At 36.7% G+C, this 144,179-nt stretch overlaps 2 protein-coding genes across 2 annotated transcripts; one reads left to right on the top strand and one right to left on the bottom strand.

Annotated features, from left to right (window-relative positions):
* The first annotated feature begins 65,682 nt into the window (after positions 1–65,682).
* MRPS22 (mitochondrial ribosomal protein S22) lies at positions 65,683–85,271 on the top strand. Its single transcript, XM_044666674.1, has 8 exons — positions 65,683–65,914; positions 67,408–67,571; positions 68,994–69,158; positions 74,782–74,925; positions 76,030–76,113; positions 81,308–81,453; positions 83,852–83,960; positions 85,142–85,271. The coding sequence occupies exons 1-8, from the start codon at positions 65,683–65,685 to the stop codon at positions 85,235–85,237; spliced, it is 1,140 nt and encodes a 379-aa protein (XP_044522609.1). The 3' UTR covers positions 85,238–85,271.
* A 3,105-nt stretch (positions 85,272–88,376) lies between these two features.
* Positions 88,377–122,110, bottom strand: COPB2 (COPI coat complex subunit beta 2). Its single transcript, XM_044669982.1, has 22 exons — positions 122,033–122,110; positions 116,885–117,022; positions 112,130–112,216; positions 111,795–111,921; positions 110,812–110,960; positions 109,574–109,720; positions 108,676–108,775; positions 105,492–105,634; positions 105,063–105,262; positions 103,569–103,679; positions 101,032–101,120; positions 100,826–100,932; positions 99,075–99,218; positions 97,610–97,740; positions 97,142–97,349; positions 95,333–95,443; positions 94,372–94,586; positions 93,344–93,436; positions 93,075–93,255; positions 92,780–92,848; positions 90,611–90,706; positions 88,377–88,722 (listed from the first exon to the last, which is right to left on the bottom strand). Exons 1-22 carry the CDS (start codon positions 122,033–122,035, stop codon positions 88,630–88,632), a joined length of 2,742 nt encoding a protein of 913 aa, XP_044525917.1. The 5' UTR covers positions 122,036–122,110; the 3' UTR covers positions 88,377–88,629.
* Between the last annotated feature and the right edge of the window lie 22,069 nt (positions 122,111–144,179).

Below are 144,179 nucleotides of genomic sequence, written 5' to 3'. Positions count from 1 at the left end.
GGCCCTGAAATTTCTACTGTAAAAATAAGCCATTTGTTCTGACATTCCATCAGGAAAACAAGAGTCGGTATAATATGGATTGTCATGATAGTGGAACTCAGAATGTATTATTATAACCTACTTACCTGTAAAAGGAAAGCTTAAGTTTGCCTTCTCAACAAAATTACACCTATTAATTAAGGAATATTTATACTAGATAAAAGAGGATCTGTTTGTTTTGATTTCCTGGTAGATTTGTTTACAATTAAATTTCACCACAGGGGAAATATTATCTCATTGTTATCCCACCGTTGCGGTTGAACCCACGTGTTCTAGGACACAAATTTCATGAAATGATCTCCCCAGATGTTATATTGGAACACATGGGAACACACAGTTTGGCCCCAATGTTTGCATAGATGTGCATGTGTGTGTGTGACATATTCAGTCACTACTGCATGATCTTGAACACTCACTATTCAAAGACTGGGCTCAATTGCACCCATCATTCAAGGTTCAATTCAATTCCTTCAATAAACATTTAAGTAATTACCTTCTGTTCTAGGGACTGGGGAGACAAAGAAATAAAAAAACAAGATCTGCCCTCAAGTAGCTTATATTCTGCTTAGGACGGTAGAAATCATCTATTTCAGAGTCAAAAGAGCTAGTTTTAAATCCCTCCTCTGATACTTACTACTCATATAACCTTAGGTAAGACAATTTCTCTGAGTCTCAGTTTCCCTATCTGTAAAGTGAAGGGCTTGGTCTAGATAGCCTCTAAGGTTCGCCCCAGCCTCTAGATCTTTGGTCTTATAGTCCTATGTACACAGATAATTCAATTCAAAATAATTTGGAGGGAATAACAACCAGGAAGGAAAGGTTCAGGAAAAGCCTATGGAAGAAATGGTACCTGGACTCTACCTTGAAAGAAACTAGGAATTTCAAGACAAAGAGTGGAGGAAGAGGAGTATTCCAGGCATTAGGGACAACCAGTGTAAAGATAAGGAGGCAGGGGAGAGAGAGTGAATATCTTATATGAAGAAACAACAAGAAGACTGGTTTGACTAGAACAGTCTGAGAAGGATGAACAAGAAATAAATCTGCAGATGAGTTGGAGCCACTGGGAAGAGCTTTCAATTCCAGATAAAGAATTTTGCATTTTAACTTAGAGACAGTTGGGAGGCAATAAAATTATTGAGCAGGAGATGGACAGGTCTGTGCTAAAGGAATAATGACATGTCAGCTATGTGTTAGATTGGAATGGGAAAAGAAAGAGGCTGAAAATAGAGAAACCCTGGAAGAGAAGTGATGCAGATGAAGACACCTATTGCTGGGACCCTGCCACCATTACTGAGATGACAGTGATGATCCCAAAGACTTAGAGAATTCTGTGACTATCTGAGACCTTGTGGAATCCACTTCCATGGACTTCTGAGCTGAACGATCATCTGTTCACAAGAGCAGCTCTCATTAACTTTGTGAGGTACTAGAGAGAGTATTATCCCCATTTTACAAATAAGGCAACTAAAGGCAAAGAAGTTAAGAGTCAGCTGGCTAATAAGTCATAGTACTGGAACTAAAACTCGGGTCTTTTGATGCCAGTGTCTTTTTTTAATGATACACTGCTGCCTCTATAATTCACAAAACGTCTGCTACTTTCAGAGGATTCTGTACCTGTCTCCCTGACAGATTAAGTACTATTAATTTTGGAATGGACCATTTTAAGCTCCTGCTGTCCAGCAAATTCTGGACCACTTCATTAAAAGCATTTGGCATACTTGCTCATCAGATCCAGGAGAGGATAGGGAAAGAACATGAATCACGTAACCATGGGAATATGCTTTCAATTAAATAATTAATTAATTTGATGATTTGGAAAATAAATAAATAAAAATAAAAACATTTTGCATAAAACAGTCCATTACTTTGTTAAAATTTAATACTTACGCTTAAACTAATTCCTTGGGACAAAGTAATTCCAACTTCCCCAAGTAAAAGCCTGAGCAGACAATAGATAGAAAAGCCTAGATCTGTGTTCATGATTTTAATTTTTTTTAACTAGGTGCCAATCACTCTTCTATTTATTTATTTCTTATTTTTTTAATTCTTTTTTATTTTGAATATTTTCTCCTAATTACATATTTCATGTTCTCTCTCCCAATCTCCCCTAACCCACCCCCCCTTAGCCAACACACAATTCCAATGGGTTATACATGTATCATTGATCAAGACCTAATTCCATATTATTGATAGTTGGGCTAGAGTTATCATTTAGTGTCTACATCCCCAATAATATTCCCAACAGCCCATGTGTTCAAGTAGTTGTTTTTCTTCTGTGTTTCTACTCCCACAGTTCTTCCTCTGAATGTGTCTAGTTTTCTTTCTCATAAGTCCCTTAGCCTTGCTCTGGAACCTTGCATTGCTGCTAGTATAAATGTCCATTATGTTCAATTGTATCACAGTGTATCAGTCTCTGTGTATAACGTTCTCCTGGTTCTACTCCTTTCACTCTGCATCAATTCCTGGAGGTTGTTCTAGTTCATATGGAATTCCTCCAGCTCTTTATTCCGTTGAGCACAATAGTGTTCCATCACCAACAGATACCACAATTTGTTCAGCCATTCCCCAATTGAAGGACATTCCCTCATTTTCCAATTTTTTGCCACCACAAAGAGCGCAGCTATAAATATTTTTGTACAAGTCTTTTCCCTTATTATCTCTTTGGGGTATAATCCAAGCAGTGCTATGGCTGGATCAAAAGGCAGAGAGTCTTTTAAAGCCCTTTGAACATAATTCCAAATTGCCACATGATTTTAATTCTTAACTGGAGATTTATTTTGGGTAACTCAAAATAATGCTACATCTATGTCTCATCTCCTACCTAGATTAAAAACTCCATGATGTCAGGGACCTTTTCTTATGCATTTGGGGATGGACATGCCTGTATATACACAGTAGGTGCTCAACAAATTAAAAAAGAGATTAATCATCAAATCTATACAAATATATTTTAAAAGTATGTGTGGGAAGACTTTTTGGTCTCTTTAATTCCACAACTACCAGTATTTATAAAATAATCCCTGTTCACAAGGTTTTCCCCCAAACAGGTCACAGAGAGTTGGACACAACTGAAAAATGACTGAACAATTCATGAGGTGCTAAATACCTGTTTTGTTTGCTCTTAGTACTGAATTATACAGAAATGTATGGAAATTATCTCAATTAGGACTCAATGGGGCCTTCTCCAGATAGCCTACATCTGTGCCATGGCCCTTGGGCCTCTCTAGAAGGGACAGAGCATTACTTGAGGAATTAGGAGAAACTGTTGCTTCTCTTCTGCCAGTAAATGACCTTTACTTAACACATACTCCTTCCTGCTCAGAATTGGCAATTTCCTTCTTTTCTTTTTTGGCTAAGGGACAGGAAGCCACCTGGTTGGTCATCTCTCCCCAAGGAACAGCCTTTTCCTGTGCCCATTCCAATTCCACCTCACTCCCAGCTGTTATCAGGGGTTAAATTGTAGCCTCCTTTTTGGTTCCTATGCTTTGGCTCTATGCCATTTTCAACCCTTATCTGGATTTTGAGGTTTTTCACGAGACAGTCTTTGATTAAAATCTAATTAAAATGCAATTCGAATGACAGAAAAGTCAAATAAACAAATAGTTCAGTGGGCTAAAAAAACCAAAACACCATATTTGACCCATTTCCCATTCCCCTACTCAACTTTCTGAGACTGTGACAATTTTCTTTTTCTTTTCTTTTTTTTCCTTCCCAAGGACATATAAGCCCCCACCTCTAGACTTGATTATCTCTTACTCCTTTTTCTAAGGCATGACTATACACAGCAGGCCACATATATAATGTGAACTGAAAGACTCCCCTTTCACAAAACCTCTTTCTAAGGGAATGGTCTCCCTCTTACTGATGGTATCAGTTAAAAGTTATTCGTACTGCATTTCTTTTAGCTAACCTGTGATTTCATTTGTACAGAGAGTTTACAGTGAGGAAACTTCCAACAATGTAGTTCAATATTTGCTCTGAAACATGCAATCAGAGTTCCCTTGGACAAGGAGAGATTAATTGACTTACCCGGGGTCATATAGTCAGAAGGTAGGCCAGTTTTCTACCCACTATGCAACACTACCATATGCCTAAAATCATTAGAGAATATGACTAGAAAAGGTTCTCATCAAGAAATAACAGATAAGAAGTCTTCTTGCTTTGCTGGTACCCATTTCAGGCCAAGGGATCAAGAGAACATGAAGGTCCCTAGCACACTGAGTGGACCCTCTGAGAAGAATTTTCAGGGCTACATGTTCAAGAATCATACACAATGAAAAGACATAAAGGAGTTGAAATCCATGTCTACATGGAGGCATTCCTACATCAACAAAATTATACATCCTCTGCAGTTAGCACAGTGGACAGGACCTAAGAAATCATTTAAAATTCCCTCATTGTGCCAATGACAAACCTGAGGCCCAAGAAATTAATTGCTTTGCTCAAGTTCTCTCAGAGGACTACTGGAACCAGCTTAAATGGAACTGGCTCTTATATTTTCAATATGAGAACTTACCCCTAGGAAATGAGCAAATGCTGAATACCAGGGTTTGATTGATATTGTGTTGATTGTCCAAACTTAAGAAAGTAATGTAGAAAATGTTAATAAGGTGAATTAAATTTAAAAGTGTGGTCACACAGCTATTAATAACAGAGCTAGGATAGAACCAAGATCTTTTGGTTGTTGTTGAGTCATTTTCTAGTCAGGTTTGACTCTTCATGAACTCATTTGGGGTTTTCTTGGCAAAGATACTAATGTGGCTTGCCATTTCCTTCTCCAGCTTATTTAACAGATAAAGAAACTGAAGTAAATATGGTTAAGGGATTTATCCAGGACCAGGCCAGATTTGAACTCAAGAAGAGGAGTCTTCCTCATTCCAAGTCTATCCACTGCTCCACCTTGCTATCCTAAGACCTCTTTTTATCTTAGTTTAGTCCTCTTTTCTTTCCAAGACCCTATTTCTGATGAAATAATATGTTAAAATGGAAAGATCTCTTTAGTCTTAATTGAGTTCTCTTTCACTATACCATTTTATTTTATCAGAAATAGTATCTTGTAAGAACACTTTATTGAGATCACCTAAGGGAGGACTGGAGAAAGGGAACCTTGGGAAGTTGTAGAAACTGGTAACTTGTACTGGGAAGAATGTGATTAATCACTGGTCTCAGAAAATATCATTCATCTCTGTTCCACAATTGCTGAGAACTAGAATGGTCCTCAGACATAAAACAGGAACTTAGTAGGTAGTCCAGCATAAATTCATTTCTAAAGATGTCTCTAGCCACATCACTAATTGTAAGACTAGAACTAGAAGTTGGTAATGATTTGCTAAGCCTCAGCTAAGGGGTAAAGACCCAGACAGAGTTGAAGAGAAGAATGGGGAATCTGGGTACTCTCTTTTCTGTGTCAGCCACATCAGACTATGATTAGAGATTGATACCTTAAGATTTGGACTCTTGACTACAATCTCTCTGCCTTTTTGCATTTCTTTTCATGTTCTTTGTTTACCAATAAAATTCCTTTTAAACTATGAATAAGGGGTTCTTTCCCACACTCCGGACTAAGATAGACAAAGAGATTAGTTTTCTCTGAAGCCTAAGGAGCTATTTAGGTTCCCTAAAAAGAAAGTGTAGAGCTGGTCAGAGAGAGAAGTGAAGATTAAGGATAGAAAGAAGCCAGGAAATATCTATGACTGGTGGTTCTTTCCCACAGAAGATTATCCCTCACAACTCAGTAGATGCTCCAAACCTCTCCTGCTGCCCTGTCCATGGTTCCTAAAATTCCACCACTAGAGCTCTTCCTTGAGTTAAGACAGATAAAGCCCTGTCAAAATGCAAATACATCACCTGGGAAGGGTAACACATTAGCATAATTAATTAGTATTAGATTCATCTTAATAGAGAAGAGAAGAGAAACAGAACAGTTAAGCTGTAAGTCAGAGAACCAGGGTTCAGAACTTGCCATTTACAACCTATGTGAATCTGGGCAAGCCGTTTACTCTCTTCTGATCAGAAAATCCTTTCATAGGATCAAGCCTTTCATAGGCACTCTGCCAGGTGTCGCAAATACAGAGACAAAAGAAAAACTGGTCTCAAGCCTCAAGGAATTTACTTTCTGTCTGACAAGGAAGATTAAAAAAAACTTACATAGATGAGTAAACATAAAAGAATTTGAGGAAGAAAGACAACACTAGCTATTCAGAGGATGAGAAGAGGCTTTCCAGAGAAGGTGGCACAGCCTTAAAGGAATCTAATGATTCTCAGAAGCAGAGGCAAGGGTAGAGTGTATTCTAGTCATGAAGGACAGTATGCAAAATGATAATCGTAGTAATAATAATATGATGATAAGGAGGGTGACAATAGCTAATATTTATGTAGCACTTACTATGTGCCAGGCAATATGCTAAACACTTTAAAATTATTATCTCCTTTGATCCTCATCATAACCCTAGGAGCTAAGCGCTATTATTATCCCCATTTTATAGTTGAGGAAACAGGCAAACAGAGATTAAGTGACTTGCCTACTATCACAGAGCTAGTATAAGTCTGAGGCTGGATTTGAAGGCCCAGAGCTCCATATACTATGTTACCCAACTCCTCTAGGAACAGAGGAAAGAAATAGAAATCCAAGTTCAGAAAATTGTAAAAAAAACAGTCTGGTTGGAACTGAAGATGTTTGTAGGGAAGTAATAAAGTCTGGAAAGAGACAGTAATATGATGGTTAGGGATTTTAAATGCCTATTTGAGGAGTTTGTACTTAGCCCAGAGTGGATTAGAAACTACTAAGTATTCTTGAGCAAGGAAAGATAAGACCAAATATGTTTCAGAAAAGTTATTTTGGTAGCAGTGTAGGAGATGGATGAGAAATGGAGGAGACTAGAAGCTGGGAAACTAGTTGGCAAGCTAGTGCAAGAGTCCAGGAGAGAAGTGATGAAGATTTAGCTAAAGATGGTTCTCAGCCCCACCATTTATACCTCTGGGTCTTTGGGGGAGGTTATGGAATGTATCAGGGTCCCAGTTTCTTCCTCTCTAAAATGAGAGGGTTGGAATGGCAGATTGCTAAGATCTCTCCAATCTCTAAATTTATGATCTCGTGATCCTCTGATTCACTGACTCCTTAGCCTCAGCCCCACTGTATTTTTGCAAATCCCATTCTGGTATTGTTTTCTCCTATGATTTTCTCCATGATTCTGTATATACTGTCCTCCCTGCATGAAGAAGACACTCCCTTGGCCATATTTTCAAAGTCTTAACTTTACTTCAATGCCCAACTCAGATACTATCTTTTCCAGATGCTTTTCATGTCTCCCTTCCTCCCTCCAAAAACTCCACCAAAAAAATCATCTCATTTCTCAAATTTCTCTGAAGTTCTGCCTGAATCTCTCATTATCACATTCCCCCTTGTACCTTGCAATATAATAATTTTGTTGTTCAGTTGTTTTAGTCATATCCAACTCTCCATGACCCCCATTAGGGATTTTCATGGCAAAGATACAGGAGTGGTTTGTCATTTCCTTCTCCAGCTCATTTTATAGATGAGGAAATTGAGGCAAACATAGCTAGTAAGTATGTGAGGCCAGATTTGAGCTTAGGAAGACGAGTCTTCCCGATTCCAAGTTTGACATTCTATCTACTGCATTGCCTATCTGCCTCAATATATATTTGTATGTATATATATGTGCATATATATACATATAATCTATATCTATCCATATCCATATCTTGCTTCACTTCCATGAGGCTGTAAGCTACTTGAGATGAGAGCAGGCTCTGTGTCATCCTTCCCTTTGTACCTTCATTTCTTAGCACAGAGCCTTGCCCAGAGAAAGAGTTTAATATATGTTTGAATTGCATCAAATTGCCAAGATTGAATTTGTGACTACTTAGGTTGGAGTCAAGATACAAAGGATCATTAGTGGAAGTTAATTTACTTGAGGTGTGGCCAGACACTTTAAAATGGAGTTTTATTTATTTTTATAAATATGTCTAAGACCATAGATCTTTAAAATGAGCCAGGACAGAGAGAGTACCAAAAGAGATGAGATAAAAACAAATAATTTTTGAAGCTCTACAAACTATTTTCAGCACAATTTCCCTTTACACTGCACACTACACAGGCTTTTAATTGATTTTTAACTCCAAGGACCTGAGAAGGTTCATGTTACTTGCTTTAAAACACCAATATTTTTGGCCAAAGCTGTGTAACCTAAGCCTCAAATTGGTTAATATAAGGGCAGGAAACATCATCACCATTGGGAGCTGGCCAGAACTGATACACCTGCTGGAGCCATCAGAAAAACAAGCATTTGGAGAAAAAGGCAGAGAATGCTCAGTTTATTTAATGACACATTCTTCATGCAGGGGCTTCTGGGTGAAATGGTTCATAGTAAAGATCGGGGTTCCAAGTAGTCCCTGTTTAATGGAATCTTTATTCTTTAGATTGTCTTCTGAGACAAGACTGGTCTTAGAATCATGGGCCTTGAAAGGATCTTTAACTCTAACCTCCATACTATATGGATTAAGAAATTGGGATCGAAAAGATGAAATGAATTTTTCAAAGTTTTACAGCAAGTTAGTTACAAAGCCATCACTAGAAACAAGGCCCCCTGACTCTCAATCTGGTGCGTTTCCTGCTATATTGTACCCAGATGTAGGCAGAGGAGGTAGCTCCTTAAATCATACAATTTGAAAGTCTCCCCACGTACACAACTACCTCCCAAATAAATCCCTTTACTGGATATATATTCCTTTGAATTGGAAGGTTAGGGTTCCAAAAATCTCTTATAAAATGAAATGAAAAGAAGTTACAGAAAGAAATCACACTTTAAGCCATTAGTACCTAGCAAATTTTCTTTAAGTATAGATGAGAAGAGAAGGGGAATTCCCTACACCAATGATGGGAAAACTACAACCAGCGGGCCAGATGGCGGCCCCCAGAAATGTTCTCTCTGACCCCGTGACATTATTACTAATAATCTGACGAATACAATGAGTAGGATATGATACAATGGAACTTTGAAAGAGTTGCCTTAGAAACAGACTGACAGATGAATATTTCCTTTCCTTTGGCCCCCTCTTTAAAAAGTTTGCCCATCACTGCCCTACACCAATGAAACCATGGGTCTGGACAAAAAACAGGCAGTCCAAACAATAACCACAAAAGTTATGAATGGAGGAGGTCAATGTAGGCTGAAACAGTTAAGAAAGGTCTTGTGGGTGTTTTAGAAGAGAGAAGAGCATTGAAAGAATAGGCAAAGAAGCAAAATAGAATGTTAGCTAGAATTTATAGAGTGCCTACTATGTTCCAAGCAACTGTGCTAAGTGACTTATTAATATTACCTCATTTGATCCTCACAACAACCCTGGGATGTAGGTGCAATTATGATCACTTTTTAATATTTGAGGAAACTGAGGCAAGCTGAAGTTAAGAGACTTGCCTAAGGTTATAGAGATTGCGAATGTGTAAGATAGGCTTTGAACTCAGGTCTTGCCTACTCTAGGCCCAGCACTTCTATCCACTGTGCTACCTACTTGCTTTAGATAAGATTTGAGAAATTAATTATGCCGGATACCAATGCTGTTCCATAACATTCATTGAAAAAAAATTCCAGAGAAAAGACTAGTTTCTCCAAAGAAATCAGGACTTAGAGTTTTGGTTAGTAGGAACATATCGCTAGGGATCCATACTTGGATCTGACATGCTGAACATAAATCTTTGATATCTAGATCATATCTTCATTTTCAATTCAAATAGTTCTATGTAGTGCCTTTGATAGAGTAGGCACCTAATGTTAGTTGAATTGGAATTTATTATACAGTGACTCCTATGTATCTAGTCCTACACTAGATTTTTTTCCTATGCTAGGTGTTAAAAGAAATATAATAAATGTAGGGGATAGCTGGGTGACTCAGTGGATAGAGATCCAGGCTTAGAGGCAGGAGGTCCTGGGTTCAAATAAGGCTTCAGACACTTCCTCGCTGTGTGACCTTGGGCAAGTCACTTCACCCCAATTACCCAGCCTTTATTGCTCTTCTGCCTTAGAACCAATATACAGTATTGATTCTAAGACAAAAGATAAAGGTTTAAAAAACACTTCTTAATTCCCTAAAATCATTTCAATTTCTCCTATACTCTTTGAAGGCAATTCTGAAAACTCCAAAAGAGAAGAGACTTCCAGGACCACATTGCATTAGGAAGGACATGAAGTAAAGAGTAGCTACAGCCTGGTTTTGGAATTTGTCCGAGTAATGTTATCTAAAGGAAAACCAGATGAGGGCCAGTGAAGCAGCACTAAATGAAAGCTAATAATGTTAAGCCTAAAGAGAAAGGGCCTTAAAAAGATGGGCCATACAATGAAGTATGTGGATGAAAAATCGAAGTGGCTCATTAGTGCAATGGATTCATCTGCATTTGATAAACTGCTTCACACCAAGGATGCATCTACATGTAATAAGTAAAATCAAATGCTGGGAAACTTTTCGGAATAATGTTAAGGGTTTGGGGAAACATGCTTTGGAGACAGGAGACTTTGGAAGTATATAGGAAAGACCTGAATAATCGTAGTTTCTCTGATCACAGATTAAATCTTGCCATCCATGTGTTTCCAGGGGAAACAAGATGGATTGGTCATTTTTAATGCAGTGTTAGATTAACTGCATAGCACAAATCTGACCACTGATGTTCCTTGAAGATAAGGACCATTTCATTCAGTGCTGAGCACAGTGACTCACACCTACTAGCTGTGTATGAAGTGCTTGTTGATTGGTTGATTGAAAGTACAAAACTGACCACTCGCCACTCTTCTTGACTGGCTATCTCGCTGGAAGATAAGAGCTTCAGAGATGAGTTTCACTTTATTTCCTCTTGAAGTTGAGGTATTCCTTCTCAGGTATATTTTAGGTGAGATGTTTAAAACTCTTTAGTTGGCAAAATCCTACAGGTGAGAATTAATAATAACAATCCCTTACATTTTCATTTTATATTTTTGAAAGTGCTTTCCTTTCTGTTATCTCACTTGATACACATATCAGCCCTGTAAGGCAGGAATTAGCTCTATTTGTTAGATGAAGAAGCTGAGAATGAAAAAATTCATTGACTTGCTTGTGGTCATAGAGCTAATTAGAGACAGAGAGGAATTAGGGTCCAGGACATTTGACTGTTTGCATATGCTCTTTCCACTAGACTGTCATTCTGATGGGTGGGTGAGGCTTTGGGTAGACTACAACCAAGGCCAGTCCTCAGAAAAAAAAAACACCAAAAAACTGTAAATCAAATTCAGAAGTTTATTTTGGAAGCACATTCTGAGTGCCTGTCCATTCCCTGCAATGCCCATATGTAGCTCCCAGATGCCTAAGGGAACTTCCTATACGATTTCATTAAGGCCTCCCTGGAATGGGTCCCGTTTTCCACAGACATTTCCTGCTTTGCGTACCCCGCTATGTTATTCAAAAATTATTTGCCCAGTAAGCTTAAAGATTAATCCAAAATAGTAACTGTTAATAGATTAATACGTTGATAATAGCTAGGTTGCTCAGTGGATTGACAGCCAAGCATGAGAGATGAGAGGTCCTAGGTTTAAATCTGGACTCAGATACGTTCTAGCTGTATGACCCTGGTTAAGTCACTTAACCCCCATCGCCTAGCTCTTACCGCTCTTCTGCCTTGGAACTAATACACAGTATTGATTCTAGACAGAAGGAAAGGGTTTATTTTTTTAAAAAATAGATGAATAAGTAACTTCTCTCAGCTATGTATATTAAATGCTCACAAAATCAGTTTTCTGTAATACATATATATGTATACACACACACACAATAAGCATATTGTGTGTGTGTGTGTGTGTGTGTGTGTGTGTGTGTGTGTGTGTGTGTGTGTGTAAAACAGGGGCTTTTGGAAACAACCTATCTTGTGAACTAATGGCAGAATTTCAGATACCTGGGCAAGTTGCTGAAAGAGATATTTTTGGGAAAGCCACACTTTGTAGGAAACTACCAAACCATAGAACTGACCCAAGTTATACCATTCACTTGGACTCTACACTGAGCTTCATTCATTCTAGAAGGTTACACCTGGGCTGGCTCAAAACAACCACAAAACTGGAACACGATTGCTGTTCAGTTAACAGAGGCATCAGGAGGGCACACAAACAGGAGGACTGACATTTCTAGGTCTTGGCTGCAGATACGAGCCAGAGAAAGAAACTTCAGTGACTCCATGATCTCATCTGATTCGGTGACACTAACGGAACCAGGCCCTTTCTCACAGACAGATCAATAATCAAAGAGTAAGTTTTTCATCAAAGCTTACTGAGTGTTTACCATCACATAAACAATTTTGAAGGTTATAAGGATATGACATGAATTCTTATAGTCTTAATGAGAGCAGAGTCATTTCCATTTGTTCACGGTAGTGAACAAGCCAATGTACAACTATGACAAAGCATCAAATTGTATAGTAAAATTAGAAAGTGAAATGGAGTGATTAAAATAATAGGGTACTAATTGTTTACTAGAAGCAGAACGGTAGTAGATAGAATGGAGATCACCTTGGAATCAGGAAGTCTTGAGTTGAGATCCTGGCCATATTGTGAAACAATGGACATGATGATGTTCCATGCAACTCTCTAAAGTTATCAATTACTGATATTTGCTTTGGTGGAGAGAGTTTCCACTCAGTGATTTCCCTACACCAATGAAACCATGGGTCTGAACAAAAAAACTGGCAGTCCAAACAGTAAACACAAAAGTTATAAATGGAGGAGGTCAATGTAGGTTGAAATGGTCAGGGAAGGTCTTGGGGAGAAGATGAGCTAAAACTACGGCATGAAAAGTAGATATGTTATGAACAGTTAGAGAGGAGAAGGCAGGGCACTCCAGTCATTTAAAGTATTACTTTGCTTCTGATGAAAACTCCCTTAGTCTGGATGGCACCCTACTGGAAGTGATCTTATCTAGTATCTGGGGATATATTGCAAGAGTTAATCTGGGAATGTAGCCTCACCATATAATCTCATCTATATCCAGTGTCTTCCCAATGCACTGTTTAGATTAGAAGAAATATGAGGGCCTGAGATGTTGGCAGACACAAAAGATCGTGAATTATCTGTGAATGCAAACTCTCCATGGCAAATTCCAAGTCTTTGCTTAGTCTGACTGACAACTACATTGGCTCCACGCATGGAAAGCAATTGTATGGGATGGAGGTTGGGAACAGATGTCTTGCATGATAAAAATACAATAACAAATTCTATACATTTTAAAAAACCCAGCTGAAGTCCCTCTTCTTCCACGACGTCTTCCTGCTTCATAGGAAACTACAGTACCCTCTTTCTCCTCTGAACTCTTATGTCTCATTTCCTCCTTATTGGATACAGCCTCATGATAGCTCTTGTATTGTTATCTGAAGTTATTCATTTATCATATGTTCAACTTGTCATGTGTGTTAGACCTATACATAACCACCTAATTATAAGTTTCTCAAAGAAAAGTTCATGGTTTATAGATTTTTCTATCTCCTCTTGAACCCAGTAATATCTTGCTTATTTTGTTTGTATATATGTGTGTGTATATACATATATTACATATATATATCATGATATAGATATATATATATGTAGACTATATCTGATTTCATGGGTATGAAGAACTCCCTAAGTGAAAATTCCCCTGTAACATCATCTTAGAGAATGGGCTAGGGTATTGAAAGGCCATGTAAATTGTTCATGATCACACAGCTAATTTGAGGCAGAATTTATACTCAGGTCTTCATGATTCCAAGACCCTTATGTTTATCAATTGCTTCATGCCATCTTTCTGTCTTGCCAATGGGAAGTATTTAGTAAATATATGTTTACTTGCTTTTGTAGAACCATAGATTTAGAGCTAGAAAATATCCTTGGGGTCTTCTATTTCAACAGAATAGTATAATAGAAAGAGTACTGACTCTATAGTAAAAGGATCTGTGTTCAAATCCCACCTGTGATGTTTATATAATAACCCCTTGGGGTTTATTTGCCCAATTCACACTGGCTAATTGGGTCCCCAAAAGGGTAGTTGTCACTACTTCCAGAATTCTAGGGAAGTAATTCTGTTCATAGCTTTACTGGATACTATCTCAAAATCTCTCGTCATGGTACTTTCCTTTAGCAATCAGCCAGTAGTCTCAGATCTTTAACACAAGCATTTACTCAAACTGCATAGCTCAAACAGTAATTATAAATCATTTCTCCCAATTTCAGAGGCATACTTTCCCACAAATATAGTTCAGAAGGGGGGAAGAGTGGGCATTGAACAGGACTCTATAGTACCCCCTCTCTCCTCTGAACTCTTATAGCCTTTATTGTCTCTGGGGGGAAAAGGGACATCAAAGGATATTATATGGAACAGAAAGCACAATAGTAGTGAGAGAATTCATAAACAGAATAGCAGGGTCTTGAAGTGCTTTATCTCTCTGGAGGGTCCTCACAGAGTTTACCACAAGTCACTCCCCTGTTCAGCTGGGCTGGCTCCTTTGAGGGTGCAGTGTCTCAACTGGACAGAACAATCTTTTGCTGGCCTGGGTTGAGCAGGGCACTTGGTGGCCATGCTGGCTCCTTACCAGATTCCACGGCTGCTAGACTGACCAAACAGTTCACTCAACAGCTATACTGGCTCCTCCCCAGGCTCTGTGGCTGCTGGACGGGACCAGGCAGGCTGTTCTATAGCTGGACAGCTGTTCTAGGGTGTGGCCTTTCTGCTGGATGGGTTGATCCATAGGTCTCTTGGGTTTTCTTTTTGAAGGCAGCTGCAGGCTTTTCTACCTTCAGCCTCTGGCCCTCTTCAACTGGATGGAGTGTTAGCATGTTCTTTTCAGTTAGGGTGTTACAAAAGCTCTTTCAGCTAAGGCAATGACCCTCTGGATCAGCAAAAGATCTTTCCTTTGGACTCCCTCAGAGCTGAAGCTCTAAGGTTGCTTGTGATTTCTTGTCAAGAGATGGACAAAAAAACTTGCTTTTCTTTTTGAGAGACTATTCTTCCCTCAAAAGTTTCTTGTCTCATTAAACTACTGAATGTTCTCCTAAGTAATACCTTTTTTTTCCCCACCTCTCATACTGCTTTGGGAATCTTAGGTCTAGGGACAGTGTGAACTCTAAATTCACAATTACTTTCTTGCCAGCTTATTCATATGCAATTAAGGTACTGAAGCCCATCATATTTTTAAAGATATGGAATGTCTAATTAGTGCAGACATACAAGGAGAAGATAGCTCCTCAGTTATCCCAGATCTCCATCTTGTTCCCTTAAATACATCAAAGGACTTCTCTTTGGATTAGATTGAGCAAAGCATCAACTTGTTCCCATCTAAAAATTCAATCTTGAATGTATTTTCTAGTATAGTTTAATCTGTAGAACTTTTCTAATTTCTGTCTACTACCTGCTTGGACAAATGAGTTAATTCACTATTTGTGATGGTCTTTTGTGTACCTAACATTATTTGGGAGAGTGTCAAGCTTGTGAGTATAAGCTTGAATTATCTTTCTTTGAGGGATAGTGACTAGGGAAGTTGACAACACTTTTGCTTTTGAAGATAAAAAAAAACCTTCTAGATAAGCAGTATTTAGGAGAGGGAGAGACTTGTATAGTTGGAAAATCTTGAACCCCTAAAAATGCATTACCCAAACTTCCTTCCTGTATTACCTAGAATGCTTTTCCCTTTGCCCATGTTTGCATGGTCATGTTTGTAGAGCCGGTCGAATAGCTAGTCATTACTTTAGTCATTATTAACTTTGTTAAATATAATACTTAGTTATTGGATATTAATTTTAAAATCCACAGACTGAATAGATATAATCCTAGTCTGGTACCTCTCTTTGGGAGCAGAGCAGCTAGCCTTTTGGCTCCTCTCCTGTTTTCCCTCTAGGTAGGAATAAAAATTTCCCCAGGAGGAAGAGAGGCAAAATTCAAGATGTCTATCTCTATATGTGCCTCCCCTTGAGCTACATTTAGAAAGCCCTTGTGGACACTGATATCTTACATGAGCAGCATGTGCATCTTACAGAGGAAATTGAGGCCCAGAGAGGTATAATGATTTGCCCGAGGTCACACAAGAAATAAGTGTCAGGTGTAAGATGTGATTGAAGATCATCTAACTCCAAAGCCTGAGTTATTTCTACTGATAAGGTATTTATGGTGGGGACAATATTAATATATGAGTATTCCAGGAAGAAACCAAAGCCATATTGTACCTGAAGCCATCTCTACTGGATATATATTTTCAGTGCCATAATCCCTACCTCCATCCTCACCGTCATCCAATAGAACATCCTTACAACTTAGGACTTTTTCCAGTACTGTTAATAATGATGAATAGAAATCTATTTCCACAACACTTTATGAAATCCTTCCACATACATTAGCTCATTGGACCATCATCATAAACCTTTTTGACAGACAGTATTATTATCTCCACTTTATTATTTATTATTATTATTTATTATTATTATCTCCACTTTGCAGATGAGACAACTGAGGATTGGAAGAGATCAATGACTTGTCCAAGATCACTCAGCTCATAGGCCATAAAAGCAGAGCTTTTTGGCTCCAAGTTCAGGCTTTCTGTTGTATTCAATTTGAACAGCTGTGCACATAAGTGAATCATGTCTTTTTTTACAGAGGGCAGAAATTGGACTTATCTTACTCCACTTTGCATTTCCTCTTGTGGCTAGTTTCAAGATACTCCCAAATTGGATCTCCCATAGTATCTCCCCACACCTGTTTTCCTTCCTCTTTTTGTGTACTGTTCCCTTTTATATCATTTTTATTCTTCATTTTTGTAAGCAAGTAATATCATAAAACCAAAACTTCAAAATATAAACCCAAATAAAAAAGTGAAAAATAGTATGTTTTCACCTGCATTGTGACTCCAACAGTTCTTTCTCTGGAGGTGATAGAATTCTTTGTCATAAGTCCCTCAGAATTGTCCTGGATCATTGTGTTGCTGAGAATAGCAAAGTCTATCACATTTGATTCTACAATATTGCTGTAACTTTGAACAATGTTCTCCTGGTTCTGTTTATTTCACTCTGCATCAATTCATGAAGATCTTTCCAGTTCTTTCTGAAATTATCCTGTTCATCATTCCTTATAGCCCAATAGTATTACATCACCATCATATACCACACTTTGTTCAGCCATTCCTCAATTGAGGGACATCCTTTCAGTTTCCAATTCTTTGCCACCACAAAAACAGCAGGGGTTTTTTAAATTTATTTTTGTACAAGCAGGTCCTTTCCCATTTTTTTTTTATCTCTTTGGGATACAGACCTAGTAGTGGTATTACTGAATCAAAGGGTATGCATTGTTTTATAGCCCTTTGGGCATAGTTCCAAGTTGCTCTGCAGAATGGTTCGATCAGTTCACAACTCCATCAGCAATGCACTTGTGTCCCAATTTTGCCATATCCTCTCAACATTTATCATTTTCCTTTACTGTCATACTGGCCAATCTGATTTAGGTGTGAGGTGGTACCTCAGAGTTGTTTCAATTTGCATTTCCCTAATCAAGAGGGAGTTAGAACATTTTTATATGATTATTGATAACTTTGATTTCTTCATCTGAAAACTGCTTATTCATATCCTTTGATCATTTTTGAACTGGAGAATGACTTCACTTCTTATAAATTTGACTTAGTTCATTATATATTTGAGAAATGATATCTTTATCAGAGAAATGTGTTATAATTTTTTCCTCATTTTTTGTTTCCCTTCTAACTTTAGTTGCATTGGTTTTGTTTGTAAAAAAACCTTTTTAATTAAATATAATCAAATTTTTTCATTTTAAATCTTGTAATGTATGCTATCTCTTGTTTAGTCATAAATTCCTCCCTTCTCCATAGATCTGACAGGTAAACTATTTTGTTTCCCTAGCATACTTATAATACCACCCTTTATGTCTAAATCATATACCCATTTTTACCTTTTCTTGGTATAGGGTGTGAAATGATGATCTATAGCTAATTTTTTCCATACTATTTTCCAATTTTCCCAGCAGTTTTAGTCATATAGTCAGTTCTTATTCCAAAAGTTGGGATCTTTGGGTTTATCAAACACTAGATTGCTTAAGTCATCTACCCCTACTTTATTCCATTGATCCACCCTCCTATTTCTTAGTCAGTTCCAGATTGTTTTGGTGATTACTGCTTTAGAGAGCAGTTTAAGAACTGGTACCACTAGACCACCATTCTTCACATTTTTTATTAGTTCCCTTGATATTCTTGACCTTTTGTTCTTCCAAATGAATTCTATTATTATTTTTCTAGTTCTATAAAATAGTTTTTTGGTACTTTGATTGGTATGACACTAAGTAAATTAATTTAGTTAGGATTGTCATTTTTATTATATTAACTAGGCCTACCCACAAGCAATTAATGTTCTTCCAGTTGTTTAGATCTAATTTTATTTGTGTGAAAAATGTTTTGTAATTGTGTTCATATAATTCCTGTTTTGGTCTTGTCTCAAGTATTTCATATTGTCTAGGGTGATTTTAAATGGAATTTCTCTTTCTAATTCTTGCTGTTGGACTTTGTTGTAAAAATACAGAAATGCTGATGGTATATGTGGATTTATTTTGTATCCTATAACTTTGCTAAAGCTATTAATGATTTCAACTAGTTTTTTAGTTGATTCTCTTAGAATTCCCTAAATATACCACCATATATCCACAAAGAGTGATAGTTTATTTTCCTCATTTTTTGCTTTAACTCCCTCAATTTCTTTTTCTTCTCTAATTGCTACCACTAGCATTTTAATAGTGGTGATAATGGGCATCCTTGACTCACTTTTGATCTTATTGGGAAGGCTTCTACTTATCTCCATTGCAGATGATACTTGCTGATGGTTTTAGATAGTTACTACTTATTATTTTAAGGAAAGGCCCTTTTATTCCTATGCTTCCTGATGTTTTTAATAGGAATGGGTGTTGTATTTAGTTGAAGGCTTTTTCTGCATCTATTGAGATAATGATGCAATTTCTGTTAGCTTGGTTATTGATATGGTCAATTATGCTGGTAGTTTTCTTACTATCAAACCTTATTAAACCAGCCTTGCATTCTTGCTATAAATCCCACCTGGTCATAGTGAATAATCCTTGTGATGTATTGCTAGTATTTTAATTAAGATTTATGCATCAATATTCATCAAGGAAATTAGTCTGTGATTTTCTTTCTCTGTTTTTGCTCTTCTAGGCTTTCATATCAACACCATATCTCTGTCATAAAAAGAATTTGGTAGGACTTTATAGCTTCAATAGCCTTTTTATTGGCCTTTCTGCCCCTAAATTCAGTATCCTTACATTATACCAAAGGGTCAGTCTCATGTATTACAATGGATTCAAATCCTGGCTGAGATACTTACTATTTGACCCTGGACACTTAACCTTTCTATATCTCAGCCTTCACACTTCAAAAATGAGTTGGTTGGACTTGATGACCTTGAAAACCCATCCAAAGCTATGCTCTTATGATCCTCCATTGGACAGCAACACAGTGGGAAAAGGAATTTCAGATCTTGCCTCAGATGCACAAATGCCTTATCCTGGCTCTGACTGTGGCCAGTGTCTCTGGTTTCCTCAGCAACTTAGTAAGGAAAAGATTATGATTTTTCAGCTCAGGCTCCATCTGCAACCAACTTTAGTAAAATACTTGGTGAGTGAGTTGAAAGAAAAAAAATTGTATTGCAGGCTTCAATAGAGCCAGCCAGCCGTATTATTAAATTAGGCTAATCTACAGCTTTGGATCCTAATTTAAAAGCCTCTAAGAGGAACTGAAGCGCTACCCTACATGGTCTGCCGGGCTCCTGCTACAAGTATTACCCAGAGGCCCCAATGGGACATGGTGACTATTACCTGTGCTTTCTCTCTAAAAAGCAAAAATCCCAAACCAACAAACTCTGGAGACTTGGAAAGGAAATGATACAGAGGAAAGAGTGTTGGTCTTGGGATCAAAAAACTGAGTTTCAAATCGTAGTCCTGATGTTTATTTACTTGTATGATGATGGACACATCACTCTATCTGAATCTGTTTCCTCATTTGTAAAGTGGGAATAATCATATCTATACTATCTATTTCACAGTTATCACCAAAAAAGGACTATATAAATGCAAGTTGCTATACCTCTTAAAGACCAGTTAAATGGTGCAGTGGGTAGAATGTCAGGCCTGGAGTCAAGAAGACTCTTCTTCCAAAGTTCAAATCTCAGACACTTAACTGATGTGTGAACCTGGGCAAATGACTTAACCCCCATTTGCCTCAGTTTCCTTATCTATATAAAATAACCTGGAGAAGGAAACGAAAAACCACTCCAGTATCTTTGCCAAGAAAACCCCAAATGGTGTCACAAAGAGTCAGACGTGACTGAGACAACTGAACAATAATTTCTCTAAACAGAAAAAAACATTCAATTACATGTCCTTGAGTGAACTGCCCTGTCCTTTGCTCCTTGTCTGCAAAATAGAGATAATGGGGATGATTTCATGGAGTGCTTGTTATGAACAGATGAGAAGGAAGTGGGTGTGAAAGTGTTTTGACTCATGCAAATATGAAGACACTTCTTTCTATGTGACCACAGGCAAGTCTCTCAACTTCTTTGGGCCTCAAGCAACTGCCAATGACTTTAAGCTATACACTGCAGCTTTTATCTTTAAAGAGAGTTTCTTCACTGACAAAATCCTAGGTCCTTGCTGTTGTGCCTGTAGTCGCACCAACTGTGATGGCAATGGTTAGAGATGAACACTCAAAGGTGGGCTTTAGCCCACTGTCAACAAAGTTCTTGTGCCACAATTAGTGCTATTCATTAGATGTTGGACTTATTTATTTACATTTTATTTTATATCACATATTTATTTGTTTGTTTATTTGCTACATTAGAATTCCCAGATATCCCCCTCCTCCCTCTTTGCACTAGACTTCTCTTGCATCATTTGACTAAAATATATACGTATATGTAAAAATACGTCTTACTTATTTTTATTTGTCAGTTCTTTCTCTAGTGGTGGACACACACAAGTCAAATTCTTCAATGTAAGAAATAAAATGGATATAAAAGGATAGATTTTAAAATATCATGGTTTTAAAGGATTTATTGGGAGTCATTAGAAAAATAAAGCCATATGTCTTACTAAAGGTCATTTTGAAAGTCTCACCCTATTGCCTCCTCCTCCCATCCTGGCTCCTGCTCCACAGGCAGAAAAGAGGAAGTATCAATCCAGTCCTCAGTCTTTATACTTTTCTCTGCGTTATTACTCTTCCTGCCTACGTGATTACACAAGCAAGGAATTATGGAAAATGTAGTTTGAAGACTCCTAAACTTCCAAAGGAAGTTTAGCTCCAGGACCTCAAAATTAGTTCAATGACTCCCAAATTTGCAATATCACATTCCCCCCCCCCAAAGAGTGGAGGGAGACTGGTCTCCCCGAAAGCTCTTGTAAACATAACTAATTTTAAATTACAGAAATTTGAGGATAAAAAGAAAAGAAGACAAAACCAATGATCCAATGATTGCTAGGCACATTGACAAAAAGCCAGTTAGGGGCAGTCCCCTTTGGCACAAGAGTGTATATTCAAAACAAATGCATTCAACTCCCTGTAGTTCAATCAACTGCACCCCAAAGTTCATTCTGGATCTTCTTGATGCAGTGTAGCCTTTCAGCAGGCATCTTCATGGTGCCGTCTCCAAACAGGTTTGTTGTCTGGATTCTGGGGAGATGGCAAATTTCTTATCCTGAAATTACTCTCAAAAGAATTTAAACTTTACATTATAGATTATAATACAGACATTCTGATTATAAAACATATACACACCTCCTAGGAGAATTAATAACACATTCTCTCCTGAAGAGGGTTAAGGCCAACATCCGGATCAGCTAAGGATACATGACTGAGTTTTTGGGGTTGTGTGAATCAACTGGCAAGAGAAATAAAGATCAAAAAATCCAAATAAAAGAAAAAAATAACTTGTGAATGAAATGTAAAATATCAAAGTCTTAGGTGCAAAAATGTAAGGAAAAATAAACCAATAACAGGTCCTTGAATCAAGGCCCAATAAAAGTGATTTAAATAATTGTGCAATTATCCAATTCAATAGCCAGGACTAAAGAAAGTTGCCAGACTTATACAAGAAATAAAAGGACCAAATTTGTGTGCAAGGGAAGTGTCTTTCCCTGGTTTGATTTGCCTGCACTTCTCAGGGATAGGGTGAGCCAGGATGATGGCCAACCTTTTGTACTTGACTAGGATGAAACTCAGGGAAGTCTGGCCTCTAACATATGTCAGAAAAGCCACAACCCTGAACCCCAATTGCTAAGTTTGAGTCCTTCAGTATTGGTATAGAAGTTCCTCAGTCCTACCTGGATTGATATGGTCTTTTTTGACCTTGTGCTCCTTGGCACTGTGCAGATTCTCATCAATCTCATTGGGACTGAGTGGTCTCCTTGATCTTGTGGCTCTTTTGTTCCCTTTTCCTGGAATCAGGGAGAATCATTAATCACAGTCCCATAATATTTACCAATAATTGGTAGGTTACCATAGTCTAAGGCTTTGGGGTATGCATTAATATTACAGCAAGTATATATATTAAACTTATATTAACTACAAAATAAAAAAAGATTAATATCAAACAATATTTTTGTTTATTGTATATAATATTCTCTTGGTTCTGCTCATTCCACTCTCCATAATTTCATGTAGGTCTTTCCATGTTTTATTCTTTTTTTTTTAATTAACCTGCTCATCATTTCTTACAGCATAGCAATAGTCCAGGCATTGGATTTAAATTTTTAAATTTAAATTTTGAGAAGGAATCTGACAAAAACTTCTTCCCCACAAAATGATAATGCTTAGTAGGAACCCCCAAAATATTTACTGAATGAATATATGAACAAGACAAACTATTTCCTCATATCTAATTACACTCATCTCTGCTGCAACATTTGTTCAGTTACATTTATGGTTGTACATGTTCATACATACATAAATTTATCTACTTCATTCATCCGATCTTTCATTCATTTGAATTTCCTGCTAGGGTAAATGAAGTGACACACCTCTTGTTCCACTGGCTTAAGGGAACGCAGGTCTAGATGGTACCTTGCTAAGACAGGACATGGGACTGAGAACCCTTAATTTTCTTCCTTTCTCTGCTGTTCCTTCATTTCATCAGCCTCTCTTCTCTCCCCCGGATAGGGGATGGTGTTGATAGCAGGCTGGTTGGAAGGCCTTTGTGAAGTGGCTTGGGCACATGAGAGGAAAGGCAGAGCATCAACCTGATAAATGAAGGAGTAGCAATGTGTGGGCACAGCTTCCCCTCCCCCTTTGATCAAAAGCATCCAAAACCTTGATGACATCACTTGTCATATTCCTTTATTAATCAGAAATGCCTTAACAGATGTAAGCAATTTGTCTTTGGAAAGGACTGGAGGCAGGATGATGGGGGTGGGGGGAGCCCAGTTTCAGCACAACCCGATTTGAGAATACAAGTGATGGTAAATTTTGAAATGAGGGCTGAATAAATACATACTAAAGCAGGCAAGGAAAACGTGGCAGAGCCAAACAGATCCTAAGAGGAAGCGTTTTCATTTCAAAGCATTTTTTTCCTTGATTTAATAACTCCCTCCCCCAACAGCAAGCCAGCAATGTTGGTGGAAAGCTAAGATTCATGGGGGAATCCCACAAAAGAGCATTTCAGAATTCAGATGCTCAGAACAACATTAGAGCTTGGCTGAATTAAGATGAAACTTTTACTGTCCAAACAGAAGGGAAAACACTCTTATATGCTAAGGTGCAGCTCCATTAGCTTCTGCTTCCAGGGAGGGTAGAAATTGACTTCTAATTATTTTGCATGAGTAAAGCAGTTTTTAAATAATAATGGGGATCTGGATGAAAATTGAAAAGTGCTTTTTTCCCCAGAAAGTTAAGTCCAAGCATCTGATTCCAGCTAAATAATATCATCTTAGTTTGAGAAAAGGCGAAAAGGGAGGTAAATGTCTTTTTACTTCCTTTAGATTTCATGTGTGGATTAAATAAATAGACACTTGCACATTTTTCCAACCTGAAGCTACTATCAGCTGTCTCATTCTTTGTCTCCCAAATATGCACCTAGTGCACCAAGCAAAGCTTTTTATTCTAGCAATTTGCAGACCCATGATTCACCCAAGTGGGTGAGGGAACATAAAAAGATGTTGTTGGGGAGAAATATGCAAGGAAGGATGGAAAAGGTCAGAGGCTCTGCCAAGCAGGACACACTCCCACAGCTTTTTCTAATAAACAAGTTTCCATGGGGCCCTTTGATTTCTTTTGGAGGAGAGCTTCGTTAGCATACACATTGTCTGAAGGAGCATCCCAGTGGCCATGTGGGATGAAATTTTTAGAAGTGACAATCACAAAGTTCAGTCTGAGAAGAGAATGGTAAGACTAGCTAGAATCTCTGCCCCTACAGTAGGCAGTGTGTCCATCCTGGATAGGTTTCTGGACTGATGAAAAGTGAAGTCTTCCCACCTCCCCCCCCCCAAAAAAAAACACTACCATTTAGGATAGAGAAGAAATGCATCTTGATTAAGCCACATGCTGTGACTTGGGTGGAATGAGAGACAGGGAGAAGCTAATAGCCATTAGCAATGATGCATTTTCTGCCTATAACACTTGTACCTTTAAATATCCAGCTTCACAATTCAGTTGGGCTAAGTGTAAAGAACTACATTCAGGCTTTAAAAAGTCAACTGCACAAGAGTAGGATGGAAGAAACAATGTTTACCAATGTTTCAAGTGAAATTGATCTAGAGGCCTTAGTGGACAACAAGTCCAATATAAATCAACTATGTGATATGACTGCTCAAAAATGCTAGACTACATTAAAACTTGAGATCTAGAACAAAAGAGATGTTAGTCACTTTGCCTTGGAATCTAAATACCTGGAGTATTGTGTCCCAATCTGGGCACTACATTTTTATGGAGGACTTTGACACACTGGACAACATCTCTAGGAGAGGAAGGAGAATTGTGAGGGGATTTGGGTACTATACCAGAGAAGGGTAAGTTGAGAAAGAATTAAGGAGTGCTTAGCTGAGAGAAAATGGAGACAGGACATAATGGTAACTGTCTTTTAGTATTTGAAGGGTTGTCCTATAGAAGGAACACTCAACTTGTTCTTGTCATCAAAGAGAAGAACAAGGAGGAATGGATGTATGCAAAAGTTATCGAATACAGATATGGCTGGATGTAAGCAAAAGCTACTTCAGGATGAAACAAGTTCAAAGATAGAATGGAGTATCTGAAAAAGGAATGAGCTCCCCACTATGGGAGGTTTTCAAGCAGAGCTGAAATGACTATGTGCTCCTTAAGAATATTGTGGAGGGGATTTCTATTAAAAATTAGGATTAGATGGCTTTTAAGGTCCTTTTCAACTCTGAAATTCTAGGATTTTAATTTTTAAAGTTGAAAACAGCCCCCTCTGCAGGAAGAGTAGTTGCTAATTCTTTCTTCAATGGTTGAACCAATCTGGGTACCTACCCCAAACTCCCACCCTCCACCTCAACCTCTTATATCAACCCAGCCTCACTCAAGTGTCATACTGGGGGTATAGAAGCCCCTCTTTACACAATGAAGCCAATTGTAGCATATGCCAGAATGCACACAAATGTATACAAAGATTGTAACAATTTCAGGGAAGTAGCTTTACAAATCAGAATTACAAAGACTCAGATTTAGAATGGATCAAAGGGGACTTAACTAATATTTTTTTAGGCAGAAGGAGTTACACCTCTATAAGTAGATAGAAGAGATACTTGATTGCTCTCATGACCTCCATTACATAGATTAAATTTCTCTAATGATGTCATCATTCTTTTTTTATTTTTAACCTTTACCTTCCATCTTAAAATCAATACTATGTGTTTGCTTTGAAGCAGAAGAGCAGTAAGGGCTAGGTAATAAGGTTTGGGTGACTTGCCCAGGGTCACACAGCTAGGAAATGTCTGAGGCCAGATTTGAAATCAGGACCTCCCCTCTCCAGGATGGCATCTATCCACTGTGCCACCTAGCTACCCCCAAATCTCATCATTCTTAGATACCTACAGTAGACCTCTTCCAAAATCAAAGCCTTCTGTGACTCCTCCAACTCTTATGAATTTTCCTCTCTGCTAAACTTGGACAACATTTATAGCTTATGAACAAATTATCATACATGAGAATAAATGGAATACTACAGTGCCAAGAGAAATTATAAAAGGGACTGTTTCAGAAAAATTTGGGAAGACTTGTATGAACTGATACAGAGGAAAGTGAGTAGAATCAGGAGAACAAGGTCTATAATAACAACAGTTTGATAAAGATAAACAATAATAAATCATAACTCTAGAGGACTGATAGTAATCTATGCACTGTGGACTACATATTGACTTAGAAAACCACAAATTAACGTGATCTATGGTCTACTGAATTCTTATTTATTTTGTTAATTATTTCCCAATTATATTCCTAATCTGGCCCCTGGTCAGGAATTTGACACTTCTGACTAAGCTATCCACCTCCTCACAAAAGTGTTTTGGGCTTCAAGATGCTTTGCATGTGTGTTACAAGGGTCTGTTTTTAGGGTAGGGTATAAAAAGGAGAGAAAATAAGTGCTCAATAGAGTTAAGAAATAAAATAAATTTGTAGCTTGTGCCATACATGTGCAGTATGTTGGAAAAAGCTCTGTATTTGAAATCAGTAGATATCAGTGCTTAGATGTTGGCTCTGAAATTGTGTGCTTCTGAGCAAGTCCATTAACTTTTCTGAGTATCTGCTCTCCAATATGTAAAATGGTGATAATGACACTTATACAACTACCTCTTAAACTTTAAAGTACTATATGAATATACTATATATGAGCTATATCTATTACCAAGAGACTTTGCCTTTCTTTATATATTGCTATGTATTTCTTAACTTCATAAATCTTGGTTGTTCCTCCTCAACTAAACTATGAACTTTGTGAGGAAAGGGACTTTGAAAGAAAATGTCTTCTCTTGTAATCTCCATAAGATCTAGCCCAGGAATAAGCTGATTTGATTGATCATTCATTATCAATGGTATCTAGGAATATTTTATACTTATGCTTGATAGAAGTTATGAACATCATGATAGTCAAGTTCCCCAGAGTACAGATCACATACAAGACAGAAGTGCAACAAATCAGAATTTGTAACATTACTATTATGAATCTTTAGTAATAATAATAATGGCTGAAATTCATATGGTTCTTTAAGGTTTACAAAATACTTTCCATTCGTTATCTCCTCTGATCTTTGCAAAAACTCAATGAGGTAAGTAGTATAGATATTAATATACCCATTTAACAGATCAAAGCAAAGATCAGTCATAATCTGTAGCCTGTGGCTAGGATCTATCTTCAAAAATTGTGGAGTGTAATTTGTCTTTGCTCTCTGCTACTTCTCTGTTCTTCATGCCCTTTCCCACTAAGGCTGGGTAGCCTTTTTTCCATTCCAACAATCTACTGATATCTTAAGACTTTCCCTTCACTGAAACAACTGCCCTGACAAACTAATTCATATGAAAGTGACCAAGAATGAATGTGTCATTCCTGCCAAGAGCATTTTCACTTGAAAAGCACAATCTGGAAATGAATATCTAAGAATTACAAATTTAGATATCTGAAAGGGAAAAAATTTTTGAGCAGAAAATCCTTTCTTTGTCCCCATACACATCATTGCCTCTCCTTCAGAGACATAATTAGAACCGGGTGACAGGGTTTCAAAATTTAAAGGATAAAAATCTAACACTTCAAAATATAGAAGCCACAATAGTAACTAATTAGCCCTCCCCACTCAAATGAATTCATCTTAATTATTTCTTTTATCCTTTTCACATAATGAATTACAAAGTTGATTTAAGGACCTTTCATGTTGCTTGTTTTAAGACTTGTCCCAGGAGCCAAAATGTCTAGTTCTCACTCTGTTCTGGTCTTTGAAACTAACAATAACCAGAGGAAAGTCTCTCATGGAAGATTTTTATTTCCAATATCATAGAGTGATTGGAGAGAGTTTTACAGACCACATGCCTAGAGGACCCTTGTGGTCAGTTTCTGGAGTCTCTCATGGTTCTGTGATATAGCTCCATTTTTCACAAGAATGCATGCCCACAAAGAGAGTCATGGGTGATAGTGTCTAGGTAAAATTTGGAGAAGGATCAGCCTTTTTCAATCTCTAGCTCTAAATCTCAGCTTTGTGGAATTTGGGTAGACCACATGGACTCTGCTACTTTTCTCCTCTCTTTCTTTATAGTGAAAGGGCCTCATGCCCTCATGTTAGGTTAATAATAGTCTATGACACAACTCCAGATCCAACTTTCAATTTCTCATTTCCCTTCTCATTGAGAGTTGGCACATTTGGAAAGGATCTGGTAAGACAATTGACACTTAAGTAATATAATGATCAATGGTGACTTACTTTGCTGGAGGGGGCAGCATGGCATTTTAATAAGTCAAAGGAGTAGAGCTCTAATGATGGAATTTCATGCTAGTAGTAGAGACCCTTTGAGCTGGGAGAACACAGTGTTATACATATAGTGAATACTTAATAAATGTTTATTGAATTGAATCACACATTGTAGGCAGGCACTAATTATTTTTAATTGTAAGGTCAATCAATTCTAGAAGGAGGAATGAAAAGCTACTCAACTACCACTATTCCTTATTTTCTATTCATAACACTGATCAGAGATGTTAATCATTCTCTCTGAAGAAATATTTCCCTCTACAGTATACAGAGATCTTATCCCCTTTCTACTTCTATCCTAACAATATTATCTTTGTTAGGAATCTGGACTTGATCCTCTTCAGGACTGGATTTAGAGTAAGAGAACCTGGTTTGAATCCTGTCTTCACTATTCACTACTTATGCTGGAGTGTGTTGGAGGTAGCTTCTACTTATCCAAGAGACCTAATTTTTAAATTTGGGGTGTGAGTATTTACACCCCAGAAACCAACAAACAGTACAAATCAGTACTTGATCTATTATTTTCTTGATTATCTAGGTCAGAGAGGTCAAATTTTCACAAACAACTGCAAAAGGTAATTAGGAAAGGTTTAACAAAATAATAAAAATATAATACAACATAGATAACATTAACTTCTGGTTTTCTAAGTCAGTATGGAATAGAAGGAATTCATTTCTACTTGAGTTTGATATTACTAACTTGGTGTTAAGAAAGTGAAAGAGAAAATGTTAATCATGTAGTTAAAACTTAAGAGTGTGAGTCTATTGTTTTTTGTTTTTGGAATTGTTAAACATTTACCAGCATACCCATCTCTGTTTGATTTTAGATGAATCACTTTCAGCTTTAGCTTCTTTTTATATACACAGCAAGAAGTTCTTTTATTTTAATTAGTCCAAATTTTACAAAACCAAAAGAAATAAGCATTTCCATATACAAAGAAAAAGAAAATAGTACACAAATGAAGTCACAAATTTCCTCTATGTTTAGCTTACTTTTCTTTATATATACACAATAAATTTTATCCAGAAGTATCCCAGACTCTTCCCTACCCTTCCTCCCTGCCTCACAAAAGATTTCATGGTGGTCAATATATACTATAAATTAAATCTTTCATATTTCACCTTTCTGTCCACTTTCTGGAGGTAACATTCCTAGTTTATTCTTTAAGCATTAATCCCGTGGCTATGTATAATGTTCTCCTGTTGCTACACATTTTACTGTTCATTATCTTGTGTAGTTCTTCACAAGCTATTTTAAAATCAGTCTGTTCATTGTTTTCAGTAGTATTTCATCATAATCATATACCACAATTTGTTCAGTCTCCCCCAATTGATGAGCATCCCCTCAGTTTCCAATTCTTTGCCACCACTAACACAGCTTCTATAAATGTTTTGGAAATATAGGTTCCTTTCCTCTTTCCCTGATCTCCTTCAGAAATAGACTCAGTAACACAATATACACGGTCTTATTATCTCTCTGGTTGTAATTCCAAATTACTCTCCAAAAATGATTGGATGAGTGCACAGCTCCACCAACAGTACACGAGTATCCCAGTTTTTCCATGTCCCCTCCAACATTTGTCACTTTGCCCTTTTGTTGTTTTAGCCAGTCTGATGGGTGTGAGGCGAAATCTCAAAGTTGTTTTGATTTGCATTTCTCTAATCAGTAGTGATTTAGAGCATTTTTTCATATACCTATATATGGCTTTGATTTCTTCATCCAAAAATTGTCTGTTCATATCTTTTGCCCAATTATCAAATGGGGAATGGCTCTTATTCTTATAAATTTGACAAAGTTCTCTATATATTTTAAATATGAGACCTCTATCTGAGAGGTTGTCCATAAAATTCCCTACATGCTTCTTCTTTTCTTTTAATCTTGGTAGAACTTATTTGTACAAAATTTTTCCAATTTTATATACTCACTATTATCCATTTGACACTTGACAATGTTTTCCATCACTTGTTGATGGATAAATTTCTTTCCTATCCATAAATCTGAGAGGTAGTATGCAGAGTATCATGCAGATCTTTGTAGGAGCTGGACCTGTGCATAGTATGTTCCCTTTTCTTCTAATTTACTTATGGCATCTCCTTTTATGATTAGAACATGTATCTATTTAGATCTTATCTTAGTGAATGGTGTAAGATATTGGTCTATTCCTAGTTTGTGACAAACTAGTTTCCAGTTATCCCCAGAAATTTTTTTCCAAACTGATTTCTTATCCCCAAACTTTGTATCTATGATTTTGTCAAATACAAGATTACCATAATTTTTTGCAGATGCTATTTGCTGTATGTCTATTCTGTTACACTGATCTACTTTTTTATGTCTTAGCCAGTTCCAGATAGTTTTGATAATTACTACTTTAAACTACAATTTAAAATCTAGCATTGCTAGATCTCCTTCCTTTGTTGTTTTTCCCATTAGTTTCTTTGATATTCTTGATCTTTTATTCTTCCAAATGAATTTTATTATTTTTCTAACTCAATAAAATAATTTTTGGCATTTTAATTGGGATGGCATTGAATAGGCAGATTAGTTTACGTAGGAGTTTCATTTTGATTATATTAGCTGTCTATACACGTGCAATTAATATTTCTTCAATTATTTAGATTTTACTTTATTTGTGTAAAAAGTATTTTATAATTATGTTAATGTAGTTTCTGGGTTTGTTTTGGCAGGTATACTTCCAAGTATTTTATTTTATCTGTGATTATTTTAAATAGATTATCTTTTTCTATCTCTTCTTGCAGGATATTGTCAGTAGCATATAAAAATGCCGGTGATTTATGTGGATTTATTTTATATCCTGATACTTTGCTAAAATTACTGATAGTTTCAACTAACTTTCTAGTTGAATTTCTAGGATTTTCCACATATACCGTCATATCATCAACCACAGAGATATTTTATTACCTCTTTTTTCATCCTAATTCCTTCCAATTCTTTTTCTTCTTTAATTGCTATTGCTAGCATTTTAATACTATGTTAAATAACATTGGTGATAATGGGCAAGTAGTTCTTTTCATGTACCCAAATGCTTACCCAATTTAGAGCTCCAAATCAAATCCTACCTTATTCAGGGAACCTGATGAACTCAGCTCACGGAGATGTCTCTTTCTTTTTGCCTTCTAAATAGGAAAGAGGACTACAAACAGATGAAAGATGGGAAAGCTCTGAAAATATTTTTGTAGTAAACTATTTCCACCATTAAAAACAGTGGAGTTACCACACTTGGACTCTAAACTTATTGCCTTTCTAGAAATGGGAGAAATAGCACTAAAGAGAACAAATACAGGAAAGGATTCTGGATTAGATAAGGTTCATATGGAAGAGGTGCGTGTGGAGGTTACTGAATTATGAGTTAGGCTGATACACTATATGATGAAGATAAAGACACCACAGTCGTGAAAAATAACCTCAGGTCTTATTAAACCACTCCCCCCAAATAGTGGTCCTCAAAACCTAATGACTAGTTATATGCTTACTCTTTTGCCTATATAATATTTTAATGAAAATAATCTACACATACATTGAAATTGTTAGTAGGAAATAGGCAGGTTTTCAGAACTGAGATTTCACAAATTGACTGCATCATTACATCACATAATTCACTGAGCTCTGCAGAAAATGCAAAATCCTCCCCATAAAACAAATAATATTTGGTTCAGAACAAAGTAGTTTCAAAAGCTATCATCCAATTACTTTTTTCCAATGTACTCATCAAAACTGTGCAAGATTCTTTGAAAGATATAAGAGATATGATCATTCAATGACCCTCTCTTTAATATCAGCCAAATCCTAAAACAGGGAGATGTATGTTCACCAAAGATATTTACAACTGTTGTGGAGGAAGTCTAGTCCAGAGTCCAAGTTGAAGACAGATTCTCTATAAAAGATAAGGTTATCCATATACTCCTCTTTGTAGATGATGTTAGACCTGTTGTGTTAAGTCTAGAACACTGCAAATACTTCTGGACAAAATCACTGACGTCTCCAAAGAATTTGACTTATCCCTATTGTTCACATTATGACATTCATTTAGATCAGTGATTCCCAATGTGGGTGCCACCGCCCCCTGGTGGGTGCTGCAGCGATCCTGGGAAGCTGTGATGGCCACAGGTGCATTTATCTTTCCTATTAATTGTTATTAAAATTTTTAAAAATTAATTTCCAGGGGCACTAAGTAATATTTTTTCTGGAAAGGGGGCGGTAAGCCAAAAAAGTTTGGGAATCACTGATTTAGATGAGCAACCTACAGAGTTTGTCCATCAGTATATGTATCTTGGACAAACTACAAAGAGACAATAAATTGGCCCCAGAATTAAATAGAACAAGAAGTTGGTGGTATAGTAGATAGAGCATTGAACCTGGAATCAGGAAGACCTGAGTTCAGATTGGTCTCATACTAGCTGTGTTAAGTCACTTAACCCTGTTTGCCTCAGTTTCTCATCTGTAAAATAGGCTAGAGAAGAAAATGACAAACCACTACAGTGTCTTTGCTAAGATAAGCCCAAATGCAGACACAGAGTTGGAAATGACTGAATAACAAAAATTACTTAATTACATTTAAAAAAAAACCAAACCGTTACCTACCATCTTGGACTCAATACTGTATATTGGTTCCAAGGCAGAAGAGCAGTATGGACTAGGCAATGGGAGTTAAGTGGCTTATCTAGGATCACACAGCTAGGAAGTGTCTGAGGCCAGATTTGAATCCACGACCTCCCTAGACCTGATTTTCAATCTACTCTGTCACCTACCTGCCCCCTCAATTTCATTTTAATCTAGTTCAGATGGAATTCAGGAGTTCTGTAAGCCACATGCAGCCCACAGGGTTGTATGTTTGATATCTCTATAGTAGAGCACTGGACTTTGAAACAGAAAACCTGGGTTCATTTAAGCTCCACTATTTACTAGCTGTTTGACCTAAACAAGAAATTTAACCCCGCTGAACCTTGGTTTTCCCATGTAGAAAATGGGGATTATTTTACTAAACAGAGTTTCCATGAAGGTAGTGCTTTGTAAACTTTTAAGTGCTAAAGAAACTAAAGTTGTTACTATTAAGTGCTAGATTTTGTCATTTATGTAAATTTAGTAAGAACTTAGAAGAGAGAAATCAATGAAAGGGAGATAGAAAAATCAATCAATCAATAAAACTTTTTAAGTGTCTTATATGTGCCAGGCACTACGTGAAGCAATGGAGATGTAAAAATAGGCAAAACAATTTTTAATCATAAAGATATTTTATTTTGCCAACTACATATAATAACATGTGTTTCTGCCAATAACATGTAATAAGTTTTCTGAAATTATATGATCCAAATTGTCTCCCTCCCTCTCTATCCTGCTTCCAGAGCTGATAAGCAAATTGCTGATAAGCAATTTGATCTGGATAATACATGTATCATCATACAAAACATTTCCATATTGATCGTTTTTGTAAAAGAATACTCATATAAAACTAAAATCCCCAAATAAAAACATAAATGAAAGTGAAAAACCATATGCTTTCATCTGTCTTCCCTTTCCAAAACTTCTTTCTCCAGTGGCGGAGAGCGTTCTTTGTTCCAAGCCCCTCAGAATTGTCCTGGATCATTGTATTGCTGAGATTAGCTAAGTCTATCACAGATGATCATTCCACATTGTCCCTACCCTCAAGGAGCTTACAGTCTAATGAGAGAGACAACATGTAAGACCAATAATACAAAGCAAACAAAATATAGAACAAATGGAAAATAATTAACAGGGGAAAGGCACTAGAATTAAGAAAGATTAGGGAAGGCTTCCTATAGGAGGTGGGATTTTAGTTGGTATTTAAAGGAAACCAAGGAGGTCAGTAGGCCAAGTAGAGAATGGAGAGTGTTCCAGGAATGAGGCACAGCCAGAGAAAATGGCTGAAGCCAAGAGATTGAATGTCTTGTTCTTGGAACAGCCAAGAGGCTAGTATCACTGGATGGAAGAATGCATGTCAAAGAATAAGCTGTAAGAAGACAAGAAAGGCAGGAGGGGAATAGGTTACAAAGGGCTTTGAGTGCCAAACAGAGAACTTTGTATTTGATCTCGGAAACAATGGGAAGCCACTAAAGTCTTAACGAGCAGTGTAGAGATATGATTTAGGAAAATCATTTTAGAGGCTGAGTGAAAAATGAGTTGGAGAGAGGCAGATCCAGCATCTATTGCTGGTAGTGTAAGAAGAGACAGTTTGGCTATGAAGAGTGTGAGATTGTTAGGCATCCACAATGATTCCTAGATTGTGAGTCTAATGGACTAGGAGAATAGTGCTGTCCTCTATAGTAATAAGGAAGGTGGGGAAAACAGGGTTTAAGGGGAAAGATAATAATTCATTTTTGGACCTATTGAGTTCTAGATGTCTACTGGACATCTTCTTCCAGCTGGAGATCCAAGATTGGAAGTCAGTAGAAAGTCTGGGGCAGGATAGATATAATTGAGACTGTCTAAGGGAGGGCAGAGGGAGAGGCAAAAAGCCAATAGATTATGGTTAGAGAAGTATTTCAGAATTCTTGAACATAGAAGTAGTACATGTATAGGTAATGGCAAAATCAAGGGTCTGACTATCTTTATGTGTGATTAAGATAGGATGAAGAAGAAGCTCCTGGAAAAAGAGTAGGTTGTGTAATAAATATTTTTCTGCCACTCTGAAAGAACAGCACCTCTCAGCAGAGCTGGGTCATTAAGTTTTCCTCTGAACCTAAGACAACCAAATGAGAGTTTTCTCCTTTTTTTATGCCCTAACATTACATCATTCAAGATCTCATACCAAAAATCAACCACCAATCCTAGGAGAGTTAAACACAAGAAATATCTCTACAAGGCATCTTTCTGCGCAACTATCTTTCTATGCTAGATATCTCTGTGTGCCATATATGGTCAGGCCTTCTGCTCAGAGGGCACAACCCACAGATCCTCTACTAAGAAGGCACAGGCCTGAGCTGCATCCTATTGCAAAATGCTGACTTTCTGGCTTATAGAAAGTTAAAGAAATAGTATCACAGCTAATATGAAGTTACAGAGAAAAGCAATTAAGTATATTACATGCAGTTTGCTTAATAACTTTATAAGATATAGTTAGTAAAATTCTATTAATCACTAGTCAATCATTATCCCAAATTAGTCACTTTTTTGGCTAAATATTGGTGATTCTAATAACTGGGGTTATGTTTTTAAAATGTCAAAAGGTCAGGATTTCTCATTCTTTTCAGTTGAAATACAAGTGATTAGAACATTTGAGGGAGAGTCATTATATATGTTGAAATCCCGTACTATGAGGTCAAGATTTAGAGAGGAGAAAAAAAAATTGTGTGTCAAGTCCCAAGATCATTGAAGAAGAAAGAGTAATGACCTGGGGCATGTAGAAAATGGCTACAAGATTCTGATTAGGTGATATATATGAAGAGGAGGAACCTCAAAGCAAGAGAGGTGGTTGAGGGATAAGGAGGAACTTGGAAGTGGAAATGAGGGACAATAAGTATCCTAATTCCTTTGCCTTCACCAGCGTACTGAGGAGATTAAAGGTGCAGCTAGTCCTAGAAAGGGTAGCTTTAGGAAAGCTGTGCCATCAGAGGGGAGCTGGGTTTTACTAATAGCTAGTAGATGGAAGGAGTGAGGGAGGAAAAGATTTAAGATGAAGAGAAGCTTGTTGTCTTTGGAAGAGGCATCTCCAGAGGGCACAGTTGGGTGATGTTTGCTTGAAATTTGGCATAAGAGGTTTGGGAATGAGGAAACAGGTGGTAGGGGTATGGAGTGGTGTTTGTATGATGGTTTGCAGGAGATCAGAGTCACTGGAAGGTAATGGGTATGACTAAGAATGTGAATGTTCATCATTGAATGGAAGGCATCACTCATTTTCCTAACTAAGATTGGAAATGGGGATGGAGAAAAGCAATATGAGAAAGAAGGTAAATGTTCAGATGGTCAGATGGAAGGTCCCATTTCACAAGCCCTCTTCTTTCCAAAGGCCAGAGATTAGTTAAGAAAATGATGCAGCCTCCACAGCAAGAAAAAGAAGTCTTGTTCCCCGCAAACTTTTCTCTTCTTCCTTCAAAGGACAAGGTAGTTTGTTCTTCTTTGGACTAGAGATTCTCCACATTCCACTCAGGAGACTGGGTTGACAGTAGCACATGGAGGTTGCCTTGCACAGATGGAAATGATTTCTTTGAGGTAGATGGAAGATTCCTTGGCATCCTTCCCTCAGGATGCCCCTAGCTTGAGATGAGAGGTACAAGGTGCTTATGAGGTCTCAGATCTTCTTGTCCAAGGAAGATGGCTATGATGCATTGGCCATCCCCCTATGTGTGGAGAAGTCCTTTGGGGCAGATGAAAGATAATCAGTCTGGGCCCATGCAGCTTTTCCTAAGGGGATACTCGTGATATTTACACCCACCAGGAGATGGAAAACTCAAGGCACTTGCTAGGTCTGAGATTCATAACTAAAGGTTTTCTCTCTCTCTCTCTCTCTCTCTCTCTCTCTCTCTCTCTCTCTCTCTCTCTCTCTCCATATATATATATGTATATATATATATGCATATATATATATACATATATATATATATATAAGCTAAGCTCTGACACCCAAGATGTCAGAATCCTTAATGAGGTCCCTCTACTACTGTTGCTATTGTATATTAGAATGAGGGAATAGTCTAAAGAGAGTGTTTCCAAAGTTAACCCTGATTACCCTGATTTTTCTTGTCCAATATACCACAAGTTCAAGTCCCTACAATGGGGAGTAATTTACCAAACTCTCTTTCTAGAGACGTTCTGTACTATAAGCAAAGGCAGCAAATTGCTTGCTACCCCACAAAAAAACCCAGAATTGACAACCAGATTAAAATATAATTGGAAAAACTTAACAAAATAAATAAAAATACAATACAACAAAGATAATGCTTACTTGTGGTATTTAAGTTAAGTTAAGGCCCTCAGTGATCAATTTCTATTTTACTTTGACACCACTGCAATAGGGCAAAAAACACAGTCATTAGAATCATCATAGAAGAGTAATTCTGAATGCTGGAATTAGAAAAAAGCAGGAGAAAGATGGCATAGGATGACTCTACTTCTTTTAGAGAGGACCTGAGAGAATCCTATTCCCCCTTAATGTTCCTGTCACAAAGGACTCTGCCCAGGATATTCCTTTCCTTCACTCCCCCTCTTTTTTTTCCCTTTGAGACACATCATGGTATAGAAAGGACACCCACTCTGGAGTAAGAAGCTCTGAATTAAAAGTTCATCTTTGCTACTTAACAGCTATATAAACGTAGGCAAAATATTTAACCTCTCTGGGCCCTTGTTTCCTCCTCTGCAACATGTGAGCATTACACTAGATAGTGATGGCGTACCTATGGCACAGGTGCCAAAAAGGGCACACAGAGCCCTCTCTGTGAGTATGCCTGCAGTCACCCACCAGAGTTTGTTATTAGAAAGCCAGAGGGACTTGGAGTGAAGCTGTTCTCCTCTCCCTTTCCATGAGCCTGAGGACATTCCTCACTTTACCTGACCTCTGCCCAGCAGCCCAATGGAAATGCTTTCTCCCTCCCCTTTCTGGTGTAAGAAGGGGTGCTAGGGGGCACAGGGGGTAAGGCACAGCACTTGGTCTCTGGGGGGAATGGGCATGGCACTCGGTCTAGGGTGGGGGTGGGGCCAAGATGTAAGAAATAAAATTAATATAGTGATAAAATTAAAAATATCTTGGTTTCAAAGGGTTTATTGAAAGCCATTTAGAAAAATGAGGTCACGTGCCTGTTGAGTTATTTTAAAGGGAGTCGCCATTTACCTGTTCCTCCCATCCTCGCTCTTGCTCCACAATCACAAAAGAGAAGTACCAATCCAGTCCTCAGTCTTTATACTCCTGTTTACGTTATTACACTTCCTGACCTTGATTAAGCAAGAGGAATCATGGGAAATGTAGTTGAAGGAGCCCTAAATGTCCACAGGAAGTTTAGATCAGGGACCTCAAAATTAGTTCAAGGACCTCCAAATTTCCAATATTGCAAGGACCTGGCACTTTATCTCTAAAAGGTTTACCATCACTACACTAGATGGTCTCTGAAGTCCTTTTCAGCTTTAGCTCTATGATCTTATGACACATAAATCATCCCCTTTCCATATTTCCTTAATACACCACCACTCACCTAATGCCATACTTCTTTTTTGCTAAGTGGTGGCCAGCTTATTTCAATTTCAGCATCACTAGGGATGTCAGCACCATGAGATTATCCAATGTGGAGCCAATGGAAAAAGACATAGAAGTTGACTGAGAGCACCTTCAACACAATTTTTAAAAAGCTTTTAAGATATAAAAAGGTGCTTCCACCCCATCCCCTGCCACAGCTCTGGAAAACTAAATCATATGCTGAAACACATTGGGCAAAATATAAGGTTCAAGTAAAATGACAAGGAAAAGAATAGATTTCAACAATTTTCCATTTACAACTAACAGCATCAAAGTGAGCAGGTGTAGACAGCCTCACATTTGGAAATAGTTCCCACTGAAGGAGTTCTAGTGGCTACTGGACTACAGAGTGGCAGATTTTGCTGATGCAGCAGAGGAAAAGCTTGTAGTTCACATAAATAGGATTATTCCTAGATCTGATGACAAAATAGTAGGGGCTTGAACAGATTCCAAGAGTAGAAGCAACTCCTTTTATCCATTTCAAAAAGATGACTAGACATTCCACTTTGTAAAGTTTTGCAGAGCAGAGAAATCGAACACACCACCAAGAGCCTGCAATACTCCAGAGTATAGTCCAAACCAGATTAAAATGTAATTGGGAAATAGTTAGCAAAATAAACAAAAATGTAATATAATATAGATAATTTATTAAAAGGTTTTCTAAATCAATATGTGGCCCTCATGGTATCCCTATGTGGCCTTCATTTCTATTTGAGTGTTTAAAGTATCCTCCCAATACCTTCATTTCCATCTTTCAACTTTTTTTGCATTCTTCTCCTTCCTTTCCACTTGTTCATATGCTATCCATCTTTTGAGGACCAATTCAAGTCTTGCCTCCTTTACGAGGTCTTCTACAGAGGACTGCAACTCATAATAAAGTCTCCTTCCTCTCAACTCATGTGATACATCTTTCCATGTCATTCCATACTTTGGTACTTAATCATAAGCCACCTTGTACTTCAATATCCCAGATATCTGTGATGTTCTTGGCATTCTTTCCACTGCTGTAGAACACAACCCTTATATGATATAGTAGAGGGCCTTCAAGAGGCCTTTATTGTAGCCAGAAAATTAACCTTCTTTGGCTAACCAACTGTTGAATCCCTGGACCTTAGCTATGTGTATCTTTGGACAACAAATTGCGGTAGATATAATCTGTCTCTGGGCTGCGCTCAAAGCTTCTCCAGCATGGTAGGATCTATGAGGGTTTGTGATCCATTGGCATATTCTTTAACCTCCAGGGTCACCTCTGCATCATGAAGGGTCAAAGGAATTATTTAATGGAGAAAGCTCATCAATCTTATATTACTAATGAACTCAAGGAAATTATCTCATCTCATGAAAAATATTGAAGATTCCTTGAACAGGAACTGGATTTTTTTCACTTTTGTTCACAGTATTCTATTTACCTGAACTATATCCTCTACCCTCCCCAAACCAAATCTTCTCATTTAATACCTATTAATTCTCTAAGGCCAGGTGAAATGCCACTTCCTCTATAAAATCTTCCTTGATTCCTTCTGCCCCACTTCCTAAGCTAGAAGTGATCCTCCCCTAAATAAAAGTAGCTCATATTTATATGAAGCTTTAAAGTACACAAAACCTTTTTGGGTCTCACACCAACCCAAAGCAAGTGTAACAGATGTAATTATTCTCCTTTACAGATAAGGAAACTGAGTCACACTGAGTCACAGAGGTTAAGTGACTTGCCAAGCATCATATCAAGTGTCAGAGAAAGGATTTGATCCAAGTCTTTGTAACTCTTAAGCTCAGCATCTTAACCACTATGCTATTTCTTATTACATTCCCATATTCTGCTCTGAAATAAAGTTGTGAGTTTGGACATCTCACCTCTCCATGGAGATAATAATCTCCATGGAGAGGAGAGAGAGGCAGAGAGACAGAGACAGAGAGACAGAGAGACAGAGAGGCAGAGAAAGAGACAAAGAGAAACAAGTGTCTTTACAAAGGCTGTAAAAATAAGTAACAGAGACGTGTTAAACCTTACCATTTTTTACACCAATGTGTCTAAGCAACCGTCAACTGTGGAGTGTAAATGTATCTGCTTCTCTAAAGTGAATTGGGTCAAACATTTCATTTTAAAAGGGAGAATGTGAAAAGAACATCTTCATCCCATGGATACTGTGGGTTTTTTCCCAACCCTTTTACAATGCAACCCCTGCATATGAAGTCCTTAAACTGTACTTGGAAGAAATCCTGTGTCTCATTAGTAGGAGACTGTCAGATGATTTCAACATTAGGAAAGATTTCACTCCAATGAGATTTGACAGGTAGTAGGCGCATGTGCTGGTGGGTGACCTGGTGTTCAGACTACATCTCACTGCTCCCCAGCCAGCCACAGGGGCAGTACCCTCTAGATACTCCACAGGGCTTGATTCAGAAATACATGAAACATGAGGAAATTCCCCATAATCAGAGCTGACTTAAAAGAAAATTAAATGCAGAAGGACATGCCAACCCCATGGAAGGCTCGATCTCTGCCGTCCCTGGAGGCCCTGGCCCAGCTCCGAGCCCAGTTCAGGGAGAGGTGCTGACCTCTGCCATCTGCTGCAGAGATGTGACCTGGAGTGTGGCAGCTATAGTTAGAAGATGATATGCTTATATCAATTGTAACAGGATGAGTAATGAAAAAATAAAAGAAATGGGTGAAATCTTTTCATTTTGAATCTTCTGATATACCCCAAGTCTGGTAGCACTTAATCATTTATTTTTCAAAGGTACTGAGTTCAAATTCCATTAACTTTTGCCCATCAATGCAATTACAAATTACCTAACTCCTTCTGAAAGAAAGAGAAACAAAAGCCTTACTCAAAACATTTCACATCTAAAAGTCAAAGTAGAAGAGTTCAGCAGGACCGCAAAGCGGTCATCAGGGTTTGGGATTTCTTTTTTTTTTTTTAAACATGCACACATGATCCATGGAAAGAAGTTTCAACAAATTGAACTGTATGGATTGAAGCTAAACGAGGCACATTCTCAATTCCAAGTTCACCTCCCTGTGTATAAGGAGAGCCAGAAGGCATTCTTTATTGGATCTTATTAATCTTACCTAGTGAAGAGGGACTTAGAGATGGAAACATGAACATTTCTCAGCATAGCTGGGGAAACTTTCTCATTTGTACAGAGAGCTCCTTTGAAGGCTGCATTGATATAACATTCTCTGGAGTATTTAAAGCATATGCTCTATTGAGGCTGTCAAAATGTATCACGGAGATCATTCTAAACTAATTGCTGAGCGTTCTCCCTGATTCTGATCAAAGAAGAGAACATTCAAACCTTGCTGCCTATTACAGTAGGTTGTTCCTACAAACGAAGCAGAAGGAATGTCAGAATATTGAAGGTCAAACCCACCAACTGCTGTACAGCTGGGCTAGATGACTTCCAAAGTCCCCTGCAAGGTCTAGAATTCGATGATTCTGCATTACAATGGATGAGAGACATAGAACTAAAGGAATCTAGTAGACCATCTAGTCTAACCCTCTCAAACAGGGAAACTGAGTCCATTTGAATGATCCAATAAAGTCGAAGCAGGGAGGTATTGGTCATCTCAGGAGGCCATGAGAATAAGGCATGCTCAGGAAGCTCTCTGTCTCCAGCAGGGTATGAGGTTGCTGAGTGTTTCTATCATCTCCAATTCTGCCTGCACGAGCCCTACTTATAGTACCTAATAAAGAGTAGATCTGCCTGTTATCCAGAACAGGGATGAACACAATGGAGAAAGTATTGTGGGATCATATATTCAGAGCTGGAAGAGACCTCATAGGCTATTTAGTCTGATTCTTTCATTTTACAGAGGAGCAAACTAAGGGTTAGGAGTTTGAGTTGTCCAAAATATCACTAGACATGTAGTTGGTACAGTGGATTGAACACTGGTCCTGTAGTCAGGAAGACCTCAATTCAAATCTGGTGTCAGACACTTATTAGTTGCGTAACCATGAGCAAGTCAATAAACCATGTGTGCCTCAGTCTCCTCATCTATAAAAGAGCCAGAGAAGGAAATGGCAAACTACTCCAATAGCTTTGCCAGGAAAATCAAAATTCCCTGGTAGAAATCATGATAGGAAAGATAAATTAGATAAAAACATGATTTTCTGACCATGCATGACATAGATGCTTGTGTTTCTGAATCTTCCTAAGGACAAATGGAACAGAGAAGTGAAGGAGGCTGTTATGAAAGCAAAATGAGTTCATATTACACAGCTAAATAGTACTTTGGTAATTAAAATTTACCTTATTCAGGCCACAAATGTCTCATACAATTAATCTCTAACTTAAAAAAAATTAACTTCCTTCTCCAGAAAAACTACTTGTATACAGTGTAGAGCAGGATGGAAGATGAAGTACATCTTCACCACCCCTAACCCCACCAGGCTCTATTACAGCTGAAAAATCTTCACTGAAGTCATTACAGGAAAACCAGTTTAAAAGACATCAGCAACTGAGCTATATGACTGAAAAAAAGAGTATTGTAGCAAAAGCAAAGGGAAAGCACATGTTCCACTGATAATCATGAAACACAAAGAGGCCCAGAAATAAAGTCCCTCTCACCTCCATCTCATCCTCACATTGGGTGGGCTCCCTGTCTATGGAAAATTCTTAGGATGATATGGTCAAGAATGACAATGGATGAAGTATACACGATCTATCACCATATAATCTCACACTACTCTCCTTGCCTTCCCCTTAGCCTGAGCTTCTTGACTGGTCACTGGCCTTGAAATAGATGAAAGTCAATAACATAATTTTCTCTGAGACAGACGACCACTAAGCCTTACTGTCTATTGCCTTTCCTATTACCACTTCCCAAGATCCCCCAAGACTATCTACTCTGCCTTTCTGATTCTACCCCTCCAACTCTAGGACTATCATCTTTCTTTTTTTTTCTGGGTATACATATATTATCACACAAAACATATTTCCATATTGTTCATTTTTTGTAAATGAATAATATTAAAAAACCAAAACCCCAAATCATATACCCAAATAAACTAGTGATAAATCATATGTTTTTATCTGTATTTCTACTCCAACAGTTCTTTCTCTGGAGGAAGATAGCATTCTTTCTCATAAGTCCCTCAGAATTGTTCTGGAACATCGTATTGCTTTTAGTAGCAAAGCCCATCACATTGATTGTTCTACAATATTACAGTTACCATGCACAATGTTGTCCTGGTTCTGCTTATTTCACTTTACATCAGTTCATTTAGGTCCTTCCAGCTCTTTCTGAAATCATCTGGTTCATTCCTTATAACACCATAGTATTCTATCACCGTCATATACCACAATTTGTCCAGCCATTCCCCAATTGAAGGATATCCCTTTAGCTTCCAATTCTTCAGCACTGTTATCTTAACTAATTAAGTAACCCCAGTTACTCAACAATGTGAGTATGTTTGTATGTGTATGTGTTCTGTGTATATTTTAGGAAAAGACAGGAATGGAAATGTCATAAGACAAAAAGTCATGGAGAGTTGAAACTATAGGGGGAAGAACTAGTCCCAACAAAATTAGATTCAAGTCAACAAACATTTGTTAAATGCTTATTAGGTGCCAAGCTCTGTGCTGGGCACTGGGAATAAAAAAACAAAACCAAAACATTCCATGCCTTCTTTTGGCAAGATACAGTATGTACATATATGTAATGTAAGATTTAAATTACTATCCAATAACTCCAAGTATTATATTTTATAAAGTTTATTAATAATAACTTGAAGTAGAAAGAAAAGAAAACTAATAGTAATAGAAATTCAAACCTAATTATCTAACAAAAAGTAATCCCACATATGTAGATTCTTCCTGCCTGGCACAAAGCCCCCTTTCCCAGCTCGATCAGGAGAAAAAAGAGAGAGGGGAAGAGGTACGAAAAACTTATATCCTCTCCAATCTGGCACATAACATGAGAGGGAACATGGGAAGGTGGGATTTTGAGTTCTGGGGAGCAAATCCTCATTACACAGTAAGCATATTAAAGATATATGCAAAGTAATTTTAAGAGCACAAGAGTGCTAACTCAAGGGCTCAAGAAAGGTCTTATATAGAAGGTAGTGATTGAGCCATACTCTGAAAGGAGTTAGGCACTTGATTATGTGACAAGAGGGAGAACAGTGTTTTCCAGACCTAGTGATAGCTTGATGGAGCAGTGAGTTGAATGCTGTCCTTGAAGTCAGGAAGCCCTGAGTTCAAATATACCTCAGACACTTAAGATCTGTGAGACCCTGAACAAGTGACAACATTATCAAGCCTTGGTTTCCTTATCTGTAAAATGTGAGGTTTGAACTCAGCCACTAATGTTCCTTTCAACTCTAAATATAATTCAATGAGCTTATGACCACTTTTATAAAAATCCAGAAGCAAGGTATAGAATCTCATGTAGGTAAAATATAGTAGGGCAATTTGATTACAATATTGAAGCATTAAGAGAGTAATATGAAATAAAACTAAAGAAGCGGGGAGTTTAATTGTGGAAGGCTTTACATAATAGATTGAGGAGTTGTATTTTATCCTAAAGGCAATAGAGAGGCAAAGAATATGTTTGAGGGAGGAAAGTGGTCATATCTATGTTTTAGGAATATCATCTTGTCAGCTATGGAGAAGATGAATTAGAAAGCAAAGAAACAAGCAGCACAAAAACCAAATAGACAGCAAGTACAAGAAGAATAAGAGTGGATGACGAAGGCCTGAACTAGTCGATAGAGGCTAAGAGTGGAAAACAGAAGATATGGCTACTGAATTGATGAGACTTGAGGATATTGGGGGCAGCTGGGTAGCTCAGTGGATTGAGAGTCAGGCCTAGAGATGGGAAGTCCTAGGTTCAAATCTGGCCTCAGACACTTCCCGGCTGTGTGACCCTGGGCAAGTCACTTGACCCCCATTGCTTACCCTTACCATTCTTCTGCCTACGAGCCAATACTCAGAAGTTAAGGGTTTAAAAAAAAGACTTGAGGATATGGAGGTTGAAGGAAAGGGAAGAGTCAAGACTGATTCCAAAGTTATCACTATAAGTGACTGGAAAGATAGTGATTCCACCAAAAGAAATGGAGACATTTTAGAAAGGGATGGATTTTGAGAAAAATATATTGTTTCATTTTGGACATGGGAGTTGTAGATGCTTCTGGAACAGCAAGGTAGACTTTCCTAGCAAGCCATTGATAATATAGAACTGGAGGTCAGGAGAGAGAATAAGACTGGATTATAGGAAGAAGGGATAGTCAACAGTGTCAAATACTATAGGGAGATGAAGAAAGATGAGGGCTGAAAAGAGATCATTGGATTTTGTGGTTAAGTTATCAATGGAAAACTACAAAGAAATCTGTTGTTATCAGAAGAGCAGTAGGTTTGGACACCAGGTAAGAAGAGGCTGAGAAAAGACTGGAAAGTAAATCAAAAGGAGTCATAAGTTTAAATTACTTTTTCTAGGATTTTGGCTATAAAAGGAAAATAAGATAGAAGTTGATAGCCTGAGAGAATGGCAGAGCCAAGTAAAGACTTTTTTTGTTTGCTTGTTTTTGTTTGTTTGTTTTGTTTTAAGGCTAGTGAGACCTGGGCACATTTAAGATATGGGGGGTGGGGGTGAAGGGGGTGTAAGGATAGTAACTAAAGAGAGAATAGAAGTGGAAGAAAGAGAAGAAATGATAAAGGGTAGAAGCTCTTGGGATATATAAAGGGATGAGACCTAAAGAAAAAGAGTTAGCATTGGCAAGGAGAATACCCTCTTTTTCACTGGAGCCTAGAACAAAGAAAGAGTGAATGGGGAGTTTCAGACATATGTACCTATTTTTCTCAGTAAAGTAGGAAGTGTGGAGTATTCTGCTAAGGAAAGGGGAGGAGGTCTGGGAATAAAGGGGTCTATTTATATTCATTGCTGTGGGAAGTATGATATCAACTAGGGAAGAATAAAACGACTGACATGCTGAAGTGAGAGCTCATTTGAGAAAATTTAACTTAAATTTGTGGTGAACCCAGTCTGTAGTCATGTGACTTTTTCCAGGAAAATTCATCACTACATAAGTACAAATGGAAAAAGACAGAGGATGGGGATAAACCAGGATTTTGGGTTTGGCCAGTATCCATTGTATAAAGTGAGATACAAAGAATATAATGAGGATCATATATTTCTTAATTGTTTATGAGAACAATGGAATGAAGGGATATCTAAGGTTCAGTGATCATTTACATGTCCAGATCACCTAATGTGGAGGAGCCTGCCATCTTCTCTTACCACATAGATGGGAGTAACATCTTTCTATTGTCTGCAAGGTTGTGTTTTTAAAAAGCACAAGACTGGGACATTCTAGGCTCCAATGAAGAGGTGGTTCTTTTCCTTGCCACAGCTAACCCTTCTACTTGTGCTCTAGATCTCATCCCTTTACATCGCCTCTAAAAACTTTGAGACAGTCTCTATTTCCAGTTATATGTAGGAAAGGTGAAGATTCTGTTCAGCATGGTTAAACAAGCCCAGGAAGAAAGCATTGAAAAGCCAGGGTACCTTGGGACTCGAGCCCAAGTCAAGCTTCTGACTTGGAACTTGGTGTCTGTTCTATATAAGAACTGAGTAAAGCTGAGAACCTGATCCTCAGAGACTGAGATGGTGTAGGGCAGGGTTGTGTTCCTTTGTGACTGAGAGCAAGGGATATTTATATATTTGTTCTTGTTGTACCTATAAAGTAAATGTTCCTTTGGAATGGGCAGCTAGTTGGCACAATAATTAGAATGCCAGATCTGGAGTCAAGAAGACTCATCTTCCTGAATTCAAATCTAGACTCAGATACTTACTAACTGTGAGATCCTGGGAAAGTCACTTAACCCTGTATGCCTCCATTTCCTCATCTGTAAAATGAGTGGGAGAAGGAAATGGCAAAACATTCCAGTATCTTTTCCAACAAAACCCCAAATGGGGTCATGAAGAGTTACACGAGACTGAAACGACCAAACAATAATATTCCTTTGTAAAAGCTAAAATGACCATTAGGTGGTTAAAAGGAATTAAATTAAGGACTCTAGAATGGTGTGAAAACCATTAGTAGAGTTTGAGCCAATGGCAGAGACTAGATACTCTGCAAATTCTCTTAAGGGTAATGGAAAAATCTAAGGGAGAGGTAAAAAAATGTACTTTGCCTTCATATAGTCATTGTTACAATAATGATCACTTCAGCATCTCTTTGCTACTTTTCAAAGCCCTTTCATAACTAATATCTCACTTGATCCTTTTATCTATCTCCTGTGAGGTTCCATTTGTTTTATCCCAACTTTACACAGAGCCTAGTGGTCTCCATGTTCCACAGTTAGTTCAGGAAGATGAATTAGAACCCAGAGCTGCCTGTCCACCATTCTCTACTATAATGCTTCTGTTTGGCTGAATGAGAATTGAGTTTCTTCTTCTGTTCTGTTAGCTGAATAAGAATAGGGTTCTAGAATAATCTTTAGAGCACATCAGACCACAACAGACCCTTCAGCAACTACCCACCAATGGAAGACTGATACAAATGTGTCTAATATATGAAAAGAAGAAACTTAAACTTCCAAATGCCACCTTCAGAGAGATTTTTGGCTTCTGATACTACAGATTGATTTGAGTTTGATTTCTCTAAGACTTAACGCTATGTACTGCTGGGGAAGGGTGGGAGTTGGATGGGAGGAAAAAATATACTTAGGAATATTAAAGAACAACAATAAACAGACAATTTTCCTGGAAAATAATGTATTATGGTTGTATAATAACTCATTTTTTTTTCAAAGTGATTTTACAGACAGTATCTCTCATCCCTCTAACAGCCTAGGACTGGCTTTATGATGAATGAATGGGTATTATTCTCCCCATTTTACAAGTGGGGAAAGTAAGGTAAGTAGACTTAAAGAAGTGTGCCCAAAATCATTCAACTAATTGGCAAAAAATATATATCTTAAGCCAAAATAAGCCTGTGGCAATAGTCTAACTCCAATTCTAGCTGAATAAGGTTCTCTGAAGTATACCTACTTCTTGATTGCTAATTCACAGTTTTTCCACTTAAACACAGTTGATTTTAAGAGATTCTAACAGTAAGAGAGTTTCATGCCCTCTGGATCCAAAACCTTGGTTAACTAGAACCCAGCAAACTAGACCTTTTCTTCTTTTAGGAGAAAGAAGAATATATTAAGAAATCACAATTAATCTGTATGTAGTACTTTAAAGGTCACAAAATGGTTTATGTACATTAGCTCTCTTAAATTTCATAGGAAGCTTATGAGCCGGGTGGTTCTGATATCATTGCTCCCATTTTATTGATGAGAAAACTGAGACTCAAGAAAGGTAGGGGACTTGTCTATGGTCACAACTATTTTTGAGAGGGGAGTTTTGAATCTAGGGTTTCCGAACTCCATATACAGTATTTTAGTTACTCTGTCATGTAGAAAGAATGCTACTATCAGGGAATTAGAGGGAGAATAGAACAAAATGCCTTCAAGGCGATATAAATATTGTAGGATCATAGATAGGGCATTCCTATGAAAGAGACCGTAGAGGTCATCTAATCTATCCCTCATTTTGTAAATGAGGATCTGAGGTACAAAGAAAGTGTCTTGTTCGAAGACAATTAATGGGACATTTAGAGGCAGTCAGAATTTGAATCCAGGTCAATGACTCTAAATTCAACATTCTTTCCACTATTCCAGTTCTGATCAGTTCACATTTAGCTCAGACTTTTTCCTATTAAATTTTGTGTTATTAGATTTGACTCAACATTCCAGGCTGTTGAGATCTTTTAGGATCCTGACTCTGTCACCCAGTGTCTGAGCCATCCTTCTTAGTTTTGCATCATCTGTGAATATGATAAATATATTATGATTTCATCCAACCCATTGATAAAAGTTTCAAACAGCACAGAGCCAAGCACAGATACTTTTGACTTTCTTTTTGAATCTTCTTCCAAATGAAAATGCAGCTTTTAATGATGACCCTGGAATACCTGGCCCATCTACCACCCAAGATTACTGGTATCTAAGTCTTCGGAAACTCCCCTCCATTTTCCAAATGCTTCCCCAAAGATTACTGATGCCCGAAAGCCCCTTATCTTCCCTAGAGACCAAACACCATCAAAGTATTAAACAATATATAGTATATGAAAGCATTTTCCAAACTTAAGAATTGGCCATTATCTTTATCAATATTATTATTATTAATAAAGTGGGAGAAAGCACACAGAAAAGAAAACCAAGATACAGGAAGACAACCACACTGACTTGTACCATTTCCTCTAGTCTCCTTAGCACCTCTTTAATGGAATTTGACACCTAGTCTTCCAAACAACTTAGCTCTGAAATTTCATCTGGGTAAACATGAAACATGCTGAGGCTAATAAAGGAGTTTTGCAGAGATACCATGAGGAGGAATAGAAAACAAGAAACAGAAGCAGAGAAATCAGAAATGTCCAGGTGCTCTGCAAAGAGCACTAGATTTGGAAGAAGACCTAGTTTTGAATCAGTTCTACTATTTATTATTTCTGTGCTGTTGGAAAGTCACTTAGCTGGAAAGCCTCTCTGAGCCTTGGCTTTTTATTTGCACAATGAGGGGAGTTATATTGGATAGGAGCTCTTAACCTGGGTCGACAAACTTCTTAAATACATTTTGATATTATAATCTGTAATCTTACATATTTTATTTTGTGCTTTTACTAAACATTATTCTGAGAATGGGTCCATAAGGAAAAGTTAAAAATAAAGAATGAATGGGCAGCACAATAATAGTTCATATTTCTAGAGTGCCACAGCTTGGTAAGAAAAATATTTGTTGTTCAATTTTTTTTCAGTCATGTCCATCTCTTTATGAATAGGAGTTTCTTTTGCAAAGTGGTTTGCCTTTTCTTTCTGAAACTCATTTTATAAATGAAAAAAAAATTGAGATGAACAGTTAGTGTCTGAGGTTGGATTTGAACTCAGGAAGATTGGTCTTCTTGACTCTAAGCTCAGTGCTCTATCACTGTATCACCTAGCTACATGGGTAAGCTAAATAGTACAAGTATTATTATCCCTATATTATAGATGAGAAAACTGAGACTCAGAGGGGCCAGATGACTTTGCAGGCTAGCTAGAAAGCACCAAAGCCCCTCTGATTGCTGCTCCTCTGGTTCTCAAGTCCAGAGCTCCTTCTTCTATACCATGCTCACTCAGAAATAGTACGAGTAGCTGAGCACAAGGCAGTACCTCTTAGTCCCCGAAAGGCTCTCCCCAAAAGTTTTATGGCTTTTCATAATTGTATCCTTTCTGCAAATGAAATATTTTGAATATATTTTGCAGCTCTTTATCACCGATGTCTCCATTTCTACATAACAAGTGTTTTGTTATAACCACATAACCAGATGTTTGCTTGTTTGTTTTACTTTAGCAGAAGACAGGGAGGGCTTTAGTAGTGAAATAAAGAATGTTGCTGGCTGGGGACCCTCATTCTTTCTTTCGTTCTTTCCGAACTAATTCCATATTCCCAGTCCCTCTTCCCCCAAGGTCCCAGGTTCAGATCCTGGAAGATGTCCCCTCCCTGACATGTTCTAGCCATTTTTGAAGCTCCAGAAACAGATTAGATATGAAAGGGGAAAGGGACTCAAGGTTTGGCTTTTTACCCCTTTATGCTCCGCTTCGAATGGGAAGTTTGTTGGCTCCCATGATCTAGGGAAAAAAAAAAAAAAAGAAGAAGCTGGCTCTTTCAGCAGAGTTGTCAGTAAAAATGACTTGGAACAGAAGAATATGAAAAAAACACGCTCTGCACTTGTCAGTCAATGATATGCTCAGAATCACTCAGAAGGAAAAGAATGTTTGAAATGCAGCAGTCTTTCTAGAAAAGGAAACACTGAGCATGTAAAAAAAAAAAAAATCAATTCTTGCTTCCAAAAGCACTGTGGGTATTTTTGGAGGTTGTGTATAGCAGCACAGTGTTGTGGAAAGAACACAAGATTTAGAGATGGAATATCACTCTTTGAGAGCCTGCTGGACCATTAACCAGCTATGTAACCTTGGGTAAAAAGTCAAATCATCTCTTGGGCCGCAGTTTTCCCCTCTGTTAAAGAAGATAATTAGATGAGGTCAGTGATTGTCAAAGTGTGGTATGGGATCTCTGAAGACCTTTCAGGAGCTGTGAGGTCAAAATTATTTTTATAATTATACTAAGATATTTTTAATTTTAATATCTTAAAGATAGAGTGAACCCACATAAAAGTTATTGGGATGAAGGTCTTCAATGATTTTTAAGAGTACAAAAATGTCTTGAGGCCCCAAAGTATGAGAATTGCTGAACTATATAATCTTTAAAGTATCTTCTAGCTCTAAGAGCTTAAAAATAGTTATAGAGGAGAGAAAATGGCAAGGGACAGCTTAAATCTTAGACAGAAGTCAAACATTGCCATCTAGTGTTGTAAGTTATCAACAACATGCTTTGTAGGTAGAATTTTTCTTCCTTTTCTTATGGAATAATGAAAAGCAGGGAAAAGAAGGGGATAATGGCTTTTGGCACCAGAGAGAGTTTTTCTTGCTTCTTTTTTCTCCCACAAACACTTCCTCATTTGCTTACTGATGCCTCAAATGCCTTTAATAGGGGACCCTTTATTCCAACATTTGAGATACAACTTGGTGCAGTGGATAAAGCAATAGACCTGGAGGAAGGAAGAATCATCTTCCTGAGTTCAAATTTGGTTTCAGACACTATCTTTGGGACCTTGGTCAAGTCACTTTACCCTGTGTGCCTCAGTTCTCTTGTCTGTAAAAAGGGCTAGAAAAGGAAATAGGAAACCACTCCAGCATCTTTGTCAAGAAAACCACAAGTTGAGTCGCAAATGATCAGAGACCATTAAGAAATGACTGAACAACAACAAAAGATGATAATGATGCTGCTTAAATTTGTACAGCATTTTACAGTTTCCAAAGTTCATTCATCTCCATTTTCTCATTCTATTCTCATGACAGCATGAGTTAGGTAGTCAAGATATTATTACAGATAGAAAACCAAGAGTTTAAGTTACTTATCCAAGATCATCTTAGTGACCAGAACTGGGAATAGAATCCTGACAAGTAAGGAAATCCTGCTAAGTAGCAGAGCTTGAAATAGAATCCTGATATTCTTACTCAGATCACAGCATTTTCTTGGAATATTCTTCAACATTTGTCATATTTCTTTCAAGGAATATTTTTCTAATAAAACACAGTCTCCAATTACTTGACCTATTCCTTCAGAATGACTTCCTTCCATGAAGCATAATCCCAAAGCTACTTCCCAACCGCCAATACTGGGCTAACCACCAGAAATCTCTCCTGTTAAAACACTACAAAGCAAGTATAATTTAAGAAAAAGTCAAAGAATAGAAGGAAGGAGAGAAAGAAAAAAGAATGAAGGGAAGGAAGACAGGAAGGAAGGAAAGAAGGAAGGAAGGAAGGAAAGAAGGAAGGAAGGAAGGAAGGAAAAACCTTGATTTGGAATAAATGTTGAATTTTGGTTCAAATCCTACCTTAAACCTTTAGCTGAGTGTCACTTTTCTATGCCACAGTTTCCTCATTTGATGATCTGTAATAAGCATTCCATTTTGTTGGGAGGAACCATCCACCCCACCTAACTCCCATTATGCCTTCTAATTGGTCTTCCAGTTTCAAGTCTTTTCTCCACTAAAATCTGTCATTAACTTACCTGCCAAAGCAATTACCTAAAGTGCAAATCTTAACATATAATTTCCCTACTCAGGAAACTCCAACAACTCCCTCTTATGTCCAGGATTAAATCTCTAAAGCCCTTGACAAACTAGCCTAGTCTTTCCTTTCCTATGCTTTATTCTCCTCTTCCCACTCTATAATCCAGGTACATAGGTCTATTTATGGTTCCTCCCACATAACACTCCATCTCTCAACTCAGTTTTTGTTTGGGCTAGCTCCTATGATGAAATGTCCCTTTCCCCACCTCTGACTTAGCTTTCCTAGTTTCTTTTAAGATATATCTCAAATCCCATCTCCATAAAAGGCCTTTCCTAGTCCCCAACTTCTCCCCACCAAATGTCTTAACCTAGAGATGACTTTCCATCTACTCAATATAATATCTTACATTTACATAATTATTTGCATGCTGTCTGTCCCATTAGACTGTGAGCTCCTTGAGGTATGGCCAATGTGTTTACCTTTCTTTGCATCCCAAACCCTTAGCCTGGCACACAGTAAGCATTTGTTAAGTGCTTACTAACTGACTGATTGACTGTCTCATTCTAATACTCAATCCAGGTCTGCTTTTGGGTGATGATATCTTAAAAAAGGACAAAATCAAGGAGGGAGGACAAAATCCCCCAATACCATAACTGTAATTTTTTTAAAGACTCTAAACTAAGGAATAGCTCTGTCTTACAGTAATCACGCAAGCCAATTCAAAAATCATTGAAATCCCAAAAGTGATCCATGGAGTGGGAGATGGGGTACTGAACTTGAAGTCAAGAGGACCCAAGATCAGATCAGGTCCTGGACACTTAATAGTTGTATGACTCTGAGCTAGTCACTTAACCTCTGTATGACTGTTTCCTCATCTGCAAAATGGAGTGGGGAGGTGGATTGGATGGTATGTGAAGTCTCTTCTTGTTCTGTGATTTTATGAACAAAGCTCATCATCCTATAATATCATTAAGATGACTAAAGAAATTCCTAATCAACTCCCTCCCACTCCTCTCCAAAAAGTCCACTCATCTTTCAAAGCTATGTATTGTTCTCTGTCTACTCCTTCTCATACTAATTTCTTCCTTCTCTGAAGCCCCATTATGGCACTGATAATCTGAATTCAACAATACTTTTTAATTTTAAAAGTCAAGAACCTCACAAAGCACAAGGTAATAGAAAGAGTATTGAATTTAGTCAGATAACTTGAGTCCAATCCTTGATGTTATCTCATTACCTGTGTGAATTTGGACCGATTATTTCATTTCCCTGGGCCTCAGTTTCCTCATCCATAAAATAAGGGGGTTAAGTTAGATGACTTTCAGGACCCCTTCCAGCACTATCTAACAATCTTACGATCTTACCATTAAGAGAAATTTATTGATTACTTAACTGAATGCAATTCAACAAGGCAGTGCTGCTGTCCACTACAGACATAGAAGCTAAATTTTATTGCTCTCCCCCCACCTCCAACTGAGGAAAAGGTATTAGGCATCTATTACGTTTAAAGGTAAGGAGCCATGTGGACAAGTGGTAGAGTACCAGATCTGAAATCAAGAAGGGTCACCATCCTAAGTGAAAATCTAGCTTCAGACACTTCCTAGTTGTGTAACCCTGGGCAAATCACTAAACCTTGTTTGCCTCCATTGCCTCATCTATAAAATAAGCTGGAGAAGAAAATGGCAAACCACTCTAGTATTTTTGCAAAGAAAACCCCAAATGAAAGTCACAAAGAGCTGGATATTTGGGCTTTTCTTGTCAAAGATAATAAGATGGTTTGCCACTACCTTTTCCAGCTCACTTTATAGATGAATCATTTATTTTATACATGAGAAAAGTAAACAGGGTTAAATGACTTGCCATTGGTTACACAGTAAATATCCAAAACCAGATGGCAAGTTGAGTATCCCTGACTCTAGGACTGGCACTCTATCCACTCTGCCACTTATCTGCAAAAACAAAACAAATGACAACAAAACCAACAAACTCCATAGCATAACCATACTTATAATTCTAATTTTCCAAGCCCTTCAAAATTAGTTAAACCATAGAGCTCAAGTCACACCTAAGGATATCATTTGTTTAAGCATTCATTTATTCATTCAAAAAGTCATTTGTTAACAAATTATCTCATTAGGAGATGGGTATCCTTAAAGCATACTTTCTGATTTCCCCAACTGTGAATCAATTCTCACACAACAGTAGTATGAGTATCTTGCTAGGGCAGCTGGGTGGCTCAGTGGGTAGAGAGTCAGCCTGGCCTTGGACCTAGCTGTGTGACCCTCATTGCCTAGCCCTTACCGTTCTTCTGTCTCAGAACCAATACTTAATATTGATCCTAAGACAGAAGGTAAGAATGTATTTTTTTTAAAGAGCATCCTGCTACCATCCACCAACTGCATCTATTCTAGGAAACTTCTAGCCACTGAGGTTCTATATCTGAAATAAATGCTATTCAAACTGAGCAATCTGGGGACTTAGGAGAAGTCACTCAGATTGTACCACATTTTCTCATGAAATAAATTTATGATGAGTTCATTAGCCTTTATAAATATTATCTCTCTGAATGACTTCCTGCCTCCACATCTAACTGAGAATAACCTCTCACCAGACCACCCAGTTCCAAGCTGATGGGAATTACTTTCAACTTAGGCCAGCTTGTCTCTCAGGGGGAAAATAAATGTTCTACATTTTTTCAAACCTGACAGATCCTTTTTCTCTGAAGCAAAAGAACCAAACATTGATTATTTTGTAGATTGTATCACCTTTTGGATCATGGTAATAGGACATTTGGTTTTAGTTAATGTTACTAAACATCCCAGCCAACATCCTCACAGGTCAGAGGATAACAGATTTAGAGTTGGAAGAGACCTTAGAGGTCAATGAGTCCAAATCCCTCATTTTATACTTGAGGAAACTGAGACTCATGGAAACAAAATGACTTGTCCAAGGTCACAAAGGGAGTAAAGAATCTGAGATACAAACCTAGTTCCTCTAATATCCAATCTAGCATTCTTCCCACTATACCACCTTGTTTTTTGTATTCCATTTTATTACAGAACAAACCCTGACTATCATCAGAGACAGATATTCTTGGTAGTTGGTAATTACCAAAGCAAGTAGGTACCACCATAGTGCATAGAGTCCCAGATCTTGAGTCAAGAAGACTTATCTTCCTGAGATCAAATCTTACTTCAGGCATGCTCTAGCTGTGTGATCCTGGGCAAGTCACTTAACCCTGTTTCCCTGTTTCCTCATCCATCAAATGAACTGGAAAAAGAAATGGCAAACCACTCCAGACAAGAAAACTCCAACTGGGGTCATGAAGAGTTGGATATGACAGCACGATTAAAATTACTAATGAACAAGACCAAGTCATTTTAATTCTCTGTGCTGTAAAGGTTAAATTTAGTGGTTGGACTTAATTATGTGAAATAACGTGGTTTTGAAGTTATTATATCTCAAGTTAGAAGTTTATTTACAAATTAGAGGGGAAACAATAAAGTAAAGAAATGTGAGAGAGGTTCGAGAAAATATCTATACTAGTCCTCTACCAGGAGGGCCCGTAGTGAGTAACTATGAGGCCTCCTCCAAGATGGAAGCTACTTTCTTCTGAAACCAGGAAAGTAATCAGCCCTTTTCTCTCACCCAACAAAGTAGTCCAGGAGTTAGAATCTAGGTTGAAGACACGATTCACACCGCAGTCTCCAGCAAAGTTCCCTTGAAGATTACCTCCAGGAGACACTCTCCACAAGACTCAACTTCTCCAGACTGCCTCAGCTGAAGGATTTTTTGGCTTTTATGGTGGTTTCCTGTCCCTGCCCCTTTTCACAGGGGCCAATCACAGTTTCCAAATTGTCCAGCACTGCCCAGGGACAGCAAGTCTCTGGTTGTTTGAGCTAGAAAAAGGGGTGGAGCTCTCCAAGCATCTTACTGGCCTGGTATAAAAATATCAGATCTGGAAAATGGGTCAAGGAGAGATTGTCTAAGAATTTTTGGACTCCTTGAAAATTCAGATTAAAAAAAAACTTAGTCTATATTTCAAGAAATCATAAATTATAACTACAGGAATCTATTGGAACCAGAGGGGAAAATAAGTAGAGATAGAAAGAATTCACAGATCATCTAGTGAAAGGTATCCCTAAAAGAAAAACCCCAAGAATGCCTTGAGTAAAACTCAAGAGTTCCCACATAAAAGAAAGTAGGTGTGGGTGAGTGAGAAAGACTACAAGCATCTAGAAAGCAGCAATTTAAGTACCAGGGAACTACAGTGAGAATCACATAAGATCTGGCAGCTCTTACTTAAAAAAAGAGGAAATCCTGGAATATAATCTTCCAAAAGGCAAGACTAATGTTTATATAGCCAAGAATAATTTACCTAATGAATATAATCCTAAAAAGGAAAAAATAGATCTTTAACTGAATAGATAATTTTCTAATATTTCTGATTAAAAGACGAAGGGAAGTGGGAATTTTGTAATTCATTCACATGAGTCCAGAGAAACTTAGAAAGTTTGTTTTTCTTAAAAAAAAAATTTAACCCATACTTTCTGTCTTAGAATCTATATTAAGTAGCTATTCCAAGGCAGAAGAGTGGTAAGGGCTAGGCAATGGGGGTTAAGTGACTTGCCCAGGGTCACACAGTTAGGAGGTACCTGAGGTCAGATTTGAACCCAGTGCCTCCTATCTCTAGCTCTGACTCTCTATCTTCTAAGCCACTTATCTGCCCCCAAAATTAGAAAGTTTCTTAAAACCTTAAGTTAATTTAAGCTGCTAAAAGGAGATGTATGATGTTCTAATGCTGAAGTTCTAATTGGAGGAAAAGAAGCAAGTGTTGAGAATCTTGATGCCTTCAAAGGATATTGAAGGAACTAAATCAAAATAAATAAATAAACAAATGAATGAAGGAATGAAGGAATAAATAAATGAAAAAGAGGTGGGGCTTGGATTGGTTCTGTTCTGTGGTTTTTAAGAGGGTTAAGAGAAGGGAAGGTAAAAGGAATACATTAATGAAGTAAGTAGAAAGAAGAACGAATGGGATAGAACTCACTATTTCTCATAACTGAGGTATATGAGAAGAATAATATACAAAGCTAAAGGATATGAGGCATAGGAATACACTAAAGTTAACAGGGAAACAAAGAGTGGTAGAAGAATCATTAAGAGGCAGGATAATACTGGGGAAAGAATAGTCTCAAGCAAACCTCCTATTTTTGAAGGAAGTATTAAAAAGAGGAGAAAGAAAATTTTAAAAAATGAAGGAAAACTTTAAAAAAAAGACCTAAGACCTGTAATGGGGAATAACCAGAGAAGTAGGCTTAAATATTAAAATGTGGGTCCAGAAGGGTGTGAGGGTGACAGGAGTAACAGAAGGAGGGAACAAACAAAATTGGGAGACTTGGTTTTAACAGCTAAGGAGGTGTCTGTTACTGAAGTGGCAGTTAGGCCCAACTGCCACCCTGCAGTATCTAGTCTAGGCCTATGGAAACCAGCAAAGTAAAGGCAAGAGTTTTATAACAGTTGTAATCAGGGACAACTAAGATAAAGGATAGGAATAGGGGTAACTACACTCTTCAGTCTAAGGGCAAACCCAGGGTCAGGGAAGGGACTTATCTACACTAACTGGGACCTAAGCAAGACAGGGCCCAGAGACTAGCAAAGACTGAAGTGGGTATCCTCACAGTAGTGGTCAGCCTCACTCCAGTAGTGTTTCTGCTCCTCCAGGACCACCTGCTGTACTCTTTCAGGTGAGTAGATTCTGGGAGCTGACCCAGCCCAAAGGTGACCTGCAACTCAGGTTGGGATTTAGCAGTCTCTACCAAAATCTCCCACAAGTAGAAGGTGACGGTCTTTCCACAGGATCACTGGTAAACTGAGGTCTCCTAAAGTCAGCTTGTCCCAACCACCATGGAGTCTCTCTCAGTGAGCCAGAAGACACTTCCTGCTTCTTCATTCCATCTTGGAATTCTCCAGCCCTTCCTGCTAGGTCCATATAAACTATATATAAACTAATAACTAAGTAATCCTCACAACAGACCTAAGGCAGTACTTTTGGCCTCAGATAATTGGAGAATAGATGAACGAATTGTGTTTAATGAAGGTAATGAAATATTATTGTGCCATAAAAAATGACAAAAGTAGTCTCAGAGATCCTAAGTACTACAGATTGATAAAGTGAAGTGAGCAGAAGAGAATAAAGAGAATAATTTACATAAGAACAATATTGAAAAACTACTTTGAAATACTTAAGAACTCTCATCAAAGAAATGGTTAAAAAAAAGCAGCTTGTGTTTCCACAGAAGCCTTCCATCGAAGAAGTGATGGTCACAAGATACAAAGACATGATATTTTTGGACCTGATCACTGTTGTTATAAGGAATTTCTGGGACAAGATGGAGGACACCTTGAGTGACAGGATCATGGTTGAGACCTCCGAACGAACCCAGGTGGAATGAGCCAAGATCAAAAGTCAGATGGACCCACCCCTATAAATACCTATGATGCACAGCAGAAAGGGAACTCAATTTTGAGTATTGTTGGGTGGAGGGTAGATCTGGGAGTGTGGGTAGGTCCATACCTGCAATCTAGCTTCTTTGTTGAGAGCTTTAGGAAACTATCATACCTACCTGTCAGATATATGGATAAGATAGGAATTTTGGACCTAACAAGAAATAGAGAGCATCATAAGATGTAAAATAATTAATTTTTCATTATATAAAATTAAAAAGATTTTGTACAAACACACCAATGCAGTGAAAATTAGAACTAGAAAGAAAGCAGAAAGAGGGGAGGGATTTTATAGCAAACATCTCTGATAAAGGCCTAATTACTCAAATATATAGAGAACTAAGTCAAATTTATAAAAATGTAAACCATTCTCCAATCAGTATTTAACCCTCGTTAAAGGATATGAATAGGCAGTTTTCAGATGAAGAAATCAAAGCCCTGTATTGTCATATAAACAAATGCTTTAAATCACTCTTGATTAGAGAAATGCAAATTAAAATAACTCTGAAGTACAAGCTCACATCTATCAGATTTGCCAATATTAACTGAAAAGGAAAATGATAAATATTAAAGAGGATACAGGAAAATTGGACAGTACAACACTGGATATACATAATGATTAGCTGGAATCATCAAGTAAAGATAAAATTATATTTCACATACAAAGAAATAAAGGAAAGTGCATGATGTATTTTAGAAGGATTTCAACCAAATATCAATATTTCTATCTAGTTTTAGTGTTCTCAAATTGCCATGCATTTATTTTTCTGCCTACTCATGATATTGTCAAATAGAATGTAAGCACTCTGAAGAAGGAACTGTTAACATTTTTTTCTTTGTATCCCCAGCATCTAATACAGTCCCTTTCATGCTAAATACTTAATAAATACTTGTTTAATTAAATTGATTTGTTAAATTGAAGGGGTGGGAAGCTCTTTTTGTTCCTTTAAAGCTTTGCACTTGATAGGTAAACTTTAATTGCTTTAAAAATTCACTCAGATGGACAGCAGATTACTCAATGATCCTGAAGAAATGACAGGATGTTTTGTTTTCCAAGACATTATAAGCAACTCCAATCCCACCTAGCTTGTTTTTTCTCCATCTAGCCAAGAAGCCAATGATCCAGCAGCTGTTACCTCTCAAGTGCCCTCTCAAAGACACCATCTAATAAATCCTATTGCCAGGAGGAGCCTTGCCTGTGAGTGAGGGATTACACAGGCTTGCCATCCAAACATAGGAACAGTTCCAGAGTGGTCTACAGGCAGTCAGCCAAATATCTTTCCAATCCTTTCACAGAGTGTGACTATTTCTCTCTCCCTCTCTCCCCTCGTCTCTCTCTCTCTCTCTCTCTCTCTCTCTCTCTCTCTCTCTCTCTCTCTCTCTCTCTCTGTCTCCATCTCTCTGTCTCTGTCCGTCTGTCTGTCTGTCTGTCTGTCTCTCTCCCCCTTCCCCTGGAAAGTCTGAAAATCCATACTATTCCCTTTTCAGCAACCCCAGTTTTATCTTTAAAGCATTTTCTCATCACTCAAGTGAAAAGTAAACTGTGTCAAAGCCCAGAATTAAGGGCCCTCTGGCTGAGTTCAGGCTTTTACACAGAAGCAGTAGGTATGAGAGGGAGGATGGGAGAGGGTGAGACTAGAAGACAAAAATTCCAGAGCCAATCAACAGACTTGTGCTAGTTCCTATAGGACATAAAGACAAGGTAAGATGCTTCCTGTTCTCAAGGGGCATATGTTCAGGCTTTGGGTGGGAAAAACATCATGAGCATAAAATAATTATTAAATACAAGTTGGAAGCAATCAACTAATATCTACTGAGCATATGCTCTGCACTCTTCTCTGTATTAATTATGGCAAAGGACACAGAAGGACAAGATAGTTCTTACCTCCCTGTTACTTATAAGATAATTGAAAAGAAAAGACTAATATATATTAAACCCATAAGATAGTAGAATTGAATGGAGTGCTATGAACTCAAAGAGCTCTAGAATTTAGGTCAACTGAGAGAAAAGAGATTAGGATTTTTCAGGGAAGGCTTTAGGAGTGAGGCGGGGTTTGAATTGGGCCTTGAATGACAGATCTGGTTTAACAGGGCAAAGTCTGGCATATGAAGCCTGCAGAACAATTTGAAGGAAGACATAGATTTGGTTTTCATATGATATGGGAGAGTAAGGAGGCCATCCTGACTAAGGAAGATGGTACAGTTTGGAAAAGAGTGAGGTCGGTGTATTCTCTTTACTACTCAACAATTCTTCCCTATCTTCACTTTCTGTAAAAATCAATGTTTTGTTATAAAACTTCTAAAAAGCACTGGAGACCTTCTTCTGGTTCTTATACAATGTTTGGCATATTGATGCAACACTCCAATTGTCTTTCTGTTGTTTCTCATTCTTATACTATAATTAGCCATCTTTTGTCTGGTAAATACATTTTTGAGGATATTTTTATGCCATTCACATAAATCATCATTTCAGTTTACTTATACTTTCATGTAGCTTTCCATCACCCTTTGGATTTTTTTATAATTTTGAATCTCTAAGATTTTCACATTTCATTATTCACAGACATATATCACCTAAAGAATGTATTTTAAAGAGATGGACTTTTGTGTAAACAATTAACTAGTAATCATTAAAGTCCTATGCCATTGAGATGCATGTGTCTCTTTTATGGGGCCAGTTTATCTTCCATCTACAGTACCTAGCCAAGATTCTCTTTCCCTTTGTCTCTCTCTTTCTGTGTGTCTTGGTGTCTGTGTCTGTGTCTGTCTGTCTGTCTCTCTCACTCTCACTCTCTCTGTCTTCTCCTCATCTGTAAATTTGACAGACAGCTGCATATCACAATCTGGATAAATGTTTAAAAAATTCATTTTGTTGTTTTCATTTTGGATGGTTAGAAAAACTTTTTTACACTTTTGTGGGTTTCATAAGAGAGACTGTAATATTCCAGAACTCAATGTAGTCACTGCAGTCATCTGCAAATCAGAGCATTTAGGAAGCCTCATAATCAATAGGAAATCCCTCTTAGACAGTGTATAACTTTAAAAACAAGTTTTATGTATGCTTTTGTGTTTTAAAGCCTATTTCTCAATATCACTCCCCAATAACTTTTATCAACTTAGAACCCTTCATTTTTTTTTTAAGCCCTTAACTTCTGTGTATTGGCTCCTAGGTAGAAGAGTGGTAAGGGTAGGCAATGGGGATCAAGTGACTTCCCCAGGGTCACACAGCTGGGAAGTGTCTGAGGCCAGATTTGAACCTAGGACCTCCCATCTCTAGGCCTGGCTATCAATCCACTGAGCTACCCAGCTGCCCCTAGAACCCTTTATTTTAACAAAGAGAAAAGAATGGGTGTGGACAATGGACAGGGTGTGAACATCAAGACCTGGGAGAAATGGATTTAAGAGGTGAAAAAAATGTGCCCTGTCACATTAGCTAATCATACAGTCAAGACCAGAATGGGGGTGATAGATTAGGAGAACAGAGGAAGTAAAGGAGTTACAGGATAACAGTGAGAAAGAAGAACAAGATGGGGCAGCAGAAGGGAAGTCAGGGCAAAAAATGTTTTTGATTAGATGATTCAAGAGTATATGATCCAGGAGGCAGAACAGTTTTAATTGATAAATTAATTTCAATTAATTTTGATTCAATTGATGAATACATTTCTTCCATATTTATTTGCTGAGGACCAGTTATATTCCTGACTCTTCTAAGTGCCAAAGACACTTGCATAGCATATTGGATACTGAGTTGGTAGTGTGCATATATCTCACCATTCATCAATAATGAAAATAGATCACTATAAATATGCTTGCTAACAGATATATTCCATTTCGTAGGTATATTCCTCCCCTTTTGGTTCCATGTACAAATGCTAGAGAGATGATGGAGCTTAGCTGGGATTCACATCAAAGTCTCTAACATCATACTTTCTCCTCTGTATTACAATGGTTATAAAGCAAATACTAATGTTTTTTCTTCTGATAAATACTTTTCTTACCTATCAACTTCCTGAGTATAAATAACATAAAAAAATATCATTTGAGATATGTTATAAAAAGGTCTCCCCTGCGTCTAAATATCTCTCTAACTGGTCTGCCATGGTTCTGAAATTACAGACTTTTGTATTAAAATGTAACTATACCTAGGAAGGATGATGGAAGCTGTTATGAGCAATTAATTCACTCCAGGAAGTTATCATACTTTTCCGCTTTAGCAGATTGCTGAGAACTTGCTACATGAGACACAGAGTAGGTCAATTTTTAATTGGGAGAAAGTTGAAAAAGAGGTCTACAGCTAGATCTGTGCTCAAAGAAGGAGGCAGATTATATCAAGAAGCCTTTATTAAGCATTGTTACGGCACTGTGATAAGTGCTTAGAATATAAAGGCAAAATATGAACATACATACATACATACATACATACACATACACACACAGTCCCTGCTCTCAGGAAGGTCACAAACTAGTAAAGGAGACAACATTAAAATGACCATATGTAAACAAGATGTATGAAGGAAATATTGGAGGTAATTTCAGAAGGAAGGCACAAAGAATTAAGGACTGGTAACTGCTTTTTTGCAAAAGGTGGAGCTTAAGTTGAGAATTGAAGGAAGCCAAGGGCAGAGAAAAGAAGGGAGAGTGTTTCAGACATGTGAGACAGCTAGTGAAAATGTCCAGCTTCAGGAGATGAAGTTTTGCTTTGAAAAAACAACACCCCTCACAACACCCTGATTTTGCCAGGTTGGTTGTTTCAGGTAGATTATTAACTTTAGCAAAATTTGTTTTACCTGGATGGTGGAGTGCAATAAAAGAAATATTTTGTTGAAGGATATTCCCATAGTAGGCAGCCTTAATCTTTTCCAATCTCACTGCTTCTCCAATTCCACTGCTCTTCCTTCTGTCTTGATTGCTACTTTACAAAAATGAAGATATCAAGTTCATGCAATCTGAATTTCTGAACCCTCTTCCTGTTTCCCTTTACACATTTCCTAAATTTTAGGAATTCTCTTTTTTTCCCTCAAACTCCACATGACCTTTTGTTCATCTACTTTATACTTAAGAAGTTATATTTTGTATTATAGTCATAATAATAATAATAGTGTAAATAATAATGGAGGCTGTTATGAGCAATTAATATAATTAATATACTATAATATTAATAATAATAATAGTATAAATATGAGAGTGTAAACTCATAGAGAGTGGGATCTGTTATCTCATTCATCTTTGTATCTCTCCCAGTATTCAGATTGTTACTGAACTAAAAAATCTCAATTTCTAGTTCTTATTTTCCCCCTGATCACTATGAATTCCCAAAAGCCTGCTGAGCATTTTTTTTTCTTTTAAAATTTTTTTGTTACATTAAAATCTCCAAAGCACACAGACACACACACACACACACACACACACACACACACACACACACACATTACTATAAACTATGCCTTTTGTGTTTCTATTATCAGTTTTCTTTGGAGGCGGACATTCACAAGTTAGTCTTCAAATATTAATTCTGTGGCTATATATAATGTCCTTTTAGTTCTGCTTAGTTCGTTTTTTTCATAATTTCCTGTAGATCTCTTCATGTTTGTTTTTTTTTAATTAACCTCCTTATTATTTCTTACGCACTTTTACCCCAATAAATTTTGTTCAACACCTTCCCTGCTGGACATTAACCTGCAAATGAGAGCGCTGTCAAGGTCGGTTTCACCTTCCACCTGACTCCAATCCCTGTCCCGTCCCGACTACATTTCCCAGCATGCCGCAAAACATATTTTTGTGTGACTCAGGAAGTAAAAGCCCTTCGCTGCCAGGGCGTATGGCTGCTGAAGTCATGGCGGCCCTCAGAGTGCCAGCTGCTTTTTGGCTCTACCGAGAGGCGTCTCGCAGCGTGGGTCTCCTCGGGGCTAAAACCTGGCTCCCGCTCTCTCTCTCGCTGGGGACTGGCGGATCAGGGCCGTCTTGTCGTCGGGCGGGCTCCGAGGCTAGTAGTAAGTGTTCTCCGAATCCCGCCCCATTCCTGTCCTCGCAGCCAGTGCCCAGTGCCGCTCGGTGTTATTCAGCGGCCGGGCTCAGCGTGCCAGGGCAGTCCTAGATCCAAATCCCTATCTTGATGTTGCCGGATTGTGTTGTGTAACTTTGAGCCAATTGCTTCACCTCTGAGCCATCCCTTTCCTAATCAGTAAAATGAGATTGAACCATAAGGGGCAGGTCGGTAGCTCAGTGAATGAAGCTCCAGAACTAGAGGTCCTGGGTTCAAATTTTACCGCAGATACTTTGTAGCTGTGTGGCTCATGGCAAGTCACTTAACCTTAGTGGCCCAGCCATTACAGCTCATCTGCTTTGTGCCTAAGAAGATAATGGGTGTTTTTTTTTGTTGTTGTTGTTTTGTTTTTTTTAATGTCAGATAAGATCTAGTGAGGTTCTTTAAACTGTGTTTCGTTTTGTTTTTAATTGGGGGTCCTTTTATCAAATCTCTTTTCAGAGTAATTTATAAAATAAAATACATAGAAAAACAAAAGAAACTCCTTATATTGAAATACACGATGTCCTAAAAGTCTTAGTGCAGTTTTAAGTTTTAATAGCTTAAATAGCTTCAGTTGTGTAAAACTGCACAGATGTTTTGCTGGGCAGTCAGCAAAATGTTTTTAAAAAGAAAAAAAATTTACAGACCCTGAGTTAAGAAACCCTGAGTTTCGGGGTTGCTTCTAAGTGGAAAGACTAGAGGGAACATTTAACAAGGACTGTCCTCAATTCAAGACCTCTTGTATACACAAGTTCTAGTGAGGGAGACAAAAGGATGAAACAAAAAATGGGTCTTCTCTCCTGGAAGGAAAGGAAAAATAACCTCACCTGTTGATACATCCCATGTTATGACAATCAAGATCAACTTTTTTGTGTGTGTGTGTGTGTGGTTTTTTTGTTTGTTTGTTTGTTTGTTTGTTTTGGTTTTGTGGTTGAGGAAATTTGAACAGAGATAGGAAGCAATTGTCACAAGGCAGCACAAGCAGTAAACTTGAGAGGAGGGATTTGAACCTCCAATTCCAAATCTATTGCTCTTTCCATTAAACCATATGAAACTAATTCTAAATTTCTCTTTTTCCATTCTGTGAGCACAAAGGCTTGGTATCAGACCAAGGTATACTTTTAGGTCACGCATGAAAAGCTGTTTCTGTGGGAGTTCATTACTATAAAAGTATTCTATATTTATAAAGAATTATCTAGGTGTAGTGGCTTACCATAAGATTATAGCATAGTCTTGTCTTCCTTTCCTGCAGCTGTATAGTTGACCTACCTGGTTTACAAATCTGCTTCTCATGCCTTTTGGGAGTCATAATGTGAAAGGAGATATTTTTGTGGGCTTAGATCTCTAAACTGCATATCGTTTTTCTATTGACATGCTTTTGTTTAGATGCCATCTGTATACTTCTTTTTACTGTGGGATTTTTATTAGCTTGTCCTTAACTGAAGTTCATTTTGACAGGTTCATCTTGCTTGGAGACAAAGAAGCTAGAATTTACAGATGAGGAAGTTCAAAATATACTCATCAAAATGACTGGTTTGGATCTACAGAAAGTTTTTAAGCCAGTTAAACAACAACTTAATCCACCAACATATAAACTAATGACGGAAGCACAACTGGAAGAGGTATCTGATTTTTTAAAAATGTTACTAGAAAATCTTAATTGAAAATAATTAGCATTGTTTGGTGCCCTAATAGTATTATTTTCTTTTATTCAAAAAAATTTCATTGATATATTTTGGGTTTTTTATATCATCCAAATTTCTCAGCATATCCATATCCCTCTCCTTTTAAGGATAATAATGAGTTTTAAAATAAGAGGACAAAATTCAGCCAAGATTAAATAATATATCTAGATATATTTGAAAAAGCACAAATGAACAGATTTAATGTTGAATATTTATTTATTAAAACCCTTGCCTTCTGTCTTAGAATCAATAGTGTGTATTGGTTTCAAGGCAGAAGAGTGGTAAGGGCTAGGCAGTGAGCGTTAAGTGACTTGCCCAGGGACACACAGCTAGGAAGTGTCTGAGGCCTGATTTGAACCCAGGACCTCCTGTCTCTAGGCTTGGCTCTCGAACCACTGAGCCACCCAGCTGCCCTCAATTTTTATTTATTTTTAAAAACATTTCTTAATTTCATTTTAATCAGATTTGCACTAACAAAAAGCATTTTGATACTTCTCTACATCCATAATCCCACACCTCTGTAAAGAAAAAGAGATTCCTTTTTGTGTCTATCTCTTCTTCAAGGCCAGACTCCATTATTATATCATTTCAAAATGCTAATTTTTTATTTTGTTATTTTTTCATTGTAGTAATTGTGAATGTTGTTTTCCTATAGTTCATCTTCTGAAGAAACTTATGATTTATGAGTTCAAGGCATATGAATAAGTATTTTCCAGGAGAAAATACTTAAGAATACCAAGGAACATAGTGGAGACAAAACTAGAAAAACTGAGGTGGAATAATTGAAGATTTCAAAATTGACTTATTCTTGCTATGTCTTTTGGACTAGCAACACTTTTTCCTAAACCTTTCTAACTAAAAACAGAATCTTCTGCATTACAACTCCTTTCCTAGAAGGGCATCTTGTTAGCCACTTCTCAAAGGAACATTGGAGGAGATAATTTCTGATTAGCATCTAGTCCCACCACTTAGGCATTTGGATGGAACTTGAGTCTTTTATTTAGTGATCCATTACCTGAAATGATGCTCTAAGTACAGATCTGTTGTTATGAATGTGATTATAATTATCCTGTGGCTTATTAGTTGCTTCTCATCTCAAATATATTTCTGCTTTTTATATTCATAATTGAGACTAAAAGCACATTTACAAAGAGATAACAAAAACCTGATTATCAGTAATTCTACCCATGCACATGAAAATAAAGTTTGATTTGTGACCAGAACTGCTTTTTGCCAATCCTGTCATCAATACCTACTTCTTAGTTTCAAAGTTGATTAGTAAATGATTTCTTTTCAGTTTATAATTTGGGCTTCATTATAGGGTTACTAACCTTTGAGAAAAAATATTTTATTTCGTAGGCCACAAAACGTGCCATTGAGGCCGCTAAAGAACGGTTAAAAATGCCTCCTGTGCTAAAAGAACGAGAGCCAATAAATGATGTATTAGCAGAAGATAAAATCCTTGAAGGAACTGAAACTGCCAAATACGTGTTTACTGATTTAACATATAGCATTCCACATCGTGTGAGTATAATCTCTGGAGACCATTATTTAGAAATGTGATTAACTATTTTGAGCCGAGAGTTAGGACTCAAGTATCACTTGATCCTACTTTCTATAGTAAGTATAACCAAAGCAAAATTGCTGGATCTGTATAGTTCACTAGTAAAGGAAGAGTCATCCTGCCTTTCAGTTTCTGGATAAGTAGAAAAGTGTAATAGTGTTGGAAAACAAAAATCGAATCTGTCTTAGAGTAACCAAATGAATCTTGCTTTAATCACTTAGATCACCAGGTATTCTCTAATATTAAAGATCAATTCTCAAAAGTTGAGCAATAAATTGTACAGAAACTTTAATTATGGCTGTATTTGAGATTGAGGAGTTCTCATTTCATAATAAAATCCAAGAAGAGCACAAATCTTTATAAATTAAGTTTGGCCCATAGCTTTTCTTAACACATAATTCAAAGATCTTGGGCAACCAATGGTGTTAATAGGGAGCAACAACCCTAGAAGAGAAAGTTGATATAGAAGTTTTATAGGAAAAAAAAAATTGGTGAGGGAAGGGAGGATTGATTCTCTTCCTTGACTCAATTGGAATCTGTTGTGGATAATTGAAGCTTTTCTAGAAGATAGCATTTTTTGTTGGGAATTTGTATTTGCTTTTCAAAAGCTCTTGTGTATATCCTATTCCTCTTGGAATTTTCATGCACTAGAGAAATAGTCTGTCATTATCATTACTTTTGGAAGCAACTATGATAGACTAGAGCACCAGGTCTGGAGTCTAGAGGAGACACTGAGCTTACTCCCAATTGTTCTTGTGGATTTTCTGTCTTAGAATTGATACTAAACATACACACACACACACACACACACACACACACACACAAAATGACTTTTGCTAAAAACTTCAGTTAACCCACAGCTTTGAAGAATAGTGATCCTCTAAGTTGAGATGTTGGGTTTTTTTTCCTACTTTAGGCTATAAATTAACTTTGAAAGGAGGTAGAATTTATAGTTTAACTAGGATAAATATCATGACATCCTTTCTAATTCTCGAGTAAGAAAACCATGGCTAATATCCATCTTATACATTAAATGTATTGAATCAGGCTTTTAGCTTATGTAGGAGTTAGATTTCAGGAGATATAACTTGAGAAAGGTATGGGCAATGGTAGAGTGCTACCATATATATGAAAACTTAAAGTACAGAGTCCTTTGAATTGGCACCTAGTTTCTAGGATTGAGTTATTCAAGGTAAATAGTGGTATAATAATACTGTTATCTAGCAATTTGACATTCATAAACTGATTTGGAATTTAGGTTTTAAATTTTCCAAGTACTTAGATAAAATGGCCAAAATTATTTTGGGGAATGCTGTGCTTCTTCAATGTACTTTTTTTCCATCTTTCATGAAAATTTGCTAGGATTTTTTTTTGTTTTTGTTTTTAAACTCTTATCTTTTGACTCAGAATCAATATTGTGCATTGGTTCCAAGGCAGAAGAGCAGGAAGGGGTAGGCAATGGGGGTTAGATGACTTACCCAGGATGACACAGGCAGTTTCTGAGGCCAGATTTGAAACCAGGATCCCCTCTATATTCCTGACTTTCAATCCACTGAGTCACCTAGCTTCCCTCTAGGATAGTTTTTGATGATGTGTCTTTAAAACTCAGTTTAGAATTTTTTAAACTTCTGAAAATTTGAGTTTGAGATCCTTAGTGTCTGGTGGACTAAAATAGTTATTATACCTCTTATACAATGAAAGTACAAAAAAAAATCCCTGCCTTAAACTACCAGTTAGGGAGATTGATAAGAATTTGTAAAAAGTTCAATGAAAGGGTCAGCTAGGTGACTTAGTGAATAAAGAGCCTAGAAATGGGAGGACCTAGGTTCAAATCTGGTCTCAGATATTTCCTAGCTCTGTGATCCTGGGCAAGTCACTTAACCTCAGTTGTCTAGCCCTTACTATCTTCTGCCTTGGTCTCAAAACTTAGTATTAATTTGAAGATACAAGATTAGGGTTAAAAAAAAGGTCAATAATAACAGAGGCAGAATAAGATAGTATGTGATTTATTCCTAAACAAGTAATATAGACAACATATGCTTTGAATTTAGGGAAGATGAAATCCTTCTTGGTTAGAGTGAAACAGAATAGTTTGGAAGTGGGAGATAACAAAATCAGAGAGACCTCTTTGTTTCTGAGATTTATAAATGAGTCTAGCACAAACAGTGTGGTAAACTAGAAAGATACAATTTTTTTTTAATTTGGGGAATTTTTTTCTTTTGTTATTTCTTGAGCTTGATAAGTAAATAATTGATTAAAGTCAATTTGGATTAAAATTAGATGATTATCAAGTCCAAGACAAGAAATTTAAGAACACAAATGATGTTTTTCATCACTGCTGCCTCTTGAAGGCTGGGTTTCAAAAGAGAAAGGCCTCAGAAGATGAATAGCTAACTAAGAAAATGGTATCTGACAATGAGATTTGGGTTTTTTCCAACCGTAACTTAAAAAAAAAACCTATATTCTGGGTTGGAAATACATCTAACAAAAGCAAGCAAATTATATTTTTCTGTAGACTTGCAAGTCTGATCGATATGATGTTAAATTGAAAATGAAAGCAAAAGGAAAAAACTACCCACTTACAAATTCGGAGCTAGAAACCACAAAATTAGCAGCTTTATTAGAAGAAGAAGAATCTCAGCTTAGAGAACTAACAAGAAACAGAAATAAAAATATAACTCCAGATGTCTGTACTCAGCACGTAGGTTATTAAAAAAAAGGGTAAAACTCAGATCTTAATGTCAAAAGGTAAATTCGAACCCCTGTAACCAACTCTTTTTGACTCCATGAAGAACTGTTCATGGGATTTTCTTGGCAAAGATACTAGAGTAGTTTGTCATTTTATTTTCCAGTTTTATGCACCCAGGGGTAAAGTGACTCACCCAGGGTCACACAGCTAGTAAGTGTTAAAGGTCAGTTTTGAACTCTGGTCTTTTTTATTCTAGGCCCACCACCCCTCATTAAAAGACTAGAGAAGGCTAAATATCCTAATTTGACAAAAAGGGAAGAGTAGAATTTTGAAACTATTTAATTTCAAATTTTGACCTGGTGGCCAAAATTCTAGGAATTATTAAAGGTATTGTTTGTGATCATTTGAAAAGTAATAATCCTTAAACATTAGTATTACAAGAACATATCTTGCTAGATTATCTTCAATTTATTTTTATTTTTGGCAAGGTTACTAGATCATTAGAAGATAGTAGTATTGCAGTATATTATACCTGGATTTCAGTAGAGAGACTTACATTATCCTTGTGTAACTGACATATTTGTGCTAAATAAAGCAGTCAACAGATATTTGTTGAGTTTACTATATACCAGGCACTAGAGATACAAAGGCTAAAGTGAAATAATCCTTGCCCTCTAAGGGCTTAAATTCTAAGTGAATTCAGAACTAATTGAATGAATGGATGCAAAGAATACCTTAGTATATGTAGAGATTTTTCATAGAGCAAAATGCCTCTGGTATCTGTCCTTGGACTTTTGCTTTTTAGTTGTTAATGACTTGAATGAAATTTGAAGATGACATGAACTTGGGAAGGACAAGTGACACATGACAAGTCAGGATACAAACAAAATCTTGACAGGCTAGAAAAATAGGCCAGCTAATTAAATGATGATTAAATGGGGGGGAGACTAGGATAACATTGGATCTGGAAGCTGTACTATTTGAGGATCCGTTGTCCTCACAGGATGTTTGCCTGCTTAATAGAAGATTTAGGAGGACGTGGTAGCTATCTTTGAAAATTTGATGGATCATCTTATAGAAGAGAAATTAACCTTGTTCTTGGCACCAGACAGCAAAATCAGGAGTTAAATAAGTGGAAGCTGCAGAGAAGCAGATGTTAAGCCCAATAAAACTAGAAATTTTCAAAAGTGGAATAGATATAGCTTGGGAAGTAGTGAGCTTGCCCTTACTTAAGGTTTACAAATAAATGCTGTATGAATACTTGTTAGGGGTGTTGTAGTGGAAATTCCTATACAGATATAGATTGAAGGAGATGATTTTTTTTAATTTTATTTTTTATTGATTAATTAAGAAAATTTTTCCATGGTTACATTGATTCATGTTCTTTCCTTCCCCTCCTACCACCCCCTCCCATAGCCGACACACAATTCCACTGGGTTTTACATGTATCATTGATCGAGACCTATTTCCGTATTATTGATAGTTGCACTAGGATGATCGTTTAGAGTCTACATCTCCAATCATATCCCCATTGAACCATGTGATCAAGCAGTTGTTTTTCTTCTGTGTTTCTACTCCCAGAGTTCTTTCTCTGAATGCAGATAGTGTTCCTTCTCATAAGTCCCTCAGAATTGTCCTGGGTCATTGCATTGCTGCTAGTACAGAAGTATTGTGCCACATCAATTGTGCCACAGTGTATCAGTCTCTGTGTACAATGATCTCCTGGTTCTGCTCCTTTCACTCTGCATCAATTCCTGGAGGTCATTCTAGTTCACATGGAATTCCTCCAGTTCGTTATTCCTTTTAGCACAATAGTATTCCATCACCATTAGATACCATAATTTCTTTAGCCATTCCCCAATCAAAGGGCATCCACTCATTTTCCAATTTTTTGCCACCACAAAGAGCATAGCTATAAATATTTTTGTACAAGTCTTTTTCCTTATTATAAGGAGATGATTTCTTGAGGCCGTTTCCAACCTTTAGATCCTTTGATTCTTTGATGAGGAAATGAAGCAAAATAGGAAGAATTCGTTTCTTTTAGAAAGCATTCAAGTAAATATAAATGGTACTTTGGTTGTACCATTGGTACTTTATAGTAGTGGTGTCAAACTTAATAGAAGTGGATCCCTGAAGGCCTCATTGATTTGGAAAAGCACAAGTTAACATGATCTGTGTGGTATTATGTTTTTATTTGTTAAATATTTCCATTTACTGGGTGGGGAAAGGGGTCTTAAACCCTTACTTTCTGCCTCAGAATTGATACTAAGTAGATAAGGAACTAGGCAGTTCAGGTTAAGTTACTTGCCCAAGGTCACACTTCTAGGAAGAATTTGAACCCAGGTCCTCCTGACTCTAAATCTGGCTCTCTTCCACTGAGCAATCTAGCTACCCCTTCTAGTTACTATTTTTTAAACATCTATACCTTCTGTCTTAGGATCAATACTAAGTATTGGTTCCAAGGCAGAAGAGCTGTAAGGGCTAGACAATTAGGGTTAAGCGACTTGCCTAGAGTCACACTGCAAGGTTCCAATTACCATTTAATCTGGTTCCAGTTGCATTTGGGAATTTTGCTAGCCTATTTTACACCCTTGCTTTATAATACAAGTTATTTAAGTCAAACCAATTTCTTTTAGCACTTACCACACTATAAATATTATATTTATTGAATTTACTTTTGAAGTGGCTATTTTTGAGTTCCATAAAATACAAGTTTTAACTAACTAAGGATGAAAAGCAAAATTTTGTGAAATCTTTGTAGTTTCAAAAATAACTCTCTGTAATCACTTTTTTTACATTGTTGATTGCAGATTGCTCTAATAGAGGAGCTTAATGAGACACTGAAACTAAAAATACACCCCTAAATTTCACCTTTGATTTGTTTTCAAATACAGGAGCGTTTTATTGTTGTCAGGGAACCAAGCGGTGTTCTGCGAAAAGCTTCCTGGGAAGAACGAGACAGAATGATACAGGTCTTTTTCCCAAAAGAAGGTCGTAAGATTTTTCCACCACTGATGTTCCAGGAAGAAAATCTTCTGGTAAGGTGACTTTATCTATCTATTAATACCTAAATATGGTTACATATATGTATAGGTCTGCATCATATGTCATCAGAATTGCAGTAGCTCAAAAATAAAAAGTGAGATGTGCAAATTTAGAGACGTCTCCATCCCAAGTGGATTCTTTTCCAGGGCTATTTGTACCCAACCTGTGATAGAGCCTTCTGAACTCATATTGGGCCGATCAACCACAGTTGGATATGCTGTACATTGGCCCAGACATAGTGATATCATTTTGGTCCTCTTTGAATATAAAGTACAACCTCATGTACATGCATGTGCAAAACCCTGTAGCAAGTATAGATTATTGCTCATCTGCACATGTGCTATTTACATAGGCATTTTAATTAGTTCATAATCATTGCAAAGTTATAATCTTCATTACTTATGGATTTTAGTACAATTTTTCCACTTCAAAAAATAGCCACCAGTTTATCAGTATTCACATACTTCAGCTCTTTGGCATGGATTTGGAGACTATATCAGAAATCAAAGGGCTGAATACAGAGACTGCAGACTCAGGTTCTCACCCTGTCTCTGAAACATAACTAGTTTTGTAACCATGGATAAGTCATTTAATCTTTTTAAACCCAATTTTTAAAATGAAAATAATTTGTACTCCTACTCAGCATTGTTGTAAGGAAAATATCTTTTTTCCTTTAAAAAGTTATATAAATATTTTCTTTAATTTTAAAAGCCAGACCTGTGATTTAATTATAGTAGGAAACTCATAGTGTGAAAATTTCCCACTCTTGCAGATCAAAGTATTGTCATAGGGAATTGCCTGGGGTACTGAAAGGTAAAATTAATTCTCTTTTAACACAACTAGTGTATGTGTGTCTATGAAAGTCTTGAACCAAGTCTTTTACAAGATCAGCCCTTTATTCACAGTATCATATTGCTTTTTGAATTCTTATTATTAATATTATTCACAGTATCACACTGCCTTTTCAATTATTATTATTAATATTATTATTGTTGTTGTTACAGTATACATTTTGATAGAAATACATGTCATTGAGTAGAGCAGTTTTTGATCAGTTGTGTTCTTCTAGTTATAACTGATCTTTTGCATCATTCTAGGCTTTGTTCCGTCAGGATCGTCACGAAGATATCCTCAATCTCTGTATTGCACAGTTTGAGCCAGATTCAGCTGAGTATATTAAAGTGAGTATGTTCAATAGTTTGAGAAATGATAGGAAATCTATCCTTAAAATATCACATGTAAACAAGATTTCTGAATTCTAGCAAACAGTGCTTCATTATAAATTCCAGCAATAAGGAAGTATTTTTGGTGAATTATAGCTGGCACAAAATTAGAAGTACTGCATTGCATATTAAAATCCCCAAACACATAGCATTTGCTTTCTGACTGTTCATAAAGTTTGGTTCAGTTATTATAGAATTTAGACTTAGAAGGCATCTGCTCTAACCATTCCCAAAACAATATCTTCTTTAGCATGTGCAGCAAGTGGTCAGCCAGCCTCTGCTTGAAGACCCATTCCACTGGGATAGCTTAAGAGTCAGGAAGTTTTTTCTGGTATCAAATCTAAATGTGCTTTTTTGCAACTTAAAACCAGTGTTTCTTCATCTGCCCTTTGGAGGCAAATGGAACAACTCTTATGCTTCACTCACATGACTGTCCTTGCCGCTGTCATGTTCCCCTAAGTTATCTCTTCAAGGTAAATTTCTACTTCCTTTACCTATGAAAGTAACATAGTATGGAGAAAATAGCACCGACTCAGGAATCAGAGAACCTAGGTTCAAATTTTACCTCTAAAGCTTCCTTTGTGACCTCAGGCAAGTCACTGTGCCTCAGCCTCCTTATCTGTAAAACAAAGGTTTTGGATTAGATGATTTCCAAGGTCCTTTCTAGCTCTATATCTATGATTCAGTGATCCTTAATTCATCCTCATCTGACATGGATGGACTCAAGACCCTTTAATATCTTGGTTGCCCTCTGTCTATTTTCTAGCTTATTAGCAATCCTTCTAGAATTGAACATAGTGTTTCATCTATGGTCTAACCAGGCCAGCAGTGTTCTAACGTGTCAAGTTCTGATTTTTTCTCCATTGTGTTAGCTCTCCCTTCAAACTTTGTTTCATCTGCAGATTTGATGATACCATCAATTTTTTTCTTATTGTCACTGACAAAAATATTAAGCAGCTTGGCCAAACAGATCCCTGGAGCACTTCACTAGAGACAATGAACTTGAAGTTGACATTGAAACTTAAAACTACTCTTCAGGTCCAGAATGCATCTACTTATATTATCATCTAATCCTTAACCCATATCTTTTCACAATAATTGTAGAGTTTGCTTATCAGACAAGCTAGGCAAATTCCAGACATAGCAACCCTGCCTTCTTATTCTTTGTGATCACTACCTTCTTGTCTAGATGATAAGTAACCACCTTTTTAAAGAATTTTCCCAAGAATCAAAGTCAAACTCATTGGCTTAAATTGCAGACTTTTCTCTTTTCTTGAAAATTAAAATATCAGTCATTCTCTGCCCTGTAGAGCCTCTACTCTTCTGGTTTTTTTTTTTGTTGTTGTTGTTTGTTTGTTTTATATGCCCCTGTTGGAGCTCTGCAGTGACATCTATCTGTCAGTCCTGTTGGTACCTTCTTGCTGTCTCCTTACTTTTCTTAGGGATCCTTACTCTATTAGCCATTTTTGTTCTGTCTTTTCTGGTCTAGACTTCATTCTTGGCAGAGAAAAAAAAAAAGCAAAATAAGAATGAAACAACTTTGTAGTCATTTATTGTCTCTCCAGGCTCATCCTCCAATTCCATTTAGTAGTGCTGATCCTTTCCTGAACCCTCTTTCCCCCCCAATATAATCAAAGAAGACTTTTTGTTATCTTTGACTTTCTTTGCCAGCCTCTGCTCATTCCAAGCTATAGCTTTCCTGACAGAAGACTGTGGTACCCTCATATATTTGTTTTTTGTTTTCCATCTTTACTTCCATCTTTATACTTGAATTTTTAAGATCTTGTTACGATTAAAAATGATAAAGATTGATATAATAATATAAATTAGTATTTTAATTAAAGCCATGGCCATGCTGGTAAAATATATATAAGACTGCGCCTGTAAGAATTCAAACTGCCTCCGCCATTTTACCTTTTGTACCTTCCTGCGCCTGCTAGCTCAAGAGGGCTTACTTTCCGATTTCCTCTCATTTAAACTGTCCTCTGCGTGGTGATGCAGGTGTCCCCACGCCCAAAGAACCGGAAACGGAAACCCGTTGGACCACGGGAAATGTAGTTTGATAGTTCCCATGTGTCCATAGAAAATATATATACTTTTAAATGGCATTTCCCAAATTTCAATTAACATTCTAAATTCATTAAATGAATGAAATTTTATTTTAAATGCTTATTATTTGCTCAGCACTTGCTAAGTATTGGAGATACAAGTACAAAAGCATGACTTTTCCCCCTTTTACAAGTCCCTGCCTTCAAAGAACTTAGATTCTAATAGGAGGAAATAGCACAGATATGGATATGGTAGCCAGGGAAGTATATTTGGTCTGGATGAATGGATCAGTTAGCACACTTGATTGGAAGAGAGCAAGAGGCTTTTTCCAGAAGAAATGATGAAATTGATTTCTTTACTGCTCATAGGTGAGAAAGAGGTAAAGTATAATATGTAACAGCAAAGGTGGATGGCAAGAAAATGGCTAATGTAACACAATGGGTCTAGGGCTGACTCTATTGTGTGCTCTCACCAATCAGAATAGCAAGGCCTAATTATAATTGTCAGCTCCAAAGCTGAGCAACTAAGTATCTCTAGGGCATGGTCTCTTTAAGTCTGGTTCAGATGATGCAACCACAACAAAATAGCACAAGAAGTTGATTTTGGTAAAGCCTGGTCTGGTCTAAAAATAATGGTTGGTGAATTTTCTGAATTTATCAGTCTTTTCAGACAACTCCCATTTTTCCTCCTCATTTCAATTGTTTCTTTTCGTGATTTGAGATCTTAATTCTTGAGTTTTTTTTAATCTCTTCTGGTCTGACTTTCACTGTAGGACTTCGTGGGTTCATACCTATCTTCTGAATCTTTTGAACTGTTTCCCCCAAATCTAGGGTGCATATCAGAGTATGATACCCAACTTTCTTCTCCTTATATCAAACTCTAGAAGAAAGTGGTCACTTCTGCAAGATTTCCATCACATCCACCATAGCAATTGTTAATGAGTTAAGAGTCATAATTTGAATTTGCCTTTCCTGGTTTTCTATCCTTTGAAAAATGAAATTATAATTATGGCAAGCCAAAAATTTATTAGCTGTTCATTTTTTTCAGAAAGCTCTAGCAGATGTCAGATAACTGAATTCTGTAAGCATAATTAGGTCATGTCCCTCTGCCACAAATGCTGTTTCCATAACTCTTCATCCATTTTGTCTTTATTTTCAGGTGGCCTGTAGTATGGTCTGATGATAAAATCACCTCTGATTCTTCTCCCATTGATATTCCCAAATGCTTTCTATGACACTTAAACATGAAGTTCATGGATTTTCACACAAGTATATCTTCTAATAATATAGGGCTCTGCCTCCTCCAACCCTTTGCCCTTCACCCACTTTACCTTCTTTTGAGTAAGGTACACCCATCCAAAGCTATCCAATAAGGGCATCCAAAGCTATCCAATAATTCTGCTCCATGCATGGACTTTATCCCTAGAAGTCTTTGATTAAAGTAAAATTTGCTACCTTACATTAAGGCCTCTAGTTTAATTTCGCTAAATTTTGGTCATTTCTAAGTGGACATTTGAGACCATGCCTCTTTTAATTTTGTCCCCTGTAAACTTTTGGGTATTTAAACTGCTCTTCTTCCTTATCCATTGTTTTTATTTTCAGATTGCAAGATACTAGGCAAGTATTATCAGCCCTCATTAGATTCTGCTGTCACTGGCCAGGAGTCTGTGTATTTCTATATTTTAAGCAATGGTACAGAATCCAAATCCCATTCTTTGATATTATTTTCTTGGCCAGTTGTTCACTTTTCAAATTATTTACTGATTTCTCTTTTTTCATCTCTTCATTGGATAGTAGTGAGGAAAATGAAACCTCTGCCCCTATGTCTTTTTTGTTTGTTGTCAAAGATGTCAGTATCTTAGCTTTCTTTTGGCTATATCGTTTGTTCCCATCTGAATCATCACAAGTGAATAGTAGTCAACAATTTTGATAAATCTTGGATGTTTTGCTCTTGTGTCTTGAATATGTGCCTAGGAAATAAGGCCTCACTATTATCAGGTAGGCGGATCATGACCTGGGTACTTCTAAGAGGGAATCACCATCCACCATTATCCTTCCCTTCTCCCTCTGACCATTACTGAATGATCTCTTGCCTGATCTTTTAAATTACTCTGTGTGTGTGTGTGTGTGTGTGTGTGTGTGTGTGTGTGTGTGTGTGTGTGTACACACATATATATATAATATAGTCATTATTTCTATTTGCTATTTATGTGGTCTTTGACAACTTAATTTCTCTGGGTCTTGATTTTTCCCATCAGTAAAAGGAGGGTTGAACTATATGACCAGCTCTAAACCTGAGAGTCCTAAAATAACTTTCATATTATTCCTATAGATTTGTAGTTAAATTAAGGTGCTCAGTACCTTGATTAATTATAGTCTGATTAAAATTTCTAGTTTAATTTATCACAATCTAGAATATACCTGATAGAAAGGTTATTCTATTTAATATCTAAGGCAAATAATTTTCCTCAGTGAGATTCTTGTTCTGTTTTAAATAGACCTCATTGTATTTAAATTGATTAAATCCTAGGCACAAATTAATAGTAGTTGAGATCATCCTTTGCATGTTTGGTTTTATGGAGATTTATGTGAAAAACTTGTCTTCAAAGAAATAGATGCCAATCCAGGAACACAGTTTAGCCACTTAATTTTTTTTACATGATGCAGTCTTTGATTTTACTACACTTTGAAGAGTACAGCACACTGGAATTTGAATCCTCTGCCAACTAACTACTTCTTTGATCTTTAGTTTCCATTTTTTGACTAGAACCTGTGATTTCATTGCTATAGAGAAGTACTAATGAGGAAATTCCTTCTATTAAGATGCATCTGAACCTACTCCATAACTGGAAGGTTTAGTTATCTGGAGCTCAGAGTTTAACCAACTTGTCCAGCACAGCCAGTACATGTCAGAGTCAGATCTTGCCCCCATGTGTCAAGACTCTTGACACCAGTTCTCTGTCCCCAAGCCTTTGCTTCCTCATTCACAAAATGAGGATATTAATACTTGTACCATAAGTCTTATGGGGCTGTTGTGAAAAAATTGCTGTGTTAATTAGTGAAGCATCAGTATGAGTATAAACATATTGCTTTATTATGGATAGATTCATCACCAGGCGTATGAAGATGTAGAAAAACATGGTAAATATGACCTTTTGCGTTCAACAAGACACTTTGGTGGAATGGTGTGGTATCTGGTAAATCAGAAGAAGATTGATGGTTTGCTGATTGACCAGATTCAGAGAGATTTGTAAGTAATTAACCTTTCTATTGCAAATCTTTAAGTAGGATATTGTTTTCCTTTCACAGGTTATTAGGTTTTCTATTCTGTATGTAAATATGTTTATAAAAACCAAAGTCTAATCAAGCACAAAGAGATACAGAATTACATGAGCAATGTCAACTCTATACCAGCAGGTGTGGTTACAGGATAACTAAACAAAGTTTAGTTTAGAAGAAAAGATTGTAACAGCTTTTACTAAGCTATTTTTTACCTTTCTGATATATTCTGAAATATTTCCCTTTAAATGTTTAAATATTTTACTTTAAACGTTCACTTTAAAAATCACTATACTGGGGATGCAGCTGGGTGGCTCAGTGGATTGAGAGCCAGGCCTAGAGATGGGAGGTCCTAGGCTCAAATCTGCTCTCAGACACTTCCTAGCTGGGTAACCCTGGGCAAGTCACTTAACTCCATTGCCTGACCCTTGCTGCTCTTCTATCTTAGAACCCATACATAGTATTTATTCTAAAATGGAAGGTAAGGGTTTAAAAAAAATCATTATATTGGTGCATTGTTCATTGTATGTTTATACTAGTATTAAATTATTATATCAGATGTATATAATATGCAAAGCATACATTAGGTTTGAAAGTAGACTAGATGACTTCTTATAGTCTTTTTACAACTCCGAGTCTATTTAAATAATTCTGATAGTACTAAAAAAACTTGTAAGAATCTTGTAGTTCTAAGGGATCTAGTCCAATACTCATTTAAATACAAATCTTGACTATAGGTAACTAGAATGTAGTTTTCTGGCTTTGTTGAAGACCCTCAATGAAGAGGATGCTTTCCTTTTGGAGACATCTCCTTCCACTTCGGGGTAGTTTTTATCTTAGTAAAAATTTATTATTATATAAAGTCTAAATAAGTTTGTTCATCTTTGACCAATGGTTCCCAAACTTTTTTGGCCTACCGCCCCCTTTCCAGAAAAAATATTACTTAGCGCCCCTGGAAATTTTTTTTTTTTTTAATTTTAATAGCAATTAATAGGAAAGCAAGTTAGCAGCTTTAAAGTTTTTTATCCTGTTAGGAACTTACTGTAGAGCAGGAAAGCTTGAAGAGCCATGTAATAAGCAGCCTGGTCTCAGCTGAGGGGTTGGGTCATTCCTTCTCAGTGGTTAAGGCACTCATCTTGAGGAGTACACTGCCCTGTTTTCTTTGACAGGAATAATCTGAGCTATTTTTTAAGATAATGAGTTATTTTTCTCTACAAAGAAAAGAAATGCATCCCATTCCAGAGTGTCTTCTGATTAAGAGTGCTTCCCTCAAGTGAAAAGGCTCTAAAAGGGTAGTTTGGGGGTACTACTTCCTTAAGGAGGCCCAAAAAACAGGTTTCATAAAAAAGATTCATAATTTGTTGAACTCTAGGTATTTGGTTGTGCTATTCTTCTATCTATAGAGCTATGAGGCAGTGAATGATAGGAAAATATTGGCATCGTGAAGAAAAGATTGTGTGATGATTAGGTGTGGGTAAAGCCGGGGAATTTTAAATGTTTTTGCCTGATTTTCTAAAAAATGTTCGTGTTCTTGATTCTGCCTTCTATTGTGTGAACTTTACACTGTAAATAATAATAGTGGCTTCAGAGCCTTAGCCTTAGACTCCACTAAATGGGGGTATGATCATCCACATTGCTTCTTGGAGCCTCAGTTTCCCTAGATCACAGAATTAGAATGTCTAAATTGAAAAGAACTCTTAGAGGTCATCTAATCTAATTGGTCCAGCGCCTTTAGAGCTGAAGAAATTGAGACCCAATCATATAGTAAGTCATTGGCAGAGCTGAGGCTTGGTCTTGGGTTGGGGCAGGGAGAAATAATTTAAATACTACAGGTGCTTCATACATCATTTCATTTAATAAGCACATCCATTGGGTGATCAGAAATCAAAACATTAATCTGTTCCAGCTCCTGGACAGTAAGAGAGGGAAGTTTGGAATAAAAATAAACATGTGTGTCACCTTGTTCAGGAGACACATTGGTTCAGCCCCACTTCATTCAGCCCTTATAGCCAATCCTTGTCCCAGAAGCCCAGATTTTGTTTGCCCTCTTGATCCCTCCCCCTTCCTCTCTGTCCTCACTGGCCAATTGCCAATCTCATGCTAAAATGTGCTTCTGACACCTAGTGCTAGTGCTTGGTTTTGTGTGTGTGTGTGTGAAGAATCTTCTAATTGGAAAATGTAAAGCACATAGTAGTACTTGTTATTGTTATTTATGACTGGGCAGATTTTAAATGCTGATTTGTAGAATGAATATCACACTTGGATATAGACTGATTCTTTTAGTTTTAAAATCCCCCAAAAAATCACAGATAAAATCTCCTGATATGGTATGAAAGTTGATTAAAATATGAAACTTTAAAAATTTTCAGAATGGATGATGCTACAAGTTTGGTCATTTTGTATCACATGCTCCATCCACATGGACACTCAGCTAAGCAGGCTAAAGAGCAAGGAGCTGAAGGATTAGACTTAATTAAGGTAAACTATGTTATTTCTTAGTGTCTGCTTCATATTGATAATTAAGTAACGAACAATTTCAAATAGCTTGACTATCTTTAGAGACCATGCTTTAAAGTCAACAAAGGAAAAGGCTTTTTAAAGGGGGGTTAGATTTATTTCAGTTTTTTGCTATGAAGACATGGTAAATATTGAGAAGGTGGCCCTGATTGGTATTTAAGTAGAAAAATATCAATACTGTAGTTTGGATAATAGAAACAGACACTTCACAGGGGATGATGCACACACACATTCTTCAGTTCTGTTCATATTTAGGTGGTAGTCCAGTGCCTGAAGCTTATAAGGTGGAAGCTAGAATAACTACTTGAACAAAGCTCCTTCACTGTACTGTCACTGAGCAACATTCATAGGGTCACTGGTAGGCCTAACATGTATAGAGGAAGAACATGAAAGGTAGAAGGGGTAATACAGTGCTAGAGGCATAAATGGGCATGGATACCTTGCAGGGTAGTATTCCTTGGCAATCCATTACAAATTACAATACATACAATTACAATAAATCTGGCTTCTCAAAAGGAAAAAAAAAGCAGTCACTTGTTGCAAGATATTCTTCCCCGGAGTTCCATTAAAGTAGTACTAGAGTTTAGAGCAGTGGTTCCCAAACTTTTTTGGCCACTGCCCCCTTTCCAGAAAAAATATTACTTAGCCCCCTGGAAATTAATTTTTTTTTAAATTTTAATAGCAATTAATAGGAAAGATAAATGCACCTGTGGCCTATCACACTGCTCTCCTGGATCGCTGCCACACCCACCAGGGGGCGGTAGTGCCCACTTTGAGAATCACTGGTTTATAACTAATGTCCCTTAAAACTTGCCTGTGTGGGCTGGGAGCAGATAACTTGCTCTGTCAAGACTTAAAGGGGGCAGCTAGGTAGCTCAGTGGATTGAGAGTCAGGCCTAGAGACAGGAGGTCCTAGGTTCAAATCCAGTCTCAGACACTTCCCAGCTGTGTGACCCTGGGCAAGTCGCTTGACCCCCCCATTGCCCACCCTCACCACTCTTCCACCTAGGAGCCAATACACAGAAGTCAAGGGGTAAAAAAAAAAAAAAAAGGACTTAAAATAGCACATCTTAATATTCTTCATGGATTACTTCACCCACTCTAAAGGTTTTTCTAAGTTACAACTTCTTTTTCTCCCACAGGTCTTCGCAAAAACAGAAGCGCAAAAAGGAGGCTATATAGAATTGACTTTACAGGCTTACCAAGAAGCATTCAGTAGTCATTCTGCAGCTTCCTAAAGAAAGTACTTAAATAAATTATCTTTTTATTAAATATTGTCAAGATTTGTCTTGATTTCATGTTGGACAGAATGTAATAAAAACAATTACATTTTTTCCCCAGTCAGGGTTTGTTAGCAGTTGCATCAAGTCGTTCTTATTTTAAAAATGTAGATATTGTCTATTATTGTTAAAAGGGAAACGAAAATCCTGTATCATCTTTTTTAATGGCCTATAGAGATAAAATGAAGTTGTGAAGTTCTCTGATGGTTACTTATAAAGAAAGGAGTTTGTGTCTGTAGAAAAAGGGCAGTTCACGCAGAGGCCAGGATAGATTAGCAGAGTGCCTGAGGGATTCCTATCTTGGGCCCAACAGCAGAGTTGTAACGGTAAGACATTAAGCCATCATTCTTCATTGCCTTAACCTCCAAATCCTGGCCAAGGGTCCAAGACTTTATTAAATTAAGACAAAATGAAATCATCTAGCCCAGCATTTATTTTCATGGACGAGTTCCCAAAAGAAATTTTTGTCACATCAGCGATGTTACATCAGTTAATGAGCACCTATTATGTGTCAGCCACAAGGGATACAAGAAAAGTCCCTGCCCTCAGGAAGTTTAGATCTGTTGGGTGAGATGTGTCTATATATAAAAAATGGATATAGGGGGATTTAGGTACTAGCAATTAGAGAGAATCAGGAAAGGCTTCATGTAGAAGGTGATGCTCGAGTGGATTCTTTTTTTTTTTTTTAATCCTTACCTTCTGTCTTAGAATCTGTGTATCAGTTCCAAAGCAGAAGGTAAAGGACTAGGCAATGGGGGTTAAGTGGTTTGCCCAGTCACAGAGGTAAGAAGTGTCTGAGGCCAAATCTGAAACCAGGACCTTGTGTCCCTAGGTATGGCTCTCAATCCACTGAACAGTGAGCCACCTACCTGCCCTCTAATTGATCTGAGTCTTAGGAAAAAAATAAGGACCCTAAAAGGTGGTGAAGAATGACTGCATTACAGATATAGAAGATGGAGTACTGAGTATGAGTCATAATTCATGAAGGGGTGTAAGGTATAATTTAAAAAGTTGGGAAGGCAGGAGGAGGCCAGGTCACAAATAGCTTTAAATGCCAGAAGTACTTGGGATTTGATCCTAGGGAAGATACTTATTTCAGGTCACACAGGACATAAATTAGAAAACCCAGGTGTTGGGTATATACCTATTACTCCATGTCACCACATTGCCTATCCCAAGATAGTCTCTTTCCTGGAGGTTCCCTTTTAGGTACATATCAGATTCTGATTTGGCAGTGCCATTGTCTGTTTTACAGTGATGCTGGACTAGCAGATACCCATCCTCAAGAATGATGTGAACCCCTCAAAGGCTTTCTTACTCTCAGGGTAAAAAACAAATTTTGGGCTTTATTCTGTTGATAAAAATTCCTATAGTTTAATAAAAAGAAATTAGTCTTTTTAAGGTGCCTTTTTTTGATTCCAGGGATCATCCAGCCTTTCAAAGCTCCCTAATATTAACCTGATGCTCTCTTCCTAGGGTTTTCTATTATCAGCCTGCAGTCATTCAGAGTTGAACTGCTCCAGGGAGCAAATTAAGGAAAGACAACTGACATTTTGGAAGCTAATTAGTGACAGAGTGGGGGAACCATAACTAAAGGCTTTTGACCAAGTGTCCCTATTAAGTCAGCACCTTGGAGTGGATGGAGGAAAAGGATTTTATATCAACCCATTCACAGCCCACCCTCCTGACCCTAAAATCACATGTATCCAATTCTGAGTTCTCATTTGAGCTTTACTAAGCTGCTATCACTAAAGAATCCCAGTGAACCACTCAGTGTGCCCAGGGTAAAGAGAGCAGTGAAGTGAGCAAGGGTTCACTTTTGGGGGCAAATTTGAGCCATTCTTCCTTACTCCTTTCCCTCCAAAAGCTAACCACAAAAAACAAAGATTCTAACTTTCTTCTTAAAAAATTCTCTTACATGTGAAAGGGCTTCCAAGATTCTTGGAAGGCAGGTACCCTGCTGTTGTAGAATTACTGGGGAGTGGGGATGTTTCCTGTTTCTGACTTCTCCAGTACCACTGGACTTCTTGCTGAAGTTGCTTAATCACAAGGTGTTTATTATTTAATTCTCAGGGTGAAGAATATTGAATTTCCTAGTTCCTATAGCAACAATACAAGTTTCTCTTTAAAGCAATTTTCAGCCCAGGCCTTGTATAAAAGGCTATAAACAACCACCTGTATATGGTGGGATTTTCCCGGCCCCAGAAAAATAATTCCTCTGAATGTGTTCCAGGATGTTTACTTTTAGGCACTGATTCTTGTTAGAAAGCAAATCAAAGGATATGTAAAACTATATTTCTCAAGCTTAATGTCAGTCTTAAAGTCCTGTATAAATGCATGTATTTTACACTAAAATTAAAGTTTTTTAAAAGCAAAGTGTGAAGGACAATGACAAGGGAAGATGAGGTAAATGTTCATCTGGAATTGGGGGGGACTTAGAGCTCAGAGGGTTCTTAAAGATCACCTTGTTCAATTCCCTCCTTTTATAGGTGAGAAACAGGTGCCATGACTTGCCTGTGGGTCTCCGAGCTAGTTAGTGATAAAGCTGTCACTGGAACCAGGCTAACAATCTTCTTAGCAGGCTACACTATTCTCAAGAGACCTTTTTACATCGTTGATCTCAGATTTAGAGCAACTTTAGAGGTCATCAAGACCAATCCATTTTACAAAGAGTTTTACAAACTGGGACCTTGGGGTCAATCAGAATGGATGTAGATTCAGTGGCATTCTAATATGGGTAGGTCAAAGGAGAATATAATTAATAGTTGGATGGAGATTGCAATTTAAATGCATATGGAACTCATTAGCTATGCAGAGAAAATAAAAGCAGACATGCTATATCTGAATGATAATGTAAATATGGCACAGCTTCTGGCACAGTAACTAGGAGGCACAGCTTCTATCAGACAAAATTCATTTTAAATTTTGCATTAGAAAGACCAAGAGGAAAAAATTTAGCCAGAATCTATGGAAGAATAGATCAAAGGTACTTAGTTGCTCTACCCCATTCCATGTGGTTTTTATAAAAAGCTACTAGATAACCACAGTGTTATTTAAACCATCAGTTCATTTTACATAAAAAAAAAAAATTTCTGACTCCATTAGTTGAAGAGATTTTATGGCCTAATGACAATATGAAAAATTAGAGCCATGGTTTCATATTCTAGTTAACAAAATTAACCAGGAACACATAATGATTTAATGTTGCATACTTCTGCTCCAAAGGGTCCAAAGCAGATTCTAAGTATAAAATTAACTTGGTTTTTCATAGTCCGAAACAACGTGGTCCAGAATAAAAGTGGAAATAATGCATATTTATGATCTGTTTGTGGTCAATGAAATGGAAAAGTTCAGTCATCCAAAATGTCTTCATCTAAATTGATATCTGTTGTGTCAATATCCTCTAGATCCAAGTTATCCAAATCATCCAATTCAAGTAGACTCTGAGGAGAAAAGGCAAAATTGTATTAAATGAAGTTTCCTGCCCCCAAATACACACCATTAAGTCAGTTTTGGGTCCATAAACTAAGAATTCCTAGAGACCCAGTTACACAGGCTCTCAGACTATCTATGTCCAATTGTAACCTTCTAGAAATCACCTTCTAGAATATCTCTGACAAATGATCGGCCAGTCTCTCGAGATATGTGGTCATCAGAACCTTCTAGGGCAGTGATGGCGAACCTATGGCATGGGTGCCAAAGACAGCAAGCAAAGCACTCTGTGGGCACATGGGCTGCCCTCCCCCTCAGCCTCCTCTCCCCACCCCCCCAGTTCATTACTAGAAAGGCAGAGCTGTTGCCCTCCCTCTCTCTACCATACCAGACGATATTTTTCCATATTACCCATCCCTCTGCCCAGCAGCCCAATTGGAGCTCTTCCTCCCTCCTCTGTGAAGGGTAAGGGGGAAGAGGGAGAAGGACAGCATGCCTAGCACTTGATATGGGGGAGGAGCAGCGCATACAGTCTGCTGGGTGGGATGAGGGGGCTGGTACTCCATCTCTAAAAGGTTCACTATCACTGTTCTAGGGCAATCTCTAATACCTTTGGCTAGCTCTAATTATTATGAAGTTCTTCCTTGGAGGATTTTAGACTGTAGGGCTAAAAAAGGTCTGTAGAGATCATCATCTAATCCTGCCCCTTATTTAACTAAAGCCTGGAGACGAGAGTCGCCCAAGGCAGAGCCATAACTAACGATTTTTGCACCTGGGGCAAGGGAAGTTGGAGTAGGAAGAGGATTAGCCAGTGTGTGAGGTTGGAAGGAAAAACAAAGCTCTGGCAGGACACCAGGAAGATTCTACTGTAAACTGCTGAAGGAAGATGGAGAGTTCCTGAGTAGGGGCTACTACCAGGAAGGCTGTGAGACCTAGAGACACTGCTGTGAGCCCATTAAAGTACCCCATTCTAGGATAAAGCTCTAGTGGCCCCACTCTATTTACCCTGACCTAAGGTCACAAAGATAAGAGACAACAAAATCACTATTCAATTAGCAGTCCTATGATTCTATGTCCAATGCTCAATCAGCTACACTATACCACCCATTTTTTATTAAACCAAAATCAGCCACTCTACAATCTCTATCCTTTCAGCAGCAGGTGGGGAAGTGGGAAAAAAACATTGGATCTGAGGTCAGGAAGACCTGAGTTCAAGTTCAGCCTTAAAAACTATGACCCTGGGGAAGTTGCTTAACCTGTTCACCTCAGTTTCCCCATCTATAAAATGAGGATTAATAGTAGCACTCTCTCCCAGGATTGTCGTGAGGATGAAATGAAGTAATAATTATAAAGCACTTAGCACAGTGCCTGGCATACATAGTAAGTACTATATAAATGTTGTTGTTGTTGTTGTTGTTACTCAAATGGATAGGACTTTATAGAAATTTCCTAAAAGTTAACTACTAGAGGGCAGCTGGGTGGCTCAGTGGGTTCAAATCTGCCCTCAGACACTTCCTAGCTGTATGACCCTGGGCAAGTCACTTGACCCCCATTGCCTAACCCTTACTACCCCAATACACAGTTTTGATTCTAAGACAGAAGGTAAGGTAAGGTAAGGAAGGTAAAAAACAATAAAAATAAAATAAAAAATTGAAAAAAGCTAACTACTAGATCCATATTTCAAACCAACTGTGTTTTGGCAAAGAAAAACTTTATACAGCTCCTTTCCTCCATTTCCAGATATAATGAACTATGCTGTTGATGTTCTGAAAGGTCTAGGGTCCCTGGCAGGGCTGCCTAATGAGGCAGTAATGAGTATCACATTCCTCAGAAGAATGGAGTGCAGCAGGTCTGGCTGGGACAGGCTCACCCTCAGAGCTGGGAGATTTCAGGTCATACCTTTTCCTCTTTTGTAGTTGGGACTGGTTCTGAACTTGCTAGAACTGCATTCACTATGACTGGAGCAGGAGAAGTTGGTTCCTCTTCATCAAATTCCTTAAAGCAAAAGCAGAAATGGTGTTGAAAAAATAACTATTTCTGTAACATCTTAAGCTTTGCAAAGCTCTTCTCAACTACTCTATAAGACTGTTAAAAGAAACTGAAAAATAAGATGAAGTGAAAGAATTCATTATTTTTCTCCTCTAATCCATACCACTTTCTCCAAACATCCCTATTTCTTTTGAAAAAACAAAAAACAATATCCTCCTAGTCATGCAAATATGCAACCTCACCTGAGACTTATGCAAAACTTGCATATAATTATTTGCCACATTGTTTGGGGGTTTTCTTTCCTATTTCCAGAACATTTCTCAGATTTATCCTCCTCCTTTCGCTCACATGGCCCCTAGTTCAGGTCCTCATCATCTCATTTCAACTATTCACTTCCCAATTGGCTTCCCTAGCCTCTGTCAAAATAATCTTGCTAAGGTTAAAGTCTGGCATGCATTCCACTCTGCTCAAAAACTGTCAGGAGTTTCAAAATGGCTCAAGCTAAAACTCCTCAGCCTGGCACTCCACAATCTGGCTTCTAGTCACTTCCTCTAATATATACTGTAACTCAACCAAACTAGAAATTCTTCAAACCTCACATGCTATCTCTTGTCTCCATGTGTTCACAAAGACTGTCAGGAAATGCACTTTCCTCACCCATCTCCACTTTAGAATATTTATTTTTTATAGTGGCTTCCTCCTATACAAAGCCTTCTCTGGAGTCTTTAATTAAGAGTTATTCTTTCCCTCCTCAAATTGTGTATATATATTTCTCCCTCTCTTCCTCAAAGAACTTAAGTTCCTTCAGGGAAGAAACTACTTTATTTTTTGGCCTTTATAACTTCAAGATTCGTTTGTTGAAATAAGATTAAAGAACTGAAATTTAAAAGTTTTTGCTTTCTTAAATTTTACTGACATTTTTTGTTTTTCTGTCACCTTCATTTCCTAATGCCTCTCTTCCCTTCTACCCTCCCAAAGATTGAGCAATCCTTTATAACAAAGATTAAAAAAAGGGGGTGGGGGGGAATGATATTGCAAGGTAAAATCATATATCAAATATAAAGCACAGAAGAAAAAAATCATACATTAATAATTTATCTTGAGGGGGCAACTAAGTAGCTCAGTGGTTTGAAAGTCAGGCCTAGAGACAGGAGGTCCTGTGTTCAAATCTGACCTCAAATACTTCCTAGGTGTGTGACCCTGGGCAAGTCACTTAACCCCCCCTTGCCTAGCCCTCACCACTCTTCTGCCTTGGAACCCAATACACAGTATTGATTCTAAGATGGAAGGTAAGGGTTAAAAAAAAATCATCTTGAACTAAAAGCAAAGTAGATGCCTACTAACTGAGGAATGGCAAGACAAATTGGCAGGTAAATGCAATGGATTACTGTACATAAAAATCAATGATGTAGGAATAAAGATAAGGGATAAAGTAGATTTTTTATGGATTAGCTTTATGAGGAAAAGAGGAGAATTTGGATATAAGCCCTGGGACAGGATTCTGAGGAGGAGAGGATTGTGGGAGCTTGACTGTTTTAACTGTCATTTGCACTCTCTACCCTGATTTCCACCAAGCTGGAAGGAGGTGCCTAAGTTTTAAGAGTGATAGGTTCTTACCTACCAGTTTTCCTTAACCCCATTAAAATAAGTTTTGTTTTCCTATAAGCCAAGGTGTTTGTGCTTTACTGGTCCCTGGGGAGGTTCCTAGGTGGGATGTATCATCTCACAGCCTCTAGGAAGCTTATCTATTTTAATTAGAAGAAATAAGAACTGATATAGAATGAAGCAGAACCAGGAAAACAACATATATGATAGCTTACACAACGTAAATGGAAAAATAACAACATAAATGGAAAGAACAACCAAAAACCAAAATGCAAATGCTCTATGATTATAAGGACTAAAACATGGCCCAGAATAGATTTTTTAAAAAATGAATCTTTTTTTCACCCCCTCCAGAGAAGAACTATGGATATGGAATACTGGATATATCACCAAAAACTACTAACCATGTTGAATAATCTTATGATAGGAAAAGTAACATACAACGCTCTATTGACTTCAAAATATGTTGCTCACCTGGGTCATCATAATTCCTGAGGGTTGAAAGCCTTTAGCTTCTTCTGTCACATTTCTTTCTTCATTTGGCTATCAAAGAATAAGAGAACAATAAGTATAGAATATGCTGTAATCAAAGGAAATCTAAGAGCTTAATTTACAATTCAAAAAAAGAAAAGTCTGAATTACATCATATTGGTATTTGCATTTTAAAAATCCTATATCCCAGAAATGCTTAATAAAAAGTCATAACTGCAAAGTATAAGCTCAGAATCTTAGTAAATTAATCCATAAAACTGTCTTTTTAAACACTCACAGTGACGAGTGGATATTCTTTGGCAGGTCGAAGGGCTGTATGGGTTTCCTTCACATATTCTTCAACAATAAAGGCTTCTTTCAACCCAGGGAAAAGATTTTCATACTCTGTGGGATCAGCAAGGGATTCAGCTGCTTTCTGATTGACTTTTGAGAGATTCTCTCTCCACAGTTTGACCACCCTGTAATAGAAGAAACAAAACCAAACTCAGCAGCTTTCTTGCCCATAAACCCTTGAAACATTTCTTCCTCAAGTTAAAAGATTGGTACCTTGAAACCTGACTTGGTAAATATGTCCGAGCTAAGAAAGCAGCTTCAGGCAAACGTCCAGTTCTAATCAAGAGTTCCAGACAAGACTCAAGCCTAAAAAGAAGAAATTTGAATGGTACCAAGAATTAAATAAGCAATACTGATAATTCACATATTACAGAAAAGTGGACTTAGCATTTAAAATAATTTTGCTTACAAGAATAACTGAACCAATAACTTAAAAACATGAGATGTTATCTAAGTTTTGGACCATGAGATATGACTGGATTAAAAAAAACTCATCAGACCATTTTCAGACTAAACAAAAAAAATAATAAAACAATAAACAAACTAACAAATAAATAAATAAAAGCAAAACAACACAAGACTTTTCTAGACAACTCAACTTGAGAGATTTGTTCAGGATTGCACAACTAGTATGTACCCCAAGATGAATTTGAACTCAGGTCGTCTTCCTGACTGTAGGCTCAATGTTCTATCTACTGCATACAAGCTGCCTCTCTATTAGATCTCTTGAGTTTTGAATTTTAAAAATTCTTCCTCGAATGCAAGAATTCTAAACCTTCTTTTGTGTGTCAAGGAACTTTCTAGCAGTCTGGTGAAGCATATGGTCCCTTTCTCATAATGTTTTTAAATGCATAAAATAAGACATAGGATTATAAAAGAAACCAATTATACTGAAACAGAATTATCAAAATATTTTTTAAAACATTTTTTAACATTAAAATATTTTTTAAAAACAAGTTTACAGATCTTAGGTTAAGAACTTCTGCTTTATCTAAAGCCTTCCTGAATACACTCATTAGACTGCTCATTAATGCAGTTCAAATATATACATAGATTTACTGAGTAAAGACACCAATTTCCTAAAGATGGTAAGTGGGGCTCATGGGACTTTGTCCCATAAATCCCCAGTGTTCATTCACTTTACTTTTTCAGGAAAAAACAACAACATCTGCAAAATAGATTTACACTTAACTGTTTTAAATTAATGTAATTATCTGTTTATGCCTTTGCTCAGTACTTACTTTCCCTGTAGAAAATAGCTCATAAACGCGACATTGTTCTTGCCATCTCTCTCAGCACCCTCTGCTAGTTTATTCACCATACTAGCATTTCCTGATGCAGTGGCCAAAAGCAACAAACCTCCATAATCTTGTGCATGATGCAGACACTCCTGGGCTAAGCCAAACTGGCATTTACTAATGGCAAGTTCGGCAAGTTGTTTCCACTTCTGTTCTGACTGTAAGGAAAAGATACTGCCTTTAGAAAAAAATATTTAACTCACCATCACAACACTTGATCCATTAATCTTTAATGGGAATGAAGACAAATTTGTGTACATTTTGAATTGTTTGTTAAGCCATATATAGTAATCCAAAGAATGATTAAACTAAAACACATAATAAATCAAGTCTCCATATAAATAAAATTCATTCAAATATGTAAAACAGATTTATTGATGTATGAATAATCAAGAGTCTACTTTTATTTTGTAATTACTCAGCCTAAAGTCACAACAGGATTTCCTAAGTAACAAGATGGTAATAGTTCAAACATTTGATTTAAAACTATTTCTTTTCATTACCATTAAGTATATAGGAATATATACTTTTTTGTACTCATAATTTTTATATTTAAAATAAAAAATTAATTTTAAAGAAAGCAAAGAAGCCCTCTAGCATACATTGGATGGACCGCTTGAGAAGAATATGGGAGGATCTGGATGCCAGTCAACACAAATTAGGTTGCAATCTGCATCAATAGAGGCAACTTCCAAATCAATGGGATCACAGATCTTTTAAAGAATTTAAGTTTTTGTTGACAAAAATTGGAATGCTTTAACAAAAAGAGTAATATATCTACTTTATAGTATATGCACAATCTTATATATAATTTTTTAATGGCAATTACTGCCAGAAACTATGGATCAGTCTAATTCATAAAACAAAAAACTTAAAATGTAAACCAAGAATAATTAATATTTACCTCTGCTTCTACTGCCAACTGGTATGCAATTTTCAACTCTCCAAGCTGAAGAGCCAACTCAAATCGATGTTCAGGATCTGTAGATACCGCAAGAGCTTGCTGTTTGAAGCCCTAGATCAATGAAAGACCATACATGTATAAAATCTGACATCATTAATTTTTTTCCTAAAAACTCAGAAACCCAAACCTTCTAAAGCCTAGATATCCTAAGGAATACAAAATATCAAAATCACTTTTTGTCTGATATTAGGTACAGAAGGACATAGTGACTCTTTTACCAAATGCAATCAAACAAATAGTTATCACAGAAAAGAAATAGTTAAAATATATGGCAAAAAAATTGGAATTAAAAAAAACAACAACAAATAAGATCAACCAAAAATGGCAAAGGAGGCACAGTAGTAGAAAGGAAATCTAAACTAGTGTTTTGCAAAATCTAGGAACTTAAAAAACAAAGCAAAACCCAACACACATTTTCTATATCCTATTTCTTTAATTCCCAGGTCTTCTACCCCCTAATTCTTATATCCCCAGTCTTTGGATTATGCAGGTGTTGAGGCTGGCTGGGAGGCTGTAGAGAGTGAATTAGTACACAGAGAGAATTTAGACATCTTAGCTGTTTATGGTACAAGTTGGGCTGGGACACACTTAACCAGCCAGTCAAAATCCCTTGTTTTGCACACAATGAAATTGAACCCTGGAGAAAAGGTGATTTGCCCAAGAACATATAGGCCACTAGTGGCAGAGAATAGGAAAAACAAAGATAGTATTGTGTAATTACTTTCAAATGTCTGCAGTAAATTTGGTTTTAACCTCCTTATGATGATCAAGGAACATCATCTATGCCACTGAAGTCTCCTGTTGACATCAAGCCTTTCAATTTACAATATAGTCTGAAGGTTAGGGGTAGACAGTCTCCTCCTCTTATACCAGTCTCAGCTAACAGGAATGGTCTTTTAAAGAAAATGTCTACATAGTTCCCACAGCCCAAACCAATAAATATTTATAGTCTTAAATGTTTAGCATTATGTTTTATTCCTAAGTAGAATACTGAAGTAGCTTATTAGGCCAACTCTGCTCAGGCTGATGTGTGACAGGGTTGGAATGGAGAACTTAGAACAGTTTTCTAATTTCTCCTATATTTGAATTTAGTGTTGCTTCATTATTTTGGCTGTTTTGAACTGAAAGGAAAAACACACTTGTATTCATATGGAAGTATAACAATATACTCAAAACCTAAATATAAATGAATTTAAGGTGAGTCCCTGCATCTAATGACATTATTGGTTAATTATTTAAGATGTCAGTCTATAAGACAAAATATCTAGAAGTTAGAAATCAACATTTATAAATTAGATGCATTAAGAACAGAAAATATATGAGAGATGAATATCATCTATCCTATTCTACCTACAGAAAAGCAGAAAAAGCAAATAAGATGCAGAAAAGATGCTAACATAAGGTAACGGGCTGAATGAAAGATCCTAGCATTTTATTAAGAAGGCAAAGAAAAGGATTATAAAGATTTTATCATGATTACTGTTATCAAATGTGCAAGTACTACAAAAATGGCTTAAATTTACAGAAAAGAATTCCGTTTTTAAAACTGCTCTAATGTAATTAGAAAAAATTGTAATGAAACAAACTTTTGTATATACACAATTCAACATTTTAAAAGTACTTAAGTACAAAATTGTGAGCAGGTTAGAAAACCTAAGCCAAAACTGCCTCTGCTTTGTAAGGAGCTCAAGTTCTACCTACACTGATATTAGCATCCTTATACTTCATAAATAAATTAGGTCTACTTGCCTGTTTTTCCAGGAAGTGGGCAACTCTGGTCCTCTGTTCTTTTGGAATGGTAGGGAGGACTTTGTCAGCCATGCTAAAGTCTCTCCTCATTACAGCTGTCTGGTATTCTAGCACCGACACCAACAAAGAATAACTAACAATGTTCAGCTCCTTATCACCCAGATAAAGTCTGTTGTCCTTAGGAATATAACCCAGCAGGTACATTGTTCTAAAACAAAAATAGTGATTAATTTAACTCTTTAAAAACATTTGTAATTCAAAATAACTTCATGTAATTAATCCATGCTAGTTAAGACAGTGGCCAAGTCACAAAATGTTTAAAAGCTATGCCTCTCTTCATGTGAAAAATCAAGAAAGCAACTAGTAGATGGCAAAGTCAATGAAAAGTCATATTTAAACATTGAGCTTTAAAAAGAGATCCATACTGCTTAAGATTCAAAGGCAAGCAGAAATACTAGGAATAGCTACCTGTCCAAATGGGCAATGGTGACTATTTCTCCTCCAACGTAATAATTTAATCGGTTTACAGAACTTGTGTAAATAAAACAATCGCCTACCCACAGGCCAGTTTTGACAATCTCCTGAATCTCCCCAAGGACCTGAAGAAGAAATATAAATTAAATCACTAATATCAAATATTAGAAATAACTTTAAGATGAAAAAAAATCCAAGCACTCCAGTCCAACCCAAACCAATAGTCTATCAAAAGGATGTTTAATAATGAGGTGAAAATAAGCACTTTAGGAAATTGGTATTTCAAATTCATGGCATTCTCAGTTTTTACTTCTATTTCTATTCCTTCATTTTCTTTAACAATAAGTTCTAGCAAACTTGTGATTTTTAAGGCCGCTGTTTGGTCAAGGTTATGATTTAAATTACCAAATGTACAAGAAATTAGAATAGTTCTATGAAAAGCCTACTATATTTCCATCTAGCAGTATTTAATACCTCACCTAGCCTCCTTGGCATTTCTTTAATAAAGGGTTGTCCAGTCAATGAGGGATTAACTTGTTTAGCTTGCCCCCAGAGAACAGAAATAGGAAAAACAAGTAAAAGTAGCAAACTCAAATTAGGTTTGACATAAAGAAAAGCTTCCTAGCCAATTACACCTGTCAAAAAGCGCTGTCCACTAGAAGAACTGAGTTCTTTACTGGTAGTCTTCAAGCAAAGTCTGGATAACCACATATATCTTGTAGAGAGAATTCTTGCTGATTACAATTTGGTCCTGCTGGCCTCAAAGGTCTCTTCTGATAATAAGAAGAATCTGTGATTCAAGTATGTGAATCGAAGTCACATACAAGACGGATTAGACTTGTTTATTGGCTCTAAAAAACAGAACCATGAGTAGTTTATGGTAGCTATAGAAGAGTATAGGTATAACCTTGAAATACTTCTAAAAAAAATTTCCTAATAATCAGAACTGTACAAAAATGGAAAGAGTCATCTTAAAAGATAGTGACTTCCTCAGGATTGGAATTCTTCAACAAAGACTATCTGACAACTTGTCAAAAATAATGTAGAAGGGATTTCTGCTCAGATAAGAGTTGGGTCAGATGATTTTTAGATTCATTACAATCCTGGGTTTAGCACTATTTGCCTATGTGAATTTGTATTTATCCAAGCTATTATGGCAACATGTCCTTTTAAAAATCAAAATTATTTCAAGTTACTGAATTGCAAAATGTAAGAACTAGTAACAATTTTTTTTATCTCAGACTCCTGAGTCTTTTTAGATATATGTACTTTAAAAATCTAGTCCCTAAGTCAAAAGCTTTCTTGACAAGTTTAAAACTGGCTATTTTTAATGCTAACAAAATTTATTATAAAAGTGATAAAAGCAACTAAGGTTTGCCATATTATAAGAACATGCAACATTCTAAAAATGTAACTGTAGTTCTATTATTAACTTCATCCCAATTTTAACTGCATTTACCTCAAAGGCATCTTCAATGCCATCTTCAGTAACTCCCTCATGTGTTTCCTGTGCAGCTAAAACTTTTTCAGACAGATACTTAAGGATAAAGAATGATTCCTCAGTGGCAATGCAGACCAGCTCACCAGAGTCAGACCAAAAGATCTACAAAAACAAACAATGATTGTGGAGTTTTGCACAGAAGCAACTGATAACATTCATTTTTAAAAAAAATTCTTACCTTTCATTTTAGACTCAGTAGTATATATTGGTTCCAAGGTAGAGAAGTGATAAGCAGTAGACAATGGGGAGTTAAATGACTTATCCAAGGTAAAAGCTAGGAAGCATCCGATATAAGATTTGAACTCAGAACCTCCCATATCTCTGGGCCTAGCTCTCAATCCACCGAATCACCTAGCTGCCCCCCATTATTAATTCGTAAAAGACTCACTTTAAGATTCTGAGACTATAAATCCTCTCTAGTTGTTATTTTAAAAGCTTGAAAATTTGGGGATTGGTGGTAGTGGTAAGAGAGATAAATAATTGTTTAGCCTAGAGCAGTGATGGGCAAACTACAACCAAAGTGCCCCTGAAATGTTCTATCCAGCAATGGGACATTATTCCTAAACTGACGAATACAATGAGTAGGATACAATACAATACAATGAAACTTCGAAAAAGTTGCCTTGGAAACAGAGTGACAGATGAGCATTTCCTTTCCTTTGGCCCCCTCTTTAAAAAGTTTGTCCATCACTGGTCTAGAGAAAAGACAATTAATTAAAGGGAGAAATTGTAGCTACTTGAAAACAAACAAACAAACAAAAAAACTCTTACTTTCCATCTTAGAATCAACACTGGGTGTTGGTTCTAAGGCAGAAGAGTGGACTTGCCCAGGGTCACACAGCTAGGAAGTGTCTGAGGCCAGATTTGAACCCAGGACCTGACTCTCAATCCACTGAGCCACCCAGCTGCCCCCCTGTAGTTACTTTAAATGGAAGTCTATTATACCAAAAAGGAAATATGCTTATTTTGTGTTATTTAAAAAGTCAAAATCAAGACCAGTGGGACAAAATACAAGGAGGCAAACTATTTCTTTATGTCACAAATGTTTTTTTTAACAATTAAAGCTGTTAACAATAGCGTATACTGTAATGATTAGTGATCCCTGCAGGAATGCAAATAGAGGCTAAATGGTTATTTATAAAGAATAGATTTCAAACCATATTATGGAAGGGACTACATCATTGGTACTAAACTCATAAAGAAATAGGGGACACTAATTCATACATAAAAATCCTTGTGGGCTGCATTCCAACTTAAGTTTTAAAATGTAATATTAACTATGTTTTACTGCATTTTTATAATATTTCCCAATTACATTTTCATCTGGTTTGGATCCCTCAGGAATTTTGTGGGCTATGACCCATCTGATACCTCTGGACTAGAAAACCTCCCCCTCTACCTCTAAGTTCTATGATCCTGTGATATCTCAAAGTCTGTAATTTATTTAAAAAGAAAGTAATAAAAAATAAATGCTCTAGTCCCTTCATAATGTAGATAGTGCCTTGTATTGTATACCATTCTCAAAATTATTTCAAAATCCACATTTTACCTCCATTATCAATATTTACCGAACAACCCCAGGGTATATAGCACTGTACTAGCCCCACTGGGAGAGAAAGACATGCATGTGAAGGCATTCTTTATGCTCAAAAGGCTTGAGTTGCTACAAAGATATGTATTTCAGAAAGTAGTATTGAAGTAAAACTTACATGTTTGGGCTGAATTTCAATTCTGCGTATCAGTTCTGTGTTTTCCCAGTCATAGAATGCTAAGCCATTTACAGATCTGACTCCCAGTAAGAAACCTCCATAGATACCTATAAAGAACAAAAGGGTTTTTTAAAAAAGGAAAAAAATTAATGGTTAAGTTTTCTAGAACATAAAAGACATATCTATAGTATACAAACAAAACTCACCTTCAGCGCCAAAATCAGGCTTAAATGATTTTTTTTCTTTAAAGTTCTTAAATATCTTCACTACACTGTTGCTTTCTCTTATTGCATACCTGGAAGGAGAGAGAGAAAAAAATTCCAAGAACTTAAGGGTTTAATGCTTCTTAGGGCAAATTGCCTATATAAAATTTCTGAAATATTTCTGAACCACATGTATGCATTTTGTCTGAGAAGTCAACTATTTATATACTTTGATAACTAGTTATACAGTAAGATGTAGTTAAATAGATTTTGTTGCCTAATTAGCATTAGGCACACATAAGCAGGAATTTTAAAAAATTCTAATAGAAAGATTTATGCCAGTCAAATTTCTTATTTGCCAATTAAAGGGAGAAATTGTAGCTACTTTTTTTTTAAACCCTTACCTTCCTGCTATCTGATGTAATTCCTTGCCAATTACATCAGATAGCAAGAAAGTGCCTTTACTATAAGCCCTCGAAAGAGTTTATTGATCTTACCAAATATCCTGCATGGATAGAGGGGCTTCTGGAAAACAGGCACATTAATACAGTGTTATTAGAGCTGTACAGCCATTCTGGAAAGCAATTTGGAACTATTCTCAAAAAGTCACCAAACTGTACACAGCTTTTGACCAAGCAATACTACACCATATTTATATACCCATAAACAGATCAAAGAAAGAAGTAAAAGGTTCACATGTACATATTTATAGAAGCATTTTTTGGTAGTAGTAGAGCTGAACAAATTATGATATATGAATACTATCATGCTATAACAATTGATGAAAGGCATAGGTATCTGAGAAGACATGTATGAGCTGATGCAGAATAAAGGGAGTAAGCCAGGAAAACAATTTGTACAATGAAAAGAACATTGTAAGAACAAATCTGTAAGACCTAAAGAACTCTGATCAATTCAATGACCAACCACAATTTCAAAGGACCAATGATGTGGCAATAGACACAAGACGAAGATTGAGACATACATTTTTGGGCATGTGGGAATTTTCTTCGATGCTATGCATATTACAAAAGTTTGGGGATTGTTCTTGTGTTTTGCTTTTCTCCCAATGGGCAAGGAGAGAAAATAAATGGTTGTTAATCAAAAAAAGTAAAATAAAATAAAAATTTAAAGCTAGAAGATGCATGGAGAGCTGGCACTACAATTATGAGATATGGAAAAGCACCAATTTCTTATGGATATTTTCAGAAAACAGGAAAAAAATCCTCAATATTTTGGCTTTGTAAAATAATTAACTTGAATTAATTTCTACTATGTGCTCCTTTCCTAAAAAAAAAAAAAAAAAAAAAGAAGAAGAATTCTAATAGTGTTGTAGTTAGTAAAAGAGTTTATCTTTATTGATTTTTTATGACTATTTTTAAACCAAGAATTGATACAGTTATTTAATTAAAAATTAAAATAAGAGCTTATTCTGGAAACATTTTGATCAATTAAGATATATATATATATATATTTTAAACCCTTACCTTCCATCTTGTGAGTTAATACTGGGTATTGGCTCCAAGGCAGAAGAGTGGTAAGGGTAGGCAATGGGGGTCAAGTGACTTGCCCAGGGTCACACAGCTGGGAAGTGTCTGAGGCCAGATTTTAACCTAGGACCTCTTGTCTCTAGGCCCGGCTCTCAATCCACTGAGCTACCCAGCTGCCCCCTCAATTAAGATATTTGTAAAGTACTTTGTAAAAAAAAGAAATGAATGTGATTAAATCTACTCTTCTAGCATTTAAAGATATTTGTAAAGCACAGTTGTAAAACATAATAGGTGCTATGTAAATGTTTATTCCAATTATATATTTATTCCTTTCTCTTCTCTTTATTTCCTTTGCTTCTCCTTAAGAAACTGAATGTTCATGGAAAAGGGAGTTGTCAGGAAGAGCATTCCAGAAGCTAGGACTAAGCCAAGATACCATCAGAGAAGCTCCAAGAGACACCAGTTCCAACTCTAGGTTCCATCAAAAAGTAAAGGACCTGGGGCTTGTAGGTGGCTCAGGGAAACTGAGAGTCAGGCCTATAAGAGGATCTGTGTTCAAGTCTGGCCTCAGACACTTCCTAATTATGTGACCCTGGGCAAGTCACTTAACCCCAGTTTAGCCCTTACCACTATTCTGCCTGGTAACCAATAAATAGTATTGATTCTAAGATGGAAGATAAGACTTTTTCATAAAGGTGTGGGGGGGGGAGGGGAACAGTAAAGGAACTTGGTTTAAACTAGTGAAGAATGATCAGGATGAGTAAGCTAGAAATTAAATGCATAGCCTCCATAGCCCAAGGTTTCACTGACACAGATGGGTAACCAGTCTTTAAATTTTACAGTAAGAAGTTCTTTGACTGAAAAAGTGTGCTTTATGTGTGCATATATATATGATTGTGGAAAAGTATGTGTGTTGTTTTGAGGTATCAAAAATAAATTTTCATGGAAAATGATGTAGATCATAAAAGGGGCCTCATATAATTTTTCAGTATAATAGAACAGAAATGTGGGAAGCAACTAACCAGTATACCTTATGATGCCAGAACTTACTCTGAAGAATCATGAGCCCAAGCAAACTCTTGTGCTGAACCAAAGCTCTTGTTTCTAAGTGCCATTGCTGTATAGATGATATATTCACCATCACCACACACCACAACAAATCTAGGAATTAAAGAAGTCAGTAAGGATAATGCTCAGGAGAATTAACAGAAAATTTACTTTGTGAAAAAGAAGAAATGAATATGTGATCAAATGTACTCTTGTAGCATTTAAAGCTCTTCACAATCAGGTCCCTTTGTGCCTTTCTAATTTTCTTATTCCCTAGTCACTAGCTGACTGTTGCTCACACAGGACATTCTGACTGTTGTCATCTCTAGACTCTGCACTGGTGGCCTCCCATGCCTGGAGTGATTTCCCTCTTGACCTTCACCTCTTAAAATGACTTCTGCTGAATGGAGCCTTTACTGGTCCTCCCATCAACTACTAAGATTTCCCTTCTAAGATTACTTTTCATTTACTCTATATACAGATACCTTTTATGTACTTATTTATATATCCCAATCTTCTAAGTCCTTTTAGGGCAGAGACTGTTTTTGCCTTTCTTTTTATTATACTAATCCAGTACTTGGTATATTTTCAGCATGTAATATGCTTACTGACTAATTAAACTCTGGTCTTTATGATTTAGTTTCATTTTTTCCATTTAAAACGCTTAATGGATACTAAAAGCAACTTTTAAAAAAACAAACAACCCAACAACAAACCCAAGAGGAGATCTAGGCAGCTAATAACTATAAAATTTTATTGTAGTAACCCTGCTCTTCCCACTAAGGAAAAAGAAAATAGATCAAATGAAACAAAAGAATGGACAATTAACTTAAACCAATATTTGCTAAATATATACAGGACACCCAGGGTTATGCTGTGCCTAGAAAACTTTTAAATGTATGATTAAAAATCAGTATTGAAATTATATTTACAAATAAAAATTTTATAAGATATTATTCAAAATGTGATATATTCAAATAGATTTATTCTAAAAAGAAAATACTCTTTAAGGAATATTAAATTGAAAATCTCATTACTAAAAAAATCATCACATTGTAAAAACAAAATGTGTGTCAAAAGGTATTCTTCAATGAAGTATTTAAAAATATTTAAAGACAAATTTGTACTTCAGTCTTCATAATAAATTACAACAAACATTTTATATAGCTCTGAATTTCTCTAACTTCAAATTATAGTCTGGAAAAAAATGAGAGAAATTAAAATCTCAAACTCAAAGCACAGATGAACAATCAACAATCACAATATGTTCTCCTAAGATGCATGTTCCTAAGTCTAAAACATGTGCTTCTCCCCTCCCCTCAATTTTCCCCAGTATTTACAACAGACAAGTGCAAAATATGAGGCATGATCACTGCCCTAAAGGAGAAGGTGGGGACAATATATGGAACAATGGCAAACTAAAGAGGACAAAATATAATTACATGCAAAATCTCATAGCATAATTCTGTAGAAATAAGGAGAAAGATTGCAGTTTACCGTCCATTAGGGTTATGCTGAATGGTCTGAGGATATATTTCACAACTTCCCATATCTTTGACTGCAAGGGGCAATCTTTCTCCATCTTTAATTTCAGCATCTCCCATTGCTTTCAGATTGGCCTGTTGGACTTCAGAGTGCTTTGCCCAAATAATCTTTCCATTGGCATCCATGGACATAGCAGGCTCTTCTCGGCCAAGCTAGAAGAAGAATAAATGAATCTTAGCAATAAAAAGTAAAAATAAAACATCCATTTCTTTTTCCATTTAACACAGTGCTTCATTTCCTTTCCTCCACATTAAAACTTTAGTGCTTAATGGAAGAAATGCTATTTAAACAAAATTAGTGAGTTGGAAAACTATCATGTTAAAAAAAAGGGGCATTGCTTCATCCTAATTTAATGACTTATATGGGATAATTATAGAATACCTTAACAATGATACTGCCTTCATCATATCCCAAAGCAACATTATTGGACCCCCTGAGACTGGCCACACACCACACTCTCTCCATTCCATAGTTTAATGTGCTTTCCAGACGGTAGGTACTTGAATGCCAAATACGAACTGTTCCTGAAAATAAATATGAAATTAGTTTGGGCTTAAATATTTAACATAAACCTTCCCACATCAGATTACTACACAAAAAAATCTCTCAATCCTTATAAGAATAATCTCCTAGCATATTAAAAAATTAGGCCTTTAGGATATTTTAAAAATTGTTTAAACCAGTGGAATTGTGCATCGGCTAAGGCGGGGTTAGGGGGACTTGGGGGGAGAGGGAAAGAACATGAAACATGTAACTATGGGAAAATATTCAAAATAAAAATAATAATAAAAAATAAAAGTTGTTTAAAAATATACAAAAAAGAGAAAAATAAGAGAAAGTTTACATATAAAATTAGTATCCTGGAAATTGATTGAGAAATCAAAGATTCCAAGGGCAAATGAACACAGCCAATTTTCTAAGTCCTCATCCCTTGTCCATCCTTGGCTGCTTATGACACTGCTAACCATCCTCATTTCTTGAAATTCTCTGTTTCTGTAACCTCATAGTTCTCCCTCAACACTCTGACCACTCCTTCTGCTCTCCTTGGATTCTTTTACTCCTCATATCCTACTAAATGATGGAATTCTCAAGGATTTATTCTTAGTTCTCTTTATATATATATGTATATATATTTCACTCAATAACTTCATCCATTCTTTTATCTTCAAATAAATTACCACTATATGGATGACTTCATATCTATATCTCTAGTTTCAATTTTTCTCCTGAGCTCTAGGCCAGCATTTCCCAGTATCACTGACAACTTTTACCTAGATGTCTTACTGGCATATCAGATTCAAAATATTCAAAATTTAAATCATCTAGGTAAATGTAGTAAAGCCAAAAATTTCACTGATTATATTAAGTAATTCTCACTTTATCTTCTCTACTTTGAAGTCAAAAGCATTTATGGCTGATATTTCATGGAGTCTAGGTAAGTCCTCATTCCAAACAACCAGAAGCTAAATAATCCATTCAACTAAGGCAAAGGAAGCTCAAAAGTGGGTGGGTTAATCTTCAGAATAGTGTATTTGGCCACAAAACATATTTATTAAGTTAATGAAAAGCATTTAACAACTAAGCTTAAGTCAAAAGAAATGAGAACATACTCAAACAAGAGGCAGAAAATAATGACACTACTATATTTATAAGGAGCAAATTCATATAGAAAACAAAAAATAAACAATTTTCTTAGAGGTCTTTTTTTAACCATCCTAGCTCTATTTAATATATTAGAAATACAATGTCTAAAACAAAAGGAAGGCTCATCCCAACATACTCTGTTTTGGTTAAACAATATCTGGAATCATCCAGTTTGAGGCACCGCATTTTAAGAGACAAAGACAAACAGAATAATATCTTGAAGGCATAGATTGGTGAAGAGGCTGCAAATTATGATTTATGAAGTCAAACTCAAAGAACAGGGAATGTTTAGCCTGGAAAGCATGAAGGAAAAAAGAGAGGATAGAACATGATTTTTTATTCTCAAATATTTAAAGCACTGTTATGTAAAAGAATTAAACAATTTGTTTTATCCTAGAAGATGATAGAATTAGAATCAATGCATGGAAAGTACACATGGAAATTTCAGCTCAATATAGAGGGAAGTGGCTCTAATTAGAGGTGTCCAGAAATAGAATAAGCTGACATAACAAAGAAATAAGTACTCATCACTAAAGGGCTTCATAAAGAGTCTTGGCTATATCACTAGTTTGAGGATAAGAGTTTAAGTAGTATTTGAAATACAGTGACCTCTTTAGTCACTTTTAACTCTAAGATTCTATTAATCATTCTTAAGCCCTCCGTCTTTCACAATGCCAAAATCCAATAATTCAGTAATTTTTTTCTATTTTTACATTTCTTTTGCATCTGTCCTATTCTCCATTATCTGAGGTACCACCCTGGTTCAAGTTCTCAATACTTCTAGCCTAAACTAATGCAAGAGTCCAATAGTTCTCCTGAACGCATTCTCTAATCCACCCTAGACTCCTGTTAGATTCATCTTCCTAAACCAACTCTGAACATACAACCTTAATGAAAAAAACACAATGGTTCCTCAATTCCCATTTATATAAAATCTAAACTCCTTTGCCTGACATTAAAGGTCCACTACAATCCAGTTCCAACCTCCTTCCTAGATTATCTCTTTCCTACCTTCCATGTGACCCGTGCTCAATCTAATTGTACTTGCTGTCGCTCAAAATGCCTGCAGTTCCCTAATTCAACGGTATGGCTTACACTTTCCCCTTCCTCCTAAATAAAGGATTTTCATTTTTATTCATTTTTTGAGGCCTAGCTCAAATGCTTTTTTCTTCTATGAAAACTGTTGTCCCTAATTTCAGAAGCAATCTTTCCCTTCTCTGAAGTTTATACCTCCCTTACTTTACTTTCAGATCATATCTTGCATAATACTTATATGTGCCTATTTTATCTTATCATCATAACATATCTGGATATCTGAGAAATGTAAGAATGGGGGAAAAAAGATGGGCTAGTCAGGGAGCACCAATGAGAGATAACTGATAAACCATGTGTTCAATTGGTATCTATGCAATGTCAAGAAAACTAGAGTAAATTTCTCAGAATGCTGAATAGGCTCTTTGGTAGACTTGAAAAGACACAAACAAGAGTCACACAATATGAGCAAGTACAGCTGGATGCAATTTGCATCACCAGAATACCTACATTTGATGAAATAACATAATTTATTGAAATATTAAGAATAAGGATACAAGAGAAGAGAGATTATTTCATTAGTGCCTAGTACACAATAGACATTTAATAAACATATACAAACTGAATGAATTGGGTTAGGCCTTATCAGTGTTAGCTTTTACCTATAGCTGAAACCAAATGTATTAAAACTATATTTTAACCATAATCTAATTAAGAACTGTGTAATTTTAATGTGATTAAATTTTAGAAGCACATTAAATGCTTACTTTGTGCAAAACACTGAAGCAGTAATAAAATATCAATACATCAATCACAATGCAGGAACATATTCCTCTACTATAGCCATTTAATAATAAAAAGACTGAAAAAATATGTATTTTAAACTTACCATCTTCTGAACCTGTGATGATGATTGGCAACTCAGGATGAAAACTGGCACAAGACACATTCTGAGCATGTCCTTCTAGTGTTTGCACACATGTTTTATTCTGCAATATTATGGATAAAAAAAACCAACTGATTTGCTCATAGAAATGTGACAAAAAAGCTCTTAAAACAAAAATTTAATCTATACTACACCTGAAAAAGTAATATCTTAAAGAGGCAAAAATAGAAAATTTTTATTTCCATCAGAATATTATTGGTCTATATTCCTATGATAATAAACTTTCCCTTTCTAAACTAATATACCTTTAGCAGGCTATTTTAAAAATAGTATAATTTTATTTTTCATATGTAAGCTCAAGATAATAAAATTTAAATAATTTTGAATAAGACTAGTTACCTAGGCTACATCACATTAATCATTTCTGAATATCTGTCAATGTGACACTCAGAAGATGGATCTGTGCTTAAGGAAATCATGGAAGTATAAAGAGAACAGGAAATAAAGTCCACAACTGAGTAACTAATTAAGTGATATGCACTAAAAAAACTATTATCTTTGCTCATGCAACAAACCATTCTTCTGTTTTGTTAGTTTTTGTTTTCAAGAGCAAGTGTGTCCAAGAGGTCAGTGAAGGCTGGAAATGATCACTCATTAAAATGCTAATCTTTTTGTTTCTCTGATTCAATGAAAATATAAAAATACATGTACCTCTTACATTTTAAAGTACTTTGGTTTTTGTCTTATAATGTGGCTTGAGTTCACTAAAAGAGTAGTTTAAGTACAAATCCAAATTTATGCTAAATAAGGAATTAAACAAGCCAAAGTTTCAGCTCCCACTTAAGGAAAAATGAAAATGTTAATTGAATTTGTAGTATTTTAAATAATGAAAAAATTATACCTGGTAGTCCCATATTTTAACAAGGCGGTCATCTGCTCCTGAAATGAGATATGGTTTGTCACCACCACTATAGTAATCAATGCAATTCACTCCTTTCTCATGTCCCTCCAAAGTAAAGTTAGGTGAGGAAGAACCAAGCTGCCATACCTTGAAGAAAAAAAAATAATTTTTGCTTTTACTTTTCAGAATCTTTTATTCTTATAAAAAAAATTATTCTTTAACTTTCCCTGAATTCTTCCTTTCGTTTGCTTTTTGAGGGGGACAGAAAAAGTCAGAATTAGTACATCAGGAATATAGTGTTGGGAACAGAATTAGGACCTTTGTCCTATTGGTCACAGGGAAGGAAATATATCAGAGAAAGGCAATAAAAAACACAGCAGAATTATGTTTGTAGGAAAGTTTAATCTTAAGAAATATGTAAAGGAAATGTAAAATGTATCATAGATACATAAAAAGGAATTTTACTTTTGGGGTGGAAGTTAAATAAAGGATATGGTGGTAGAGGAAAAGATGAGGGAGTCTCTAAAGAATAGATATATGCATGTATTTAAGTCAGGGCAGACAGGGAGTTGATGTCTAATGTTAGACAGCTCCCTACAAGGCCAGTGAAATTGAGATGGAATTGAAGCACAAAATAATCTGTTCCCTTGGTAACTTGTACATCATATTGGCAAATGAAATTGTGCCAGATCTTTATATTGAAGTAAGGAATCCAAGTTATTCAGCATTTACTAGGACTGCAGCTATAACACTTCTTATAAATGAGAAGTTGTAAAGCTTATGGAAGTGAATTTAGGAGATTCATTTGAGAGAAAAAAGCTACTTCTTAATGAAGAAAGGGAAACAAATATTAACAAAAGAATAGGAAGTATTCAGTCAAGCTACAACAAAACAGACACAAATAAATCATTCATTCAAAAGATATTTGCAGAAAGCCCATGGATACAAAAACGTATCAACAATTTAGAATTTGTGGCCTCAGTGTGTATATGCTGTTTGCCAACAGCTGAAAACCAATACCCTGTAACACCTTCACTTTCAGTTATAATTCTGCATTAGGTACTATGAGTCTTTTTTTTTAATAGAAATTATGCTTTTGATTCAAAATAGGGAAACAAATTTGACTTCCAAATAAGCTCTTGAGAAGAATTTCTGATATGCTAATTAACCTCTGTGGAGATGGTAAAACATCTAAAATCCACTAACAATCACAATGGACAAAAATATATCTACTGTACCTTGATAGTTCTATCCAAAGAGGCACTGGCAAACTGGTTGTTATCCTTAGGGTTTATGACAATTTGCATAACATAGTGAGTATGTCCTTCAAACACTTGTGAGCAAGACCATTTTTTATCCCAATCCCATAGTTTAATGAGCATGTCATCTAGTCAAAAGTAAAAACAAGGAAAAAGTCTTCAAGTTACTTATTTGTTTACATGTCTTTAAAAGCTTGTTAAATGATTCTAAAATGGGATAAAAATGCAAACTATATTTTCAAAAGAACAAAAATAAAATTAGTACCTAACCACTAATTCTTTACAATATGAACATTAAAAAATACATGTAAATTGTATGCAATAATATAAGCAAGTATAGAAATAACCAATGGGTTTGAAAGACACAATACTAACTAAAAGAAAGAAATATGACTGGAGGCTACAGTTCAATATAACTAACGAGAGGATATCACTAGCCCCTGCAGAAATCTGAAATGGCTACTATCAAGAAAGATATTGATATCAAAGTATGAAAGAACTAATCATTAATGCTCACATCTCAATTTTAATTTTTAAATGCTATGTCTATAACCAATCTAATGACATTCATTTACAGTTGGCCTCTAAGAAACTCATGCTTACTGTTTTGTGCATAATGTTAATAAGCAAAGCTAGTCTAACTATAAAAGTAAAACTGACTAGGAAATGGAATTCTGCCAAGACTTCACTCATCAGCATGTAAATGAACTTTCTGTTTGGCAGATGTTTGAGCAACCAGACCTTGGGCATTCCTACCTCATCTATTACTTTTCAAATCCTAAGTACAGATGATATTTCATTAAAAACACAAAAGCAGTCAGTGGATTTAAACACTCCATATGCTATTGGATGTTAGAATTTCAATTGGAACAGCAGTAAAAGAATTGGGTTTCTCAGTGAATAGAAAATGAATAACCTAAAGGGTTTTAGATGATAAAATGAGGCATTATATAATTCCTTACCACTGCTAGTTAGAATGAAAGGCTGAGTTGGATGTACAGCAATACAACGAATATAGTCTGAGTGTGCTTCAAACATATGAACTCTCTCCAAAGTGTTATAATTGAAGACTCGAATTTGCATATCATCCTAGAGATAAAAGAAACAAAAATTTCTAAATAAGTACCTGTATCACATTTGTAAATGAAGCAAAAGCACAATTAATGAAGCTGAGGCTTCAAAAAATTTCACTGATTAACAAACAAAATAAGAAAAGAAAATTCTGGAATCATTTATATATGTCAACCAATTCAAAAATGATAAAAGGAAAGTACCTTCAAAGACCTGGACTACTTACCGCTCCTGTTACTACCCAATTCTTCCTTGCAACAAATTTTGCAGCTCGAACAGGAAGATCACATACTTCAAATGTCTTCACCAGAGTCTTAAAATTTTAAATGAAAGAAATATACTGAAGTTATGATAAAATGAAAAATGCCTTCTCTAGTTTAAAAACAATGATAATAGTACAAAATCTCTAGGAGGTATATATATATATATATATATATATATATATATATAGATTAAAAAGCATTCTAATCCTAGCAATTATTCCCCTCACCCCCCATTTTTGTCAAGGGTATTTAATCAGATATGATATGATTTTAGGCCAAAAATAACCCCTGCAGGCAGTATATATTGATTTAAAAAACCACAAATTAATATTATCTGTGTTATATTTGAATTTGTTATCTATTTTCCAATTATGAAGTGCCTTTCCCCCCTTCTTTTCTTTCATCCACTCTCCTTCCAGTTTGACATATCTGATTTAGACCTACATGAAATATTATTTTTCAAGCGACAATTTATGTAAATGTAATCTTATGACAAGAGATGGCTAGTAATTAAAAATAACGAGCCATAGAAGTTAATTGCAATATCTACTTAAATGAAAAAAGCCAATTTTCTTTATTCTTCAATACTTCTTAGAAATACATAAAATAAGGTAAATACAGTGATTGATTTTTGCCCTTTAATTTTAGCAATAAATCAAAGAAAACATTAAATCTGATACCATTTACTACTTTGCAATATTTAATAATTAAACCACATAACATAACCAAAAAATGCCCCTGACAATCTAAAAAGATGTATTCTTTGTACCAGATGACATTTAGGTACAATTTTAGGTATTTAAATATGTTTAAAAATTATTTTAATTGATTAAAATCAGAGTATTTTGTGCAGTAAACAGTCTTTTAAAATTTGCTAAAAAATTTATTTAAAACTATAAAATCTGTTTTCATTAGAGCACCTCTTGCTTCCTTTTAAAAATAGTGAGAGAAGCGCTGAAAAATAAGCAATGCCACCCTTAAGAATTCTTCCTTTTCAAAGTTTTTGGGCAAACATTTTCACAAATGAATTATTCCTGAATAATCTTCATGTTTATCTGTGTAATACATAGAATGAAGACATGGACTAAAGAACTAACTATCTAGGTTAAGACTTATAATTAACTTTCCAAAGTATTCTTTGACATAGCTTTAACATAAAAATGTTTTTTATTTTTTTTTAGTTATATTCTATTACCCATTACAATAGAGGAATAATTAAACAGATAATTTGTTATTAACAAAATACATTTACTCTGGGTCTTCATGCAATAGGACAGTAATAATTAGATTCAAAAAGCCCTCTTTAAGAGAGGTGTCAAAATCTAATTATTCTCAGTAATGCAATGATCCAACACAACCTCAGAGACTCATGATAAAAAATGCCATCTATCCTGAGAAAGAAATGATGGAGTCTGAACGCAGACTGAAACATACTATTATTTCATTTTCTTTCTTATTCTTTTTTTCACTTGAGATCTCTTCTAAAAATGACTAATATGGAAAAAAGTGTTTTATAGGATAATACATGTAAAATCTGTATCAGATTGCTTACTGTCTCAGGAAGGAGAGGAGAGTAGGGAGGACCAGAAGAAAACAGATTTTGAGACTCAAAATTTAAAACAATGAATTTTTTTAATATGTAATGGGGGAAATATTTATTTAAGAAGGTGTAAAACTCACCTATAAATCTCCCCAAAATCAGATATAATATAACTGAGAAATGTTTAACAAAATTAGCAAAAACACAATATAATATAGATAATCTTAACTTGTAGATTGTTGAGTCAATAAGTGGACTGCAAGGATCCAGTTCTATTTCAGTTGGATACCATTGCTCTCTAGTACCAGTTCTATAATAGCAAACATATTTTTCATTCCTGCTCAGCAGACCACACTAACAATGGTTTCTATGAATAAGACAAACTCTGTTTGGGGCTCAGTGGATTGAGAGTCAGGCCTAGAGACGGGAGGTCCTAGGTTCAAATCCGACCTCAAGACACTTCCCAGCTGTGCGACCCTGGGCAAGTCACTTGACCCCCATTGCCCACCCTTACCACTCTTCCACCTAGAAGCCAATACACAGAAATTAAGGGTTTAAAAAAAAAAAAAAAAGACAAACTCTGCTTAATGAAAAATTCCAAAACACAAATTAAGTTCACAAATTTCCAGGCTATCATAGATGAGCTATGACAATTCACAAAGCAACTCACCTCCCTTGACAACTTGCTACCACCTTGAAGCAGTGTTTACTAAAAATCAGTTTTATAACTGTTGAGTTATAAAACTCAAACATATTTTAAATAGCATATCAAATTCTATTAAGATATTATATTGCATTCAAATATAATTAGAGCAAAATATAGGAGTACTGGCCTCCTTAGGTGACACTGTTTTAGAAAAAGCAATATATTCTTTTCTGAAGCCCTACTTCACTGCAAAAAAAAGAAAAATGTTTACTTTTCTTAAGCCAAAATAAAAGTACTATAATTCTCCTCTGTAATATATTATCAAGCTTCCATATTAATAAAGCTTGGATTCATTATGTCAATCTGGGTATCCTTTCAAACTCTTTAAAAAACTGGATTCTACATATAGCTAACAAACTGGAAATTTGGAATACAATCTTGCAAAAAGAATAGGAGTAGAAATCATAAAAGTGTGTTTTCCTTAATCCCACTTGGAAGCCTTTTCCCTATAAATACTAAAAATCAAACTACCCTCTCTCAAATCTTCTTTCAGTAGAGAAAGAGGAAGCTAACAGGAAATGCAAACAATTTCTGAGAAGATAAAAAGTATTTTTGCACAGAAGAGGTTAAGAAAGGGACAGCTAGTAGGTACAATGGATAGAGCACCAGGCCTGAAGGTAGAAGGACCTGAGTTCAAATTTATTCTCAAATACTTTCTGGCTGTGTGACCCTGAGCAAGTCACTTAACCACATTTACCTAGCCCTTACCATTCAGTCTTAAGAGTTGTTACTGAGACCGAAAGTAATGGTTTAAAAAATGGGGGGGAGGGTTAGATGGTTGTCGGGACATCATGGAGAGGGAGGGAGGAAGAGAGAGAGAGAAAAAGGGGGGGGGGGATAAGCTGAATGGCAGGTACTATAGAGCAAATATAATCAGACGTGTTTACAAAGATCATTCTCTAAAGCAGTGATTCCCAAAGTGGGCACTATCGCCCCCTGGTGGGTTCTGCAGCAATCCAGGAGAGTAGTGATGGCCACAGGTGCATTTATCTTTCCTATTAATTGCTATTAAAATTTTTTTAAAAATTAACTTCCAAGGGGCTAAGTAATATTTTTTTCTGGAAAGGGGGCAGTAGGCCAAAAAAGTTTGGGAACCACTGCTCTAAAGGATCATTTGGAGAATCTTCAGTAGCCTTTACAATCATAACATTCTCATAAAGTAAATCAGCAAAGCAGAAGAAAAATCAAAGCAGAAGTTTTGTGAGAGAGCAAAAGGGATACAAGGAAAACAGCAAAAAAGTCTACTGGTAAGGATGGTGGAGTAGGAAATTAGTCATGAGTAGAAATAAGTCAGTTGACCAATAAAGACCAATAAAGAATTACTGAGTACCTAAAAGGTTCTTTGAGTGATTCAGAAGGGAAATGCATCCCTGCCTTAAGGAATTTACAAAATATATAAATGATAAGAACAAACAATATAAAATATGATATAATTAAATTCAAAATTATGAATTCAATAAAAACCAAATGCAGGTTTATATTTGAGGCAACAGAAATCCACTGGAATCAAATGAGTAGGAGAATGACTTATTCAAACCAGTGCTTTAGAAAAATAATTTTGGCCCCTGGATAGAAGATGGCTTGGCAAGGAAAGAGATCAAAATAACAGACTCAGAGCTAGAATGATATTTAGAAATCAACAAATTCAACCTCTTTGTTTTACAGATTGGAAAACTGAGGCCTCAAAGAGGAAGTGATTTGGCTAGGGCTGCACAGCTAATAAGTATCTGAGATAGAATTTGAAGTAAGGTCTTTCTGACACAAAATCCAGTGCTCTGTTTACTGCACCAAGGAGACTGGAAGGGAGGAGACTGATCAGCAGACTGTTTTGTCTCCCAATGGAAGAGAGGCAGTGAAGGTTTAAACTAGGTTAGTGGCCTTAGAAGCAGAGGAGGATAGATGAAAGAGATGCTTTGGTGGTAGAATTGGTAAGACTTGGCAAATGACTGGCTATGTAGGGTGAAAAAAAAGAACACAAGGAGTCAAGAATAACCCCAAGTTGCAAACTTAAGTGAACTGGAAAGATGGTAGTATCTGACATAGAAATAGAAATTTCTGAACTTTGGTTCAGAAATATGGTGAAGATTTCAGTTTTGAACAAGCTGAATTTGAGATGCTCTAGAGAAATATAGTTTTAAATATTCAATGAGCAATTGGAAATATGCCACTGGTACTCAAGAAAGACCAAGATTAAAGATAATAATGTTGTGGTCACCTATATTTCAGAAGCATCATCTACTATATTAATAGTACTGAGCAGATGAATCAAGAATTGACTCCACTTGAAATTACATTAACATCTTGCCCATAAAACTAATTTTCAAAATTGTTAGAAATTCTTCTTAAAAAACATATCATATATATTTAATTACTTTGATGAATTCACTGTGAGAATATATTCATCTATTTTTTCACTTTTACACTGAGCACACACTAAAACAGTACTAAGAACTTAAAAAAAATAATCCTTACCTGTGTTTCATGATTCCAAACACAGACACTGCCATTGTAAAGACTAGCCAACATCCATGGCTCTGTAGGATGCAAATCAACGCTCTTAACTCGATCAGATCGAGCAGTTAGCTTCCTCTTGATATCAAGTCTAAGAGGCTAAAGGAAAATTAAAAACATTAGATGAATAAATGGAATTATTTTTTAACAAAGTTTCCCATTTTAGATTAAAAGAACTAGTATATTCTAGTAAGTATAAAACTAATTTTTTCTTCGCCACACCAAAATTCAGAAATATCTTCAGGTTTAATGTTCTTATTTCCTTTTTTACTACAGAAAGCACAAATGCATAGAAATGTTTGCAAGGTCAAATCTTAAGCCTAATTATTTACTCAATAATCCTGAATTTTTCACTTGTAATTTTGTGTTTCTATGCTCTGTCTTGACAAAAAAAACCTAATTGTCATTTAAAATTACAAATAATATTAAATTATAACATACAGCTCCTTTAGATTATGAAAACCTTATATGAGTCCAAGTAATAGAACTGCTTTGATAAAAATGATAACTAAATGTTAAGAGTGACACTGATTTATTTATGAGACACATGTAATATACAATCAAAGGCTTCTAGAGTCAACATGAAAATGTTTATAATATTTTGTGGGCTTTGGCAATTTTGATTCTATTTAGTTCAGAGTTTTGTTTTGTTTTTTTAAACCCTTACCTTCTATCTTAGAATCAATACTGTGTACTGGTTCCAAGGCAGAAGAGTGGTAAGGGCTAGGCAGTGAGCGTTAAGTGACTTGCCCAGGGTTACATAACTAGGAAGTGTCCGAGGCCAGATGTGAACCTAGGACCTCCCTTCTCTAGGACTGGTTCTCAATCCAGAGTCACCCAGCTGCCCCCAGTCCAGAGTTTATAACATGTCCCTCTAAACAGGCCTCAAATATGCGCTAAAAGTTTATTTGGAAAGTTCATATTCTGAATTTATCAAATCCTTAGCTTTCCCACTGTCTGAACCCAACAATATGCAAGGGTCAATTTAATTCAGGACTCATATCTAGAAGAAAATGCCTAAACCCAAAGTGATTGCCTCAGAAATCCACTTAATCTTTCATATCTATGGAAGTCCTCACAAAAAAAACTTTTTACATAGTTCTCAATTTGTCGAATTATTTATTTGGTTTTAACTATATATGCAATGTACTAAACTTTAGTAGATCTACCAAAACTTGCAGTTTACTAGGGTTTTATATAACATATGGAAATAACTTTAATGTAAGATAATACATAACTGAATAAGAATTATAAACAAAATCCTGTATAAGGTCTAAGGAGGGAAAGTTCATTATAGATCACTAGACGAAGATCAAGGGAAGCCTCATGAAAAGAAGGGGTATTTTATGGTCTTTCAAGAATGGGGAAACAATAACCAGCTAGGTACGCTTTAGGAATAAAGAAAAGCATGAGCAAAGTCATGGAGACAGAAAAATGAATAACATATACAAGAAAAGGCGAACAGCCCAATTCAGCTGGATCAGCAAGAACATGTCAAGGGGAAGTAGTAGGACATGAGTTTTGTTACTTCAATTTTCCAAACATCTGCTGGCAAGATCTCCCTGACAAAAGCAGAGCAGCTTATTCTTGGTTTGTTTTAATAAATACATTCTTCACAAAAGGAAAAAAAAACAAGGGAAACTACTATTCTGAATCTGAAAACCTTGGGGAGAAGCAATCATTGTATGTGAGAAAGAGGAAACAGCACAGTGGCCTAAATAATGGATTTGAAAAAGGAAGATGTAGGTTCAAATTCTACCTCTGACCCTTACTAGCTGTGTGATCCTATATAAAGCATTTAGAAGCTATGAGCTTCAGTTTTTTCACCTATAAAATGGGGATAATAACTGTAGTACCTACCTCACAAAGCTATTATGAGGATCAAATGAGATTATGTAAAACATTTTGTAAACTTAATCACTGCTTTATTTTTTTATTACTATTAATTAATCCCTACAAAATTTCAGTTAATTTCATTCGATTCAACATTCTAATCTAGCTATTACTCTGTAGATTCACAAATACCTTATCCACTGTGGATTAGCTATGCTTCCTACCTTACTGTCATCTACAAATAGGAGAAACATCTCATCTTACCAACCTTATCCAAGTCATTAATAAAATATTAAACAGCACAGGGTTAAGAACAAGATCCTTGGGGCTCTCAACTAGAGACCTCCAAGTTGACCCTGAACCATTAATGGGTATTATTTGCATTTAGTCATTCAATCACTTCTAAATCCACTTTAATTTACTCTCATAAGGTCAGCTGACATCTACCTTTCCCAAACTATGTCAACAAGCTTTCTACTAATCTACCACCCTAGCAAAAAGTCAATGACATTGTTTGCCATATCCTATTTTTGATCAAGCTATTCTGGCACAATTGTCTTTTCCAGATTTTCATTAGCCATACCTTTAATAATATGTTATATAATCCTTCCAAGAATCAAATTCAAGTTATAGTATATAGATTTTATTCCCTTTTTAAAAAGTTAGAATGACATTTTTTGCCCTTTTTCAGTTCTCTACAAAACTTTGTGAAGTAATAGATTTCTCCTCACTAGAAGCCTTCAAACCATCCAACTTTCCCTTCAAAACATCTATTGCCATTTTCTCCTCACTATCTCACTTTCCCTATTATCTTCATCTACCTTTTCTACATTCTAATACTTCATCTGTTCTTGATTCTACCACTCTAGCCTCCCCAGGAATTTGCTATCCCTTCTTTTCCCCAGAAAGCTCCTTTCCATCTACCTGTAAACATGCTAATTTTTCCCTATTTTAAAAATGATCACTTTATAGTGCTACTCCATTGAGCTATATAATGATTTTTAAAATAAAATATTTTCACTGCCCCTCTCCTCAAAATAAGAGTTAACTCTGCCTCTACTTCCATCCCATCTTCACATCCTCTCTTCTCATTAACTCTATGTTACCTTGTAATTTGGCTTCAGCTCCCATCTTTTAAATGTTACCTTCTGAATGTTACTAAAGACTTATGACTTGCCAATGACCTTTCCTTTTTTCAACCTTTGACCTCTGTAACATTTGATGCTACTGACTATGCCTTTGTCTTGGAACTTTCTCCGTTTGAGGCCTTAGCTTTCGGTAACTTCTCATTCAATAAACATGATTTAATAAGCATCTAATATTTTCTAGTTATCAAAAGGAGATACAAAGGTCAGTCAAGACAAAGCCCATACCCTCAAAAAGCTAGTCTAGTAGGAGAATAAAACATGCAATTAATCCATTACAAAGTGAACCATACAAAACTTATATGAAGTCCCAAGGGAATGACATCAACTGGGAGGAAAGGGATCAGAGAAAGCTTCATTGAGAAAGTAACATTTAAGTATCTCCATAACTAAAACAAAGGCGTTAAGTCTCTCAGCATTAGTTAGACAACATCCGTATTATGTTTAGTTCTAGAAGCTACAGTTTATCTAAAAGAGAATGAAAAGGATGGTAGAAGGACTCATAACCATGCCATACATAGATTAGGGGAAAAACTTCTGGAGAAGATGCAGCAGAAATTAGTTTCAAATATTTAGAGTCATCATATGATGGAGGGGTTAGATTTTATTTTAAGTGATTTAAGACAGGAGAATAAAGATCAGTGGGTAAAATTATAAGAATATGATTACAAGATGAGGAAGAAGTTCCTAACAATTAACTTATCTAAAACTGGAGTGGACTCTTTCCTAAAGTATTAAATGCCCTGTACTAAAGGTGCTTAGACACAGGTTGAATGATGAATTGTCACAGTAAGAGATTCAGGGAGAAGGTTGGACTAGATGACTTCTTAGGTCCTTTCCAACTCTAGGATTCTAACTGATGTTGCCACTGACTGGGTAACTTTGATCATTTAATCTTTTTTGAGCTACATCTCCTCATCTAAATGGTAAGAGTTACATGAAAATTTTTCTAAGATTCTTTCATGACTATATTATTCTATTAGACCATCAAGATTTGTGATGGAAAAAGGCAATAAAAAATTAAAATTGGCATAAAAAATTCCTTTCGTTTTCTTAAGAGGCAAGAATGTGCCCCTTTGATGATACCCTGAACATAATAATAATACATTTACAGCCAATTATTTGTAAAGATATTTCTGATGAGAAAAGATACTCAAGTGATATTAAAATGTCAACTTTTGCTTTTAGAATATTTATATACCAAACTTTTTTTCTATAGATCTAAAATGATTTAGTATATGTTTCAATATTTATAAAATTCTAGTTGAGAGGGTAGGGTGATTTAATTTTACTAGACTTAATTTGTTCTTCATATACATAATAATGTTTGAAGTCCTTTATTTAAATTATTTGCATCTTCTAAATGCTATAGAACAGAATCAAGTATCTAATTTTAATGGTATATTCTGTGCTTGTCAGCTTTATATCATAGTGATCACAGATTCAGAGTTGGAAGGCACCTTAGAAATCCTGGATAAGCACTTTTAAAGAATGTATAAATCCCATATTGTTATCCCTCTCCTGAGTGGCCTCAAAAATCTGCATTTACTTTAGAAAGAGATATTAGAATATAAAGTTCTCAAGTCAATACAATCTTTTGTGTCCTTCTCTGAGTGACATCTCTAATAATATTAGCAGCAGAGTGACAGTTATATCGGGCAAAACCTTTTGCCCACAACTACCTCATTTGGCCCTCGGAACATTAGCTGAGGTAAGGAAAAGAAGTACTATTTCCACTTCACAGATGTAGAAACTAAGGCTCGGAGAGTTAAAATAATTTATCCTTGGGGAAAAGCAGTCTACACTTCGTTTCTCCCCCGTGAAGCCCAAACCCCGCCCCTACAAGGCTCTCCGTCCACCCCACTAAGCCCTATCTTTCCCTCGGGGATCACAACACCTGGATCCCGTAACTCTTGCATAAAGCCAGGCGGGGATGGCGGTGGCAGTAAGGAGCCCAGGGTACCCCCCTGGGGGGGACCCAGGGCCTTTCTCCCCTCCCCCTCTCCCGTTACAGGAGGCCTTGAACAGGTCTCGGGAGCTGCTCCGGCCACAGCAACCCCTACAGGGCCAGCACCGGATCCGCCCCGCGCTTTTATGTTTATTCTTTAATTCTTCAGGGCCAAAGCCTCACCATGGCTCCGTTGGCGCTGCCGAACTCCCTCGCTCGATGCCGAGTCCCGGGGCCCGCTGGTTTGGGGTCTACGCTGGCACTGGGAGAACACTGACCAACTGACTGACGTGGAGTTTCCGGGAAGCCAACTCTCGCGTGTTTTGAAGGCTTAGCACGGGAACACCGGGACTAACCTCACGAGAGTTTTCTCCTCTACCGGGCTCCGGGTTCCCATTCGCCCCTCCCACCATCTATCTCATTTCCGTTGGTTCCCTTGGCAACCTTGTAGGATATCTACGCGTTCTGCTGGGGTGTGTCTTTGGGCTTTGGCCCTTTTCTGATCCGTCTCACTGCCGGCGGAGCTGCAGAGAATTTGGAGGATGGGGGGAGGAGAGCCGCCCAAACTGAATTAACCTGGGGCGAGCCTACTTCGCCAGCCCAGAGGAGCCCGAGAAACCTGGGAAGAAAATTTTCCTGCTCACGCCTTCCCCCCACCTTCGCCTTTCTTTGGCCTGAGAAAAGGGAGGCTGTCTGGCCTACTTGGAGTGGGGAACCCTGGTATTGGTATGGAAGCCTGAGATCCTCTCGATCCTGACTGCCACTTTTTATAAGCTTTAGATGGAAGGGCTCCTAGAGATCACCTGGGCTGCCTTCCGCTCATCCCCACCTTTTCACGGAAGAGAACGTCAATGACTAGAAAGGGCAAGGATTCTTGTCATCAGTCAAATCAATGTTAAATTGTACAACCATGGCCCTAGAACGAGTCAGGGGTGGAGGGAGTGAATAGAGAAGGCTTGGTTTGAATCCTGCTTCAAATACTTTGTGACCCCCCCTAACCTCCTAGCCTTACTTTTCCTCTTCTTTATGTAGGAAATGGACTAATTTTTTTTTTTGCTCTTTTTTTTCTTTTTTGGGGGAAGGATAGGAATTTTACTCTCAAGGTGTGAGGGACTGTTTGTACCTTTTTTTCCTGCTTTATCTGTGAAATAAATATCTTCGTAAAAGCTGATAAATATAAATATCTTTGTAAAAACATAGGTTAAGTGATTTTTGGAACTGGGGACTAGTTACTGACCTCCCCTAAAAATAAGAAAAAAAAACTGTCACTGGGTCTTTGGACTGATGAAGTGGAGAAAAAAGCAACTCCAAGCCCATAGGGTACTTAAGAATCCTGGACAGGTGAGGGAGGAAGGCAGTGGGGAGTAACAGGCCAGGTCTAGAGCAACCTCTAAAACAGTGATGGGCAACCTTTTGAGCTTGGTGTGTCAAAATTCGCCAAAAAACTGAGCATAACTCTGGTGGTGTGTCATTGAGGAAAAAAAAACATAATTTTGCGATATTTATAGTTTAAATAACATACTTCTCTGTATAGGGCCACATGTGCCCTGTGTCATGGAAAATGGCTATGTGTGTCAGCACTGACACAAATGTCATAGATTTGCCATCAGGGCTCTAAAACCTCTTTATAATTCTTGGGGCCAGAGCCATCTCTTTAAAAATAAAATGGGAGTAATAATTGGACTGATTTCATGGTTGATATAAGATCATAAGAAAATGTATGAGGAGTGATTTACACCTAAGTTTTGACTCAAATTTTATCATCATGAGCTATTATTATGAATCCAGAACTCCATTAAATCACATTATCTCTTACTGTTCTCAATTTCTGACTGTTAAAGATAGGGGATGGATTAAATCCTTTCCTTGCTCTAACATTTAATTATTCTATGAAAGATTTTTAAGTCTGAGGAAGAGAAGAGTATGGCCTGGTTTGAATAAAATTTTCCCAGAGTTTTAGAAAGTGGGGTATAAATTTCTTATATCAGAGGAAACAGATTAAGGTTAGAAATTTGTGATTTCATGGGAAATCATTTCTTTACCAATTGGCAGTTGAATATCTGACAGAAGAGCATAGAATCTTTGTCTCTGGATATGTTGGGTGACAAATTGTTTTGTAAAACCCCCAAATTTGCCTTTGACCCATGGGAACTTGCTTTCAAGGAACTCCCAGACTGACCCTTGTCCCAGATTGAAGAGTAAGCCATCAAGCACCCATTAAGCATCCTGAATAGGAGTAATCCAGATACTCAAGTCTTAAGTATTTGGGCCTCTCTCAGATACTTTAAGCCCATATGTAACTGGTCAGTTGTCCTTACTTTCCTATACAACCAAAATTGTGTATATAAGACCCCAAGTTCTTTAGCATGATGGAAATTCCCATGATGGTCATTCTCATTCCTGGTACATTTTCCAGAAAGCATTGTTCCCAGACTCTCAGAGCCCAGCGCAGTATGGTGGTATTGGTTTGTGTGTGCATGACTCTTATGTTGGTGACCATAAGGACTCTGTCTCCCTTGTTCTTTGTAACTACTATAGTGGTTCTGTGTTTTTCCAGGATGATAAAAGAAAATAATAGATAACTTGATGGCTTTTAGCATGCAGTGTGGCATAACTAGAAGGATACCAGGTCAGGAACCCTCAGTTATAACCCTAGCTATGTATTCTTAGTCACTTCACTTAACCAATCTCCTTGAACTTCTGTTTCTTCACAAGTAAAATGTAGATAGAATAATGCTGACAGGATTGTAAGGATCAACCAAGATAAACTCGCATGCATTTTATAACTGAAGTACTATGTTAAGGTATTTGTCTGAAAACAGGGAGATTGAACTAGTTGCCTATAATTTCTTTTGGCTCTATTAATTTTGTTCAGAAACCTGAGCAATGATCTAATCATTATTGGTAAGTTTATTATCCCACTGCTGCTTCTGCCTGGCCTTGTAAAGGATGCTTACACAAGCTATGGTAAATGTAACTCACATTTTAATAAATTTAACAAACACATTTTAACCCAGTTTGTAGCTACTTATAGCTAATAAAAGATTTGCAGTGTACTAGGTATTGAATACAATGAAAAGAAAAGCTTGTTCCTTCACTGTGGTTGAAATTAATATCATTTTTAATGAGATAAGAGGCACAAACTTCCATAGATAAAGCATTTATTTAAGATGTGCCAAAGCAGGACAGTTGCTGCCCTCATGAATATAGTCTAATAGGAGAATACAGTACATAAAGAAGAGATAGAAAGCAGTAGTACATACTCTGGCTTGGTATAGAGTTGACCAGGAAATGAAGTAGAAGCCTGGATCCAGGCAAGTTAAGTCAAAAGCTCAATCAGCCAAGGTGGTTTCATGGGCAGAGTCCAAGGCTCTGATGGAAAAGAGATAGAAATGGGCCAGTGGAAAGGGTCAGGATGAGCATATTTGGGGAAAATGTCTTTATGTTTGATTCTGGTATGTTTCTACCAGCACCCACTACCACCTATAGATTTATTTTTTATTTATTCTTATGATAAGGATTAGGGAACTTTTGGGGGGAAATGAGGGAGTATAGACAAGCTGAACATGAGAGTAAAGAAGAACCCCCAGTGGGTCAGAGGCAAGACCGGCTGATTCTAACATTTTCATTGCTTCCAAGCTTTATTTTTTATGGTTTATTGTTTCCCATCTGGAAGGAAAGTGATCAGTTAATAGCTTATTTTCCTATATTAATATTTTCCTGATCACCATCTCACCCTTATCATCTTATTATTAAAAAATATAAGAACTTATCCTCTGAAAAAGATGAGAATTAGCCTTTTGAGCTATTGTCATCTAAGAATTTTTTTTATCTGTTGATGTCAGGAGCTTCATGCCATTTCTGTTGTCATCAGTAAAATAAAAATGCATTTTCTCTAATCGTTGAGACCCTGGGCTAAGCCTGAATGAAGTTGATTCAGTTGTTCAAGTTCAAAGTTATAACAAAATGAAGTACCTTGGACAATGTGATAGGTAACAAAATGAGGTTTTCTTCACTTAAAGTTTTTCATCATTGATTCAGTTAGGTGCAGTTTCTTTGCCATCACATTTGCCATGATGGTGTATGTAATAGCCAGAAGCATCTATCAGATCTAAAGAGCTAATAATTTCTCTGACTTTGCCTTTTTCACCTATCATCAGAAAGCTAGTTAGCAATTATAGTCTTAGTTCTGTCAAATCTAGTTGGTAAATCAGAAATTATATTTGTCATAGTGAATTCAGTGATTTTAAGAAAATAAGCACAGGGTTGATTGATGGATTGCATTTTTATTGATCATGCACATTGTGTTAGGAACTTTAATTGCCTTCTTAAACTTGTCTCATTGGCTTAAGTAACAATTTGCATATTTTTTGGTAGGTGGTTTGGAATTGGGGGGGACTTGGAAAGGGAGAGTGGTATGGAGAATTAATGATTTTATGGTGATATGTTTTTTTCTATGAATTTAAGGTTTAGGATTTCCTCCCTTCTACCTAGTGTATTCAAGCTCCAGCTGAACAGAAAAATGACTGTGATGCTATGCCTATGCATTCCTACTCTGTCTCTTACTTATACACAGCATCTCTTTCCTTCTTTTCTTTGCCTGAACCCATTGTTTAAAGGCTGAGTCAAATGCCACCTCCTTCTGGATGTCTTTACTGCTTCTCCAGATCAGATTTTCCCCCTCGGTCATCACAAATTAGATGATAGGATTATAGATTTAGAACCAGAACAGTTAAGAAGATATTTCATAGATGAGGAACCTAAAGCTCAGAGAGGTTAAATGACTTGCCCAGGGTCACACAGTTAAATAAACTTATCCATGGTCATATACACAGTATGACCAGTGACTAGTAAATGCCAGAGATCTATTTATCATCTCTGATAAGGACAGCTTAGTTGATAAGAAATGGGACATGGAGACAATCTTGACTGTTAACTCATAGCTGCTTCTCTGAAGTGCCATTGAGTCACAAGTTTATTATATATAAAAATCCAAACTCCTTTTCAACCAAAAGCACAAGGAAAGTTTCCCACAGCTGCACAGAGCTGCATTTTTAACATAAACAATACAACAGGCTTAGAAGCTTCAAGGTGAAGATAAGAACCGGGCTGGACCTTCAGCTTCAGCAAACCAAGTCTGAGAATACTTTTCTCAGGGGCAAAATGCCCCTGCTAAACTAAGGTTTCAGCCTTGGGTTGCCAAGCAGCTGCATTTCTGACCAAAGGGGAAGAATGTTAACCTCTTGACTACTAATTTGCTAAGAGCTTACAACTTTTTAATAAGGAAAGGTGTGGATCAGAAGAGGAATGAAAAGAGGAGTCTTAGATTTTTATCTATTTTCTTATTGGTTTCCCACAAGAGGTAGGTTCTAAAACCAAGCCTTTTCTGGCTCCAAGTCCAGCTCTCTATATATGACATTCACAGTACTACCTGCACTTAACATGTAACCTTGTCCTATAGCTAGCTGGATTTCTTCTTACTAGACTAAGATCTTTGAGTGTAGGAACCGTGTCTTGTTTAAACTTTGTGTCACCCTCAATACCTATAAGGTATTGTTGTTACTGCACATATTTGTGCCCTAAGGCAGTCAATACCTCATTGTACATAATTCTGCACACCTAGATTCACAGGAAGGTTTTGGGAACTCTACAGGAAATCACTGAACCAATTCATCCTTGAGGTCTGATGATTGTGACCCAAGTTCCACCAGCAGTGGTAGAGAGCAGTTATATCTAATGAAAGAGGCAAACATTTTCCTCATTTATGCCTCATTTTGAGGAGAAAGTTATTAAAAGATAGTGAGTAAGCAACTTGATCAATTGAGTTCAATGATTGTTTAGTTAAGAATTATGTCCTTGTAAATGACAGTACTGCATATAAATAAATGAATAATAATGACAAATAGCCTGACTATCTGGGTATAGCAGTTACCTTTAAAATAATTGAAGGATTTTCTCCTTAATGTAAAAGTGAAATATCTGGAGTGACAAGGCACCGCAGAGTATAATTTCCATCAAATTGCCTTATTCCACTTCCTTATAAAGAATTTGTCAGTTCAAGTTGATCTAAGTGCACTACCAAATTTGAATTCAAAGGCAGTTCAGGTTCCAAGGTTTGAAAATAAAGTCTTAGGATTCTGAGCTATGATCCTTCTGATTCATTATTAAGATTGCCTAAAGATGATCATCCAAGTCATAGAACTGAACTACTCTAATTTTATTTGATGCTGTCAAACCAGATTTACATTGTATCAGTAGCCTCAGTAATATACACATAAAAGTTTTGTTTCTAATAATACCAAAGCACATTTATATAGAATTTTGAGTCTTACGAGCACTTTCCTCACAACTCTAGGCCCTAGGCCTAAAGATATTACCTTTATTTTACAAATGAGAAAATAGGGACTCAGAAAAATTAAATGACCTGGCTCATGGTCTTTATTGGGTAGTTTGAAACAAGAATTTACAATATACTCAACATATCACATAGATTCTATTGCTACTACCCTTAAAACATTAATTGGAAAAGTGAGAAGTAATTGCACAGTTATTTCCCACTGTACTCATACATTGGTCGGGGGTGTCACTAACCTGACTTCACTTAACTAGCATTGCCTAAATAAGGATGTTCTATAACAGCATGGGAAAAAATGTGAAGGAAGGTACCAGTGCCAGTAAGTAAGCAGTACCAGATGTCAAATTGTATCACAAAACAGTAATCATCAAAAGAATCTGGCACTGGCTAAGAAATAGTGTTAGATCCGTGAATTATAGGAAGGGGTTGACTAGTTACCAATCAGAAATGTCTTAGGATGTCCAGAGGAGGGACTGAGTGGTACCAGCAGAAGGGATATGGGTATATATTGGCATGCTCTGGAGATTCAAGGTCTCTTTTCTGACAGAGAAGACTGATCCATCTCTCTTGCCCAGCTACTCTCATTTGACATCTACTTGGATTATAGAGGGAATATCTATGAGTAGCTGATTAATAAGCTAACTTTAAAATTAAGAAATAACTGCTTTGAGAATTTCAGGCATTATACTTTATTTCTTATAGTGCAGTAATATTTCATTGCATTCTCCTATCACAATTTGTACATTCCCAAAACAATAAGTATCTATTTTATTTCCAGTTTTTTGTTTTGCTACTATCAGAACATGTTATAAATATGTTGGTGTATATTAAAGAACTTTCACAACCAAATGTAATGGACTTCTATACTAGCAGCAATGCAATGATCCAGGACAATTCTGAGGGATTTATGAGAAAGAATGCTACCAACATTCAGAGAAAGAACTGTGGAAGCAGAAACACCGAAGAAAAACATTTGCTTGATCACATGGTTTGATGGGGACATGATTGGGGATGTAGACTCTAAATCAGTGGTTCCCAAACTGTTTTGGCCTACCGCCCCCTTTCCAGAAAAAATATTACTTAGCCCCCTGGAAATTAAATTTTTTTTAATTTTATAGTAATTAATAGGAAAGATAAATGCACCTGTGGCCATCACTGCTCCCCTGGATCGCTGCAGCACCCAGAAGGGAGTAGTAGCACCGACTTTGGGAATCATTGCTCTAAATGATCGCTCTATTGCAAATATTAATAATATGGAAATAGGTCTTGATCAATGACACATGTAAAACCCAGTGGAATTGCTCATTGGCTATGGGAGCAGGGAGGGAATAGTGGAGGGAAAGAACATGAATCATGTAACCATGGAATAATCATCTAAATCAATTAATTACTTAATTAATTGATTGATCTTTTTAAAAAGAACTTTCTGTTTGGCCTCTTTGGGATAAAAATTTAGCCACAGCATCTCTAGGGAAAAGGATTTAGATATTTTAGTCCTTTTCTTAGTATAATTCAAAATTACTCAAATGAATTAGTCATCTCAACAAACATTTAGTAAATGTCTACTAAGTTCAAGGCTCTGAACCAGGTGCTAAGAATACTAAGATGGAAAAAGGAAATGATCCGGCCTTGATTCTCAAAGGGCCATAATCTCTTAGTGAGACTGATACACAAATGACTATAATATAAGATAAAATGTGAAAATTGCCAGTGGTCCAAACAAAATGATATGAACAATTTGAAGAGGACAAGGTCACTCTCAGTGGGGATGAAAAAGGATGATTTCATAGAATCAACAAGCATGTATTTAAACACATCTACTGTAAAGATAGAGAGATAAGGGAAAATGTAAAATTGTCTCCAAAAGGGACAGAGGAAAATTTAGCCATCAACCTTGGGAAAAGATTCTAGAAGAGCAAGGTGTTGCAGAAGAGGGTTTTGGGAGTTAGCTGAGTCAACTGTCATTACCCAATGGACCTGTCTCTGAGCTGGAAGGGGGAACAGATACTCCATCAGCTCCTGTAACCTGACTAGTTTCATGGAGAAACTTGGAGGGTTTGGGGCTTGGAGGACACCCAGGAGGAGATCTGGGTTTCCCTGCAGTGCTGTGGACAATTTGGCTGTGACAATTTGGCTAAGGTAAATCAAAGGGTTTAACATCTGGGACTTTGAGTTTTTACCTAAGAAGCCAATCTCAGGCTTGGTAAAGGGCTCAGTCCACTTGTGAGTCCATTCTCATTAGGCCTTTTAGAGACAATAAAGTTAGTTGATTAATAATTTGAGATACTTAGTATAGATAGTCAGATGTTTTTGGGGGGTTAGAACAGGGAGCTGATAAGAATGGTTTAAGAAGACTGGAAGAGCTTTCTCATGAGAGGAGTGTAGGAAGTGGGTGGTGATAGAGCTTTGTAAAATCAGGGGCACATTGGATCTTAACTATCACTTCCCTAACCTTAACAAGCAAAATAAAAGAATATCTAACCCATACTTTTGATGGCTCTGTCACTCTAAAATTCTATTTAAGATGTTATTTTAAAGTTGTTTGGAGGAAAATGTTGGGACAGCTCCACTGAATGTTTACTCTGCCATCTTGACTCCACCCCTAGAAGTTTTGTTGTCACTTATTTTTATTAAAAGATTGACTCATTTCTTAGGCACTGGAATAAAAGAACAGAATGGATTTGAGTCAATGTTCTTCACTTCTCTGGGTCTGTGATTCCTCCTCTGGAAAATGAGGAGGTTAAACTAGAGAACCTCTAATTGCCCTCCAATTCTTACACTGGTTTATGATTCTATATAGGAAAATTCTTTACTTAATATGCATGTCAAGGACATATGATTCTACTTTGAGAAGGGCTTTAAAAAATTACTATCTGAAGAAACAGAGCAATAGATTAAGTTGTGAATCATAGCTATGGCCAAAAGAATCAGGGGGCAAGCAGCTGAAGCCAATAACCTATAGTCAGATGGCAATGCAAAGGAGAAAGATGAGAGAGATCCATGCATGAATGATTGATGAAAACTATATATGTCAAACTAGTGTTCAAGAGATTCTATTCCCATGAAAAGCAGGTAAGCTCACATAATGGTAAACCTAGAAGAGGTTTTTAGAGAATGTGCTACCCCTCACTTTACAGAGGAAGAAACTCAAACCCATAAAGGAAAAATAATTTGCTCAGTGTCACACAGATCTCAAGTTCTAGAATCTAGGCAAGAGTCCAGGTTCCAGACTGGATTCAGCTTTTATCTCACATCATGTATCCTTCAATATAATACATCCACCTTAACATAAATTAGAAGAGGGCATGTTGTGAGTTAGGCCACCTAATGAGAAAGGGCACAGGTCATAGTTAACTTGGGTTGTAGTTGAAAAAAAAACCTATAAGTTTGAGTGAAGGATACTCATTTAAGAGCACAGAATAAGTAGATATTTTTAGAAATACAACATTAAGCTTTAAATAACAGAGATAAACCAAAAGAATCTTTGTTTTATCTGCATAAATATTAATCTAATATCTCATTACATTCTATAGATAAAGATTGTATCTGTTTGAATCTGTCCCAAGTACCTTCGTGTTGCCTCGAACATAGTAGGTTTGCATAAATATTTATTGACTTGAACAAATGAACTAAATCAAAGAATATTCTGAAAGATTCGCTTTTGACAACTGCCCCAAACCAAACATTTTCCCATTGCCCCTCTCCCCTCTGCAAACAAAGAAATGCAACAATTATTAAGAAAACTATAGTTTATCTAGGAAACAGATACACTGAGGTCCTTAGAGCATGCCTAAATAGACAAAGTATCAATTTATCCGGTGAACATAAGCATCTCTAGGATGCCAGGCCAGTGAAGCCAGGATCCCAAATGAATTTTTTTGTTTTGCCTGAATTGGTTGTGGCTATTGGGATTTTTTGATCCTATCACTTAGCTTTAGACACATCTGTAAAGTTTTTTGCAGAAATAGTTAAGATTCAAACTCCTAGTGAAAATAAGCTTCAATATGTTTTCATTATGTCAAAGAGAAAACAAGCAGAGCCAAGTATTCACTTTTTTGAACATTAGTTTGAGTCATTTGAAGGGTATTTCATCACTCATTATTTTGCTTTCTTGTCCTAGACTCTACAGCTGAAACACCAATCTGGTTTATGTGTCCCCAAAGCTGTTTAAATTTTTAAAAAGAATAACAATTCAAAAATCTCAGATATTTTCATTATTCACTGTCACGAAGTTATTACACAATAAAGAATGTCATTTGGACCTCAAATCCGTATATGCATTATACAATTACAGGAGAAACTAATAGGATTTAGCTAGAATTTCAATACCTACTAAGGTCAGGACAGAACTACAGGTTTGCCTTGATTTCTGCAGTATCTATTTTGTTGGAAGACTGCATGTAAACTGATTTCTTTCTAAATTGAATCATTTTAAGCCCTTACTGCAGCTCAGAATTAAATCCATTTGTAAAAGGATTTTGTAATGTATGTGTTTGCAAAATAAAAATACTTTTTTGTAATACAAAAGATCAGCTTCTAATCTATTTTACACATTCAGACTTCATCTTGCAGAGGGTAATACATATACTAATAATTCAGGTTAACCCCACATTTATATAATGTGATTATATGTATAGTATATATGGTTATTTTGCATCAAAAAAGATACTCTGCATTGGCCTCAGCAGCAGTGCCTACATTTCCCACTATTGCTGTCATTTGGGGAGGTTAAGACATTGTATCTCTAGAAAACCACTGTGCAATATAAATGTGAATCTGGCAAAATATTTATTTTAATATCAGTTTGACCAGCATTTAAGTTCTGAGTTCCAGGCTCTGTGCTAGGAAATGGGGATACAACAACAATGAATTAGTTCCACAAAGATTTGCATTCTACTAGGGTGGGGTGGGAATTAAGGGAATACACTGACCCATCAGAGGCCCTTAAAGTGCAATAGCTTTCAGCACAGATACAGCGTAGGAAGTGAAAGTAGAAATTTGAAGTCAGAAGACCTCAGTTATAATCCTAGCTCTGTTATTAAATCTCCCTAAATGCTTTTCCTTATCACTTACCTTGTTTATTCTGCTCTTGAATCAGCAGGTTCAATTCAATTTAACCAGCATTTTATAGCCTACTGAATTCAGAGCACTGTGCTAAAGTTTTGAAAGATACAAAGTTTGGATAAGAATAAGCACTTGACTTCATGGAGTTTACAATCCAATAAAGAGATTTGAAGCATACAGAGATAACAGTGTCTGCTGGATGTTGGGATCTTGTTCCCTTTCTCCTATGTCATAGTAACATCAGGAATGAATACTCTTTACCCAAAGGGAATGATTTATTCATCAGGGGCCCTCCTAAAATGTGGGCAAAACCTATTTCCAGAATTAATCCACCTTTGGGTTAGCATCCTTTCAAGCCTACAGTCTATGAGCCCTCCCCATCTGATGCTTTTTCTCCCCTTACTAAACAAATCCAAAGGAGATGTTAACTTAAAACAAAGATATTTAGTTAAATAGAACAGCATGATAAATAATGAGGCAAATCCCTACATAAACATGGAGGGATATTCTCTTACATATTTCCAAGCTACTAGTTAGAGAGAGAAATAATTCTGGACCTGTCTTACTGCTAATAAAGTTCTCTGCAAAGATCTGATTCCATCCACTGATTCTCTTGTTCTGACATGTCTGCTGAGTTGTTTTTTCCACTGAACTATGGGCTACTGATATCATTGACTGGATTGCTTTCTCTACTCTGCATCTATCTATCTCTGATGTTTTTTGTTTTTTACCCTTACCTTCTCTTTTGAATCAATACTAAATATTGATTCCAAGGCACAAGGGTGGTAAGGGCTAGGCAATTAGTGTTAAGTGACTTGCCCAGGGTCACATAGCTAGGAAGTGTCAGATTTGAACCCAAGATTTCCTGTCTCTATGGCCTGGCTCTCTATCCGCTGAGCCACCTGGCTTCCCCTTCTTTGTTGGTTTAGCTGCTATTAACATTTGCTGCTGCTCCTGCTACCTTTGTTCTTGTTTTCCTGAGCTATTAAAGTCAGCTGTTAGTTTGCCACCAAATTGTAGCTGCTATGTATTTTCTTCTTTGGAAAAGATAGATCTTTTTTTGTGAATCTATTCAATACCTTGGAGCTATTTTAGTTCCTTTGTGACTCAGTATTTTATCAGTCCAGAAAGATTCCTTCATGTCAAACCTGTCTTTTGAATGTCTTTGCTTCCCCTTTAGTAACCAGGTCTAACTGATATGAATTATATTAGGGTGAGTACATTTCCATTCAATTCCCATAGTGCCCTGGAAATTAATATCATGGTGACATAGATTATCATGTGCTTTCACTTAACAGGATTGGAACTTGTTAAGTGTTGGTCATTCTGATCCTACACCTGTAGTAAAATTTATACTTGTGCTGGCAACTTTTAGAGACTGAAAGGAAGGGAGGAAAAGGGGGAAAAGGAAAAAGAGAAGTAAATGGAAGGACTCTGGGAAACAAGGAGGACCCTAAGAGTTTTGACATGAACTTAAATACAGAGAAACCGAAAGAGAGGACGTGACAGACGAGCTTTGATGGAAATGATAAAGAAAAGGATGGGCTGGCAGACATAGTTAATGTGCCACAATAGGGCATGAGACTTTGACACTGAAGGGATTACATGAGGTCCCTAAGTACCTGAAGTTCTAGGAAGAAAGGACTTTATCCTGTTGCTGAGGTCTGACTCTCAGCTTACAAAATGATGTGATCTGTGGCTCAGAATGTTGTGGAAAAGATTATTCAGCCACCATCAAGTTGTTTTCAAAGGTAAGATGGCATGTGGTATGAGTTGGGACCATGAGACATAATGATTGCTGTAAATTTTCATTTGCAGTCAAAACCTTCTATGGCTAATAAGTATGCTTGGATTGCTACCCTAAATACTTTCAAGGGCTCAGAGAAAGGACAGAAAAGCGATAAAGAAAAATATTTCAGCACAAGGACTGAGCCTGGAAAGAACCAATGTACAGAGATAGGCCTAGAAAAAGGCAGGGACCTTGGAGGAAGTGCAGATACGAACCAGACTTGCCTTGATCCACAGATCTTTGAAGGTCTGGTCCCTCAGTTGAACTAGAGCTTTTCAGAGCTTGTCTGTTTTACTCTCTTTTCTCCTTTTTCTTTTTTCACACCCCCTAGGACTTATTTAGTTTATTGATGTTCATGATTTAAAGCTGATAACCTAAATTTTGCATCTCTTTGCTGCTGTTCTCTGGAATTATCCTCCAAAAAGAAAAGAACAAAAGAACTATCTCTGCAACTGGCTCATATTTTTATAATTTAGCAGAGTGCTTCCAACTCACAAAACTCACAATAGTATGAGGCAATCACTTCATCCTTACTTAATGAAATAGATAGCATTTATAGTTTTCTATACTTTATTATAAATTTCTTTGTGTATGTTATCTTATTTGATCCTCACAACAAACTTATTATCCCTATTTTATAGATGAGGAAACTTAAGTAGAGAGATAAAGTAACTTGCCCATAGTCACATAGCTAGTAAATTTATGAGGTAGAATTTGAACTTAGATCTAGAGTGCTCAAACCCAAATATAGTGTGGTGTCCACTGTTCCATTTTGTCTCTCAAGCAAAAGTTTATCACCATGTTATCTAATCAGTTTGTTCAGTAAATTCTCATGATAAATCCCCTACATAAGAATGGGCATTCTTGTTAGTAGAAATGATTTGGCCAGGATGTGGATGACCGCTCTGGTTTACTTCTTACCTCTTTTTGGTGATAAATATATTTATAGTTCTGGGTTAAGATGGCAGCAGAGTAGAAGAAGCATGCTTAACTTCTCCTAAACCACACAGATAGGACTCCTCAAGAGGACATAAAAACCAAATCCAGATGAACGAAGGGAACCCACAACAGGGCACAGCATTGAGTACGTGGAATCGGGGCATTTCCATGCTATAAGGGGGTGAAATAGCTCTCACCAAAACATGAGCTGAGCAACCACCCCACATCCACACCACCTACAGTGCCAAAGCCAGCTCACAAGAGTTACAGCAAGTTTGGGGCATTCATTAAGTTCTTGGCAGCTACCTGGGATCACCAGGGCTTTCTCCTGAGACTTAAGCAAGACTTAAGACCTCAAGAGGCTAAAGAACGCACGAGGACTTTGAACACAGACCTTGAGCACAGCTGTGGACTTTGGGTGGGGACCTAGTGCGGAGGGGTGCATGACTGTGGAAGAACAGCCCTGAGATTGTTAAAGGAGCCTCAGGCAGAGGAGCAAGCAGGGGGACAACCAGGAGGCTCTGAGAACAGCTAGACTTGAGACCTCAGGACCCTAAAGAGCACAGACCGACCGTGGGCACGAGAATAAAGCTGAGAGGGTGCACAGCACTGTGACTCAGGTGAAAACTGCTCCACAGCTTGATAGAGCCTGTCTGCCTCACCCAGACTTCTGACTGAGAAAGAAATAATAATAATGGCAAGCCATGCACAAGAATCTCCAAAGAGAAAGATCAAGAAGAAATCTTTAACACTTGACAACTTTTACACAGAAAAAAATCCAGACAACAGAGCAAACAGCAGAGGAGAACAAACAAGTAATCACATCCAAACCTTCCCAAAAAAATGAAAATTGGTCACAAGCTCTTGAAGAGTTCAGATCTGAGATCATGAGAAAGATGGAAGAGATTTGGCGAGAGAAGTGGGAAATAGCTCAAAAGGAAATTATCAGGCTAAAAGACAAATTCCCAACTGGAGAAAGATGCCCCAAAATCAAACTAAATAAGCAAATTGGAGGAAACCATGAAAAACAGAATAGACCAAATCAAAAAGGAAATAAAAAGATTATAGCAGAAAACCAGTCTCTAAAGACCAGAATTGTGCAAGTAGAAGCCAATGATCTCTCAAGACAGCAAGAACAAATAAAGCAAAGTCAAAAGACTGATAAAATAGAAGGAAACATGAAATATCTCACTGAGAAATTGACAGATCAAGAAAACAGGTCTAGAAGAGACAATTTGAGAATCATTGGTCTTCCTGAAAAAGCAGAAATTAAAAGAAATTTGGACTCCATACTACAAGAAATTATTCAGCAAAACTGTTCTGTTTTTCAACAAGAGGGCAAAATAGACATTGAAAGGATCCATAGATCATCCTCTACGCTAGACCCTGAAAAGACAACCCTCAGGGACATAACATCCAAATTCAAGAGCTTCCAAGTAAAAGAAAAAATTTACAAGAAGAAGCCAGAAAGAGACAATTCAGATATCAAGGAGCACCAATCAGGATCACACAGGATCTGGCAGCCTCTACACTAAAATAACAAAAGGCTTGGAATATGATATTCAGAAAGGCAAGAGAACTGGGTCTACAACCAAGGATCATCTACCCATCAAAAACTGACTATATACTTCCAGGGGAAAGTATGAACATTCAACAAAATAGAAGATTTCCAAGTGTTTGCACGGAAAAGACCAGGACTAAATGGAAACCTTGATATCTAAACACAAAAACCAAGAGAAACATAAAAAGGTAAATAAGAAACAGAGGGGAAAGAAAGAAAAATCTTATTTTTAAATTTGCATCTTCAAGGGCTTCAAAAAGATCAAATTATTTGTATTCCTATATGGAGAAATGTTATGTGTAATTCTCTGTAGTGAACTCTATTCACTATTATAGTATTCACTATTGTAGTAATTAGAAGAATTATTCATAGGAAGAGATTGGCGTACTAAATGGTCTAAGATGATACGGGGGGAGGGGGGAGAGAAAGAGGAGGGTGAATAGTAGATGGCACCAAGAGAAACTTGAAGTAATAAAAAAAATAGGATATTCTATACCACACAAAGAGGGCATGGGAAAGGGAGAGGATGAATACTATTATAAGAAGGAGAGGAAGAGAGCATTAATAGGTAATATTTAAACCTTACTCTCAGTGGAATTAACCCTGAAAGGGAAGAGTAGCTATATCCATTGGGATATAGAATTCTATCTAACCCTACTGAGAAAGACAGAAGGGATAAACCAAGGGGAGCAGTGGAGTGGGGAGATAAAAAGGGGAGGGGAGGAGAGGAGGGAGGGAATTCATTAGGCCTTAAAAATAAAAAGAGGGTAACAATAAGGGAGGGGTTGGAAAGGGAAGTAAATCAAGTGTTTTGTGGGTAATTTGAGGAAAGGTGTTTGATAAAAGGGAATTGAAAGGAGGATGTTGGAGACTTGCTAAGTGGGTAATCTCAGTTACAGGTAGGCTGGGATTAAAGGAGATTCAGGGTATAATAGGATTGAAGTCAGGAGTATAACACAGAAGGGAAACAGAGATCTTCAGGGCAAAGAGAAATTAAAGTAAACAGACAAACTCAGCAGGCTTACAGACTGGGACTTAGACTCAAACACAAACTGAGGGAAATAGACTAGACTGAAATTAACAAACAGGCTTTAGTTAATTTCACTGGAAGGGACTTGTTTTGAAGTAACACCTTCCTTCAAGATGGATGCCCCAGCTTCCCTCTAAGCCCAGAGTATGTTTTCTCTTTCCCTCTTCTTCCCTCTTGATAACTAAAAGACCAATTACACTAATAGGGCTGTTGAAACACAAAAGGGTTTATGTTGTTTGAAGGATGTTTGTTAGGAAGGTGGATCAAAGGAAAGCCCTATCAGTTGTCTCAGGAACCTCAGGTGGGGGAAGGGAAGCAAAGATGGAATCTGAGTAAGGACCTGCCTTTAAACTCAGCTTTACAAAGTGCTATTGCTATCTAAAGGGAATAAATGATGACTGACTTCAACTATAACTAATGCTCTCAATTAGGTAACCCTTCACAGATTTAACTCCTCTATAATTACTCTCCTTATTAACTCCACAGATATATAAGGTAAGGGAGGGAAGGCAGGGATGGTATTAGGAAAGGAAGATATAAAGGGTTTATCTAAAATAAAAATTTCTTAAGTAAATATATCAAAGCTAGGCTAAATTTCAATATTAAAGCTAGGTAATCAAAGCAGCTCAGCTCATTGACAACCTCCCTCCACGGAAGATCCACCCAACTGTCTTTTCCTCAAGATTCCAAACCTCTAACAGCTTTTGGAACTCAGCCAAAGCTAGAAAAAACTATATCACCCCAATTCTGTATACTACATAAGGGAGGGGACAAAGGGGACTGGTTTAAAACGAACCACTGGTTTAAAAGGAAATAGTATAAGAAGAAGGGGTAGAACTAGGAGAGAATACCAAAATGTTGGGAAATACACAACTGATAATTATAATTCTGAATGTGAATGGGATAAACTCACCCATAAAACAGAAGCAAATTGCAGAGTGGATTAGAAACCAAAATCCTACCATATGTTGTCTACAAGAAACACATTTGGAGATTCTTGTGCAGATGGACATACATAGTTTTAAGGTCAATGGCTGGAGTAAAATCTTTTGGGTTTCTTTTGGGCTTCAACTGAGAAAAAGAAGGCAGGTGTGGTGATCATGATTTCTGACAAAGCCAAAGTAAAAACAGATCTTATTAAAAGAGACAGGGAACGTAATTATATCTTGATAAAAGGCAGTATAGACAATGAGGAAATAACAGTACTCAACATGTATGCACCAAATGGTACAGTATCCAAATTCCTAAAGGAGAAACTGGCAGAGCTCAAGAAGGAAATAGATAGTAAAACTATACTAATGGGAGATCTAAATATTCCTCTTTCAAATATAGATAAATCAAACCAAAAAATAAATAAGAAAGAGATAAGAGAGGTGAATGAAATCATAGAAAAATTAGATTTAATAGATATGTGGAGAAAAATAAATAGGGACAACAAGGAATGCACCTTCTTTTCCACTTCACATGGTACATTCACAAAGATTGACTATGTAATAGGGCATAGAAACACTGCAAACAAATGCAAAAGAGCAGAAATAATAAATGTAACTTTTTCAGATCATAATGCAATAAAAATAATAATTAGTAAGGGCACATGGACAGGCAAATCAAAAACTAATTGGAAATTAAATATGATTCTACAAAACGAGTTAGGCAAAGAACAAATCATAGAAACAATCAATAATTTCATTGAAGAGAATGACAATAATGAGACATCCTACCAAACTCTGTGGGATGCAGCTAAGGCAGTATTCAGGGGGAAATTTATATCCTTGAGTGCATGTATTAACAAATTAGAGAGGGTAAAGATCAATCAACTGGGCATGCAAATCAAAAAACTAGAAAGAGAACAAATTAAAAATCCCCAGTTAAAGACCAAATTAGAGTTTATAAAAATTAAAGGAGAAATCAATAAAATTGAAAGTAAAAGAACTATTGAATTAATAAATAAGACTAGAATCTGGTACTTTGAAAAAACAAATAAAATTGACAAAGTACTGGTCAATCTAATTTAAAAAAGGAAAGAAGAGGGGAGCTTCTGGTTAAGATGGCGGCAGAATAAGGAGCAGCTGCTCAATCTCTCCTAACCGATGCATACAAGACTCCTCAAGGGGACATAAAAACGAACCCAAATGATCAAAGGAACACCACAACGGGGTGCAGCATTGAAGGTACACAGAATCGGGGCATTTTCACACTATAAAGGGGTGAAACAGCTCTCACTAAAACGCGAGAGGAAGAAGCTACGCCACCCCCCCACACACCATGCACAGTGCCAAGGCCAATGCACAAGAGTGAAAGCAGGATTGGGGCAACCAGTAAACCACTAGCAGCCCCAGGGCTTGCACCTGTGAGCTGCCAAACGTGGGACCCCAAGAGGCTGGGGGGACGCATGGACTCTCCACTGCGGCCCTGGTGTGAATCTCTAAAGCAGGGAATTTCCCCAGCGTCTTGTGTGGGTGAAAGCGCTGCCCGGGGTGTGAAGGAAAAGCCGTAAAGCAGGGACTTTCCCCAGCTTCTTGCGGGGGGGGTGTGTGTGTGTGTGTGTGTGTGTGTGTGTGTGTGTGTGTGTGTGTGAGAAGGCTCTGCCCCGGGCGTGAATCTCTAAAGCAGGGCCCTGGGAGTGAATTGAGATCTTCAGGGCAGGACAGGACATCGAGTGAGGACCCGGTGCAGACAGGAGCGCGGCTGTGGAAGCAGCCCCTGAGACCACTGAAGGAGCCTCGGGCAGAGGGACAGACCAGGACTACTGGGAGGCCTGACCCCAGGACAAGAAGACCAGAGCCATCGGGAGCCTAGAGGGGGCAGGCAGACCCTGAGTGTGAAGACAAAGCTGAAAAGGGACGGGGCTAACAATGGCAACACAGAAGAAAAAGATTAGTAAGAAAAATGCTGGAACACTCGACAACTTTTACACAGAGAAAATCCGGACCACAGAGTAGGACAAACAAATAACCAAACCTTCCCCCCCAAAAAATGAAAGCTGGTCACAAGATATTGAAGAGTTCAAACATGAGATGTTGAGGAAGATGGAAGAAATCTGGCAAGAAAATAACAGTTTAAAAGGCAGAATCTTGCAATTGGAAAGTGAGGCTCAGAAATCAAATGAACTAATAAGCAAATTGAACACCAGAAATGACCAGATTGAAAAGGAAAACCAAAAGATTATAGCTGAAACCCAAAAGATTATAGCTGAAAACCAAAAGATCATAGCCGAAAACCAGTCCTTAAAGGCTAGAATCGAACAATTAGAAACCAATGATCTCTCAAGACAACAAGAACAAATAAAACAAAGTCAAAAGACTGACAAAATAGAAGGAAACATGAAATATCTCAATGACAAAGTGGCAGACCAAGAAAACTGGTCTAGAAGAGACAATTTGAGAATCATTGGTCTTCCAGAAAAGGCAGAAATTAATAGAAACTTGGACTCCATACTTAAAGAAATTATTCAGCAAAATTGCCCTGAAGTTCTACAACATGAGGGCAATATAGACATTGAAAGGATCCATAGAACACCCTCTACACTCGATCCAGATAAGACAACATCCGGAAATATAATTGCCAAATTCAAGAGCTTCCAAGTAAAAGAAAAAATCTTACAAGAAGCCAGAAAGAGACAATTCAAATATCAAGGAGCACCAATCAGGATCACACAGGATCTGGCAGCCTCCACGCTAAAAGACCGCAAGGCTTGGAATACAATATTCAGAAAGGCAAGAGAGCTGGGCCTTCAGCCACGGATCAACTACCCATTGAAACTGACTATATACTTCCAGGGGAAAATATGGGCATTCAACAAAATTGAAGATTTCCAAGTTTTTGCACAAAAGAGACCAGGACTAAATGGAAAGTTTGATACCCAACCACAAAAACCAAGAGAAACATGAAAAGGTAAATAAGAAACAGAGGGGAAAGAAAGAAAGCTCATAATTTTTTTTAAATTGACTCTTTAAGGGCTTAAAGAAGATCTAATTATCTGTATTACTAGATGGATAAATGCTATGTATAATTCTCTGTAGTGAACTCTATTCACTATTATAATATTCACTATTATAGCAACCAGAAGAATAATTCATAGGGAGAGAACAGGATACTGAATGGTCTAAGATGACATGAGGGGTGGGAAAGGGGTGGAACAGTAGGGGACACCAAGAAAAATCTGAGTAAATAAGAAAAATAGGATATTCTATTACACACAAAGAGGGCATGGGAAGGGGAGGGGATAAATACTATCACAAGAAGGAGAGGAAGAGAGCATTAAGAGGTAATAATCAAACCTTATTCTCACTGTAATCAGCCGGGAGAGGGAAAAGTGACTTTATTATCCATTCGGATAAAAAAACTTTATCTAACTCTACTGAGAAAGTCAGAAGGGATAAATCAAAGGGAGCAGGGGAGTGGGGAGGTCAAAAAAGGGAGGGGAGAAGAAGGGGGAGGGAATTCATTAGGCCTTTAAAAAACAAAAAGAGGAGAATAACAAGGGAGGGGTAAGAAAGGGAAGTCAATCAAGGGAGGGGATAAGGGATACTGGCTCAACATAAACGACTGGTTTAAAAAAAAAAGAAAATAGTGTAAGAAGAAGGGGTGGGCCTAAGGGAGGATACAAAAATGTCAGTGAATGCACAACTGACAGTTGTAACTCTGAATGTGAATGGGATGAACTCGCTCATAAAAAGGAAGCAAATAGCAGAGTGGATCAGAAACCAAAATCCTACCATATGTTGTCTACAAGAAACACATATGAGGCGGGTAGACACACACAAGTTTAAGGTTAAGGGCTTAAGTAAAATCTTTTGGGCGTCAAATGAGAAAAAGAAGGCAGGAGTGGCTATTATTTTCTCTAACAAAGCCAAAGTAAAAATAGATATGATTAAAAAAGACAGGGAAGGTCATTACATCCTGATTAAAGGCAGTATAAACAATGAGGAAATAACATTGCTCAATATATATGCACCAAGTGGTATAGCATCCAAATTCATAAAGGAGAAACTGACAGAGCTCAAGAAGGAAATAGATAGTAAAACCATAATAGTGGGAGATCTAAATATTCCTCTTTCAAATATAGATAAATCAAACCAAAAAATAAATAAGAAAGAGGTAAGAGAGGTGAATGAAGTCCTAGAAAAATTAGATCTAATTGATATGTGGAGAAAAATAAATAGGGACAAAAAGGAATATACCTTCTTTTCAGCTGCACATGGTACATTTACAAAGATTGACAATGTAATAGGGCATAGAATCATTGCAAACAAATGCAAAAGAGCAGATATAATAAATGTAACCTTCTCAGATCATAATGCAATAAAAATAATAATTAGTAAGGGCACCTGGACAGGCAAATAAAAAACCAATTGGAAATTAAACAATATGATTCTCCAAAACCAATTTGTCAAAGAAGAAATCATAGAAACAATCAATAATTTCATTGACGAGAATGACAATGATGAGACATCCTACCAAACTCTGTGGGATGCAGCAGTATTCAGGGGGAAATTTATATCCTTGAGTGCATATATTAACAAATTAAGGAGGGCAGATATTAATGAATTGGGTATGCAACTCAAAAAATTAGAAAGCGAGCAAATTAAA

The sequence above is a fragment of the Gracilinanus agilis genome, chromosome 3 (assembly GCF_016433145.1).
Source record: "Gracilinanus agilis isolate LMUSP501 chromosome 3, AgileGrace, whole genome shotgun sequence".
In the NCBI taxonomy this organism is placed as follows: Eukaryota; Metazoa; Chordata; class Mammalia; order Didelphimorphia; family Didelphidae; genus Gracilinanus; species Gracilinanus agilis.
Note: the sequence above shows the minus strand (reverse complement) of the source record. Positions and strands in the feature narration are given on the sequence as shown.

Excerpts from the sequence above, each read along its gene's own strand:
- MRPS22 (XM_044666674.1), top strand. The coding sequence starts at position 65,683 with ATGCCGCAAAACATATTTTTGTGTGACTCAGGAAGTAAAAGCCCTTCG. Across the intron at positions 74,926-76,029 it reads TCCAGGAAGAAAATCTTCTG|GCTTTGTTCCGTCAGGATCG; the intron begins GTAAGGTGACTT and ends GCATCATTCTAG. Across the intron at positions 81,454-83,851 it reads GACCAGATTCAGAGAGATTT|AATGGATGATGCTACAAGTT; the intron begins GTAAGTAATTAA and ends AAAAATTTTCAG.
- COPB2 (XM_044669982.1), bottom strand. Across the intron at positions 100,933-101,031 it reads GCCTGATTTTGGCGCTGAAG|GTATCTATGGAGGTTTCTTA; the intron begins GTGAGTTTTGTT and ends TGTTCTTTATAG. Across the intron at positions 93,437-94,371 it reads AGCTATTTTCTACAGGGAAA|GCTTGAGTCTTGTCTGGAAC; the intron begins GTAAGTACTGAG and ends TCTTCTTTTTAG.